Source organism: Camelus bactrianus, chromosome 7, assembly GCF_048773025.1.
Source record: "Camelus bactrianus isolate YW-2024 breed Bactrian camel chromosome 7, ASM4877302v1, whole genome shotgun sequence".
Taxonomy (NCBI): domain Eukaryota; kingdom Metazoa; phylum Chordata; class Mammalia; order Artiodactyla; family Camelidae; genus Camelus; species Camelus bactrianus.
The window spans coordinates 90,782,679-90,926,857 of NC_133545.1; the positions used below are offsets into that span (position 1 = coordinate 90,782,679).

A 144,179-nucleotide genomic window follows, 5' to 3' on the forward strand; every position below is an offset into this window, starting at 1 on the left:
GCACTGGAACAAATCATTTATTCATGGAGTAATGAAGCCCCCCAGTCTCGTGGCTAATTGGGACTCCCTGTCCATCTTCATTTTAGGAGCTGGAGGGCTTGGGTTAGGCCCCCAAACCTGTTTTTTGGTGAGCTTTCAGTCCTATAACTCCACCTGGGTTGTACCGTTTCAGTCACATGACTTTGATTTTTGCAGGTAGGTGTTAATCCTGGATAGTGCCTGGGACTTCCTGGTTTCCCCTACAGTAGGGACACTGAAGAAAGTTCACCCCATAAGGTGTGTTCGGGGGCCTCGAGGACAAGTAGGGACCCACAGACAGATGTCTGGATGGGTGGCGATCAGGCCCAAGTCTTGGAAGAACAGAGATTCCATTACTGTTTTAACAGTGAAATTGAAGGAGTAATTCTGGAAGGTCTGATGCAACTGAGATTAAAATTATTATATGGTTTTTATTGTTAGCAGGAGTGGTTTTTAACCCTTAGACCCAGTCCCCCCTATTGACAATAAATATTTTTTAACCTTTCTTTTCTGGTGCCCGGAAGTGAACGTCATAGAAAATGTAAAGTAACTATAAATATGATAAACAAATAGACAGGTAGATGGAAAGATGTTTTGCCTAAATTCTTATATTATGGGGTATTTTATATTCTATGCTAATTAGTGACCACTCAGGACAAAAGGCACATACAAAGGGAGTCACTTCTAATAAACTATTTTTCCAACCCTTACCTAACTGGGAAACAAGTGGCTTCAGAATGTTAGAGCACCTCCCAAGTCCCTGGGGAAATCTCCTTGTCAGAGTTACACTTGCTGATGGTGTCCTGTGCCAAGTGAAAGCAAATGCGGTTCGGAAGCTGCCCGGAGGCTGACTCCGGGGATTCCTTCTCCGTCGCAGCTGTGAGGGAGCCTTGTCTTTCCTGACCACAACCAAAGAGGCGATTTTGAATCTCTTAAAACTGCCATACCAGTGTATATCACAACCCTCACAAGATACAATGAATAAAGTAGAAAAATTTAAGTGTCTCCTTTAGGATAGAAATAGGGTATAAAAGAAATAAATTAAAAAATTCTAGTGCCCGAATAAGTGCTACATTACACTGGCTGCATTATAAGGTTAGAAAACTTCATTACCGCTTACATACCACATCTTGTATTTAGATTTTATTTATCTTTTTTTCCCTAAAGAAAAAACAATCATTTGATGAGTTCTTGTGTCAGAGGTGATGAGAAGAGAGCAAGTGTAAAACCGGGAATCGTGGTGCTGGTTAGTCTAAGACCATCTCCGTCACTGCGCAGATCATCTTTACTCATTTTACTGCACTTTTTGGAATCACCTTCTCACTTGGAAAAACTCCCGTGTCAGTTGGATTTGCTAGTAAAACAATTATTTTTCTTACCTAGAACATCAGTGATGTTTTCAAGATGATAAAAAAAATTTGCCCATGGCATTTAAACAGTTGCTTGTTCTCGTAACTCATGGCTCACGGTCTCGTATTTGTCACAATTGGAACTGTGTTTTCTTTCTGCAAATTCTCATTGCTTTGGTGACGCAGGGACACTTGTCCTTACTGGATGGAGTATGATAGTAGTTTTTTGCATTCTCTCCCTAAATCTGGAGCCCTGTGTTATGTTTCCTGTTAACTTAAAAAATAGGAATATTGTTATTTACCTAAATATCTAACCTCACACCAGTGGTGCATATCAAATTGGTCCAAATAGGAATTCCAATATTAAATGAAACAGTAATTTCACAACCCACTTTTCCAAAAATTTGGATTGATGGTTCAATTATACCAGGGACATTAATGTTTTAATTGAATCAATCATTGCTTTCTTCAATAAAATTTTCCATTCCATCTGCTCTTTTGGTTTATTGTTCTTCAGTGTTTCATTTGCTTTCTTTCCCCAAAATATATGATTTTGGCTTTTGTCATTGAAAACCCTTACTGGTTTTGCTACCTCTTGCTGGAGAGGAAGGCTTGTGACTGTTTTATAGTCACTGGTTTCATGGTTGTATGAGTGCTTAATGCCACGTTGCAGGGGTGTGGAGACCTAATGAATTGTGTACATAAAAGGCTTAGTCTACACTGAGTGCAGGGTTAGTGTTCGCAGCCCATGTCATCAGTATCATAATTAATCCATTACAATCATCCTCTATTAATCAGTGTTTTCCTTCTAACGTCTCCAGGAGAGGAAATGTAGTAGTCTAAATGCAAATCTTTGCCAAACTTTCAGTCAATTCAAAACCTTTAAAGCTTTGCTGTCAATAGGACTGTGTGCCTTCTATCCCTAATTCTGCTCCTCCTGACCCAGGACACGGTCTCCACAGCTGATGATCCATGAGACACTGGATTCTTGGTCCCATGGCTCTGTGTGTTCTGGGACTTCTGGGGACTTCAGCACTGTTTTAGGGGCTTTGGGTCCCACCTCTTCATAGCATTGCTGAGATGAGATCTGTGGGTTCACCCTCATTCTTGACTGTATGGTGCATTTTTTCTAGAACCAACACACGCCACAGTGGCAGCACTACTTTGAACACGTGCTGGGGCAGCGTGTGCTTGTCAGTTCTTGGGTTTAAATTTTCTGTTCTAATTTCTATAATGGGGTATATTGACAGATACACTCCATGTAAACAGAAGCTCTGTGGGGTTTTCAGCAACTTCTAAGAGCATAAATATTCCTGAAGCAGCTAATCTTCCTCCCAACAATTGAGGAGCAAGCCGGCAAGTCCTGGGTGCCTGTGGCGGCCAAGCTGTGCAGCCCAGGCTGCTCACCGAGGAACAAGGAGAAAATCTTAAAAACCTACTTCCATGCTGTCTTTCACAGAATCTCAGAAATGAACGTTTTAATATCGAAAGAGGGGTGTTTTTTTTAAAAAAATTTTTATTTTTTTCCTTTTTCAGTTTTATCAGGTAGAATTTTTACAGTTCAACTTCACATACACATATTGCATGTAAATACATGTATAGAGCATACTGCAGTTTTTAGTTTACATATATGTACTAATTATTGTTTCATAAGAACAGATTAGAGCTTTAGATTTTTAAAATTAGTTACCAGAGGAATAAGGACATCTACAAAAGAATAAACAGAATATGGTAATCCAATCACAAAGGACAGTCAGATGTGCTTGCATATATTCAAGAAATCAAAACAATATTTAGTTCATTTGTGGTCTTATTATTATTGCTATTAATTTTAGATTCCCCATAAATGAAGTCATATGGCATTTTTCTTTCTCTTTCCACCCCACTTCACTTAGAATGACAGTCTTCAGGTCCATCCATATTGCTGCAAATGGCATCTTTTATGGCTGAGTAGTATTCCATTGTATATATGTATCACCTCGTCTTTATCCAGTCATGTGCTGATGGACATTTGTGTTGTTTACATGTTCCTTGTTCTATGTCCCTTCTGGCAACAATTACGGATTTTAAATATTTTCCACCTTAAAATCCTTCCTGAAGGAGATGTGGTAACTGGAATCAAAAACAGTTACAGCACAGGGTTGTTTGTGATGGCCTTGGGGGCTTGGTAGAAAGGTTGGCAGAAAGGATTTCAGATTCTGATCAAATGAGTCCTCCTCTTGTAGCCCTGCTGACCGCCTCTCTCACGGCCTGCCCTACAAGTCTGACCAGTCCCTTCTGTGAATCCTACTGTATTGTGCACAAATTTTGTCCAATTGGTGTCATCCAGTAGGGACCTTAAGTGAGGCACCCAAGCTCCTGTGTTGGTTTCTTCCATCAGCCCTTACTTCCTTGGGAGCCAGGACTGTCTCATTGCCCCAAGGATCCCTAATGCCTAGTGAGATGCATGATAAAGCTGGTACTTAATGAGCACATGGGTCAAATGGAAAAACCTGATCAAAAAAAGGCCGTCATTTTTCAGACATGCCTACTTGAGCACATAGGGTAAAATGACATGTCTTCTTGGATTTGCTGTCAAATACTTCAACAAAGGACAAATAAAAGAACAAAGGTCTGAATAAAGGAAATATGGAAAAGTTTGTGAATTCCTTAATCTGGGTGATTGGCTTATTGTACTATACTTACTCATGTATACTTAAGTTAGTTTATAATTTTACTGTCATTAGCTGAATAGCAAGTATTAATACGTATTAATTGAAATCCTTAGAACTGAACAAACTTACCCCACACAAAATCCTTAATATCCTAGTAGTTTGTCTTTCAGAAATCTTTTCCCACAAAGACAGGAAAAAAGGGAAATGCAGATCCGTGCAGTATTTCCACGTTGTCAAAAGACCAAAGGCCGATACAAAAGAAGAGATTGTAAAAAATATAAAGAGGCTGAAATCAATGTCCGGAAAACCTAGCTAACAATCCTAAATGGCCCAACTTAACTAACCTCAGCACTGCTGCATCAAGAATGGGGCAAGTAGCACCTAGTGGATTTTTTTTAATAAATAAATAATAATCCAGTTCCTACCACAGGCAATTATGATAAGACTGAGTATAATTTCTAACACCAACTAGTGTACAAATCATAATTTCTACTTGATTCAAACTGCTTCTTCTATAAAATTTGAATCTTTTTATTCTTAAGACAGATTTGTGGCCTATGACCAAGTGATAAAATTTTCAACTGGCTTGTATTAAAAAAGGTTCACCATAGTGAGAGTTTATTACATCAAGTATTCCTTTTTGGGAAACCCATGTGCCTTGTCACTCTCTTTCATAAGATTTCCTGTGGAAAATTCAATCCTTCATTCAGGAAAAGGCTGAGCAATATATCTCATGGGAAAACCTTCATAAACTGCAACACAAGAAAATGAAAATGACAGTGAGCAGCCCGTGAAGCCGGCAGACACGCAGCGCACGGCTGTGTTCCCGCCTCGAATTTCTGTAACCAGCAGGGAAAATGTGCATTTCAAGAAATAGACATAAACAATTTTCAGGACCTGAGCACACAATTTCCCTTTCAGGGTTTAGTGGGCTTCCATTTAATTCTATGAGAAATGTTTAAAACAACAGAACAACAGCTGAGATAGGGTTTAAAGTAACTTTTATGTCTTAGTGAAAATAAAGCCAACTGATAGTTATCATTTTTACTTTATTTGATCTCACTCTCTTACTTTACCTCCCCAACCTCCTCCAGAAAATGATTGTGAACATCCCCTCCTGTGTCAGAAGGCTAAGTAGAAAGTACCAATCAAATGGAGGTGTGCTTTGTTGTTTTATTTTTCAAAACAAACAAGTTTCATTCATGTGATTTAATAATTTACATCAGAAACAAAGTCTACTCAATAAATGGTAGCCAACACATGTCATCATAGCTGCTCATCAGGTTTGGCCCCACGTTACACACTTTTACATGGACATGTGCCATGTGCTGTCATGGGAAATGGTGAGTGGGGACAGGGCCTCTGCTCTCACAGGGCACACAGCCTGGTGGGGGAGGTGGTGTTCAATCATTTCCCTTTTTTTTTTAATATACTTACAAATTATGGGAAATGCTATTTAAAAAGAACAAAATAAGTCAATGAAAGTGAAAAATACAAGGACAGTATTTAGGCTGAAGGAAGACAGGGAACCTCTTTGAAGAGCTGACACTCCACTGAGACCCAAAGGACAACTCCGGTGCTGCAGGTGAAGGGCAGGGACACATTGATAAGGGGCTGATATCCAGAATATACCAAAATCTCTTTAAACTCAACAAGAAGGATGAACAACCTGATTAAAAAATGAGCAAAATTCCTGACACAGACCTCATCAAAGAAAAAATCTAGATGCCAAAGAAATCTATGGAAAGGTGCTCCACAGCATCTGTCATCAAGGGGATGCAGACTGAAACAGCGAGGTACCACTGCACACCTGTCAGAACTGCCAAAACGCAGAACGCTGACAGCACCGAATGCTGGTGAGGATGTGGAGCATAAGGAATTCTCATGCATTGCTGGTGGGAATGTAAAATGGCCCAGATACTTTGGAAGACGGTCTGGCAATTTTTTACAAAACTAAACGTACTCCTAACACATGATCCGGCAACTGTGCTCCTTGGTGTTTACTCGATGAAATGGAAACTTATGTCCACACACAAAACTGCATACAGATGTTAATAGCAGCTTTATTCATAATCACCAGAACTCAGAAGCAACTAAGCTGTTCTTCAGTAGGTGAATGGATTAACTGTGGTCCAGCCAGAAAATGGACTATTATTTGGTGCTAAAATGAAATGAGTTATCAAGGCATGGAAAGACATGGAGGAACCTTAAATGCATATTACTAAGTGAAAGAAGCCAATCTGGGAAGGTTCCGCAACTGTCTGATTCCAACTGTATGGTGTTCTGGGAAAGGGAAAACCACAGAGACTAAAAGATCAGTGGCTGTCAGAGGCTAGAGGGGAAGGAGCAATGAATGAGGTGCAGCACGGAGCATTTTAAGGTCACTAAGACAGACTACTCTGTATGATGCTGTGACGGTGGATACATGTCATTGCACATCTGTCCAAACCCACAGAGTGCACACCACCAAGTGTAAATCCTAGTGTCAAGTCTGGGCTCTGGGTGATGATGACGTGTCAGTGCAGGTTCACCCAGTGTCGCAAATGCATGCTCTGTTGAAGGCGTCAATAATGAGGAGGCTGTGGGGACAAACTGCAGTTCATACACTGAATCCAGCCCCAGACACCGCTGTTAATAAAGCTCTGTGGGTGTGTGGAATGTCCGGATGCTCTGGCGTCTGAACAGCAGAGCTGAGCAGCTGCACCAGAGATCAGGAGGTTTGCAGACCCTGAAATACTTACTCCCAAGCCCTTGACAGAAAAAGTCTGCTGAGCCCTATTCTAAACGAATCAGAATTCACCCTGATGAGACAGGACAGCAGGGCCCAAACCAGGCATGGTTAATGGGACTGAAGCAATGTTTTAGTTCCAACACCTTTGCTGAAGTCCTGCAGATCCAGCGGCAGACTGTAGCCAGGAAGCGTCTGCAGAAGGAGTCGGTAGCAGGCCTTCGCGCCAGGCTCCGTAATGCCGGGGGCCACGCGCTGCACGGGGGCCACCCGCTTGAAGAAGGCGGACTTGCGGTGGAAGCCGATCAAATCATAGAGCTCGGAGAGGATGCTGCACTGCTGAATTCTCTCCTAGGAATGCTGAAGCACAGGGAAAAAAGCAACAAGCATCTGAACGAAACATGTAATAAAAAAAAGACCCGTAAAAAATTTTCCCTTAAAACAGAGACCCAACGATACAGGAAGGAAGAGGAAGGCTGACTTCATGCACTGATGGGACCGGATGCAGAAATGCAGGGAAGCAGCGCTGTGCAGATGCTCCAGACCCACTCTGGGCCCCACCTTTCCGCGTTCCGCCTCTCCTTTTACTAGAAAGGTCCGTATTCCCTGAAACAGAGGAATCTGCTACCTAAACATGGGACACAGAGAAGGGAAATAGGAAAAGGACGGGAAAGTAAAGGAACAACAGTTCATCTACACCCTAGGGTTTGGGCGGGACTTTCACCAAACACACAACCTCTCAAAGCACAGAGCACACAGTGAGAGGCTGACAGAGTGACTGCGACTTCTGCTCCTTAAACACCAGCTACCTGCCAGCACACGCTGTGCCCGTTACTGAATCATTACAATCATTTCAGAAACTATTACTACCCCGGCTCACAGGCAAGGAAATCTGAATCTCGGGGAGGATTTATTATCATCCTGGACAAATTCCCATGGCCCAGAAGTGTCAGAGCCTCCGGCAGACCATGGACTAAAATGCTCCTCATCACCACGGGCCCTGAGCCCAGGCTGAGGCCACGTTAGGTCTACACGGGCCCAGAGCATGAGTCTGTGGGACAGGGAGTGGTCCCATTTGAAGTGCCAGGCCAAGGCCCTCAGGAACATATGTAATGAAACCAAATACCCAAACTCATTTCCAACGCACTTCCCTGTCCGGTAGGACTGCTCGGCACATCTGGCTTATCACCTGTGCACAGGCTGTGCAAGGGGCCCAGACAGTGACGTCACGTCCCCATGGAAGTGGCTCAGAGACCGCTTCATCACAGGACAGACTCTCCCGAGTTCCAACGTTAACTCTCCATTCCATTTCCAACTGGAAAGTAAGTTTAGACTTGTTTTCCTCTCCAGAAACAAAGACAGTGGTAACATCAGCGGGAAACTCAAGACTGAGGAAGAGTCTCCTGGACATTTGGAAGGATAGGCTGGGGAGGGAACAGAGATAGGGATCAGAAAGACCCGTGTTCCAGTCCAAAGTCTGCACATCACTCGCTTTGACAGTTTCCTTATTAATACAGGTGATAAAATCTAATTATGATTGTTTTGAAAACTAAAAGAAATAACGTATGCCACTAGCATAGGTGTAAAATCCTCCATGAGTGTTCCAGAAATGGACGTGACCATGGTTAGATACTGTCTGCCAAGTCTTGTGTGCTAAGCTCACATCAGCCAGCCAGAGATGTGCCAGAGAATGCCTCAACAGCCAGCAGCCTTCTCCAACTTGGAAACTCACAGTGTCCGAAGAACAGGCAGTGGTGGATGCTTTGGGACACTGTGGAGGTAGCACTCCAGTGATGACTTTAAAAAGCTGGGGAGAATTTAGGGGACCATACAGTTCAAATACAGTAAACTCATTCCATGTCTACAAATATTCATCTGTAGCCATGATGATTCAGAGAGGAAATACATATTCAAACGTACATCATTTTCCCACATAAGTGCATCAAAACAATTTGGAAAGAATGTAACTTTCTTCTCTAGATCACACAGTGGGGATTACAAGGTTTGTACTGACAGCACTACGTGTAAATCATATGCAAACGTAACTGGGTCCATTATCAGTCATCATCATTTGAAGGGAAGGATGGAAAAGAACAAAGCCAAGCTAATACGCTCCGGTATTTTGTTGGGTTACTATGTCACAGAGGAGACGGACAGGTCATCAAGGAACCACTCTGCCGTGATCACGGAGCCAGGGAACGGGATGGGCGGCAAGATGTATGGTGCAGCCGTAGCTGTGCCCGCCCTTCTAGGCAGGTACCCAGTCACTTTGACAAAATGTCAAAAGTGTATGCCCACGTCCTCATCACCTGTCATGCATTAAAGAGAAATGGAAACCTATAAACGGCCAATAACCTCGGTGGGTACACCGTCCAAAGAGCAACGTCACAGTTTGACAACTGGCCATCCCGGTTCCCTGGGCTTCATTCTTGGAGAACCTTAAAAACCACTCCTCTGTCCTCAAGAAGTGCTGCCTACTTGTCCTATCTTTGGCTCAGGGATACAGCACGTTCACGTGGACTTTAATGTCTGCACAGATTTGACTGTCTTTCTCCAGGTTCACTTGTCCATTCTGAAGAGGCCTGAGTTAAGTCCAAACTCCATAAGATCAATTCCCTCCAGTGACAACTCAACGAGCCTGCAATTACAAACCAACTGAACAGGACTGTCCTCAGCTAAAAATGTCACCCGCCCTTCACTGCTTTCTTAATCTCCTCTCCTGGCTAATTGCAACAGACTAAAACCACCCTCCACCAAGTTCCCTAACTATGTCAAATAGAAAGTAAGGTCCATAAAAGAGGTGACAACTCCATAGTCACCTCTGAATTCCTAGCATATGTTAATGTCAATAAGTAGAACTATGATTATGGCTTCTTTCCTTTAAAACCTTTCTGGTTATTTAAATGAGACCATGGAAGGGAGGAGTTTGGGTTCAGTATCTTGATCCAGTAGACTCTGGAGACATTTTTCGGAATGGCTGTCCACTGATTCATTCAAAACACAACTTCTCTTTCCGGGAGGAGCTGTGATTTTCTGCCAGGAGCTTGTTGTCACTCTCATGCCAGAACAGATTTAAACTAAATACATACATTGGATATGTTATTTTTCCCCGCTTCCAAAAAATTTAACTTTCCTTACTTCCTTGCCTTGAGGAATGCTTTTTTACTTTTCATTCTAATTCACCCTTTTATAAAGCAGGATTCTCAGGATGTGCTTGGCCTTACATAAGAACAGCCATCCAACTCCCAGTGTGAGAGGCCTTGGGCTCATCTCCTGACCTCCTGTCAAGGCAACTGAAACTCAGTTCAGGAGCCAACTGGCCCCCCAGGGCTTCTAAGGCTCGCGTATCTCCCAGAATCCCTGCTTTCTGGTTTGACATGTCTTCTGAGGATTTCCCCTCACTTACTTCACAATTAGATGTGCAGCTTGAAAGATGAGGAAGGAAGGTCTTATTTCTTAATCAGCATTTTAAGGAACTTATGTAATGAAGGTTTTCAAGACTTTCTAGAACCCTCCATTGCCAAGGCAGAAAACACAATAGATATTTTCTAAATTTAGCTATCATGTGCAATTTTTCTTTGCTTTTGTTTTCTTAACTGCTAACAGACATTTTTTAATTAAAAAATAAAATAAGGCCCCAAATAGGATAGAACATTGAAGAGGAAACAAAATTAAAGGGCAAAGACAGAAAAATGATAAGTACTCTACAAAGTTAATAGAAAACATACACTATGGATCAGATCAGCAATTCTCAGTAACAACTAATTGAAAACTGACTATGAGGTAAAATGTCTCTCCTGTCAGGAGACGGCCAACAGAAAGCAGAATTAAATCAACAAACTAAAATTCTAAGTCTGGCGAAGTAGAGAAGTCTACCAGCTAAATGTGTTTTCTTCTGGAAGAGAGGGAGACTCATAAGATCTTTTCTGTGGAGCCTGAGCCCATGGGAGGACGGTGAAGTGAGCTCTGTAAGTACCCAATTAGCAAAGTGAGTGATGAATAAAGAGACGTGAGCTTTGATGACAGAGATGATACTACTATTCACTTGTCCTTTAAGTATATCTTCACGTTCAATGATCAATACCTCGGCGTCCTCAGGGATTGAGATTATAGGAAAATGCACAGCCCGGGCCTAGACCTCCTCTGTGATTGTGGCACTGCACTTAGATGTTTCAAGGGCACCTCCAACTCCACCTGCAAAGAGCTGACTTCATGGTGCTCCTCCCAAGGCCGTCCTGCCCAGGGCCCCTTGTCGGGGTCAAGGTCTGTCTGCCTCTCCCAGCTCAGTCCCATCACTCACAGATGTGACTGGACCCCTCCTTCAGGGCCCAATTTCCTCAGTCAACGAGTCCCACCACCCACACCTCACCTACCAGGTTCTCACTGGCACTCCCTCAGCACTGACTCTGTGCTGGGGACCACACTGCACACTATGAACACGTTATCTCACTGGATCTCCACAGCAGTCCTGGGAAGTCGGTATATCACTGTTTCAATTAATAAGATAAATTGTTTCACTTCCTTGAGTGTGTCATCCAAAGTGACACGGCTACTGAGACACAAACATGGTACTGAAAATCACTTGAAAATTGAACACTGCTACACCTCAAAAACACCCTACTCTGACTTATCACATCACCTCCTGCCGAGCCTTCTAAATGTTTCTAAGCATTCTACAAGACAAAAGTGATCTACGAGAGCACCCTTCTCCCCTACTTAAAATCTGACAATGACGTTCCACTTCCCTTAGGAGAAAGCCCCACCGGGCCTGAGCAAAGCCCAACAGCCCGGCATCCGCGTTCCCTGCGCGGCCGCGCCGCCTCACCCACCACGCAGCGCTACACGTGCCGTGTCCAGGACAGGGATGCTGACTCCCTACAACCCGGGGATCGTCTCAATCGAACAATGATCACCCTCTTCAGTGGTCACCCTATTCATTGCTGACTCTCAGAAAAATATTTTCTCCGGGTGAATCAATATCTTTTTCCTTACAACTTCCCATCATTGATAATGAGCTCCCCCCAAAAGAGAGAAGACCTAATCCTCAGTCTCCTTATCTGCAATGTATGAATAACAAGGAAATATGAGAGGTTTTAAGTGAAATAATATTGATATGAAGCTGAGGGACAATTCCCAACATACAGTAAGCACTCAATATGTGCTTACTTAATATTAATAAAATAGATTCCATTCCAGCAACCTTAAATCAATGTTTTATGGCTTTGTCCAAAAGACTACTGACAAACTATTGGACGAACCCCTTTGAGCAGATCCGCCCAAGCGTACTGGGATAGGTAAGCCTTGACTCCAGTAACAGCTGCAGCCAACCAGCACTACGGGGCAGGGGCAGTTTGCTCAAACTCTTACATGTTGTTTGAGCATTTAGTTGTAGTTATTGAATAAAGACAGGTATTATATAGTCAAAGCTCCTGAAACATAAATCTTCAAAGATTGATTCAAATTAGGTTTCAAGTACAACACTCTCACTAGAAATTATTTGAAAATTATTGTCTTAGCTCCTCTGCACATCAAAAGGTCATGTTCTTAATGTATCTGACTATATACACTGAGAGGATTGTTTAAAAGAAATTAAGATGAAGCCATAATGAATAAGCTTTCATTATAATCTGCACAAAGCCCCACCCAAGGGTCTCACTTCTCACTTCCACATAGGAGTTCAGGTAGCTTAACCTGGGTCTTGGTTTCTTATGACACGGGGGTGGGAAGAATTGTGGATAGATTTATGTAGCAAATATAAATCTAGGGTATTTGCTGTGTAGGAATCCTAGAAATAAATAAATTGATATATAGTCCCACCCTTAGGAAGCTCAGCCTTTCAAATTACAACAGCATAAAAAATGAAATGAGAGATACATTTAAGAAAATTTTACAAGATTTTCACATTGAACATTTTGAAGTATCACCAAAAAAATAATTAAAAGATCTACATATATGGAAGGCATCCCATGTTCATGGAATGGTAGACAATATTGTTAAAAATGTTAAGACTCCCGAAAGTGATCTACAAATTAAATGGAGTCCCTATCAAAATTCCAGCTGACTTCTTTGCAAAAATTGAAAAACTGATGCCAAAATTCATATGGAAGTGCAAGGGGCCCAGGACAGCCAAAACAATCTTGAAAAAGAAGAGCAAATTTGGAGGACTCACTCAAAGGTTACTACAAATCTATAGTACTCAAGTCATTATGGTACTGGCATAAGTTTGAATGCAAAAATCTATGAGACACAATAAAAAATCCAGGGGGGAAACTTACATTTACAGTCATTTTTCCAGAAATGTGCCAACAACACTCCATTGAAAGAATAGTCTATTCAACAAATGGTGCAGAGACACCTGGGTATCTGAAGGCAAAAGAATGATTCTGGAATCTGGACCCCCGTATTTTATATAACAAATAAAATATTAATTCAAAATGGATCACAGACAGAAACGTAAAAACTAAATGTATAAATTTTCTAAAAGAAGACATAGTTTAAATCTTTGTGGTCCTAGGATAGGCTATGGCTTCCTAGATACAATACCAAGAGCACAAGTGAAAAACAAGAAAGATAAGATGGACTTCATCAAAATTAAAACCATTTGTTACAAAGGACATCATCAAGAAAGTGAAATGAAAGGGGAAGGGGGTAGCTCAAGTGATAGAGTGCGTGCTTAGCAAGAAAAATAAAATGAATAAATCTAATTACCTCCCCTAGAAAGAAATTGTTTTAATGTTTAAAAAGAGTAAAGTGAAACGACAATCTGCTGAATAGGAGAAAAATTTTGCAGAGCATATATCTAATAAGAGACTAGTATCCAGGATATAAAACAAATGCTTACAACTGACCAATACAAAGAAAATCGACCCAATTTTTAAATATGCCAAGTATTTAAATAGATACACAATTGGCCAATAAGCATATGAAAAGGTGCTCAGCATCACTTGCGAAATCAAAATCAAAATGATATCTGATTTTACACTCACTAGGATGGTTATAATCAAAACATGGACAATAACAAGTGTCGGTCAGGAGGCAGAGAAATGGGAAACCTCAATATGCAGCCGTTGGAAAGGAGCAATGGTGCAGCTTCTTTGGAAAAGCCTGGTGTTTCCTCAAAAGGTTAGAAATATATGGCTCAGCAATTCCACTCCTACATATAGAGTCATCCCTCAGTATCCTCGGGGGGTTCGTTTCAGGAACCCCCCACCCTGGATACCATAATCCAAGGATGTTCGAGTCCCTTTACAACCAGCCATCTGGATCCATGAAGTGGAAACTACAGATATGGCGGGCCAACTGTACAGCCAACAGAATGAAAACATATTCTCACAAAAACTTACACATCAATATTCATGGCAGTATCATTCAGAGTAGCCAAAGGTTACAAACAATATCCATCCATCAATGAATGGGTAAACAAAATTACCAAGAATAGGCCCACAAATTTTTGGTCATTGAATCTTTGACAAAGGAGGTGAGAACATACAATGGAGTAAAGACAGCCTCTTCAGCAAATGATGTAGGGAAAACTGGACAGCTGCATGTAAATGAATGAAGTTAGACTACTCCCTCACAGCATACACAAAAATGAATTCAAAATGGCTTAAAGACTTAAACATGTAGTCAAGACACTATGAACCTCTTAGAAGAAAACATAGGCAAAACATCTGACATACATCTCAACAATGTTTTCCTAGAGCAGTCTACTCAAGCAATAGAAATACAAGCAAAAATATACAAGTGGGATTTAATTAAACTTGCAAGCTTTAGCACAGAAAAGGAAACAATAAGCAAAACAAAAAGACAATCTATGGAATGGGAGAAAATAGTTGCAATAAATGAGACTGACAAGGGCTTAATTCCCAGAATATGTAAACAGCTTTTACACTTCATAAGAAAGAAAAACAAACAATTCAATCCAAAAATGGTCAGAAGTCCTAAAGAAACATTTCTCCAATTAAGACATACAATTGACCAAGAGGCACATGAAAAAATGCTCAATATCATTATCAGAGAAATGCAAATCAAAACTGCAATCAAGTATCAACTCTCACTAGTCAGAATAGCCATCATTCAGAAGTTCACAGACAGTAAATGCTGGAGAGGCTGCGGGGAATTGGGAACCCTCCTACACTGTGGTGGGAATGAAGTTTGGTGGAGCCATTGTGGAAAACAGTATAGAGGTTCCTCAAAAGACTAAAAATTGACCTCTCATATGACCCAGCAATCTCACTCCTGGGCGTATATCCAGAAGGATCCGTAATTCAAAAAGACACCTACACCCCAACTTTCAGAGCAGCACTATTTACAATAGCAAGACATGGAAACAACCTAAATGTCCACTGACAGATGACTGGATAAAGAGTTTGTAGTGTATTTGTACAATAGATTACTATTCACCCATAAAAAAATAATAAAATAATGCCATTTGCAGCAACATGAATGGACCTGGAGAATGTCATTCTAAGTGAAGTAAGCCCGAAAGAGAAAGAAAAATACCATATGAGATCGCTCACATGTGGAATCTAAAACAAACAAACAAACAAAAAACAAAAAACAAAAAATAAAGCAAAGAAACAAAAAGATAAACTTATCTACAGAACAGAAACAGACACAGAGACATAGAAACCAAACTATGGTTACCAGAGAGGAGAGGGTGTGGGAAGGAATATATTGGGAGTTCAAGATTTGCAGATACAGAGTATGTATAGAATAAACAGCAAGTTTATACTGTATAGCACAGGAGAATATATTTATTATCTTATAGTAACTTATGTTTAAAAAGAATATGAAAATGAATACAGGTATGTTCTTCTTTAACTGAAGTGTTGTGCTGTACAAAAGAAACTGACACATTATAAACTGACTAGACTTCAATAAAAATGTTTTTAAATAGACCAAAAACGAAAAAAAAGAAAAAGGATATTATCAAACTAAAAGAATAAAGTACTGATTCAGGCTACAACATGGATGAACTTTCAAACTTTATGCTAAAATAAGCCAGACACAAAAGGCCAAATAGTGCCCTTTAAGGTGAACTGTATCTGAGTGTTTATTGTACAATTCCTGTAAATTTTCCGGAGGTTTGAAATCTATCAATATCAAAAAAATTTTTATTCATTAAAATCATAAAACGCTTCCTCACAGGAGGGCTTTAATTATTAAATGCAAAAATGCATGTAAAGCTCTTGAAACAACACTGCACGTCCACACACAGTCACTGCTTTCACTGCCACACAGAGGTTGGTACCAGCGCTGATGAGAGCTACCTCCACTCGCTCTCCTGCATACAGGAGTGAGTGCCTGAGCTCTAACAGGCAGTGTGAGCGTGAACCTGGGTCAGACACAGCCACATCCCAGACTCTGCGTTACCCAACTTTCTTATACAAACTGCAACATATAATGTAAACACGCTACAGGGATGTATCTTACAACGCAGGGAATACAGCCAATGTTTTACAGTAACTATAAATGGAGCATCTATTGTACACCTGAAATATATCATATTTTAAATCAGCTATATCTTTGTAAAAAATTAAAAAATAATTTAAAAATGTTATCACTTTAATATTCAATTCAGTTTTTAAGTAACTACTAAACAGCTTAGAATGTATAAAAGCATTTAAGTATGCTGTTTGTTTACATATTTATTTACTTTTAGCCTCCTGCTAAAAGAGAAATTAAACAATTTTTTCAAACACAGCTTAACAACCATAACAACAAAAAGGCAAAACTGAGAGTGAAGAGAAAATGGAGATTCAATACTTAAATGAAACCAGGGGGAGGTAAAGTCATAAAAATGGATTCCATGAAGTCAGGGCAAGTGTTAAAGGCCGACTAGAAATTCAGGTGTAAGATTCTTGACAGATAAAGCAAAAAGAAAAAGATGATGGGGAGGGCGGTACAGCGTGTGCTTAGCGTGCACAGGGTCCTGGGTTCGAACACTAGGGCCTCCACTAACAGATAAATACACCTAATTACCTACCCCCCCAAAGAGCCCCAAAGAAAAGAAAAAGACAAATTTCTTTCCCAAATAATCCTGATATTAAATTTGGATTAAATACTTAAAAAAAAAAAAAAAAACAGAAAAGATGAGTGACACTGTGAAGGAAAAGCCCAGCTGGGCTAACAAGCTAAGTCACAAATCTAAGTGTGATAAGTGTCCGTTTACTGATGTAAGTTTTGCTGGGCTAACTCGTAAATCCGATGTCAACAATTGTCAGTAATGTGATCTGTTCCAAATTGATAAGCTTCAGTGTACTGAATCCTTGCTTTTTGTTGTTGGAGCCTTATTGGCTAATAGCCCCATACTTGTAATTAAACCTATAAAACCTCACGTGCAGGTCTTGGAGGTGCTCAGAGCTTCGGAACAGAAGCCCCTCTGAGCCCGCCGGGGTAATAAATCTCAGTAATCCAACCCTCTGTGTGGTGCTTGTTTCTTGGCTGGCCTGTTGTTTCCAAAACAACACAAGCGACGATGCCCGTGAGATAGTTCTGCAGTGGGTGCTGGCAGGTCCCCATGTCTCACGTGGGAAAATCTGAAACATCCTTCTCACCACTCAGAGTCATCATAAGCCCACACCTCACCTCCCGCTGTTAAATGCAGGAGCACAGGCAGGGCCCGGCCTTTGTTCTCTCTGTGTCATCACAGTGAGATAGGATGGAAGGGGGCAGAGCACATCCATTCAAGGAAGGCCACAACAATTAACATCATAATGGTGAAGGATTCAACCCCCAATAGGCCTTGAGGCACAGGATGAAGAGATTTAACTTCTAGCAGATCTTGAGCTTCATTATGCACCCACTGTAATAGTAACATGGTGAATAACATGCCCCAGGCACCATGGCAGTCCCAAGGCTAGCCACAAAAGGTCAAAGTGTGGGAAATGGTCAACTCTCTGGGAATACAAGCCCCTTGCCCTAAGGCTGATCCTTCTACTTATTAGCATATGAAACCACCAAGCCCAAGAAAAAAGAGCAACAAAACACCACCTCGGGGTCACCACTCTCTCTCCCTCTTCAGAGAAGGCCCACACTATGTGGAGTGTGTACCTACTTTTAATCTGAGCATCAAACCCCCACAACTCGTGAAGTTTCTCTTGCCTTTCAATGTATCTCTCTGAATAAATATACCTTTACTCAACACTGGCTTGCTCTTGAATTCTTTACTGCATGAAGCCAAGGAACAAAATCTGGTGGGGCACATCCCAGGGGCTCATCCAAAGCCTGAGACACAGCCCTTCTCATGCGTCACGTTTTTTTTTTTCTTGTATCAACAGGACTGGGTTGTGAAGGGAGCTCTGAGGCCCCAGCTAAGGGACAGAAGCAGCCCCCAGGGCTCGAATTGGCGGGCAGCCTCTTCCCCAGCAGGGGCCCTGGGGTCTGCCCAGTTCTGTGTGTTTCCCTGTTGTGCTGACTCCCCAGCCTGACAGCGTTCTCCCTAGGCCTGACCCCACAAAACCCTTCTCTCCAAAATACAAGCACATCATGTCACAGTCCTCTTGTTCAACCAGGAAATGTTCAACCCACTGTTTCCCTCTCCATTAAAGTACCTAACTGTCCTCCCTCCCATCCCACCACTTCTTTCTTTGTGACAACTCTGCACTCCCCACCCACCATCCTGAACGCAGGTGCCTTGCTGGCTGGGACCGAGATGTTTCAGTCTCACACATCCTGCGTCCATTCACTTTCCCCTTGTTACCTTATAAAAGCCTTTCCTGAGTCACCCACGAATCTGATACTGAACATCACAAAGTGCTGAGTTTGCAGTCACTGTGTGCATACCTCCCAGGTTTTGAGTAGGTTTCCTTCACAAGATCTTCATTAAGGAGCTGCATCAAGAAGTTTAAAGAGTCTTTTCTTACATCTGAGCTGAGGAGCCTGCAAAAAATTTAAATGGCTTTGAAGAGAGGGTTAACCAGGGACAGAGGGTTCGCAGGTCCTATTCAACAGTGTCATGAGGCAAAATGTTCTTCAAAGGCTCAGAGTGGCTTCTGAACGTGGAGTCAGCAAGGAGGAGGTGACAGGCAGTGAGTAGGGTGGGTGACACTGGGTGCGCTTCCCCAGCTGGGGAAGAATTGGATTTTGTTCTAGTTTTCCAAACAATTTCTTACTACCTTTTTCACCTATTGTCACATACCATTTCCTACGAATTAAGAATATCAATGTCAGTCATTTGGGCCACTTGGGAGAAGCAACACGATGCCATTCACAGGGCTGGGACATGACAGCCACACCAGTCTAGGTTGATAGACCAGTGGGAGTATTTCCAAGGTGATCACGGGCATGCAGCAAACTCCCCAGCTTCAATGACCTCATCTCAAAGGTGGGGCCAATAAAACTACCAAGAAAAGTGCGTGATGATTATTGCCGACAACTGTTTACTAGGTAATTGCCCGTGACAGCTGCAGCTTAATGGGTAATGAGTATGATAACAAGGCCCTGTCTACCTGGCCACAAGCTCCCTGCCTTCCTGCCTTGGTGCAGCAGCAGAGTTTGTTTAGCCGATATGAACGCCCCCAGAGCAGCACTGATGGGAAAGCTCGCAGCTCTGCACTGCGAGGTGTGTTCCTTTCCTTCTCAGTGCTGATCACAGTTTGCTGTCATCTGTTTTTATGTTTATCCCTTTTATAACTGCCTCCCCCCGGAGTTTTTGCTCAAGCAGCGCAGGGCCAGTGTGTCTTGCGGCCTGCCAGATATTCTGGGCTGGGAAACAGCTGACCCCACATCTGGCTCTATTGCTGAACGGAGAGGGCAGAAGGCCCTGGGGCACATGCTGAACCGAGGCCACTGCACCCAAAATTATGATCTGACTTTGGGCAAATTACAGTCTTCTTTACCCTAAGATTCCTCATCTGTCCATGAAAATAAATGCCCATGGCACACAGAGTTACAAGGATTAAAGGAAATCACCAAATTCATAACCTAGCCAAGGGGCTACCAGTGCGTCCTCAACAGACAAATGCTGCCTTTACGGCTCTGACACACGAGAAGTGGGGCGGCCGCACACAGTGAACACTGCTAAATGCCAGTGTGTTAAGTGCTTCATGTGTGCTACAATACTCTTCAGAACTTACAACAATCCCAGGAAGAAACGAATAATATCATGCCCATTTCACAGATTCACCAACAGGTTAAGAGAGGTTACATTCTAGTCCAAGGCCCTATGGTGAGGAAATGGCGATTTAAACCGGATTCTGGGCCCAGGCCTTGTCTCCAACTCTCTCCCAGCCACCTGATCACTTGCCTATGAATTCCACCTGTCCAATACCTAAGTGTGCAGTCGGCCAGCTCTTAAATGCAATGTGTGCCACCGTTTGTCAATGTTGGTTAATTACCATAAACTGTTCTCAGAAACCACTACAGAAAAGAAAGGTGGACTTAAGGAATTCTGTATTGCGTTCTCCTGTAATGTGCAGAAACCCTTCCCTTAACCACCAAATCCAAACGTATGCTTCCTCCATGTTTATGTTTGCACACGGCTTATTAAAGTAGAAGGTACCTGCAGTAATTCCATCTCGGCTGCTTTCCAAGGTTGCAGATTATCCATAATCATTCCGTGAATGAAAATACTACAATGTGAATGAAAATACTGCAACCATGTCAGTAAGCAAAGAATGCTGAAACCAAGTCATTAGCGGCTGCTGCCACCCCCCAGCGAGGAAAGGCCTGCAGCCCAGCCGCTGCAGCAACTCACAATGGTGCCCTCTGAGCAGACTCAGAATAAGAAAGGACAGGATACTGGCCCTAGATAGCTAGGTGCTTGTCTAAAGAATGAATTCAGTGAGTCCAAAATATTTTCTTCCTCCCATATATAGAAAAGCACTAAATTATTGAACTTGAGATACCTGGCTTTCTTTAGATAACAAGCAATCTTTTATTGTTCCAACAACCTTGTCTTTGTTGTAAAGCTCCTATATATCCTAGCTCATCCCAAACCTCTTGGGAGCAGTCCCTCAGAGAGATCTGAGAGGCTGTCATCCGGCTCGAGTCCTCCCGCAAATAAAACATAACTCTTAAATTTTAGGTGGCACATGTATTTCAGTCAACTGTTTTGGACACCATGAAGGGACCCAGAGCAGACTTTCTCCACCTGAACTCTCCGAGTAACTGGGGCCTTTGTACCAGCAGTGGCCCTTTGTGACCATCCGCCTCCTCGGGGAGTCCAGATGAATTTGGGTGAGTCTCTCCTGTTTCTCGGATCTCATATATTGGTTGATAATCCTGAGTTTTATTTGGCGGTGTTTCCAGGTACCTGGCCCTCCAGTTGAAGGAGACTGGGGGGAATTACCCACCCAGTGGAGACATACTGGGTGGGACCTCGTTGAAAGGTAACGGGAAATACCCACATTGAAGAGACGTCAGAAGTGGGCTGGTGGAAACCTATTAGGAAAATACTCACCCAGTGGAGACGTCCTGAGTGGGTCCAAGTTGAAAACACTGGGTTCAGGACTGAGTGGTTAGGTAAGAGGCTGGTCTAATGTTTTCCTCAATTTGGTTACATCCATTGAATTTTTCAGGATAAAAGTAAAACTCTTACGAGGAACCTTTCAACTCCAAAAATGGGACCATCCTCCTGGCTGGTAACAGCTTTCTCGGGTGACAGAGAATCTTGCAGGAGTGGTAGAGACAAAGACTTCATGCCATAGAGTTGTCCCTGCGGGAAATCTTACTAGCAAATTTATTCTGAGTACCCGACCTTACAATGGGGAATAGAACTTTCAAAAAAAATAAAAAAAAAAAGAAAAGAAAAGAAAAAGAAATGACAGATTGCCAGCCTCCAATTAATACCCCAGCCAGGTTTATGTACATACAAAACTTACAACATTAATTGGGAATTAGAAAAGAAAATCTCAATCTGAAAGTAAATAATCAGGCCTGATAGAAACATTTTTTGGAATTCTGAACTTATAAAAACAAAATCCACTTTAGGGGGAACTTGAATTTCTCTTCCTGTGTCCTTGAAATGTAAACGTTTTATCTTTCTCTGGGTCTTTTAAGTGTGTTTATGTATGTATATGTATGTTTACTTTCTTTTTAAAGGAAACCTTGGACTCTGCCATACAAAAGGTACAAGTATTGCGTACATATGGTGGCCACGTAAATAAATTGGATTCTAAGCAATTCTTTGTTTGTACCAATTTTCAGATATTTTGCCATCTTAAACTTTGTTGCATCAGCCTGGACCACAAAGGCCTTTAGCTTTTGGAGAGTAAAGCTTTGAATTTTATTTAGGCAACACCCCCACTCTCATGTGGAAAAGCCTCTTCATCTTATTCATTTAAAATCACTATATATATATATATATATAAATTGATGGCCATATGATGTATCCTTTAATTTGGAAAAGCTTTTAAATTTGTGAAAGTTGAAAGAGATCTCATGATAAACAGCTGTTTAATTGGTACCTATAAAAATCAAGTTTAAAGATAGAAAAATATATCTAATTGTTAACCTAAGAACTTAGTTAAAAAAAAAACTGTTTTGAAAAGCTACATTTGTGTTTTTCCTTTCCAATAAATGGTTCTAGAGATGTTAATAAAAACTTAGAATAATTATTGGTAATTAAGTTGAATAACTGGAAAAAGGATTGTAAAAATGTCAGAAAAAATAAGATAAGGGCTTATCCCAAATGGATAAATATTTTTATATGGTTATTTTGAATGAGATAAATAAAATGGACATTTTTGGAATAGATACAAGGTTTTGATACTACACTAGTAAAGTTAAAAAAAGGGCCAAAGAGATCACCTACTGTCCCCCAACATTAAAGTTCAAACAAGTCCATTTTATTTGCCACAGTTTAAAATATATGTATATATAGACTGATATACTTGATTAATGATTGGGACAACAGACCAATTAATCAAATTAAAAATTGAGTAGGACCTAAGCACTTTGGCTGAAACTTGGGCATCCTAGAGACTTTTCTATAAAATTAGATACAATGAACAACAACAACAAAAAGTTTCTGGCAATCCTTCTAGAAATAAAAATTATTGATTAAACCTAATAAATATAAAAATTAAAGGTATAAGATTTAAAAAATTTGAGATAAATATTTATAAAATTGTTATATTTAAATGGTCTTTATATAAACCTTTTGCTTAATTATGTTGTGGGATAGATCTGTTTCAATGGAAAAACGCTTCCCCTTCTTGGTATTATAAGGCTGGGCACATATCTGTCCCTCAGAAAATATTAATTGAACAAAGTAAAGGAAACCAATAGAGTTACATGAGCCATCCAATATAACGTAGAACTAAAAACTAATATACAGTGGCTAATAAAAAAAATATAATAAGAGGTTTACCCTGGGTTTAACTTATAACTCAAGGAAAAGAGACATCACTAAATACCTTATGCAAGCTTTGGAAGACATGATAAAGTAAACCTTAAAGTTTTAAAACATTGAATTCTTTGTTTACAGCTCTCCTGATTGATAAAAAAAATGCCAATTAAGGAGATACAATTGGTTCTGGGTGACAGAGCAGTTCTCTGGGGAACTGGAAGCGTGTGTCTTTGTCTTGCAGACCAGAAATGTAAATACAGAAACAGTGACCTAGGACTGAGCCTAGTTAGCTCAATGAGATAAAACTTAGGGCCAAGAAATTTTTGGCATTTTAGAACTCAGAACTCTGACGGGTCCTTCAGACTTTGTCAAGAAATCTTAAATATCTGTTTCATAAATAGTAAGCCTTAGTGATTTGAGCAAGCAAATTCAGCCTACTAGAACTATTATTATACCTATATTATAATTAACTTTTAAAGTGAAGCTATGAGATCTCTAGCTTTTGTCTGTTTATAAACCTGCGTACACATTACAGATGTGAGATATTTATACAGCTAAAAAAAAAAAATCAAAGTCAAAGATCTCTGCTTAATTGACGTAAAAAATAAGAGCTTACAAATTAAGTATTTTTAAAATAAAAACTGAACAAATTGACTTTCAGCATCACGTGAACTGGAAAAATTCAATATTAAGATAATATTTGATATTGTTTAGTTTAAGTTTGTTCTAATTAATATAGACATCTTTAAAGTCATCAATATTAAGTATAATACCTTTACTGTACCTAGGTTTAATGAAAGTCAAATAAGATTCTGTTATATCTGGTGAAGATTTGTCAAGAAAAAAATAACAGTAATGTGGTGTGGTAAAATTTTAAGTAAATTAAATGCAAATGAGATGAGAGCTTTGGGTAAATTTTTAAAATATATTTTTAAAATGTATGCTTAACATAATCTCTAAATGTTTGGTATCTTTAAATTCTAGAGTTGTGCTAAATTAAGTTAAATGATAGGATTTTATTTAATAGCTATGCCATTTTCAGATAAAATAAGATTGAAATATGAATTACTTAACATTTAACTTACTCTTACAGAGAAACTAAAGGTGTTTAGATATATTAATAAATGGTTGGTGCCACCCTGAAATAGACTCTATTTTTAAGGGAATGATCTCAGTATCCTAGGAAAGTAAGATAAATGTGTAAAGGAAGATATAAGAATGGAATTATATTTTGTTAATGAAAAATAGTGACTTTGTCCTGAAGCTGGTTATTTCTGAATGGAAGAGAAAATAAGGGACACATTAATATGAGAATAGAAAGCTGTGGAAGGCTTGTGGAAGAGGTACCCTAAGGAAAGAGTTTCGTACGTTGTCGGAATTGGCTAAATTTCGAATCAACTTGGGCAAAGTAAATGAATCTTAGAAGTAAGTTGGTACAAGACTAGATTTGGTTTTCTCGCTGTTAAGAGGAAACATGTTTTTTGAAATGTTAATCCACCTTCAGCAACAGATTGTAAACCTTCTTATACCACTTAACTGATCTGTTCTGCCTTTACCTTTGACGTATTTTCTTGTTAATGAATAAGTACTGCTTTACAGTGACCTATATGTTTATCTGACCAAGTGTTCTGAAATCTTTTAAAAAGATCCCCAGATATCAATTTCTAATTAAAGTTCTTTTAATCTCCAGTTAAGTTTGGGAAGTTACAGATGGCCCCTGAAACATCCCAAAGAGAGATTTTAAAAGAGTAAGTTTCAATTGGCGTGTTAAATAACATGATATTGTCAAATGAATAATAAATCTTCTAAGGTTATATTGTATGAGAAAATATTATTAATATAGATATTGTAGAAATTATATGGACTCCCTAAAATTCTGGTATATCTGAAATGTTACCAGTGATAATTCTGGGTATAGTGACCAGGTTTCTTTATCGATTATAGTGTAACGGTGTTTAACCATGATTTTAAATCTTTTGTCATTTATAGACAGTTAATGGTTGTCTTCTGATGGTTTTGCAAAATGCTTGCTCTTCAAGGAGATTTACTGATTTCTAATAAATTTCAAACTATAGCAGTGAACTAAACTGGGTAAGAAATTTTAAATTTCCAATGAAAACTGTGATTAAAAGAATTAGTTACAAGGGACTGAGTAAACTGGTGAATATGTTTATAAATTTTGATTTTGTTTAAAATACTACTGGCTTTTAACCTGTTTCCCAGACATAAAGAATCTCTTCTCTTTAAGCTAGCTATGATTCACAGCAATTTGATAAATTATACCTATGTAATCAGACTTGGAACAGTTATCTTTTCTCTCTATCTGATCCCTCAATAGACTAAAAACTCTTAGGTCCCCAGTGGCTCTATCAGACAAATGAGGAAGATCATCTCCTAACAGATATAGGAATCTCAAGGTATTTTAAGGATTTTAAAGAGAAAAGAATTTACCTAAATTTGTAAGGCAGAAATCCATGACAAGCCGTTGACGGGGCTTTCCAGGCCTTAGCAAATCTTATTAACATTCTACCATGGGACTCCTTATTAAAAGTTCCAACACAGCCAATTTAAAAAAGCCTATATGATCAAATAATCAGACTTGACTTGTAAAGAAATTAATCTTGATTTGGCTTTGAGAAAAATGAGGGTAATTTTAGAGAGAAAAAATCTTATATTTTACTGGATATTAAGTTCTAGTTTTGTTAATTGAAGTCTATATTTACTAAGACACTTCCCAGATCATTCCTTGCTTTTATGTCATATTGCTGTACAGTTTAATTTAATTATGAAAAGGATACTCTAGGTTTGTTTCCGAAGCTCAGTAATCTATCCTTGTGTAAATTTCCAATGCTCCATGACCTAAGCCAGGGGATTATACATACTGGAACATGCATGACTTAAAGAACTGTCTCCAACCTGAATGGAAAGACCTTTTATCAAGTACTCTTAACTAGACCATACACACAAAAGCTGAAGGAAACGGAATTTCGGATTCATTTCCTATCAGAAACAGCCCCTTCAGTTCACTGGCCTATAGAGCACTTGCTCACCTGAAAACAATGCCAAAATGGTGAAAAAGCTACCAGGCCAGGATGAGAAGAAGACGACATCTGAGCTCGACAGCTGACCCAAGACAACGGACCAGGCTTGTATACCAATTACTTTGACAATTTCTCCTACCTTTGATTATGAACTACTCCAATTGTTAAGTTTATGGTAAATTACCTATGTCTAGTACTTCTGTGTTACCTTGGTGGGTTTCCCTACTCCAAGGCTCTAACTAGATAGCCCTCAGAAACGTTATTCTAAAAATAATTTATAGTTCTGTTTAGGCCACTGTTGATCTTACAACGTGGGAGAACTCACCTGGCCAATTAATACCTGCTCGGAGCCTGACCATAAATATGAACTTTCTCATAAGATCACTCAAACTCAATCAGAAATACAAGCAAAATTTTAACCCAAATATACAACTTCTCTACTATTAAATTCTTACTCGTTACTTAAAAACGTTACTAGCTATATTAGTTATATGATCTCTATTTTATTAAATTGTTGTCTGTTACATTTCCCAACGTGTAACTAGGCCTACAAGATTGATGATGGCTAAACATCCTGAAGAAATAGATAAAATTTTTAACCCTGCATAAAATAAATGTAATAGTGTGATTCTAGGTATGGGAATGAGCAACGAAGGGCAAACATTTCCTGGATCATAATAGAATAGTAAGACAGGCGATCCAGAAAACTTTTAGTATCAACAGGCCCTGATAAAAAAACCTAACACCTTGAATGGCAGCTCAGAAAATTCTTCACCTGAAATAGGAATGAGCCATCCTAGCACCGTGGGACAAAATTGGTCATGAAATGTCTCTCAAAATATAGGTCGAATTTAGGACCAAGGGGGAGCACTGTGAATGAAAATACTACAATGTGAGTGAAAATACTGCAACCATGTCAGTAAACAAAGAATGCTGAGACCAAGCCCTCAGCAGCTGCTGCCACACCCCAGCGAGGATATGCCTGAAACCCAGCCTTTCAGCCACTCACAGTGGTGCCCTCTGAGCAGACTCAGAATAAGAAAGGACAGGATACTGTCCCTAGATAGCTAGGTGCTTGCCAAAGGAATGAATTCAATAACCCATATGTTTGCTTCATCCCATACATAGAAAAGCACTAAATACTTGAACTTGAGATATCTGGCTTTCTTTAGATAACAAGCAATCTTTTATTGTTCCAAGTACCTGGTCTTTGTTGTAAAGCTCCTATTTATCCAAGCTCCTCCCCTACCTCTTGGGAGCAGTCCCTCAGAGATCTGAGAGGCTGTCATCCAGGCTCGAGGCCTCCCGCCAAATAAAACATAACTCTTAAATTTTAGGCTGAACGATTATTTCAATGAAGTCCCAGAATAGACACAACTCATCAATTCTGTAATGGAACACACTGAGTCAGGAACCAAAAGCATGTTCTAGTCCCGAAAAACTACGGTTTCCTCTTTCTTCCTGTCATTATACAATCCCACCAGAACTCATTAATTTGCTGTCTGCACGCTTGGCAACCAAACTCAGAGAAGATTCAACTTAACAGAGCTCCATGCTGGGGAGAACCCCCCGCAGAAGCACAGCGGTTGGCCTGCCCTCCCGCACGCTCTGCTGACCCCTAGTGTCCTCCGTGGAGACCAGGCCAACAGAACTGCTCCAAACAGCTACAAAGTCCCACAGATTAAATAAAAGCATTTTATTTTATACTATATGTTATGTATATACTCATCTTTGAAAACAGCTTTGCCAGAAGCCCAAATATTCAACATTAATCTGCAAAGGCAAATCCGGTCCCCAAGGGAAAACAAGTTTTAAGATGATGCTATGGCCTCCAAAGTCCTCTCCAGGACCATCAACCAAACTGCCTGCAGGCCTGCAGCTGCAAGCGGCTACATGTCTGCTTTTAAAGCAACCCCTTCCTGCCCTCGGGCACTACAATATCCCTCTACGCCCTCCCTTCTCAGGGTAAGAGCAGCTGCTGCAGAACCTTGCAGGGCAGCACTGACAGGACTGGACTAAAGGATCAGAGCTAAACTAAGCCTTCTGATGACACGAGCTGTGTCACTTTACAGATGAAGATATATATAGAGAGGGTTGGGGTGATATTGCTCAAAGTCACACAGCTAATAAGTGGCAAAGTCCATACCTCTGCTCCTCCCTCTGGCGTGATGCCCCAGCTGGGACGCCCACAGGGTTCTCTCGTGCCTGCCTGACCAGTCCTTTACTGTCACTCATAACCCACAACACGGTCTGACCCTAGCCTGCTTTTTCAGCATCTTTTCCTTCCAATCTCGCAGGAACAAGGCTGCTTGGGCCACTTTATGACTTCCGGCTTCCCAAAACCTCCATGCTCAGGCTGGTCTTGCCTGTGCATCCTTCCCCCTGCTCAGAGGCACTTCTTCCCCTGCAGGAGGACTTTTCCACTCTCCGCAGGGACACCCCCTCAGGGGAGCCCTCTTCTTGCCCTCAGAAAGGCAGGTGTCCCAGGCCACATCCCGAGCTGCCCCATTAGGTCTGCGGGTGCTCAGGTCTGCTAGTCAGACCAGCAGCCTCAGAGCCAGGAATTATGCCCAGGTCACCCTGCAAACCTACTGCCCGCCTCACAGCCCCCAGCCAGCAGGCCACCTGGAAGTCACAGCAAGTGCCCCACCCAATCCAGAAGTCTCTTCATTTGCCAGCACCGCTGATGACTTGTCTCCAACCTTTGGTCAGTTTTGCAAAAAAAAGCACCTTCCACAGTGAACAGGGGGTTTTCGCTTCTGCTCCCATCCTTACTGCAAATGTCAAGGGAAACCAAAAGGCCTTTTCTCAACACTTTTCTGATGACACCCTTCCACCCACTATACTCATATGCTCAAGAAAATTGGGTCCACGTGATTTTGTTTCCCTTACGCTAAGTGGCTCAAAACACTTTGTGATTTTTTTTTTCCTTTTTTGAGGGTATTTGTACTCAGTTTCTCGGCTTTAATCGGTTTTCGTCTCTCTCTTCAGTATCCCAAGCAGTTACCACTTCTTAGCCCCTTCAGCAGCCTCCCTCCCAACATCTAGTCTAGGAAATCAGCTGTGATGAGGGGCCTGGAGGCAGTCACAGAAGAAGCAACTAAGGGACAGAGAGGCGACATAGTTTGCCCAAGGTGATCAGCCTCAACCCCCAACAGTGTGTTTCACGTCCCTCTGTTTAACACTTATGCTAAACAAGCTAACTTTTTGTAGATTATGGTTATAAACAGATGAGGTATCAAAATACATACAAGGACACACATCAACTCTAAGATGTTCATTAACTTCACTATTTTGTTTCTATTTTTTTATTTCTATTAAAAAATAATTAAGAACCTCTGCAGTCAATATAGAAAAATGTTACTGGGTTTTAATCCAGAATATAGAGGTGTTGTGTGTCATTACTCATACTTATTTGTATGTTCACAAGACAAAATGATTTGAAGGTCTCTCTCCCCTCCTCCTACTCAGTACCTGCTCTCACCTGATCTCCCAGTCCACACATCTAACAGCCTTTCACTTCACCCACAGCTGAACTCATCAGTTTTCCCCCAGAGCTCCCTCTGCAGCTTTCCCTCCTCAGAGCACAGCAGGACCATCACTTACCTCATTAATCCACCCAGAAACCTGGGCCTTCCTCCATCCTACCTTCACAGACAGCATTCATCCTTTCATTTTTACCATCTAAACATGCCTTCAATCTGTTCGCTTTTACCCACTGACCGTCCCACCGCTCAAGTGGAAGCCACCAACACTGCACACCTGGACTCATGAGTCTCCCAAGTGTCCCCACAGCCGCTCTCACGTACTTGAGACAAAAGGGATTGTGTCACTCCCGCGGTTTTAGGACTCTTTTCAAACCCACTCTTCTTAGAAGAAACTCCCAGTTCTTCACCTGATAAAGATCTTTGCCATCAAATTGTCAGCTCAGGGAGGGCAGGACAAGCCCTCTCCCCTCGGCCCCTCCCTCTGGCAGAGCATCAGGTTGGGAGGACCTGCTGAGCTACACCAGCCTGTATTCTAACCCTGGTCTTGAGTTCTTAGCAAACTGCTTCACTTATCCATACAAACCCAAGGTAGATTAGAAAGATTTTAGATGTTGAGCTAGACTATTGATTTGGGGATTTTGCACTAGCAACCTGCAAGTACATGTTCTAATGATTCTGTCTTCTTAAAACCACACCCAGATTTAAGGAGTATTTGTGGAATGTCTTCGGAGTAAAAGGGACTGTACTTTAACAGACTATATGTTTTATAACATGAACAACCCTGACAGGGTCACAAATGGAACCACCTCACAAGTGACAGAAGACAGGTGAGAGGCACAAAGCAACAGGTCACAGAGATGGTAAGAGCAAAGTTGTTTCTCCAACCCCCAAAAAATTTTTTGAAAGAACCGAAAACTCTGAATTTTGAAAGTAAAACACTATCATATAAAGAAATAAAATAAATAATCCTCTTCATCAGTGTTTCAAGATCTGACTCCAGATATTTTAGCAGGCCATACTGAATCCTAGCACAGAAAAATCAGATGGACTAGTGGTGAGTAAGTTCCAGGGAAACGGCAGCAATTCCTCCACTTGTAAGAGGACACACACTCAATTGTCGAAGGTGATTTTAAACCACATTCTGGAGAAATTCAGAAGATTCAGGCACCGATTCTAGATGGTGATGACACGGAAGGACGGGTTGGATGCATGCTTCTAACTGAGTCACCGGCATTCTTACACTGCAGGGGGAAACGGAGGCTCTCAGTTATGAGCAGAGATGTTCCTGTCATGTCTCCCAGGCCGTGCCTCGGGGACTCAGTGTCCTGCAGCAGCCTGGCCCCAGGCGAGGACCCGCAGCGTGGCCCACTCAACCAGGAGGGGCACTGTGCTTGAGAAAGCCCATCCCCGATGGGAGAAAGAGGGGCTGGTGGGGTTGTGTGTACCTATAAATGATCATAGAAATACACCTGCATACATTCATTTGATACAATTAATATTAGCAGGCTATTTAACAAAATTTCAATTGTCAGTGTTAATTTTACCATTCCTTTCCTCTTGTCCCCTGCACTCTGAGACAGGCTTAGGCTCTCTCACACCTGCAGCTCTGATGCAATAGTTGTGAAGTCATTTTACTTTGCTGCAAGTGTCCTCGCTCCCCGTGTCGCTGTGACTGTCGTCTCTTAACAGAGTCAGATGTCTTCCTGGATCTCTCCCTGAGTTCCTTGCTCCTGCTTCTCAGATCCTGAGATAAAGAACAGGTGAAGACACATGACTAGAAAAGGCACTGTGGACTTGACCAAGTCCTCAGTGACCCCCTAGGTGAGTGCTGCCCACCCCTTACCTTCGATTCTCAACGTTCTGCCCAGGGTGACATCCAGACAGGAAAGAGTCTTGGGCCCAATTAAAAGCTGTGAGGCTTGGGTGCAGGGAAAGGTGCAGGAGCTGGTTCTGGAGCCGGGCCCCTCCCCACCTCTGCTACTCTCTCTCCCAAGGCCCTGCCCCCAAGCCCCCAGGCTCCCTGATCTTCTGTCCTTCTCTTCTACACTACTCCAAGCCCTTTTCCCCTTCCTTTATTCCCTGATTATCCCCAGCTGGAGTGATTTTTTCATCACAGCATCTAAAAAAAATTTCCTACAGCTGAAAAAGAAGTCTCCAGAGGTCAATGCCCACATGGTGGTTCCTGAAGAGAGCCCCTGGTTAGGGGGACTCTCACCAACACTCACAGGGCATCAGACATGTTGCAGGGTCGACCACCCCCAACAAGAATTTGCTGTGACCCCTATGCCCGCACAGCATCCCTGTTCACAAAACTGTAGTTGGGCCACTTATCCGTTATTAAGAAGCAAAAGTAAAAAAATTGCTCATGTTTCTTACTAAAATTATCTATGAGGTGGAAAAAGAAATTGTAATAGAAAAGAACAAATTTGACTCCATGTTAGATGTGTTCGTTTGTCTTTAAACCTGTACCCTGTTTTCTAGGCTAAGACTTGTTATCTCTGCACCTTTTGTAAAAGAAAGTTGCCTTTAGCCTGAAATATCCAGGAGGGCCTATTTTGCGGGCTCTGATCTTTAAGGATGTTAGGTCTTCTACACTTATGTAGAGATGGCAAGTTGCAAAATAAAGAATAAACTTTGTTTTTTTGAGGTTTTACAGGGGTGCCATGATTTGACCCACATGGACAGCTGCAAGAACAAAGGATTCCAAGGAAATCAATTCGTACAGCAAGAAGTTTGCAACAACCAACCACACCCCCGCCCCTTTTTAGTAAAAAAGGAGACTGAATTCTGACTTGGGGAAGAGGGTTCTCCAGGATATCAGTATGCCATCTTCTGGGTCTGCCAGCTTTTCAAATAAAGTCACTATTCCTTGCTCTAACACCTCATCTCCCGATTTACTGGCCTGTCATTCAGGAAGCAGAACTAGTTTTGACGTGGTAACTAAATGACTTCATTGGAGGTAGTATGTCTCCACTGTTTCCTCATTTCCAATATGTCACAACCTATCAATTTTATATGCTGTTTAACAACACAACCAAAAAACCTTTGTTAGGGAATTGATTCTATGGAAAGAAAGTTATTTCTACTCCTTCAAACCTTTTTTTTTCTTTTCTATTTTATTTTGTTTTGCTTATTGAAAAGAAAATAAAAGTGAAATCATTTTATTTCACGTATTTTTGTTACAACTACATATTTTAAATTCTACAGAAAGATTTAAATTGCATTATAAATTTGTTCATATATTAATATAAAGATATATACACAATCAATGCGGATTAGGAAAGGAATGGATATTTACTAAAAATCCACTGCACATCCAGTCTTTTACAAGCATATCCTGGAATATAATAAGCTCTAGAATCCAGGGGTCCCCCACCCCCTTTCTCCCTGCCGAGTGCCTTAGTAATCAACAACCAAGGCACCATCATAGAGCCACGCGATATGAATTTTAGGTATAAATGAGGAAATTAACTCATTCAACTCTAAATCAAAAACCTTAAAATAAATACATAACTTATTTACAAACAAAGAAAATTGAACACAATTAAGTACAGTTTCTTCCCCAAGGTCACTAAGCTAATAACTGGTAAAGGCAAGATTTGAGCTCATCTGCCTGATTCTAAACACTAAGGTGGAAAACACATTTGATTGTGGAGGGTCCAGCAGCAAAGCCTATCACCCTATCTTTATTCAGATCTAGCCTTAGACAGCCTGAGACAGCACCCCATTCCTATGGAACTCGAGGATAACACAAAGGATTTTATATCCAGTAGTTTCTTAGGTCTCATTTATATAAAGTGTCAGCAGGTCAGCAGAAAAAACTCTGGGAAATATGAGTGGGTCCAGAGCTTTTTGCTGATTAGTAACTTTATCAGAACAGCGTGACCTTCCCATGAGAGGCCACATGGACCTTAACTAAAGGCAGGTGAGCAATGAAAACTAGCAAGACCCTGGAACTCAAGCAAGAAGGATCACTGCCATCCCCCACCAAGTTGCCTCTTCACCCTCGTGGGCACGATGGCAGAAGATCCAGGTTCTTGTCCAAGTTACACTATCATGGATTCTCACCCATAAACAGATACGACTCTATGCTGTCTTAAGTCCTTCCCAACTCAAATATGATGACACCAATATCTGAGCAGAATGTCTATGTCTCCACTTCCTCTCTTCTGTTAGGAGAATAATTCTATGGCCACAAAGCAGAAATCCAACTAAAAACACCATGCATGAAGCCAGGTGAAAGTCTGCATAAGACACTTTGCTCTCACGGACAGTGAATGAAAACTCAGAATAAGTGGTTCTTCTTCCTCTGTAAGTGGGAGGTAGCCTGATTGTGTGTGTGTGTGTGTGCGCGCGCGTGTGTGCGTAAATCAAATACAATGAATTCTGGGATGTGTACAGATTTTTTTATGTTACTGTCATTTCATGAGGATGAGACAACCTTTAAAGTAATTTGAATCTAGTGTTCTGAGATATTCTCAGGTTCTTTTGGTGGAGGAGGGGAAAGGGGAAATGAAAGGAGGAAAGAAGTAAATGAAGCAAAGGAGTAAGAATACTGCTAGCGAAAGGCAAGACATTAATTTTGTTCCTACTTGCATCACACACAAATTAGGGACTGGCTTTCCCCAGGTGTGTTGTCGAACACTGAGTTGCAGAAGAGGCAACAGCCCATTTCTCACTGAACTTGCGACAGTACGTGGCATCTTATAGACACAAATCATTTACACTGATCAAACACTCTAGCAGCAGGCCGTAATTCTCCTATTTTGAGACACAAGAAAACAGGAGTTCAAAGCGGATATATAACTTGACAAAAGTCAGAGGACCATTAAACAAGAGAGGATGAATTCAAACTCAGATCTGAATGCAGAGTCTGCTCTTCTCACTCCCAGGACTGGAAAATCCTTAACACACAGGCTCCCCAGCTCCCCTGCAGTGTTCCTGGCGCCAAGCATTTCCCATGTTAATGGTCGCCAGTTCTCACAGTCACAGCGCTCTGTGCAGCCAATGGCCTCCATCGGACCTTGATCATCTACCTGTCACGCCCAACAGGCTTCTCCACAAAGGCAGGAATGCTGGCTTTCAAGTGCATAAAAAGCCATCCCTGGTCTAACCTGGGCTCTTCGGAGGCCTCTCCAGCCTAAAGGCAGCCATGAAAATGCTCACAGTTTGTACATGAGCCACACTACCTCTCTCCATCAGTCTCCCCAAATACACTACTTAGCTACGACCACTTTGATAATCTTGGAAACAAATTTTGAAAAACAGAAAAGAAAGGATTCTGGAACAAGTATTTAATACTTACAATTTTAAATGACAAGTTACAAAGTGAGTATTGACAATCCGAATCTGCCTTCCTAGGTGTCAGTTTGAAGAGTTAAAAAATATAATTGCAAAAAATTCTCACTTACAAAATTAAGTAAAACATAAACAATAATCTGGGCTAAACTCAAAAATAATGCCCATGTTGTACATGGAGAAAAATACAGGACTATACTGAGGGGTAAATTAAGAGATGTGAATGTAGAGACATCAACATATTGCATGGAGGAAAGCAGCTTTGTAAAATGAATGCTCTTTTAAAGATAATTCAAAACTTACTAAAAAATCCTATGAAAACCCTTATCTGTTTTTATTCTTTAACTTGAACAAAGAATTTTAGAATTCTTCAGGAATAATAAAGTCATAATACTAGCCAAGAAAAATTGGGATGGAAGAAAAGAATAAAAAAAAAAATCACACTGTCAGATATTAAATAAATTTTTACAATATGTAAGTTATGGTGCTGGAGTAATAAAGTAAGATTGACAGAAATAAACCATGAGCTCAAAAAGAGACTTTAGTGTACATAAGTATTTTGTGCATGTGGGATTTCAAATCAAAGAGCAAAGTATGAATTCAATAATTGTCCTGGGAAAATCAGAGAATCACCTGGAAAGAACAAATTCTATTCCTGTCATAATGACCAAAGAAAAATTACAGATAGTGATGTAAATATTAAAAAGTACTAATAACAGCAAATGCAACTCTTTGCTCATATTAATTCAACTTCTCCTCACTATAACAAGTACTATTATCATCTCCATCTTAGAGATTAAAAAACCTACAGAAGAGATTTGTACCATTATAAGAAAGTATTTCTAAAATAATACCAAAAATAAAACCCAAAAAGAAGACATTTACTATCTTAAGTATATTTTGGGCCACAACAAAAGTAAACCTACTGAATAAAATGAAAGGCAAGAAATGACAAGTAAAAACTGCGTGATACATATTGATGAAGTCAAGGGGTTAATGTTCATAACATACAAAGAGCTGTCACAAAGCAACAAGAAGCTCCCTCACTTAACTGTGTGCGAAGGACAAAAGGGATCATTCACGTTTTAAAAGTCAGATGGCTAATAAGTGAAAAATGCTGAATACCTCATTGGTCATCAAATGCAAACTAAAACAATGAAAAAGCACTTTTGCTCATCATATTGGCAAATATTTTTAAAAGTTGTTCTAGCTAGTGTCCATCTGTGAGAGAACAAACTGTGAGCAACGTGTTTGGAGGACGACATGTCAATGGATATGTAAACTCTGATAAACGTGTGTACACACAGATTCAACTCCCCTTCTAGGAATCGTTTCGTTTAGAAAAAAATCAGTTCAAAAAGATTTACTCATCAGAGCATTTACACAGCACTTTTTACAATGGTGGGAAGAAAAGCTGAAGTGAAATCATATCCAGCGATAGAGAATTTGTTACATAAGTTATTCTACATCTTTTCATTCCCCGCAGGAGAAGGAATTTCTAGAGTCACTTGAAAGGAGCCTGTGATGTATGTAATTGTCACATCCAGGGACTAAATTTCCAGAAACCTTAACTAAAGGAATACTCATACAAGATCACAGGAATGTTTGTACAAGAAGGACGCCAGTCAAACACCCTTTCTGACAGTGGAAAATGGAGAAAACTTAAGTATCCACCATCAAGACAATGATGCGGTAAATCAAGGCGAGCTGTGGGCACTAAGGGGCAGGCGTTTTGGCGTGGTCCAAGGCCTTGTCCACAGTACTCTCCCACCAAAGGTGTCCTTACACAAGAGACCAAATCTACTGCACATCAGGAGACCCCTCTACTCTATCTGAAAGGACCGGGTGAGTCTGGAGTGGGAGGACGTCTATGATATACACCTCAGTGAATAAACCGAGCTGCACAAAACATATAGTGTGGCCTTATTTTTCAATACAGCATATATACACACACATATACATAGATTTCTCATATACATGTATGTATGTATGTGTATATATATATGACAGGCATAAAGGTCATGAAATATATACACCACATTGTCAGCAGCTTTTACTCTCAGGAAAAAAAGGGGAAGGGATGTAGGGGCCTTTCGGTACCACCACAGTTCTCTTTTCAGTATTTCAGTTAAATATACTTGGAATTTAAAAGTTTATTTAAGTCCGAAGTAAAATGGACGATGCCTCCACAAGACAGAATGCTATACTGGTCATTAAAAATCATGCCAGGGGAGAGAGAATACTGTAGAAAAATGTGTAATAAGCCGAATGGAAAATGGATGTCTCCACACAGTAAACAGGCACAGAGTGCTCGCTGGTTTTTATGACAGATGTAATACACACTGATGAAAAGAACAGAAAATAGATGTAAAAGTGTTAATTATTATCTCTGAGTAGTGGGACCAGGATAGACACTTTTGTCCCTTTTTTCAGACTTATTATATTAAATACACATTATTTTTCATCTGAAAAAAGCATTTTTAGATGTCTAGTACCACACATTGAAAAAATTACACTAGTACTTACAGAAATAACTAGGAGACACGGCAGCAGCGTCACAAAGTGTAGAACGGGAGATCCTGAATAACACCGCGCAGTTACATAAGGACCCACAAAGTAAGAGCACCTGCTGTCTTAGGGCGTAGCCCCCTTCTATTTGTCAGTTGTGTCTTCAGGGCTAAGGCAGTTGTGAGCACGGCCAGTGTCAGTGCTGGTGTCTGGATGGATGCCACTGGAGGTGAGGGCACCTGCAAGCCGAGAGGAAGAACAGAAATCATCCTCTGCTTTTTCTGTCTTGTTTCTTTGTTACTTTTGAAGAGAGGTGTAAATAAGATAAACTAAATCTTCCCTATTAAAATTTCAGTAATGAAACCGTTTTTAAAGGGTTCACAACTTATATTCTGCCTATAACTGTCTTTTCAACAAAGCATCATATTTCTTAAATGTTAATTAACTCAGTTAATTAACTACCTGTTGAAACCTATTAAAGAACATGAAATGCACTATGTAAAATCACCACGCCTGCAGTGACTGGCACATCTGTCTTGATAGCAGTGCAGTCAGCCCCCACCATCCCGTGGCCCTGAGCTCCTTATGCTGCTAAGAGAGCACGCTGCCACCTCAGATGGAGAGAAACGGTGAAAGCGTTTTCTGAAATCTACAGCACTGACAAAACATAACTGACAAATCCCAGGCTCCTTTGAGGCTGTCATTTTCTGTTTCTGGCCTACACCCGTCAATGAGCAGAACCACCCCATTCCCGAGCCATGGACTCACGTGGGAAGCAGTTTTGGAGAAATTTCCAGGTATAGAATGTAACCAACTATACATAGAACTCTGAAAAAAGAAAAGATGCAATACTCTGATTTTGGAAGAAACTCAAAATATTCTCCTAAGCCTTAGTAGCTGGAAAGGCTGGGCATCTCCTAAGCCACTTATTTATTTCACAGCCAGTGAGCATCTCCCACAAACCCTGTTTCCCTGTGTCTGCTGGGAGCCTCAGGCACACTGTTGCTGTCGATCTTATAAGTCACAGGCCTGAGGCGTGTGTCTCACGCCTGCAACTCTCACACAGGCTCACCTCCTAGCCTCACTGTCTGAACTTGGCCCCATTTTCTCACCTGTTTATTTGGTATCTGTTCTTCTGTAAGCTGCCTGAAATGCTTTTTGGAACAAGTCAGAAGAATCAGTGGGTAGAGAAATGGACAGATGGACAGGTGAGAGTTGGGGAGACAGAGTGACTCCAAGAAAAGGGGAACAAAGAAAATTTCCTATGCAGAACCCTCTTCTAGTCAGGGAAGAAAACCACCACGGAGAAGTGTGAAGAGGCAGGTGGCTTAGGACTGTTTCCTGGATTCCATGAAAAGTCACACCAAGAGATGAGAGGGTAGAACTATAAATAATAAAAGAAAAAAGCATGCATGCTTGAAAAATATATCTACAATATGTACTTTCTAAAGAATAGATTCAAATCAGCACGGCCCAATAACACAATCCTTGGGTATTTACAGAAGTGAGAATCCCATCTCCAAACCACAAGGCATCCCTTCGGAGCACTAAGAGTCTACACGGGACGGTCATAAAGCTGTCATCGCAAAAGCGATGCTATCCTGCCCTTACGAGGAATGAGCAGCTGTGCTCGGGCTGCCCACGCGCGCCATTTACACCCCACAGCACCTCTACGGGAGAGGGACGCCTAGCGAGCCCCATCTCTGCAGGACAGAAAACAAGTCCGGGAGAGGCTAAGCCGACCTACCAGTTCTCCATCTCACAGGACTGGTCACTCCAGAGCAGGACTCGAACTCGGACCCACGTTTGTAACCGCAGTACTACCGTGCTTTGTGTGCTTTTTGTGTGTATAATACATTTGTTTCCGGCATGAAAGGATATTTAACAAATGTTCGGTTGTCTTGTCTATCTCATTAGCTCACAATCTTTATATTTTTGAATTGTACTCTTTTCCCCTGGAGAAAGGAACGGAAAGAGCGGGGGTCAGAATGAGATGGGGCTCCATTCTTTATCTGTTACCTCATCTCATCCAGTCCCCAACCAGGGAGAAGGAGCAAATGTTCTCTTCATCTTTAAAGAGAGAGCTCCACTGATGGTGACTTACTCAACTCCAAAACCATGTCTGGAGGAAGGGCACAGACAGCAACCAGAGAAGTATCACCCGTAGGAAGGAGAAAAGAGCTCAGGGTGTCAGCCTGATTTAATTTCAATGGATAATATAATACCACAGACTAAAAATACTAGCATGCAGTGAATTTGCTATTTCTTGACATCTAGCAAGTTTTCATAGCCCGCATGAAACATTATCGTGAACTAGTTAAAGGAAGAGTCCACACTCAGGGAAAATCAATGCCACAGGCAGGCTGAAACCGAGGCTGGAGGAAAGGAAGAGAAAAGGCATAGTTAAGAAGAGGGGAAAGTCTGGGAAAAAGACATCATCACAAGGACTCTCCAGCATCATCCAGCTATCATATAATCATTCATTCAAGAGAGAGTTACTTAGGTCCTATTTTGTGCAAGATTTTACACAGGGCAAAGCAAGAGTGCAGCGTACATGGTGGCAGCAAGTGGCGGGGCTATAATACAATTCTGATCCTGGTACCTTGCAAATTGTACTCAGTATAAAGGCAAAAAAATAAGGTAAAATAATACTATGTAAACTCTACGCATTGTTGAAAAAAATTAAAGAAGACCTAAATACCTGGACAGACACACCACGCACATTCCTGGATCAGATGACAGCGCTCTTGGGATGGCAGTGCTCCCCAGAGCGATCTGTATACTCAACGTGGTCTCAATCACAATCCCAGCGGGCTCCTCTGCAGTAACTGACTAGCTGCTGCTACTATTCATATGGGAATTCGAGGGACTCAGTAACCAAAACGTACTTGAAAAAAAGAAAAAAATGAGAGGACTTGTAATTCTCAATTTCAAACCTTACAACTGTATCTCCAGGTGAGATTAGAGGCCATTTTTAAGTTATTACTGGGTTTATCCTTATTTTCAAAATTCTCTACAATGAATATACCTGTTAGAATAAGAAAAATAAAAAGAAAGGTATCTTGTAAAATATGCACAGTGATTCATTCATTGGGAAAAAAATTATTTTAACTATAAAGAGGTAAACAAATATCTAGTGAAAAAGGACTACTTAAAAACAAGTGTGCATTTACAATTTTCATAATTTGAAAACTGAAAAGCACAAAAACATCAAGTTACTAGGGAGACTAGTGAAACATATTAATAGTTATTTTCAAAAATTCTAATTGAAAAATGAAAACTCAAGAAAGGGAAAATTGTGATTGACACCCAAGTGCAAACACATGGAGAGCAAACGCCTAGAAATCACAGTTCCTTTAAATCTGCTTCTAACTCAATAGGAGAGGAAATTCCTCACTTAGGGGACAGTGGAATCCCATACATAAGACAGGATACACAGTACAAACTGCAGTAGTATCGGGAGTGAATTTCTTAGAATTCTAATGTTACAACATTGCTGAAAAACTATAAAAACACTGACAGATTAAAACACACAGTCATATATATTATATAGAAACATATGAAGTCTGCTCCCATGTTGCATAGAAATACAAACATATTTGTTCATTTATAGGCACTGATTACTTTATCCCAGATAGAATATTTCAAATAAAACAAAAAATCAATAATACACTCCTCTTGTCAAATCTACTTGATAAGTTACTCTGCTATGCAACCATAATGTGTTTAAGATAGATCTAAAATTAGTGAAAAATCTTTGTATGGTTTCTTGAATTGTTCTCAAAATTCCAAGCTTAATATTAAAATAGATCTGAGCAGTATTTCTATATTATCTTTTCCCTTGTGAAATGAACAACACAGTCTGTTGTCAAAATTCTGTCCTTACAATGATTCACGAGCACCGTTTCCTAACAAAACTGCTGAACAGCAAGGCACTATCCAGACACTGTGACCAAATAAATGAAACACAAGGAAGACAGTGACCCTATCCTGGAGGGCTTATAATCTGTGTCAACAGCGGGTTTTTATTTGATTGGTTTGATTGGGTAGCAAAATAAAATCAATCAAGTACTTTCTGCTTTTAGCATTCTGTAAGTCATGACTGTTTTTAGTGTCATGAGAAGGAAAGACTTAAGCATGACTTGATTAGGTCAACTAGCAACAATCATCACTGGAGAGTGAGTAATAAAGAAGTTAACTGATAGAAATACTTCTGACTACATGAAACATAAAATAAATCTACACTGATATCCGAAAGGAAAATGAGGAGATGAGGTCCCCAATGAGAAAACAAACTAACAAGGAATCAAAAAAGGAAAGACGTTTTCATTAACGATTCCAGGCAGTAGTGGAGCATAGTGGTGAGGATCACAGATGTTTGGGACGAACATGAGTGCCTGAACTCCCACAGCACTGGGTAGCTGTGAAACTGATATTTCAGAGAAATTTTCTGCATCTCAGTCTTCTATCCATACACTGGGGACAACAACCGCACCCATCTCCTAGAACGGTCCTACGAATTAAGTTATTTTATATATAAAATTTTAAATAAAATACCTCAGATTTTAAATAATACCCCAAAAGCACAAGGAACAAAGAAAACAGAGATAAATTGGAGTTCATCAAAATTTAAAACTTTGCTTCAAAGGGCACCATCCAGAAAGTGAAAAAACAACACACAGGAGAAATTTTTTTCAAATCATTTATCTGATAAGGAATTTGTATCTATAAAAAAAAAAGTACCTCCTACAACTCAACAATAAAAAGGCAACTCAATTAAAAGGTGAATAAAGGATCTGAAATGGTATTTTTCAAGGAAAATATACAAATGGCCAATAAGCACAAAGAAACGATGTTCAATATCTTTAGCTGTAAGGGAAATCAAGTCAAAATCACTAGGAGAAACCGCTTCACACTCACAACAATAGCTTATAATAAAAAAAAAAGTGTAACAAGCACTAATAATGACACAGAGGAAGCGGAGCGCACAGCCCTTTCTGGTGAGGACGTAACACAGCGTGGCCACTTTGGAAAACAGCCTGGCAGGTCCTCAGAGAGTTGAACATTTGGTTTCTGAATGACCCAGCAACTCTGCTGTCTGGGCACAGACGTAAGAGAACTGAAAACAAATATCCACATAAAAACTCCTACAGGAATATTCATGGCGACATTACTCATCACAGCCAAAAAGCAGAAACAACACAATTGCCTATCACCTGATGAATGGGTAAACAGTGGGGCCCAGCCATACAGTGGAATATTATTCAGCAATAGCAAAGCATAGAGTACTGACCCAGGCCACAACGTGGACAAACTTTGATAACGTTACTCAGTGTGAAATAAGTCAGTCACAATAGACGGTTTCACTTATATGAAGTGACTCGATTTAAATGAAATGTCCAGCACAGGCAAATCCACAGAGAGAGAAGAGTGGCTCCTTGGGGCTGGGGGAGGATGGGGAAGATGGGAATGACTGCTTATGCATACGGGGCTTCCTGTTGGGGGAATGAAAATATTCTAAGATTAAATGGGATGCACAATTCTGGGCATAGAGTAAAAACGACTGTATATTTAAATGGTTGAATTGTATTAAAACCGGTAAGAAAAAAAGCACCTCGGGCCAGTACCTTCCCTAGTAAATGCAAATTGCTAACTTTTATTAGAGGAAGAAGAAACTGCCCTCAGCATGAAAGTAGGAGATCAGCAAATGTGAGTTAACCGAAATTGGACAAGAGCATTTCACTTGAAACAGTTGCTGAGTGTACACGAAATATTCAGAAATAGGAAAATCTGTTTCACATCAGGAAGAAGCATTCTGCTTCAAATGCAGATCAAGGATTCGGCAAGCCCAGCTGCTACAAATGACCAGAGAAGAAACCTGGTTCTTAAAACAAGCACCAGAGCCAACAAGGAAATGGTGGTGAGGAAAGCAGGCGGCCGACTATCTGGAACAGTTTGCTACAAATAATTTCTCCACTGAAAATTTAAAAATAAAATGAAAGTGATAAAATGCTCTGTTGACCTCACGTGAATGGGCTTCCTTCGGTGCTCGACTGTTCTGTAACCCCGATTGAGAGACTCAGGAGAATCAGCATGTCTCCTGGGAGTCCCCAAAGGACTGCCCACCAGCACGCTGACCACCATCACATCTACCAGGGTTGAATTGCAGAGAAGAGACCAACTTCTGAAAGGCACAGGAAATGTTGACAAGGGAAGAAAAAGCTGCAGTCAGTCCTGGGACAGAGGCCCTCTGAGCAGAGGCCAGAAGGCTGCAGGTGAACTGCAGTGGCCGTGGGACAGGAAGGGACCATGGGGGAGCATATCTCAATTCTCTCCTCTCTCTCCATCGGGTAGGAGAGATAAACCTGCATCCTTCTCACCTGGAACTGTGGGTTGGCTGGCAGAATTCTTACCGACATGGAATGATTATTCAAGTCTCTGTGGAAAAAGTCAATAAATCGAGAGGGAGTAGGGAGCCAACTCCACGAGCCTCTCAATTGCACCCTTATTTATTGTGTATAATCAAAGGAAAAATTCATTAACAGTTGTGTGATAGTAATAGGAACTTCGGGAAAGACAGTATGAAGCAGAGATTGTAGAATACACAATGAGTACAAAGGATTAGTGTATCTTTAGGGAAGTCATGGGGTGAGGGGAGCAAGATACATTTTTAGACATGTGAATTACAAAGCAGACCACCAGACCAGCCAGGTCCTTGTTCTGTGGATCATAGACTATCTAACAGCACACAAGCTCAGCGTTTATAGCTGAGGGCCTCGGTCCTTGCTTTGCAACCAGCAGAGTGCTATCTAAAAGCTCAACTATGCAAGCAAAGCATTGTCTCTGCTTTTTAAGGCAAGGAGACTGGAGTGAGGATGTACAGGCACTTGCTTGCAAAGCAGTTTTTAAGCATATATTTTTCTTCTTAAAGTTCACAGGAGGCTGGAGTGTGTTACAATTTGTTAAACCAATCATGGGGTCCCACATGGAACCATTATGGAGGACACCCTAGGATGACAAATCCTGCCTCTGGGTCTTTTCCTGCCATCTTCAGCCACTCTAGCAGGGTCTAGGCACATCCGTGAATAACGATCCTACAGAACTACCCACACTCTTAACTCCTGGTGCTTGAAACTTAATTTTAGCTCTACACAACTTACCGTAGAAAAGTTTCAGAAATAAAAGATATAATATTCCTTTTATATCTCATCATATTACTGATTTTTCTGATTGCTCTAAGTTGCTTCTACTTGGTAAAGCACATAATTCTGCAGGTGAATTCAGTAATTTCCATTGGGCATATCTAGCCATTTTGGGCTCTCTAACTTCTATTGGTCAAATACCGATACACTTAATTGATTTCTTTGTTTATCAATTTCAGCCGGGAGGAGAGGGAGTGTCACTCTTTTCCTCAGCCCACCCTCAACCCTTTTCTCATCAACTCAGGCCTCCTGAAAACAAAACAAAGGATTTGTTTCCCTTCTACTCTTTCCACAAAAGCAACAGGAAACATCAGCCTGGAGAAAGAATTCAACACAAATGTTAAAACAAAAATCTATAAACCTGGAGCAACTCCATCTCCGAATCATGATACACAATGACATGAGAGTAAGTGTGTCAGGCACAAAGCATGCGTGAGCCTGACCACCTGATTTCTATTCTTCAAAGGAAGGAAGGTTTTCATATTTTTTATTATCATACTTTGTCATTGTTTCTGATTATGCCAAAAAATAGTTTATGAAAGAATTATGCACTGCAATAACAGATTACTATTGTATCAATTATAGAAGGCATTCAGAGGGGATAGGAAAAGCCACCTCTGTAAAAAATGCAAAATTTCTTCCCCTGTTAAGAACACGTATACAAAATGCAACAGAGAATTCAAATTCTTGTGGAGAGGAGCAAAAGCCACAGAACCAAAGCAAAGTCAATAGAATGAGTTAATTCAGAATTCACTGGACAAACATGCTCAATGCATTCAAATAATTTTAAAGGCACACTGCAAACCATTCACTTAATGATCTGCAGGCTAGAGGAAGCATTTCCCGCTTTAACAGACAACAGAAATCAATAGGGTGCCCCAACAAACAAGGACCAAAGAACAATCAGGTTTTTAACAGCTCTGATAAATCAGCATGTTCTAAAGATCAAAATCCAGAAATTTTAAACATTCATTCACACCACAATGAAACAAGCACTTAAAAAAAAAAAAAAAACAAAGAAACTAAGCACATAGATCATGTACATAGATCAATGAGGACTTCATGTACCGCTGGAAGAACAGGCTATAGCCTTTTACTTGAAAAATAAAACTACTTTTAATGATAACTGCTAAAACACATTTCATCATTCATGTTGCCTTGAAAAATCTGAGGCACTTGTATCTGATCAGAAAAGCAATTCTGGGTAATAGTCGGTTACAATTCAGTGCCAGTTTGCTTAAGAAAAAAGAGAAAAAAAAGCTACTGTTTCTCATATCCTGCACAAAGTGTGAAGTGCCTCCCTGCCTCTTTCTCCTCCCGTTTTCTGAGCTCATGCTCCCCAACCCTTCTGAAACAAGTATGAGAAACTCTTATTCCCACCAATATGCCAAATGACAAAAGAATATCAATTTATTTGTGTAAATATATGCCTATACCTTAAACTGTAGGAGAAAGGTATCAGAAGTCCATATGAAACTTATTTCTAGATTCCTGAAGTCACACACACAAACGTTCACACAGACACAGACACATACCCCCTGGATTACTGGGCACTTCACAAGTTTAGGAATTCCAACTTCTAGAAGATAACTTTGTAGTTAGTTTAAAATACAAATCTGTCAGCTTTTGAAAGCCTTGATCATCTGCTAAACCATCCAAATATCAAAGAGATCCAATTAGCTTTCTCTGTAGAATGTAATTTCACTTGATGGCAAAACAGACCCTAAGAAGTGCTGGATCAAAGATTCGTGTTTATCACTACCTATGATCGTTTTTAAGCACATTAACAGATTCAGAAATGTATGTCTCAACAACATTTATTCTTATTGAAAAAGCATACGTGTTCAACTCTCTATACAGTGACTAGGTCCCATGATGGTGTTTAAGAGCTATTTTGTGTATTGAAATATTTATTTTCAAGTGCAGACAAGGAGGGTGTGTATTACTCAGTTGTAGAGCACCTGCTTAGCATGAACAATGTCCTGGATTCAGTCCCCAGTACCTCCAAAAAAATAAATAAAAATAAGTGCATATTTAAAAATAAGAATAAAGTTATATAAAAAAAAAGCAGACTAAAAAGCACTGCAATCTATGTGCTACAATTATAGTAAAAAAAAAGTGTTTCTTTCAAATATTGACTATATGCCAATCACAGAGACAATCACAAATCACACCTGATAACCATCACGTGTGATTCTCTGCAACACTACTAAGTAGACATGGATGAGAATCCCGGCACTGCGGATGAGGAGACGGAGCTCGGAGGAGCTGCGGACCCTGACCGTCCTGCTCCCCGTGACACCGCGTCTACCCAGGGCAAGCTCTGACAGACCTGCTCTGAGGGGACACCCAGCTGCATGGAACCTTGGGGCATTGGGGAGTCGCAGAAAACACTAAAAATTTTTCAGTGAAAAACCAGCTCAAATATATTACACTTTGCCACATCCTTTAAAAAGGGAAAATGACTGAGACCTTTTTGATGCCTCTGTGTCCTTTCTGCCATCATCAATTATTTGCCCTCTCAGGGTGACCAGTGATGAACTGGACCCCATATGAAATGCACTCATATGGAAGAGCTTTTAAAGTTATTTTAAGAAGTTTGTAAGACCCTGTCTATGCCTCACACAGGTGGTCATCCATCACTTCTCACCGGTGTGGACGTACCACCTGAAATCACTCCTTTCTGCTTTTTAAAATCCCTTCATCTAATCCAGGCTTTTCAACAGCAAAGAAGCACCTCAACCACAGACACTGGACAGCTTTTCACCAAACGGACTCGAACAGCCCATTGGACTACCTGGAAACCCTTTTCTTCTATTAAAACCACTTCCAGGTACTTCATCATTTTCTGATTGGTGGACTTGGCCTCTGACTGGCCTACTCAGAGAGCTCCCAGCCTCACATGCGGGGGTGGGAGAGGACCCTGCTGTTGGGGGAAATCAGTGAGGAAGGCGGACATACTCCCGCCAGGTCTGCAAGGGTAGAAGTGCCACAACGTGCTCAGAAATTATACCGTCATCACCCCTGGGCTCCCATGGACTTGTTTCACATTAACCAAACTCATGACACACTGATGAAAGAAAACCAGAAACTTAACTTATTAATGTAACAGAAGACGTGAAACTATGAACCAGACTGAAATATCAGAGTTCAACCATGAGTACATTTTCTCAATGGCCTAATCACGGGGAGGCAGTCACATGGCAAGCATGGACAGAAACAGAGCAGGAAGGGTTTCTAGATTAACTCAATGGACTAAATTTCTGTTATAAGAACTGATCTACTGCCTGGAAAACAAATAACGCCAATCACGATGCACTCTCTGTGGACAGTGGCCAAGACATGACTATGAGCATCTGTGTAACTCTCCTTTCCCTGTCCTTTCTGGGCTAACATATGCACAGAGGTACAAAGATTCAGGGATGCAGATAACTCTAAACACCCAAAGCCCATCTCTGGGAGCCTCAAACCAGTAAGCCAGGGTTTAAATACCAGCTCTGCCACTTACTATTTCTGTGATTTTGGCCAACTTACCCTCTGTGTGCCTCAATTTCCACACTGTAAAACTGGGATAACAATCAAACCTTCCTTACTCGCTTGTTGAGAAGATTGAAGGATTCATTTCTGTAAAACTCTCAGAAAAGAATGTAGCACATTTTGGGTGTTCAACAAATGTCAACTTAATATCAAAGTGATTTACAAGTCTCCCTTCTAATCATCTTATGTGTTTCCTGGCTAGTCTAAGTCCCAAAGAAAATCCTTATTTCTCCTTTTATAAACTCTTGGGGAGGAACCTTCTCTTCCATCCCACCACCTGTTTAAACCGAGGGAGGGAATGCCTCCTAACCACTCCTCTGGGCCATGGAGAGTGCTTCTCCATTCACACCCCTGGCCCCTGGCCAACAGATAGCCCTCGTCACACTAACAGAGTGAGGTGTGAGTCCGGGAAGACAAGCAGGGCATTTGAAACCCTTCCTTTCCCTCCAGTGTTGATCACCATTGGGAAGCACTTGGGATGCTCGGCTCCATGGCAGGACAGCCTTGTGCATGAATGGGCAGGTCCTCTCAAGGGAAGGTTCGCTGTGTCACAGAGCTACATGGGACAGGGTGAGTCTCTAATTCTGGGACACAGTATCATGACACGCATTTTCCCACAGCCCTGAAGTTCATGGAGAACGTGGCTTCATCAGTAACAAATAAGACATTTATCGCCTGCCTACTCTTATGTGTCATCTCTCAGTTGGCTGCTGGAGACAACATGTGTATAAGTATTGGATCCCTTTAAGCCCCAAAATATATGAAGTAACAAAGAATTCTGTGGCTTAACGTTGGTTCAGGGCGACTGTGTAACAGTTCTGACTCTGCTGATGCTTAATTATGGGTATAGGAACTAAGGAACCTCCTCAAATATCTCTCAGCATAAAACCAGCTTTTCTTATATTCCTGTTTCTTAGTAATTGCCAAAGACTCTCAAATGATGGCTTCACACAAAAAAGCAGCTAAAGTTTATGAGCCCTCTTGACATACCCACTGTGGTAAACACTTTACATAATTTCTAATTCTCACAATTCTGCAAAGCAGATACGAGCGTCCCCATCTCACAGACGAGGGAAAAACTCAGAGCAAACTGACTCAGGCTCACGTGGCTCAGTGGCAGCACGTGCACGCAAACCCAAGACAAAAAACTACACCCCTTCTTATATGTACAAAATCACCTCCCAACAAATGATACACAGCTGCTGGGTCAATACTCAGGGAACTCAGTACACTTTTCAGCTTTAAGGTGCTCCAGAGGCCGCTCTTAGCTGCTTTATAAAATTCCGGCTCACTGGTTGCTAACACTGGAAGAAAAGACCGATTTTGCCATTGTTTGCACAGCAAGTCTGAAATGTTCACAGCGAGATGACAGAATAAGTCTAAGACATAAGCAGAATAATTTTTCCAGGTAGACAGACATAATGGACATTGTGCTATTCTGAAGCACTAAGCAACGGAATCAAAACAAAATAACATTTGTTAAGCCTTCTTTTGCAAAAGGAATATTAAGACTGTTAGAAGGTGCAACAGCGCCACCTATGGCTAAAATGACCTTCCAGGTTGCCGGGAAAGATGCAACACAAAAATTGCCTGTAGGATCAGAAAAGAGAATCAGATAAATAAAAGCTTATGTAGCACATACTGCACTTTGCTTCGGGGGAAGGGAAGGGTATTTAGTATTTAATCTGATATTGCTAATACTCCTGAATATAAACAAAAGACATAGGTTCGTGGAAACTCATCTTAGAAGAGGAAAGAATCCAGTCCAGCCACTTCATTTTACAGGAGGGGAAACTGAGACATGTGTTCTGTCCTGCAATCGGCAGCAAAGCTCTCCCAGGCCTCATGTCTTGCACTGTAGCATAAACCAACAGATCTGTACTAGGCCTATATTCATAAAAGTCACGTTTGTATTTTTCCAACATTAGGTTATCTAAGTATCATGCAAAATAATTCTCAAAGAGCCAGGATATCATACAAGATTGATGAAATACAAAAACATTTATTTACATAATAAAACAGCATGAGCTTTATTCTATTAAAAAAGTGACTTGTTAAATCAATGTTTTGATATTTTAAACCTGTTAAGAGTGCAGGAAAAAAAATCAAAATTTTGCTTAATCACAAAAGAGAGAAGCTTATTCCCTGAAAATGATCAATGTGGATTTTACTAAACTTAATGAATCTGGTCAGAATCCCACGAATTTAAATGTCTGTGTGGATGGTTACACGGCAATATGAATTCTGAGTTGTAACAATACATATTCTGTGTAAATAATATTCAAGGTCGTCTGATTAAGGCAATTTAACTAGTCCCTGTCTCACTAGTATGATACAGATTTCATTAAAACTTCATACTACACTAAAAAAAAAAATGAATCCTTGTTACTTTAAACCATATTCAAATATATCATATATATGAATATTATAAATATTGAATATGCATCAGAAATAAGCGACACTCTTTAGTATTCAGAGTTGATCCTTCTAAAATATCTGTCATTCTGACAGCACATTTTTATTAAGCACATCTTGGGTTCTTTGTATACAAGGCGTCTAACTCTCACAGTCAGACAAGTTAAACGATATTACTCAAATTTCACAAATAAGGAAATGTACTTAAGCCATGAAAACAACTTACATATTCACCATCAAGAAAGAAAAGAGTAAAGATTTTACTTATAATATTCACTGACAATCTTTTCTTCCATATTAAGACTACATAAAACCAATTCAGTCTTTGTAAGTATTTCTGTCAATAAGGGCCACTAGAGAAAAACAAGTAACATCATTAACAGTGGTTGGACTTTCAAAGCCCACTTCTCTTTGGCACTATAATTGTTTTTAATGTTTTGTTTTTTGTGCTAACAGACCACTAAATTAAAAAAATTAACTTTTTAAGTAATTACCTGAGAATTAAACATTTGTGAAAATGTACAATTTTAATTTATGACACTCTGTCTCACATTCTCACTGGTGTCTCTCCTTTGAAGGCCTCATAAGGCTGAGATCACAAAAATCGGCCATTTATGGAGTCACAGCAGTTCGGGTAACCACTCAACGGGAGGCTGATTAGAGGAGCAATTAAGAATGCATCCTGTGCAGCCTGGGTTCCAGCACCGAGCTAGCCACCGCCAGCTGGGTGTGATTTAGGACAAGCTGCTCCATCTCTCAATCCCTCAGCTGCAAAAAAGGAGACACTGATACCTACCCTCAAACACCTGCTATGAAGTAAAACATGAGGAAAGCATTTTAGTGTTAGGTAGGTGTCCACTCAGAGCGAGTTTGGTCATTATGATGATGAGGATGGCTGTTAATAAATTAAGCTAGACCAAAAAGGAGAAATCACCTTAAAGGAGAAACATTTTAATTCAATCAGCATTTCCTTTTGGATGGATTGCAGAAAGTTCTATTGATGTTTTTAATAAACCAAGTTTTGTCCATTAATTATAGATTTACAGGTTCATGGACAAGTCTCCAGAAAAAGAATTAGAGGCCTCTAACTTCTGAATACTAAGAAAGTAAATTAAAAAAAAATCATTTGGGAGATTATACCTCATTTGGGAGAGTATGTGCTTAGCATGCATGAGGCCCTCACTTCAGTCCCCAGTAACTCCATTTAAAAACTTTCTTTTTTAAGAAATGGAGAATTAAAGCAAAAAGATGGAGGAATACAGAATTTTTTAGAGACTCATCTCAGATTTAAATGGGGAGAAAACATCCATTTCTCAGAGGAAATCTTGAGAACTATGTAAACAGGATCTGAGATGTCTAGTCTTCTAACATTATTCATGAATTCATATTACCAAGTCTTAAAACTACCTGATAACCCACAGAGGTGATACTGATCGTAACACCTGCCAACACGGATCGAGCTCCCGCTAGGACTGCTCTGTTCTGACATCTCTGCTCCTGAGGCCTGACCAGGCTGAGAGCACTAAATTCGGTCATTCATGAGCATCTCGTGTAAGTCCTCCATGTGTGCTTCTAACTCTCCCCTCACCAGCCCCTCTGAGGGAAGCACTGTTATCATCATCCCCACCCGCAGATAAGGCCACTGAGGCACAGAGACTAAACCTTTCCAGGTCACATTGGCATTAAAGGACGTCTGTATTTCTGCTGTTTTCCTTTTGACAAAGTAATCTGAGATATCAATTCAAGGGAGACTGTTAAATAGTCAAGTCTGTCAGGTCTTCACCTCAAAGAGCAGATACTATAAATTCCTGATGTAGGATGAGGCTGCCGCCACAAACTGACTCAGCTTGAAATTAATATCCAAGATGAAGCAGCGGATTCATGTAAATATTCACGACTGTCAACTCCGCTCTCGGGTCTGGGCCCTTCACTGCCTGAACGGGGGTGAAATCCCCACCCGTGTCAGGGAGGGACGCGCAGCTCTTCCGGGACTCACCCAGGATTCACGGGCTGTTTCCCCCCACAGGCTGTCCTCAACGATTAAAAAGCTCTCAAGATTTTTACACCATGCAAAACTAAAAGACATTTCTGCAGATGGAGCACTTTCTCAGGCTTAAACCTTTTTTGCCTACACTCAGCAAGGGGCAAAAAAAAAAGAAACATGACTCTACAAAGTCTCTGACCCTCACCACTCACGGGAGTAGAACGGCCACAGCAGCAGATGAGTCTTCTCATTGCACGATGAGAACAAAATAAAGCCGCCCCAACAACAGGCACTCCCAGAGACAGAGCTCAGCAGTCTTCTGCACACTCACAGTTGTGCAGCCCTCACCACCATCTATTTCCTGAACACTTCATCACCCCAGAAGAAACCTCCTGTCACTAACAGTCACTCCCTAATCCCCCTCCACCCAGCCCCTTTCAACCATCACCTGCTCTCTGCCTCTGCATGTGCCTTTTCTGGGCATTTCAGATCACTGAAATCAACAATATGTGGCCGTTTGTGTCTGCTTCCTTTCACTTAAAATGCTGTTTTCAAGGCTTGTCCATTTTGAAGTGGTATCAGCATCTCTCTCTCTCTCTTTTTTTTTTTTTGAAAACGTTAAAGTTTATTAGAAGGTAGTAAGTACTATCAAAAAGAGTACGGTGGAGCATAAGTGATTGGGTTTCAAAGGGAAAAGTGCGGGTTGAACAGTCAGGGAGGAGTTCCCAGAACAGGTGGCCTTTTTCATTTTCCTCTTTATTTGTTTTTTTTTTTTATTCACTCTTACATGTGAATAATGTTCCACTACATGGAGATACTACATTCTGTTCTTCCATTCAGCAGCTATTTATGGACGAAGTCCAGTAGAATGAGTGTAAGAAGTGACTACCATGGATGGCATTTAAGCAAAGGGCAAGACGTGCTTTCAAAAAACAAGCCAACAAACAGAGGCACAAGGAAATTCAGTGCGTTTCTGAGCAAAGAACATGCTTGCTTCGGCAGGACTACCGTGCAGGACTGGGGCGGATACTGGCAAGAATCACGGTGAGGGAGTCACCTGAGAAGACTCCCCACTGCAAGCAGCTCAGCCAATTCTCCCTCACCCTGTATTGTTAGAGCCATGTTTCTAGGTTACTCTTATTTCAAGTAATAGTACTTTAACTGCACATCTGATCATCTGCCTCAGACCACATTACCTAGAAGCCACAGAAAATCATTCACTGTCCGGAGCAGCTCCAGGACATAACGGTGATGGATCAGGGAGTCCAGCAGCATTCCAGCCTGCAGGCACAAACCCCACATGTGCCCTGGTGATGTCCGGAAAATAAAATGCATGGAAATATCTCATTGCTGGTACACGACATCTGCCCTCAAATTGCCCCAAAATCATGCTGGCAAAGCACTACTCAAACTTTTCACTCCAAAAAAAAAATAAAAATGCTAAGAAGGCAAATTTAGGCCCTTCCATTAAAAGCCAGCAACCATCACTGCCAGTATCTGAGCTGGAATTCTCCTGACTTCAAAAACCACCGCGCAGTTACTTTTCAAAAGTGAAAGTCATATATGTATTCCACGTAGATGATATTACAGTAGGATTTTTCTTTTCAAAATTTCCAGTTGCAACATTAGCACAAGAAAGTTTATGTTTCAGCTTTAAAAAAATCAATTATCCTCCACTTTCTTAATTTTGAACCTATTATTATTTTATAAAGGGAGCTATGCTGCATATTATAAACCAACTGTTTGGTTTCTGCAAATAAGACCTTTATGACCTCACTATTTCAGAGCAAACTTTAATGATGTTTTGAGAGGTGGGGCCTGGGGCGCTCACTAACAGCTCTTTAAATACTGACAAGTATGTGCTCTTAAGTAATGCAAAGGCTCTAACTCCACACTAGCTCAGAAAGCAAAGAAACTGCACCAAAGACTTACTTTAACATTTTAATATATTCCTGTTGTTTTGAATATTAAAGTTCTTAAAAGATATGATTTTTTTTGAGAAAGCCAACAGCTGTATTAAATTTCCTCTCACCAAGAAAGCAATCTTTATCAAGAATAAAAACCCCTATAGAAATCGAAATGACGGGACGTTTCTAGCTAAGTGAACATGCAGATCTGAACACAAACCTAAATCCTATCAGATCTCACTCGAACGAGCTCAACAAAGTCCTGGGCTACCCTGGAACTTAGCTCTTCTTTTCCAAAATTTGGCTGAGCTAAGATCATCACACAAGGCAGGGAATGAGAGAAGAGGAAAGTCCACCTGGCAGCCTCCATCTGTTTTCTTCCAGCCAAAAGTCGCCTCTAGGGTCGCCCTGCTAACAAGCCCTCCCCATAAGGAAATCCGGCATCCACACTGCCCCTGCCGTCCCCAAGCAGTCCCGACGCCTCTCTCCCAGCCTGTGAATGTTCTTCTAATGACCCCCCCTGTTGGTGGCACCCTTCCCCTCTTCCCTGCTACACACACACACACACACAGAGCCACAGCAGTCTTCCCAAATCACAAATTTGATTACATCACCCCCACTTCAAACCCTTCAGAGGCTCCCTGGTGGAATTCTAGCCCCACCCCAGACACTGCTTGCCCAGCCTCACCTCAGTACACAGGTCCCCAGTGACCTCAGGGGCCCCCTGACTTGCTCCTACTTCCCACTTGTCTCCAGGCTCATTTTGACTGTTTCCCAAGGAAGCCTTCCCTCCTTCCAACTACCACAATTTGTTCCTCTATTCCTAGAACATTCTAGGCTAAGTCAACTTCTGACAATGCTAAGCTCACAAGAAGCAAACACATTTTGCTTACTAATGTGGCTCCACCCTCTCTCCCCTAGACACACAGAAGTGCACGTTTTATGAATAAATGATTGACGGGGTGGGTCTCAAAGAGACAGATATACCTACTCTCACCCGTCCCGACCCTTGTGTCTGTAGAATATCAGAAGAAAAACCAGAATTACCTTTCCTGAGTGTCACTTTCTGATGACACCCTTCACTGACTACTGTGTCAGTTCTAGTAAAACCCAAGCTCTTCCAAAGCCCTCCATCCCGGACTCTCTCCAGTGTCCTCACCAGCAGGGGCACCTTCCACCCTGGACCACACAGGGCACTCTCCCCGTTTCCCCACGCCAAAAGCCTCCAGGCATCTGCCCGGGCTGCACCTGCCACCTGAGCCACATTCTTGACTACTTCTCCTGGCTGACACTCTGTCCTCACAAATGAATGTAGAGTCCATTTCTTCCAGGAAGTCCTCTCTGATAATGTCCTTTAGGTCTTGGTTGGGCTTCATCTATAGCAGCAGTACATGGTGACCAACTGGGTGTTTGCCCGCTCCTTTGAGACCACGAAATCTTGGGGGCCACGTGGGAAGGAGTGAGAGATTACAAGAGGGGTGCGGGAAGCAAAAAGCAAAAATCACAGCCCAAGTCCCAAATTCAAGGATACTTTCTCAGGAAAAAGTATAAACAATTTCACACGTGTGCAATTTGGCTACTGTTTTTGTGGCTTGTGGACAGCAAGAAATTGGTGTTCTAGTCCAAAACCCAGATTACATGCAAAGAAATGTATATATTCATATCCAAAGGAAACCAGAGCTGCTCAACAACAGTTTGCAGTTAGAATTGAAAGGAACTTTGATAAAGGCAATCTCTCTCTCTCTCTTCCTTCTTTTCTGGCATCATATAATTTTAGAAGTATTTGCGTGACCAAGAGATGGCTACAGCCCGTGATTCTTCACTGGAGTTTTTGGGGCTGAGGAAGATCAGATTACATTCACTGCGTAAATGCAATCACACCAACACACTGATAGGTGCCGTGGTGGTGGAGATGATGTTCCAAAGCAGGCAACCTTATTCTGTAAGAGAACTCTAAATAGAAAGTAAGAAATGCAATGTTCTGTAGTCAATTTCATTTGCTATATGGGTCATTAATTGATAGTATATCTTGTCTAATGAAACCCAAAAATAAATTGTCAACGTCGATTTTCTTCATCTGACCATTTTATGCTAACTTTGGATATTAAACCCTCACTCCATAAGTAAAACTCAGGCCTACGCTGTAGCACAGTTACATCCCGTGGAAGAAAGCCTATCAAGGGAGAACTGGAGAGTTTCCCTTCAGAAGCTGCTAAGTCTGGTTTTGCACCTGTACGTGATTTGCAACCACGTCATCGAGAATGGAGAAAACCTAACAACTCTGGGGCGAAAAGCACTGCGGTGCTTCAGAAAAATCAAAGAACGCTGAGCTTTGTGAAACAGTCCTGAGGCACTTAAATCGTACTTTTTCTGAAAGGCTCCAAAACTGACCCAATTCACCATTCCAGGTTCAACAGGGAGGTACCGGAATTAGTAGAGAAAACATGCCCTTGAAGTCTGACAAGGCCTTGCTTGAATTCTGCTGCAGCATTTACTAGCCACTAAACGGACCAATTCCTTAACCCTCTGAGAATGCTTCCCGATCTGCAAAAGGGGGCTGCCACCGCCCACCTGGGAAGCATGGATGTGAATTCAACACGCAAGTAGGGTGGCCGACTGGTACCTGACACGGGGCCTGGCTAGTTTCCCTCCGCTGCCCTTCTCCCCCTTTAAACTTGCACTGTTCCCCCGGTAAGGATCAAAACCACGGAACAGAATGCCCGATTTTTCTGTGTATCCCCGGATACATGACTTACCCTTAGGAGGCCAGAAAAACTGCTTCCTCCCCAGTCACTATCAACGTTCTTAAGATTCTGGGTATTTTTAACTCTATTTTCCAGGGAGACTATTCCAGACCTTTCCAAGCACCATTCTCCAGGTTGGCTCCCCTCCCAGCACCCATCCTTTCTCACTTCAGATACTCTGTATGATTGCCTTCTGTTCATGGGAAAGCGAGTCCGGTAGGGTGTGGACTCCCAAGGACTCCACCCTCCCTCACAGGTGAGTGTGACTACCTTCTGCCCACTCCTCACTCCAACTCCAGCTTCTAAGAACTCTACCCTCCAGGACCCTGCAGACTCTGCATCTTCCCAAGACACACACGTGGCCACGACCCTCCCTTCAGATTTCTTCCTGGCTGGCCCTGCACACACCCCAGCCCCTTAAAGATAAATGGCATTAGGCTGAAAATCGCAAATGCCGCTGACTGACACACCAAAGCTGCATGGTCTGGGCTTTCCTCCAACCCAGGCAGGGCCCTGCCCCGCCTCAGCCTCAGTCTGCAGCTCTCGAGATGATGTAATTCTTATGGAAGGCTATGAACACCAGCTAAGAATGACGATTCCCAACGTGTATCTATATTCCGGCTCCTTCACTTGAGCCACAATCTCATAGACACGAGTGCCTCTTTGAAGTCCTAACTTGGATGACAAATGGCATCTTAAAAATGCCTCATGTTCACCATTTAATCTGGAATTCGATTCCTGGCAGGTACCTCCCAGACTCCCCATTTTAGTAACAGCCCCAGCACCCAACTATGTGTTTGAGGTCACATTCAATTTCCAATGTTCCCTCCCCTAATCCCTGCCCTGGAATCAGTCCTATTATTTCCGTCACTAAGCCCATCTCAAATGTGGTTCTACAGGGACCATGGCCGTAACCCCCCAAGTTCACAGCATGGTACACTGACTAACAGTCCTCCGTAGGGTGCTCCCTGGAGGGGGAGGCATCTCCTGCCGCTGGTCACCTCAGAAGGCACTGGATTCTCACAAAGGAGGCCCAGGAGAAGGGACTCAAGGTTCTCCCGTGGTCTGAGCTTTGAAGGGCCCGAGGTCTGGGGGAGCTCCTAATTAGCAGACACACTTGCCAGTGAGCAGATGAGGATGGAGGAACCCAGGCAAGGCTGTTCTCACTCCAACCCCTGGGCTCTCGGGAGCCACGGGAAAGGCCTGTGTCCAGGGCACACCCCGGCCATCACAGATCCCAGCCAGCATTAGCCAACACGGACAGCCTAGACTCCATCTAATTGTGACACTTACTTCTGTTCTGTTCCCCACCCAGAATGTGATGGGCTCATTCAGATATTATGGCCTGTCTCAAGCGATACAAATTCAGTGATAAATGAAGTGTCCACATTTGGACCAGAGCATGAAAGGAGAAACAAGGCCTCATGTTCAGCATGATGGTGGTGGCCAAACCCTTCCACCGAGTGAGATGAAGCATGATGGGGGTGAGAATCCAAGGTCCAAGGTCGGCCAAAACATCTTCCTTCAAGGTTGGCTGGGGTGTTGCAGACTCCCTACCGCAAACTAACTACACGGCCGTCAGTGGTGTACATCAGCTGCAACAGACACGGAGTCAGCTATTTATGCCAACATGGGTTAAAAGTAAAGGCCGTTGCAGGGAGGCATGCACGGCTGCTGAGGCAAAGCACAGACCCGGCTCTGAATGCCCACTGGCTGGAGAAGAGAGGAAGCTACGGTCCCCTTTAGCGGTCGCTGTGTCAACAAGATCCAGGTGAGCCAGCTACTTAGGAGAAGGCCATGTTTTCCTGATACTCAGAAAAACCAGCCTCGTAAAGGGAACACAAGAGTGGCATGGATTTTAGACCCCCCTAAGCCACTTTATGAAGGCAAAGTAAAGTAAATGGCACAGGGATGTAGAATGCAAAAAAAAAAAATTAAATAAGTAAACGGTGACTGCTTCCTCCAACAGCGTCCCCTGCAGCTGCACACCCATGAGCCTGCCACTCTCTCACCAGTGACCGCTGGTCAGGAAGTGCCATCACGCACGTCACACAGTGACAGCCAGGAACCGCGTGAAGAGCACGTTTGTGTAAAAGCAGGAATCGAGCAAGATGCTGCAGACTTTGACTTCACAAGTTAAAATACTCCATGAAAATAATCCCTCAGCAGCCGCCTAAATCAATTCGCATCTCACTTCTTCAAAACAATCAAACAAATTTAATAAGGGTGCATTTGTCACCAAATATAAGGAGGACCAAACAGGTTCCTCAAAGCAAGGATTTTAACAGGTATCAAACACCAGTGGGTGATGTGCTAACAAAGCAAATATTCCAAAAAATTAGAAAATAAAAAATGACTAGGATAATACATGGATCAAGGCAAGTGTTAAGTTTTTGCTCTTTAAAGCGATGGAGACAGTACGGAGGGCAATCTGGATATTTCCAATTCAGGGTGTGCACAGCCCACATTTTCAGACGCAACAACATGCTCACTTGGCAGTACAAGAGAAAAAGAATAAAGAAAAAGGAAAAGAGGAACAAGAGAAAATTAGAAACACACAAGAACAAAAATGATTTTGACAGCATATACAAGAATTTATGTGAGTGTGTGAGGCCAGGGATGCTGGGACGGTGAGACCCACACTCACCTCCTGCTCCGGGGAAGGCAGGGGCCTGAGGGGAGTGGCGCTGCCGAGGGACCCCAACATGATCAGCGCCCCTAACCAAAACTCCACCTATATGCGTCTAGGCAGATTTTGAGCTACAAAATGTGGTCGCATTTCAGGCTGGACAGTTTTACTCACTTCCACCAAGAGTAGCAGGAGAGAATTAGGCTGTTCCTGTACCAAAGCATTGTTTAAAAAATTAATGACTGTGGAATAGTAAAAGCAAAAATTCAGTAAAAGTGACTGGAGGAGAATGTGCTTGACCCGAGCTCACTGGCCACGTTATCTCACTTACGTTAAGATGCTGGCTGAGCCCTTATGGTACCAAAACAGACAGACCCACCAGGAGGGAGGTTTAATGCGCTGCTGTATTTTGATGCCGAGAGCCATGCCTGGTACACGAGGTTCTGGGTAAACAATGGTGACAGTGTCAACCACTATGGGCTAAGCACACATCCAGCTACTCCGCCAAATCCCAAGGGCAGACTTCAAAAGGCAAAAACAAGTTGGCATTCTCTGGTGGGTCTGCAGAGTCAGAGCCAAGCAGTTGCTGAGCAAAAATGTCACCAGTGCCTCCTATGACAAAAGAGGAGGCACTGGCCTGGGGCTGGGGCAGGGCTCTAGGCTTCCACTGCTCACCAACCAATCTGTCCAGGGGGAGAACGTGGTCTCTGCGTATGTTGCACCTATGCACCTACCTTGACTGACGCCTGGGGGCTCAGCAGGAGGTGACATGTGAGGTGAACGGAGCCAGCCTCGGTGTAGCACGGTGCTGGCAGCTATGCCCTCAGCAGTGCCCAGGCTCCTAAACCTGACACCTCGTCTCCAAGGAGCAGAAGGGGAGTGCGGGCATGAAGATCACAGGGCCCTGTGAGGACAAGTACAGGCCATGACATGCCTTGCCCATTCCTTAAGCCATAGAGTTATGTCCGGGAGGAACAGAAAATTAATCCAGAGCCCGCTAGGCACCTCACACACGTGGGGGACTCGGGTCCCCTGTGCCTATCACTCACAGGGCTGGTCTGGACATTCTTTTTATCAATTCTCTGGCATCTTCTCCTCCAACTTACCAACAAACAGAAAGTAGAATCTGATCTTAGTTAATTTCAAGAATCACAGAGCACCGCCTCCACAGTGGGCCCGGCAGCCGTGCCAGGTCCTCCGACCGTCACCTGTCAGACCGCCATGAGTACTCTCCAGACTCAAGGCCTGAGGCCGTAGGCCGTGGGCACACAGCTTCCCTCACTCTCCCCAGCAAAGGGGGACCACCTCTCGGCAAAGGCATGTCACCCTCTTCTGCACGAAGGACAGCACTATAGATACACGGGGAAACAGAGCAGATGGTGGGGGTGGTAGGCAGCCCAGAAGAGCTCGTCTGTAATTCCGAGACAAAGTGGGGCCGTTGACTTAATCACAGGGACAAAGTGAGGATGAACATTTCCCTGCTCTTTCCCATACTCCGTGATACGCCTTTCCCTGCATAAGGAGTTCATTCGGAGGTCCCTGGCGGTGATTCTGATGTCCTAACATGGCATGCTGGCTGTCGGGCAGAAATAGAGGGCCTGAGCCGAACAGGTGCTGGGCCTGGGAGGCAGGAGACACCAGCTCCAGCCCCAGCTCAACCAGCGCCTCGTTCTGCCTCTCGGGATTCAGCATCTCATCTACAAGCAAAGGGATGAGACTATCTTAAGACAGGCTGCCCAACATAAATGAAATGAGAGCCATGTAAAGAAAGTTTCCCAGTTGCCACATTTAAAACGGTAAACAAAGAAACAAACCAAGAAACAAAAAACAAATACTAGAAAATGATTTTAAGAACAAATCTTAACCTACTGTATGTAAAATACTATCATTTTGACATGTAATCAATATAGGAAGTGATAAGATAGTTTACATTCTTTTTACTAGACAAGTCTCAGCGTCTGATGTTCATTTGACCTACAGCAAATCTCAGCTCAGAGCAGCCTCCTCCCCAGCTCTCCTAGCATCAGTGGCTGTGGCTACTCTATTTGACAGCAACTCCAGGGGTCCCACCAGGGTCCTGGCTGAAAACCTGGAGTAAGTGTCCACAATAACCCTAAAAGGATCTCTCTGAAACAAAGGCGGATTCACTTTTAAATGTCTGTAAACCGGCGGGCTGGACCTCCCTCCACCCTTGGCTACAAGAGAGTCCTCTTCCTTGCTGATCCCTTTCTGGATGTAGGGAAGAAACCCGGCACACAGCCAGGGTGGACTGGCCTCCAGGTAAACTTACCTGCTTTCTGTGTCCAGTCCCATGATGTCCTCCTTCTCAAATGGGATGCAGAGAAGGAGGATCTTGTCCCCAGAATTGTCGGATGCACAGTCCAGCCTCTTGGACTTGGGCAAGATGAAGAGTGACTCAGTGAAGTCCTTGATCCTCTTCTCCACCACCCTGCAGTCCTCGTAAATTGAAGGCCACTTTGGTGCGCGGCTGCTCGGCCACCTCCCCATGCAGCAGAAAGTCAAAGAGCTGAGAGTCATAGAGCGTGGTGCCATACAGCTCCTCTGCACGTGGAGCTTTTCGAAGCCTTGGCCGAGAGGCAGTCAGTAATGATGACAAGGCCCAAGACCTTGCGGTGGGTCTGGAAGTCGCTCCACCCATTCTTGGGCGCATAGTGGTGCCTGTAGTGGATACAGTTTGCCCACTGGGAGCCGCACGGACTGATCTGACTCACCAAGGTGATTCACTTATAGATGCAAAAGAAATTCTCCTCTGAGATGATCCCCACCTGTTCGACCACCACGGGGAAAGTCTGGTGGTCCTCAGCACACTGCTCGTAGTCAGGGATGCTCATGTTGCAGGCCCTGACGAGAGGGGAGAGGAGATCGAGGTACATACTGTACTGTGGGCTGCAGGCCCATCTGGGTTGTGGTGACCTGGTGTGTACCAACCAGAAGGCAAGGGAAGCTCAAGTAAATCCGGGGGTACAGTTTGTCCTCAGAGTCTTCAAATGGCTACCGTAGCTCGGATCACATTACCCAGCTTTTGGTCTAGGCTTTCTGCCCTGCAGAGAAGGGTCATTTCTTGTTTTCTGTTTCCAAGCACCTACCAAGGCCCTGATGCAAAGTCACTGCTGAAAAATGCTGAATAAGGAAGTGAACAAAGGAAGTGCTTTCCCCAACCTCCTTCAGCAGAATATAAAGAAAAGGACTACAGTGGGATCAAAAGATCTGGTTTTCTATCCAATTTATTTGAACTACTAAGCTTCAGAATAATGGATAAGAAAACTTGCCTTGGGGAGGAGGGTACAGTTCAGTGGTAGAGCACGTGCTTAGCATGTACGAGGTCCTGGGTTCAAACACCAGTACGTTATTTTAAAAAATGAAACAAATAAATAAACCTAATTACACTCCTGAAAAAATATTTTTTAATTCAAAATTCAAAAAAAAAACCTTGCAATTGACACAACATTGTAAACTTGACTATACTTCAATTAAAAAAAAAAATCTTTGTCTTACATGAATATATCTGGATTACAGAAGTTTGCAAATGTAAAATGCCTAGGGTACCACCTGCATAAAAAGTGGTGACTGTACAAATTTAGTATCGCTCCTTTATGAGCTATATTTCATTTGGGGGGTTTATAACTTCTTAGAGCTAATTTTCTCAGATTAAAAAATATAAACAATACCTGATTCTCAGGACTGCTGAAGAATCAGATAACCCTATGAAAACATCTGACCCACAGAGGTTACTCAATAATGTTTGTTGAATGAATGAATAAACCTGCAAAATGAATGCTGCTCCCTGCCACAGACCATCATAATGGTACTGCCTGGAAATCCCAAGCCCACGTTCCACCCGTCTCGACACTAACCATGTGGGTGACCTGGTCAGGCCTGTGTGATTCTCTAAGCCCCAGTTTAATCGTGAATAAAATTAGGGCAATAAAACAAACCTCAAATTGTTAGTGAGTCAGTAATGAATTGTACCCCAAACTTGCAAGTTGGAACCATTAAGGAAAACTATACAAAGGGTCCATAGGCCCTCTCCATATTATCTCTTACAACTACATGGGAATCTACATTATATCTCAAAATAAAAAGTCTAATTTTTTAAAGAGGCTATTGAGGTTAAATGAGCTCACTGTCTCAAATAAGGAACACAAAGCACAAATAGGACAATGCCCAGCACATGAGATACACTCAGTTAACATTCCCACTCAACCCATTGTTCCCTCCAACTTCAGAGCAAGAGGATGGGTCCTCGTGGCAAGAGGCCACTGCACCTGAAGCTAACAAAACTAAGGGTGCCCACTTCCAAGAGCTCCTGTCATCACCCTTGTTCTAATTTTCTATTAGTAATTTTTTTCTTTTTATTAAATAGAAACTCCCAATTGCATAGCCTTCACCTGACTAGACATCATGATGGCAGCCCTTCAAAACCTGACCACAGAGATCATGATGGCAGCCCTTCTTGGTGAAACAATAAAATGAAAAGCCATTTCCACAAGACCTCTGTGTAAATCTACTAGGGAACTTAATCCTGGACTGAGGAAGAGGACTGGGGAGGAGGGGGCAATCAGGTGCACAGAAAACTATGGGCCACCTGTCCCACGATGGACTTTAGACTCAACCCTCACCCTCCAGGAAATTCAAAATACACACCGACAGATTGCTATGGACAAGATTTTTTTTTTTAAACAAATCCCTGAATCCCTAGCAGGTCTTATTTCTACCGAAACACCAATGGATTATGTGTATAATGTTTCACAAAAGCCCTAAAATATTATCACGCCAACTTGACACATCAAGAAAAACTGAGGTAGAGAAGTTTATCACATTGTACATGATTAGAGAGAGGCCACGTCAGACACCGTATTTAAATCCAAGCCACTGCTCCAGTGCTCACACTAGAAAGTGTGACATACTGCACCTTTCCTGCCCTCTCCCTGCAATAAATCTCTGAAGAGTCTTTTCTGTGCCACCTGGAATCACAATCACATCAATTTTCCACAAAGTGCTTTGTCACTCCTTGGAGGCTGTATCAAAATCTAAAGGGTTGGGATTGGAGAAGTGATTTGCATTTTCTGTTTCTCAAAGGAAACATGGCTTTAAAAGAAACTGAAAAGCACATATCTAGTCTAAGACCTCATTGTGCAGAGAAAAAAATGGAGGCTCAGAAGAGATGAGGAAAGGTCCTTATTAATAAATATATCCTCAGCGCAGCACCAAGCCAGCCCTGGGCACTGCTGGGGGAGGATCTGGGAGACCCAGGAGAATGAATGTTAGAAAAAGGAAAGAGAATAAGCATAAAAGGCCCTGTCTCTACACCACCATACAATGGAATTCCACCAAATTACCAAGTAAGGGTGCAGCCAATATTAAGGTGGGCTAAGCAGGTTATAGAAACCTGGAAGTCTCAACCATATTGGAAATTCCAACATTTACTATGTTTTTTTCCCAGTTCAAGCATCAACTCAGTGGGAACTCTGTACCAGGGACTACACGAGGCCTGGAGTTCTCCCAAATACAGACCTATATTACCACGTGTACAAACCACATAAAGGCCACCAGAAGAAAAGCACCCACAGATGGAATTACTGAAACTGAAAGCAGCCAACCAGCATATATTACTAAGAAAAATGATGCTCCTAGAAATGGACTCATGGACATAGAAAGCCAACTGTGGTTAGCAGGCAGGAAAGGGGGGATTAACAGATACACGTTAATAAATATAAAATAAATGAAAAGGACCTACTATATAGCACAGGGAACTATATTCAATTTCTTGTAATGAGTTGTACTAAAAACAATCTAAAACATATTTATACACATATGCATATGTTTATAACTGAATCTCTGCTGTACACCTGAAACTAACATTGTAAATTGACTACACTTCAATAAAAATTAATTTAAAAAAATAAGTAAAAATAAAAGCAACGCCATTAAGAAAAAATAAAAGAACACTCTAATCCCCTTAGCTGTAGCTGCTGAAGAATTTTGGTTGCAAGCACCAAGTCCACTAGATCACTCCAGCTCTGGCTGTCACTCTTTCTGACCATCAGAGAGTCACTTGGCTTCACTGAGGTTAATTTTCTCTTCTGTGAAAGGCTACAGTTGCAACTAATGATGTATAGAATCTCATCATTCACAAGCCCAACAATTAGTGAGGACTTCCCATGGGCCAGGCTCTGGAGAGATGAAAATATAGGGTCCCAGTTATATTCATGGGTAGAAGAAGTTTATGCCATAAAGACATTAATTCTTCCTATTTTGATAGACAGATTCATTGCAATTCTGATTAGAATTCCTACCAGATTTTTCATGGAATGTAACAAGTTAATTTATGGTCAAGAATAGGCAAGAAACTTCTTTAGAACCACCACTGGGGAGAGGTGGATTGGTCATTCATTTCCACTGGTCTTTCTGATGTGATGAAAATGTTCTGGAATAATAATTGTTGCACAAGTGTAAATATGCTAAAAGCTGCTGAATTGTACCATTTAAATGGGTGGAATTCATGGTGTGTGAACAATATCACAATAAAGCTGTTATATGAAAAAATATTTCTTGACAATTATTTTTCCCTCTATACTACTTAGTCTGCCCCACAATTTAAGAAAAACAAAAAACCAAAACAAACCAAACTGTGCCAGGAGCTCTTTAGGACTGCAATGTCCCTGGGTCTCCAACGCCTCTGGTGGTGCTCTTCCTGTTAACACACCAAGCTGGGCTGGGCTAGTTAGGGAATGTAACTGTCTTTTTAAAATCGATGGTCACACGTTTCACCCTGGGAGAGGGAAGGAAGGAGGATGACACAGCCTTATGCCTTCAGCTCATTTTTTACTGAACCAAGCCCTGCTATCAACACTGTAATCCCTCTCACTATAAAAACACATGACACCAACAAGCATCGCCATCATAACACCTGAAAGTGTTCAAGGTACTTACCTGGGGCAGAAACACTGAGGGAGGAGACAGAAGCTCGCTTGGCACTGAGGATCCCTTTTCCCAACTCCACCAGTAGCTGGGCTTTACAGCCAGAGTCTCTCAGCCCAGGGAGCAGCTCAGACGCCACTGAGCTGTTCCTCAGGGAGCGGGAAAGGAAGACCAGGGCAGCCCCGGAGTCGCGGGGCAGGGAAATGGGTGGAAACGCGGGCTGCAGCCCCGCTCGGTGGCCATCCCCAGCCCCAGCCCCAGCTGCCCCGTCCGGGTCCGCAGACCCCGCCCGCCTGGGACGCAGCCCGCCCAGTTGTGGGGACGGGCCGGTGGCCGAGGAGAGGAAGCCCGGGAGGAGAGGACTCGCGGGCGAGAGAGGGGAAGGGGACGCCAGCAGCGGACTGAGTGGAGGCCGGCTGGGTGAGAGGCGGCAGGTGCACACCTGGCCCCGGGAAGCTGTGGCACTGGGGCACTGGGGCAGGTGGCGCGGGCAGAGGGGTCTGGCCCGAGCAATTCAGCTGAACACAGGCTGACTCGCGCCCTCGTGGTCTGTGACACGCGGACCGCCCTCCCGCAGCCACCTGACCCCTTCCCGGGAGACCCCACATTGCACTTCCACAGCCAGAGGCACCGGCCCCAGGCAGGAGCTAAAGGCCTGCCGGGCGACAGAGCTGAGAAGCCTTTGGGGCTAATCCCCGGCTCGGAGCTGGAGCTTCCAACCCGCGGTCCAGCTGACACCGACCGCCCATGCGCAGGAGGGCCAGCAATCCGCTCTGGGTTCTGCGAGAGAAGGTGGGGCAGTGAGGGAGGGAAAAGATGGGAGGGGGAGGGGAGGAGGGAAAAAGTGGAGGGAGACAGATGGACAGGAAGAGCAGAGAGAAGGGAGGGATCTGGAAAGGGTAAGGTCCTAGCGGGGATGGAGAGAAAAAGCTTTACCTCTGGTGGCACCCTGAAGAAGGCGGCAGTCCTGCCTCTGTACCCTTCTGTAACACTTCAAGGCCCGCAGCTCAAGTTTTACCTCCCTGATCCAGCCCTCCATCCGATGCTGCTGCAGAACCCCTACGGGTATCACACCTGTTGCCCCCACGCGGAGCAGGGTTTTCTGTTGGTCTGGGAACCAAGCACCCTCAGGTGTTGTCGCTCAGAACTACCTTGGGAAGAGTACATATTCCCCTTTTACACCCTGGGAAAAAGGCAGGCACGATCTTTGCCTTAGCTCCAATGTCCCAGGTGTTGGGCTGGCAGGGAGCGGGGTGGTTCAAGATCAGAGCCCCAGACAGAGCAGACTGCCTGAGTGTTGGTGCATAGTCCCCATCCGTCCTGGGTAAACCACACTCCACCCTAGTGGAACCATCAAGGGCTCACAGTAGTTCCCTGGGTGTGGGAGAGCTGTCCTCATGTGAAGGAAAAGCCCAGCTGGGCTAACAAGCTAAGTCACAAATCTAAGTGTGATAAGTGTCGGTTTACTGATCTAAATTCTGCTGGGCTAACTCGTAAATCTGAAGTTTAGTGTCAGTTTACTGGGCTAACAAGCTAAGTCGTAAATCGAAGCTCAACAAGTGTCTATTACAAGTTGACAAGCACCAGTGTGCTGATTCCTTGCTTTTTGTTGCTTGAGCCTTATTGGCTAATACACCCTTACTTGTAATTAACCCTTTAAAACTTCATGTGTATGTCTTGGAGGTGGGTGCTCAGAACTTCGGAGCAGAAGCCCCTTTGAGCCCGCCGGCATAATAAATCTGAGTACACCAACACTCCGAGTGGTGATTGTTCCTTGGCTGGCCTGTTGTTTCCATAACACTCAGTTCCAGTGCCCAGCTTGCTAGGTATATAGGAGTGCTACCAAATCCAAATTCATTCTCTTCAGTGCAGGACAGGCCAATAAGTTGGGAGACCAGGTGTTGGGGCATGGAATAGCAAGTTTCTGTAGACCTAGATGGCAAACTAATGTCCTGGAAAACCATCTCCCCAAGTCAGAATTCAGGCTCTTTTCCTACGTGCTTGGTTGTTGCAATCTTCTTGGTGTAGGAATTCTTTCTTGTTAGAATCCTTTGTTCTTGCAGCTATCTGCCTGGGTCAAATCTCTGTAAACCTCTAACAAAACAAACGTTATTTTCTATTCTGCAATTTCTTATCTTTTTATGAATGAAAATGTGTTAAATATACTTAAAGATCAGAGCCTTCAGAATAGGTTCTCCTGTATATTTCAGGCTCTAAGCAACATTGTTTTACAAGCAAGATGAAGCCTAGGAGACAGAGCATAGGGTTAAAGTCAAAGGAAAAGATCTAATATGGAGTCAGATTTGTTCTGTTCTATTACCCAGGCAGAAGCCACTTGAGGATTTAAATCACTTTAAGTTAAAAATAACTAAAACTTTAAAGGAATTTACATACATAGGTGGGAATGTGCATAGCATATCTGGAAAAGCACCCAAAGGATAGTAAACAGTGGCATCTCCAGGGAGGGCTGGAAGAACAGAGGATGAGGGAAAACTTCTTTCACTTGTGTATTTTTGTGCTCTGTTTGAATTTTTTTTAACCATTTGCATGTATTTCTTTTTCAGTTAAAAAAATGTGTAATGGAGCAAAGGAGTAACTAGCTCAGCAAATACAGCAGCCATGGAATCACTGAGTCATCACTTTTGATTTAAGCCAGGAAGCATTTATTGACTCTCACCTATGTGCCCAGTGCTGTTTTAAGACTTCTTTTATTATTATTATTATTATTATTATTATTATTATTATTATTATTATTATTATTATTATTATTACTACTACTGTTACTATTATTATTTTTATTATTACTATTTTTATTATTATTATTATTTTATGAAATAATAACAAGGTATCCCTCACCCCTGCCCATGGCTGGTGGAAAACCAACTGAGTTTTTATTGAGTTGTTTTCCAAGGAGTAGAGATGAGTTATAAACTGAATACATCTTCAGGGCAAAACAGTCGGAGTGGTTTTCCAGCAGGCCAGACAGCTATGAAGGGTTTTCAATAGAGGCCCCCAGAGGCTGAGAGAGAAATCCTCGAGGACCCTACAAAAAGCTGCCCAAACTGTCTTCTCCATGGCAATACTGAAATAGGAAAGAACAAATCTGACTCCATATTAGATCTGTTCCTTTGACTTTAACAAAGCCAAGTTAATACTCTCCGGTCTTTTCATGGGTTATGATGTCACAGAGGAGATGGACAGGTCAACAAGGAACCACTCTGACGTGATCACGGAGACGGGGAGCGGGATGGGCGGCAACATGTGTGACGCAGCTGTAGCCGTGCCCGCGTTTCTAGGCAGGTACCCAAAGTCACCTCGACAAGATGTCAAACACTTGTGCCCACGTCCTCATCACCTGACATGTATTAAAGAGAAATGGAAATGTATAAAAGGCCAATACCCTTGGTGGGTACACCGTCCAAAGAGCAAAGTCACAGTTTGACAACTGGCCATCTCGGTTCCCTGGGCTTCATTCTTGGAGAACCTTAAAAACCACTCCTCTGTCCTTAAGAAGTGCTGCATATTTGTCCTATCTTTGGCTCAGGGATGGAGCACGTTCAAGTGAACTTTAATGTCTGCACAGATTTGACTGTCTTTCTCCAGGTTCACTTGTCCATTCTAAAGAGGCCTGAGCTAAGTCCATCCTCCATAAGTTCTATTCCCTCCAGTGAAAACTCATCGAGCCTGCAATTAAAAGCCAACTGAACAAGACTCTCCTCAGCTAAAAAGTTCACCCACTCTTCACTGATTTCTTAATCTCCTTTCCTAGCTAATTGCAACAGACTAACAACTCCCTCCACCAAGCTCCCCAACTATGTCAGTTTGTCTCCCCAAACAGAAAGTGAGGTCCATAAAAGAGGTGACTCCATAGTCACCTCTGAATTCCTAGCATACAGTAATGTTAAGAAATAGAACTATGATTATGGCTTCTTTCCTTTAAAACCTTTCTGGTTATTTGATTGAGACCTTGGAAGACAGGTGTTTGCAGTCAAGTATCTTGATCCTCAAGACTCTGGAGGCCTTTTTCGGAATGGCTGCTCACTGATTCATTCAAACCACAGCTTCTCATTCCAGGAGTAGCTGTGATTCTCTGCCAGGAGTTTGTGGTTACTCTCATGCCAGAAGAGCTTTAAACTATATCCTTACATTGGATTTGTTATTTTTCCCCTCTTCCAAAAAAATTGACTTTCCTTACTGTCTTACCTTGAGGAATTTTTTTTCATAGTTAACCCTTTTGTAAACCAAGCTTCTCGGGATGGGCTTGGCCTTACATATGATCAGTCATCCAACTCCCAGTGTGAGAGGACTCGGGTTCACCTCCTACCCTCCTGTCAAGGCAACTGAAACTCAGTACAGGAGCCAACAGGCACCCCAGGGCTTCTAAGGCTCGTGTATCACCCAGAATCCCTGCTTTCTGGTTTGTCTTGGCTTCTGAGGATTTCCCCTCACTTTCTTCACAATTAGCTGTGCAGCTTGAAAGATGAAGAAAGAAGGTTTTATTTCTTAATCAGCATTTTAAGAAACTTGTGTAATGAAGGTTTTCACGAGTTTCTAGAACCCTCCGTTGCCGAGACAGAAAACACACTAGATATTTTCTAAGTTTAGCTATCATGTGTATTTTTTCTTTTCTTTTGTTTTCTTAACTGCAAATAGACATTTTTTAATTAAAAAAAATAAGGCCCCAAATAGGATAGAGACTTCAAGGGGCATACAAAATTAAAGGGCAAAGACAGAAAAATGATAAATACTCTACAAGGTTAATATAATACTTACACTATGGATCAGATCAGCAATTCTCAGTAACAGCTAATTGAAATATGCCCATGAGGTAAAACGTCTCTCCTGTCAGGAGATGGCTAACAGAAAATAGAATTAAAAAAACAAACTAAAATTCTAAGTCTGGCGAGGTACAGAATTCTACCAGCTAAATGTGTCTTCTTCTGGAAAAGAGGGAGGCTCACCAGCTCTATACTGTGGAGCCTGAGCCCAGGGGATGGCGGTGAAGTGAGCTCTGTAAGTACCCAATAGCAAACTTGTGATGAATAAAGAGATGTGAGCTTTGATGACAGAGATGATAATACTATTCACTTGTCCTGTAAAGTATGTCTTCACGTTCAATGATCAATACCTCGGCGTCCTCAGGGATTAAGATTATAGGAAAATTCACAGCCCGGGCCCAGACCTCCTCTTTGAGCTCATGACAATGCACTTAGATGTCTCAAAGGCAACTCGAGCTCCACCTGCAAAGAGCTGACTTCACGGTGCTCCTCCCATAGCCGTCCTACCCAGGGCCCCTGGTCGGGGGGCAAGGTCTCCCTGCCTCTCCCAGCTCAGGCCCATCACTCACAGATGTGACTGGACCCCACCTTCAGGGCCCAGATTTCCTCAGTCACCGAGTCCCACCACCCACACCTGACCTACCAGGTACTCACTGGCACTCACTCAGCACTGACTGTGTGCTGGGGACCACGCTGCACACTGTGCACACGTTATCTCACTGGATCGCCACAGCAGTCCTGGGAGGTCGGTACATCACTTCTTCAATTGATTAGATAAATTGTTTACTTCCTTGAGTGCATCATCCAAAGTGACACAGCTACTCAGCCACAAAACTGGGACTGAAAACCACTTGAAAATTCTACACTCCTACACCTGGCAGCCACCCTAATCTGACTCATCACATCACCTCCTGCAGAGCCTTCTAAATGTTTCTAAGCATTCTACAAGACAAAAGTGATCTACGAGAGCACCCCACTCCCCTACTTAAGATCTGTCAATGACGGTCCACTGCCCTTAGGAGAAAGCCCCACCAGGCCTGAGCACAGCCCAATGGCCCGGCATCCGCGTTCCCTGCGCGGCCTCGCCGCCTCACCCACCACACAGATCTACACGTGCCGTGTCCAGGACAGGGATGCTGACTCCGTACAATCCGGGGCTCGTCTCACTCAAACAATGATCACCTTCTTCAGTGTTCACCCTCTTCACTGCTGACGGTCAGAAAAATATTTTCTCAGGATGAATCAATATCTTTTTCCTTACAACTTCCTGTCATTGATAATGAGCTCCATCCAAAATACAGAAGACCTAATTCTCAGTCTCCTTATCTGTAAAGTGAGAATAACAAGGAAATATATGAAGTTTTAAGTGAAATAATATACATGTGAGGCTGAGGGACAATTCCCAACATACAGTAAGCACTCAATATGTGCTTACTTAATATTAATAGGAATATATTGCATTCCAGCAACCTTAACTCAATGTTTTATGGCTTTGTCCAACAGACTACAGACAAACATTTGGACGAACACCTTTGAGCAGATCAGCCCAAGCGTGCTGGGAGAGGTAAGCACTGACTCCAGTTACAGCTGCAGCCAACCAGCACTACGGGGCTGGGGCAGTTTGCTCAAACTCTTACATGTTGCTTGAGAATTTAGTTGTCATTAATGAATAAAGACAGGTGTTCTTTAGTCAAAATTCCTGAAACATATATCTTCAAAGATTGATGCAAATTTGATTTCAAGTACAACACTCTCACTAGAAATTATTTGAAAATGATAGTCTTAGCTCCTCTGCACATCAAAAGGGCATGATCTTAATGTATCTGACTACACCAAAAGTGTTGTTTAAAGGAATTTAAGATGAAGCCATCCTAAATAAGCTCTCAGTATCATCTTCACAAAGCCCCACCCAAGGTTCTCATTTCTCACTTCCACATAGGTGTTCAGGTAGCTTAACCTGGGTCTTGGTTTCTTATAACACGGGGGTGGGAAGAGTTGCGTATAGATTTATGTAGCAAATATAAACCTAGAGTATTTGCTGTGTAGAAATCCTAGAAATAAACAAATTAATATATAGTCCTACCCTCAAGAAGCTCAGCCTTTCCATTTACAACAGCATTAAAAATAAAATGAGAGATACATTTAACAAAAATTTACAAGATTTGTACATTGAATATTTTGATGTATCATCAAAATAATACTTAAAAGATCTACATATATGGAACACATCCCATGTTCATGGAATGGTAGACAATATTGTTAAAAATGTTAAGACTCCCCAAAGTGAGTTACATATTCAGTGGAATCCTTATCAATATTCCAGGTGACTTCTTTGCAAAAATTGAAAAAGTGATCCCAAAATTCATATGGAAGTGCAAGGGGCCCAGGTCAGCCAAAACAATCTTGAAAAAGCAGAGAAAAGTTGGAGGACTCACTTTAAAGGGTACTAAAGCTATAGTACTAAGTCAGAATGGTACTGGCATAAGTTTGGGTAAATAAATCTATGAGACATAATAAAAACCCAGGGGGAAAAACTTACATTTACAGTCAGTTTTCCACAAGGGTGTCAACAACACTCCATTGAAAGAATAGTCTATTCAACAAATGGTGCAGGGAGTGCTGAGTATCTGCAGGCAAAAGAATGAATCTGGAATCTGGACCCCCATATTTTAAATAAATAAAAATTAATTCAAAATTGATCACAGACAGAAACGTAAAAACTAAACCTATAAACTTTCTAAAAGAAGACACAGTATAAATCTTTGTGGTCCTAGGATAGGCTTTGGTTTCCTAGATACAATACGAAGAGCACAAGTGATAGAAGAAAAAAGCAGATAAACTGGACTTCATCAAAGTTAAAACCTTTTTGTTACAAATTACATCATCAAGAAAGTGAAATGACAGGGGAAGGGGGTATATCAAGTGACAGAGTGCATGCTTAGCAAGAAAAATAAAATAAATCAATACATCTAATTACCTCCCCTGTAAAGAAATTGTTTTAATGCTTAAAAAAACTAAAGTGAAAGGACAATCTGCAGAATAGGAGAAAAATTTTGCAAAGCATGTATCTAAGAAGAGACTAGTATTCAGGATATATAAAAAATGCTTACAACTGAACAATACAAAGAAAATCGACCCAATGTTTAAATTTGCCAAGGATTTAAATAAATACACAAATGGCCGATAAGCACATGAAAAGAAGCTCAGCATCACTAGCCAAATCAAAATCAAAATGAGTTCTCATTTTACACCCACTAGGACGGTTTTAATCAAAACATGGACAATAACAAGTGTCGTTGAGGAGGCAGAGATACCTCATTTGCGGCCAGTGGAAAGGGACAATGGTGCAGCTTCTTTGGAGAAGTCTGGTGTTTCCTCAAAAGGTTAGAGTTATATGGCTCAGCAATTCCACTCCTACATGTAGAGTCATCCCTCAGTATCCTCGGGGGGTTGGTTTCAGGAACCCCCCACCCTGGATACCATAATCCAAGGATGTTCGAGTCCCTTTACAATCAGCCATCTGGATCCATGAAGTGGAAATTACAGATATGGCGGGCCAACTCTACAGCCAACAGAATGAAAACATATTCTCACAAAAACTTGCACATCAATATTCATGGCAGTATCATTCAGAGTAGACAAAGGTTACAAACAATATCCATCCATCAATGAACGGATAAACAAAATTACCAAGAATAGGCCCACAAACTTTTGGTCATTGAATCTTTGACAAAGGAGGTGAGAACATACAATGGAGTAAAACAGCCTCTTCAGCAAATGGTGTAGGGATAACTGGACAGCTGCATGTAAATGAATGAAGTTAGACTACTCCCTCACAGCATACACAAAAATAAATTCAAAATGGCTTAAAGACTTAAACACGTAGACAAGACACTATAAACGTCTTAGAAGAAAACATAGGCAAAATATCTGACATACATCTCAGCAATGTTCTCCTAGAGCAGTCTACTCAAGCAATAGAAATACAAGCAAAAATATACAAGTGGGATGTAATTAAACTTACAAGGTTTTGCACAGCAAAGGAAACAGTAAGCAAAACTAAAAGGCAACCTATGGAATGGGAGAAAATAGTTGCAAAAAATGAGACTGACAAGGGCTTAATTCCCAGAATATATAACACCTTTTACACTTGATAAGAAAGAAAAACAAACAATTCAATTCAAAAATGGGCAGAAGGCCTAAAGAAGCTTTTCTCCAATGAAGACATACAAATGGCCAATAGGCACATGAAAAAATGCTCAATATCTTTATCAGAGAAATGCAAATCAAAACTGCAATCAAATATCACATCTCACCAGTCAGAATAGCCATCATTCAGAAGTTCACAAACAATAAATGCTGGAGAGGCTGTGGAGAATAGGGAACTCTCCTACACTGTGGTTGCAGTTTGGTGGAGCCATTGTGGAAAACAGTACAGAGGTTCCTCAAAAGACAAAACATTGACCTCCCATATGACCCAGCAATCCCACTCCTGGGCATATATCCAGAAGGAATCGTAATTCAAAAAGATACCTACACCCCAATATTCAGAGCAGCACTATTTACAATAGCAAGACATGGAAACAACCTAAATGTCCACTGACAGATGACTGGATAAAGAGGTTGTAGTATATTTGTACAATAGACTACTATTCAGCCATAAAAAAATAATAAAATAAAGCCATTTGTAGAAACATGAATGGACGTGGAGAATGTCATTCTAAGTGAAGTAAGCCAGAAAGAGAAAGAAAAATACCATATGAGATCGCTCACATGTGGAATCTAAAAAAACAAACAAACAAAAAGATAAACTTATCTACAGAACAGAAACAGACACAAAGACATAGAAACCAAACTATGGTTACCAGAGGGGAGAGGGTGTGGGAAGAAATAAATTGGGAGTTCAAGATTTGCAGATACTGAGTATGTATAGAGTAAACAGCAAGTTTATACTGTATAGCACAGGAGAATATATTTAATAACTTATAGTAACTTATGTTGAAAAAGAATATGAAAATGAATACATGTATGTTCCTATATAAATGAAGTGTTGTGCTGTACACAAGAACCTGATGCAAAATTATAAACTGACGCAACATTATAAACTGACTAGAATTCAATGAAAATATTTTTAAATAGAGAAAAAACGAAAAAAAAAAAGAAAAAGGATATTATAAAACCAAAAGATTAAAGTACTGACTGAGGCTACAACATGGATGAACCTTGAAAGTTTATACTAAAATAAGCCAGACACAAAAGGGCAAACAGTGCCCTTTTAGGTTAACTGTATCTAAGCCTTTATTGTACTATTCCAGTAAATTTTCTGGAAGTTTGAACTCTCAAAATCAAAATAAAATGTATTATTCATTAAAAACCTAAAATGATTCCTCACAGGAGGGCTTTAATTATTAAATGCAGAAATGCATGTAAAGCTCCTGGAACAACACTTTGCACGTCCACACACAGTCACTGCTGTCACTGCCACTCAGAGGGTGGTGCCAGCGCTGATGAGGGCTGCCTCCAGGTGCTCCCCTGCAGAAAGGAGTGAGGGCCTGGGCTCTGACAGGAAGGGTGACCGGGAACATGGGTTAGACAGAGCCACGCCCCAGACTTTGTATTACCCAACTTTCTTATACAAACTGCTCCATGTAACATAAACACGCTACAGGGATGTATCTTACGACACAGGGAATATAGCCAATGTTTTACAATAACTATAAATGGAGCATAACAATAAAAATTGTGCAACTATTGTACACCTGAAACTTATATCATATTGTAAATCAGCTATAATTTTATAAAATGTTAAAAAATAATTTTAAAATGTTATCACTTCAGTATTCAATTCGGTTTTTAAGTAACTAATAAACAGCTTAGAATGTATAAAACATTTAAGTGTGATAAGTTTGTTTACATATTTATTTACTTTCAGCCTCCTGCTAAAAGAGAAATTAAACAATTTTTAACACAGCTTAACAACCATAACAACAAAAAGACAAAAGTTAGAGTGAAGAGAAAATGGAGATTCAATACTTAAATGAAACCAGGGGGAAGAAAACTCATAAAAACGAATGCCATGAAGTCAGGGTAAGTGTTAAAGGCCAACTAGAAATTCAGCCGTAAGATTCTTGGCAGCTAAAGCAAAAAGTAAAAGATGATGGGGCGGGTGGTAGAGCTCAGTGGTAGAGCATGTTCTTAGCGTGCACGGGGTCCCGGGTTCAACCGCCAGGGCCTCCTCTAACAGATAAATACACCTAATTACCTACCCCCCCAAAAGAGCCCCAATGAAAAGAAAAAGAGAAATTTCTTTCCTAAGAAAACCTGATGTTAAATTTAGATTAAATACTTGAAAAAAAAAAAGAAAGAAAAATAGAAAAAGATGAGTGACACAAGCGATAATGCCCGTGAGATAAATCTGCGGTGGCTGCTGGCACGTCCCCATGTCCCACGTGGGAAAATCTGAAACATCCTTCTCACCACTCAGAGTCATCCTCAGCCCACCCCACCCCTCTCCTTGTTAAATGCAGGAGCACAGGTAGGGCCCGGCCTTTGCTCTCTCTGTGTCAACACAGTGAGACAGGATGGAAGGGGCCAGAGCACAGCCATTCAATGAAGGCCACAGCAATTAACATCAAAATGGTGAAGGATTCAACCCCCAGTAGGCCTTGAGGCTCAGGATGAAGAGATTTTACTTCTAGCAGATCTTGAGCTTCATTATACACCCGTTGTAATAGTAACATGGTGAATAACACGCCCCAAGGCACCATGGCCATCCCAAGGCTAGCCACAAAAGGTCAAAGGGTGGGAAATGGCCAAATCCCTGGGAATCCCAGCCCCTTGCCCTTAGGCTGCTCCTTCTAATTATTAGCATATAAAACAACCAAGCCCATGAAAACCAGCAACACAGCGCCACCTCGCGGTCATCACTCTCTCTCCCTCTTCGGAGAAGGCCCACACTTTGTCTGTGGAGTGTGTACCTACTTTTAATCTGAGCACCCAACCCCCACACCTCGTGGAATTTCTCCTGCCTTTCAATGTGTCTCTGTGAATAAATCTACCTTTACTCAACAGTTGCTTTTGAAACCTTTCCTGCATGAAGCCAAGGACCCACGTCTGGTGGGGCACATTCCAGGGGCTCAACCAAAGACTGGGACACAGCCCTTCCCATGCCCCACATATGTTTTCTTGTATCAACAGGACTGGGATGTGAAGGGAGCTCTGAGGCCCCAGCTAAGGGACAGAAGTAGCCCCCAGGACCAAAATGGCGGGCAGCCCCTCCCCCAGCAGGGGCCCTGAGGTCAGCCCGGTTCTCTGTGGTTCCCTGTTGTGCTGACTCCCCAGCCAGAGAGCGTTCTCCTAGGCCTGTCCCCACAAAACCCTTATCTCCAAAATGCAAGCACATCATGTCACAGTCCTCTTATACAACCAGGAAATTTTCAGCCCACTTTTTCCTTCCCTAGTAAAGAATCTATCTGTCCTCCCTCCCATCCCACCACTTCTTTTTTGTGAGAACTCTGTACTCCCCATACACCATCCTGAACGCAGGTGCCTTGCTGGCTGGGACCGAGATATTTCAGTCTCACACAGCCTGCATCCTTTCACTTTCCCCTTTCTACCTTAAAAAGCCTTTCCTGAGTCTCCCACCCCTCTGATTCTGAACTTCACAAAGTGCTGAGGTTGCATGCAGTCACTGTGTGCATACCTCCCAGGTTTTGACTAGGTTTCCTTCACAAGATCTTCATTAAGGAGCTTCATCAAGAAGTTTAAAGAGTCTTTTCTTACATCGGAGTGGAGGAGCCTGCATAAAATTTAAATGGCCTTGAAGAGAGAGTAAACCAGGGACAGAGAGGTCATAGGTCTTAGTCAACAGTATCACGAGGCAAAATGTTCTTCGAAGGCTCAGAGTGGCTTCTGAACACGGAGTCGGGAGGGAGGAGGTGCCAGGCTGTGAGTGGGATGAGTGACACTGGGTACGCTACCCCAGCTGGGGAAGTATTGGATTTTGTTCTAGTTTTCCAAAGAATTTCTTACCACCTTTTCTCTTATTGTCACATACCATTTCCTACGGATTAAGAAAATCAATGTCAGTCATTTGGGCCACTTGGTAGAAGCTACACGATGCCATTCACAGGGCTGGGATGTAACAGCCACACCAGTCTAGGTTGAAAGACCAGTAGGGGTATTTCCAAGGTAATCACGGGCATGCAGCAAACTCCCCAGCTTCAATTACCTCATCTCAAAAGTGGGGCCAATAAAACTATCAAGCAAAGTGCGTGATGATTATGGCCGACATCTGTTTACTAGGTAAGTGCCCGTGACAGCTGACACTGGATTAGTAATGAATATGATCAACGAGGCACAGTCAGCCTGGTTACATGCACCCTGCCTTCATGCCTTGGTGCAGGAGCTGAGTTTGTTTAGCTGAAATGAACGCCCCCAGAGCAGCCCTGAAGGGAAAGCTCCCAGCTCTGCACGGCGAGGCGTGTTCCTTTCCTTCTCTGAGCTGATAACAGTTTGCAGTCGTCTGTTTTTACATTTATCCTTTAGTACCTGCCTCCCCTCCGGAGTTTTTGCTTAAGCAGAACAGGTCCAGGTTTGTGTTGCTGCCTGCCGGATATTCTGGGCTGGGAGACAGGCGACTCCACGTCTGGCTCTGGTGCTGAACGGAGAGGGCAGAAATCCCAGGGGCCCATGCTGAACAGAGGCCCCTGCACCCAAAATTATGGTCTGACTTTGGGCAAATTACACCGTCTTCTTTACCCTAAGATTCCTCATCTGTTCATGAAAATAACTGCCCATGGCATGTAGAGTTTCAAGGATTAAAGGAAATCACCAAATTCACAACCTTTTCAAGCGGCTACCATTACGTCCTTAACAGGCACATGCTACCTTTACGGCTGTAACACACGCTAAGCGGGGCGGAAGGACACAGTAAACACTGCTAAGTGCCTGTTAAGTGTTTCATGTGTGTTATAATACTGTTTAAAACTTACAACAAACCCAGGAAGAAACGAATATTATAATGCATATTTCACAGATTCACCAACAGTTTAATGGAGGTTACACTCTAGTCCAAGGTCCTTTGGTGAGGAAATGGCGATTTAAACCTGAATCTGAGCCCAGGCCTGGGCTACACCTCTCTCCAATCCACCTCACCACTTGCCTATGAAATCCACCTGTCCAATACACGTTTGCACAGGTCAGCTCTTAAATGCAAAGTGTGCCACCGTTTGCCAATGTTTGTTAATTACCATAAAGTGCTCTCAGAAACCGCTACAGAAAAGACAGGTTGACCCACATCCCTGCCAACAAAGAAGAGATATTCTGCCTTGCGTTCTCCTGTAATGTGCAGAAACCCTTCCCTACACCACCAAATTCAAATGTATGCTTCCTCCATGTTTATGTTTGCACACGGCTTATTAAAGTAGAAGGTACCTGCAGTAATTCCATCTCGTTTCCTTTGCAAGATTCCAGATTATCCACAATCAGTCTGTGAATGAAAATACTACAATGTGAATTAAAATACTACAACCATGTCAGTAAACAAAGAATGCTGAAACCAAGTCATCAAGGCTGCCGCCACCCCCCAGTGCGGACAGACCTGAAGCCCAGCCTCTACAGCCACTCACAATGCTGCCTTCTGAACAGACTGAGAATAAGAAGACAGGATAATTGCCCTAGATAGCTAGGTGCTTGTCTAAAGAATGAGTCCAGTGAGGTCAAATGATACATACAAAGGCACTAAATTCTTTAACTTGAGATGCCTGAATTTCTTTAGATAAAAAGCAATCTTTTATTGTTCCAACTCCCTGGTCTTTGTTGTAAAGCTCCTATATAATCCTAGTTCCTCCCCTACTTCTTGGGAGCAGTCCCTCAGACAGATTTGAAGGCTGTCATCCCGCCTCGAGTCCTCCCGCCTAATAAAGTGTAACTCTAAACTTTCAGGCTACACATTTCTTTCAGTCGACAAGTCCCAGAATAGATACAACTCATCAATTCTGTAATGGAACACACTGGATCAGGAACCAAAAGCGTGTTCTAGTCCAGAAAAACTACGGGTCCCTCTTTCTTTCTGTCATTATACAATCCCACCAGAACTCATTAATTTGCTGTCTGCTCATCTGGCAACCAAACTCAGAGAAGAGTCAACTCAGCAGAGTGCTCTACTCGGGAGAACACCCCGCAGCAGCACTGCAGGCTACCTGCCCTCCCGCACGCTCTGCCGACCCCTAGTGTCCTCCGTGGAGACCAGGCCAACAGAGGTGTTCCCAACAGCTGCAAAGTCCCACAGATTAAATAAAAGCATTATATTTTCTACGATATGTTATGTATATTACCATTTCTGAAAACAGCTTTGCCAGAAGCCCAAATTTTCCACATTAATCTGCATAGGCAATTCCGGCCCCCAAGGGAAAACAAGTCTTATGACGATGCTAAGGCCTCCAAAGTCCTCTCCAGGACCATCAACCAAACTGCCTGCAGGCCTGCAGCTGCAGGCGGCTACATGTCTGTTTTTAAAGCAACCCCTTCCTGCCCTCGGGCGCTACAAAGTCCCTCTATGCCCTCCCATCTCAGGGTAAGAGCAGCCACTGCAGAAACTTGCAGGGCAGCACTGACAGGACTGGACACAGAGGATCAGAGCTAAACTAAGCCTTCTGATGACACGAGCTTGTCACTGTGTCATTTTACAGATGAAGGTATATATAGAGAGGTGGGGTGATTTTGCTCAAAGTCACACAGCTAATAAGTTGCAAAGTCTATAACTCAGCTCCACCCTCTGGCGTGACGCTCCAGCTGGGACACCCACAGGGTTCTCTCGTGCCTGCCTGACCAGTCCTTTTCTGTCACTCATAACCCACCACAGTGTCTGACACTAGCCTGACTTTTCAGCCTCATCTCCCTCTAGTTTCTCAGGAACAAGGCTGCTCGGGCCACTGTGTGACTTCCGGCTCCCCAAACCCTCAGTGCTCAGGGTGGTCTTGCCTGTGCAACCAGCACCCTGCTCAGAGGCTCTTCCTTCCCTGCAGGAGGACGTTTCCACTCTCCGCAGGGACACCCCCTCAGGGAAGCGCTCTTCTCCCCCTCAGCACGGCAGGTGTCCCAGGCCACATCCTGAGCTGCCCCATTAGGACTGCCTGTGCCCAGGTCTGCTAGTCAGACCAGCAGCCTCAGAGCCAGGGATTATGCCCGGGTCTCCCTGCAAACCTACTGCCCGCCTCACAGCCCCCAGCCAGTAGGTCACCTGGAAGTCACAGCAAGTGCCCCACCCAATCCCGAAATCTCTTCATTTGCCAGCACCGCTGATGACTGGTCTCCAAAGTTTGGTCAGTTTCACACAAAACAGCAGCTTCCACTGAAGCTGAGGGTTTTCACTTCTGCTCCCCATCCTTAATGGAAACGTCAAGGGAAACCAAAAGACCTTTTCTTAACCCTTTTCTGATGACACATTCCCACCCACATTACTCACATGCTCAAGGGTTTTGGGTCCACGTGATTTCGTTTCCCTTATGCTAAGTGGCTCAAAACACTGCAGGATTCTTTCTCTTTTGAGAGTATTTGTTTGTACTGAGTTTATTGACTTTAATCTCTTTTTGTCTCTCTCTTAAGTGTCCCTAGCAGTTGCCACTTCTTAGCCCCTTCAGCAGCCTCCCTCCCATCATCTAGTCTAGGAAATCATCTGTGATGAGGGGCCCGGGGGCAGTCACAGAAGATGGAACAAAGGTACAGAGAGGCTACATAATTTGCCCGAGAAGATCAGCTTCAAGCCCCAAAACTGTGTGTCACGTCCCTCTGTTTAACACTTATGCTAAACTAGTTAACTTTTTATAGATTATGGTTATAAACAGATGAGGTATCAAAATACATAGAAGGACACACATCAACTCTAAGATGTTTATTAACTCCACTATTTTGTTTCTATTTATTTTATTTCTATTAAAAAATATTAGGAACCTCTGCAGTGAATATAACAAAATGTTAATGGGTGTTAAATCCAGAATATAGAGGCGTAAGTGTATCATTACTCATAATTATTTGTATGCTCACAAGACAAAATGATTTGAACGTCTCTCTCCCCTCCCCCTACTCGCTACTGGCTCTCACCTGAGCTCCCAGACCACACATATAACAGCCTTTCACTTTATCCACAGCTGAACTCATCAGCGTTCCCCCAAAGCTCCCTCTGCAGCTTTCCCTGCTCAGAGCACAGCAGGACCATCATTTACCTCATTAATCCACCCAGAAACCTGGGCCTTACTCCATCCTACCTTCACAGACATCATTCATCCTTTCCTTTTTACCATCTAAACATGCTTAAAATCTGTTCGTTTTTTCCCGGTGACTGTCCCACTGACTGTCCCACCGCTCAGGTAGAAGCCACCAACACTGCCCACCTGGACTCACGAGTCTCCCAAGTGGCCTTCCAGCTGCTCTCCCCTACTTGACACAAATTGGATTTTGTCACTCCCGTTCTTTTATGACTCTTTTCAAACCTAGTGTTCTTAGAAGAAACTCCAAGTTCTTCACATGGTGAAGGTGTTTGCCATGAAACTGTCAGCTCAGGGAGGGCAGGACCCCCCTCCTCCTTGGCCCTCCTCTTTCCCTAAGCCCCGCCCTCTCCCTCGGCCCCGCCCTCTGGCACAGCGCTGGCTCAGGAGGACCTGCTGAGCTACACCAGCCTGTATTCTAACCCTGGTGTTCAATTCTTAGCAAATTGCTTCACTTATCCATACAAATCCAAGGTAGATTAGAAAGATTTTAGATGTTGAGCTAGACTATTGATTTGGGGATTTTGCACTAGCAACCTGCAATTACATGTTCTAATGATTCTGTCTTCTTAAAACAACACCCAGATTTAAGGAGTTATTTGTGGAATGTCTTCGGAGTAAAAGGGAATGTACTTTTACAGACATTATGTTGTATAACATGAACAACCCGGACAGGGTCACAAATGGAACTGCCTCACAAGTGACAGAAGACAGGTGAGAGGCACAAAGCAACAGGTCGCAAAGACGGTAAGAGCAAATTTGTTTTGCCAACCCCCCCAAAAATGCCTGAAAGAACCAAAAATTCTGTATTTTGAAAGTAAAAGATTATCATATAGTGAAATAAAATAAATAATCCTCTTCATCAGGGTTTCAAAATCTGACTCCAGATTTTTTAGCAGGCCATACTGAATCCTAGCACAGAAAAATCAGATGGACTAGTGGTGAGTAAGTTCCAGGAAAACTGCAGTAATTCCTCCACTTGTGTAAGGACATACACTCACCTGCCGAAGGTGAATGTAGACTGCATTCTGGAGAAATTCGGAAGCTTCCAGGCTCCGCTTCTGGATGCCGAGGACACGGACAGCTTGGAAGCATGCTTCTAACTCAGTCACCGGAATTCTTACACTGCAGGGGGAAAAGGAGGCCCTCAGTCGATAGCAGAGATGTTCCTGTCGTGTATCACAGGCCGTGCCTCAGGGACTCAGTGCCTTGCAGCAGCCCGGCCCCAGGTGAGGACCCGAAGCGTGGCCCACCGAAGCAGGAGGTGCACTGTGCTTGAGAAATCCCATCCCCGATGGGGGCAAGAGGGGCTGGTGGGGTTGAGTGAACCTATAAATGCCCACAGAAATATGCCTGCATTCATTCAAGTGATACAAGCAACAGTAGCAGGCTATTTAACAAAATTTCAATTTTCAGTGGAAATTTTGCCATTCCTTTCCGCTTGTCCCCTGCACTCTGAAACAGGCTTAGGCTCTCTCACACCTGCAGCTCTGAAGCAATAGTTGTGAAGTCATTTTACTTTGCTGCAAGTGTCCTCGCTCCCCGTGTCACTGTGTCTGTCCTCTCTTAACACAGTCGGATATCTTCCTGGATCTCTATCTGAGTTCCTTTCTCCTCCTCCTCAGATCCAGAGATAAAGGACAAGTGAAGACACATGAACAGAAAAGGCACTGTGGACTTGACCGAAATCTACAGTGACCCCTAGGTGAGTGCTGCCCACCCCTTACCTTCGATTCTCAAGGTTCTGCACAGGGTGACATCCAGCCCAGAGAGGTGGCCCAATTAAAAGCTATGTGGCTTGGGCATGTTGACAGGTGCAGGAGCTGGTTCCGGTGCCAGGCCCCTCCCCACGTCTGCTCCCCTCTCCCCCGAAGCCCCGCTGCCAAGCACTCAGGCTCCGTGATCTGATGTCCTTCTCTTCTACTCTACTCCAAACCCTTTTACTTTTCCTTTTTTCCCTAATTATCCCCAGCTGGAGTGATTTTTCAATCGCAGTATCTAAAAAATTTCCTGCAGCCGAAAATGAGGTCTCCAGATATCAATGCCCATATGCTGCCTCCTGAAGAGAGCCGCTGGCTAGGGGACCCTCACCAACACTCACGGGGCATCAGACATGTTCCAGGGTCGGCCACCCCCAACAAGAGTTTGCTGTGACCCCTATGCCCGCACAGCATCCCTGCTCACAAAAATATAGTTGGCCCACTTATCGGTTATTAAGAAGCAAAAATACAAAATTGCTCATGTTTCTTACTAAAATTATCTATGAAGCGGAAAAGGGAATTGTAATAGAAAAGAACAATTTTGACCCCATGTTAGGTCTGTTCCTTTGGCTTTAAACCTGTGTCCTGTTTTCTAGGCTCAGACTTGCTTTCTCTGCACCATTTGTAAAAGAAAGTTGCCTTTAGACTGAAATATCCAGGACAGCCTCTTCTCCTGGCCGTGATCTTGAAGGATGCTAACTAATCTGCACTTATGTAGAGATGGCAAGTTGCAAAATAGAGAATAACTTTGTTTTACTTTTGGAGGTATTACAATGGCAACATGATTTGATCCACATGGACAGCTGCAAGAACAGCGGATTCAAAGGACAAGCAATTCATACAACAAGAAGTTTCCAACAACCAACTGCAGCCCCACCCCTTTTTAGTATAAAAGGAGACTCAATTCTGACTTGGGGAAGATGGTTCTTCAGGACATCAGTCTGCCATCTTCTGGGTCTGCCAGCTTTGCAAATAAAGTCACTATTCCTTGCTCCAACACCTCATCTCCCAGTTTATTGGCCTGTCATTTGGTGAGCAGAATGAGTTTGGACTCGGTAACAAAATGACTGCATTGGAGGTAGTATGTCTCCACTCTTTCCTCGTTTCCAATATGTAACATGCACATTATTTATGATCTAGTGCAAATAATTCATCAAAGACAACCACAAAAAGAAACTATACTCACCCAGCTATCAACACTGAAGTCAAAACCTGTCAATTTTATATGCTGTTTAAGAACACAACCGAAAAACCTAACATAGGGAGTCGATTACACGGAAATAAAATTATTTCTACTCCTTCAAAACTTTTTCTTTTCTTTTCTATTTTATTTTGTTTTGTTTATTGAAAAGAAAATAAAAGTCAAATCATTTTATTTCACGTATTTTTGTTATAGCTACATACTTTAAATACTACAAAAAGACTTATATTGCAATAAAAAATTGTTCATATATTAGTATAAAGATATATACACAATCAATGGGGATTAGGAAAAGAATGGACATTTACTAAAAATCCACTGCAATCCAGTCTTTTACAAGCATATCATGGAATATAAGCTCTATTATCCAGGGAGCCTCACCCACATTCTCACTACTGAGTCCCTTAGTAATCAACCACTAGGTCACCAGCATAGAACCATGTGATCAGTATTTTAGGAATAAATGAGGGAATTAGCTCATTCAATTCTAAAACAAAAACCCTAAAATAAATACTGAACTTATTTACGGATAAAGAAAATTTGTCCCCAAAAAAGTAAAGTTTCTTCCTCAAGGTCACAAAGCTAATAACTGGTAAAGGTAAGATTTGAACTCATCTGCCTGATTCTAAAAACTAAGGTGGAAATCCCATTCGACTGGGGAGTGTCCAGCTGCACAGCCTATCACCCTATCTTTGTTCAGAGCTGGCCTTAGACAGCCTGAGACAGCACCCCATTCCTGTGGAACTCGAGGGCAAATGATAACAATAAGGATTTTATATCCAGCAGTTTCTAAGATCTCATGTATATAAACTGTCAGCAGGTCATCAGAAAATCTCTGGGAAACATGAGTGGGTCCAGACCTTTTTGCTGATTAGAAACTCAATCTATCAGGATAGAGTGACCTTCCCATGAGAGGCCACATGGACATAAACTAAAGGCAGCTGAACAATGGAAACTAGCAAGACCCCGGAACTCAAGTAAGGATCCCTGCCATCCCCCACCCAGTTGCCTCTTCATCCGCGTGGACATGAAGACAGAAGACCCGGGTTCTTGTCCAAGTTACACTATCATGGATTCTCACCCATAAAAAGGTACGACTCTATGCTGTCGTAAGTCCTTTCCAACTCAAATATGATGACACCAATATCTCAGCAGAATATCTATGTCTCCACTTCCCCTCTTCTAATAGGAGTCTATTTCTGTGGACACAAAGCAGAAATCCAATTTAAAAAACCATGCAAGAAGCCAGGCGAATTTCTGCTTAAGAGACTTTGCTCTCACGCTCAGTGAATGAAAACTCAGAAAAAGTGGTCCTTCTCCCTCAGCAAATGGGAGGTAGCCTGATTGTGTGTGTGTGTGTGTGTGTGTGTGTGTGTTTGTGTGTGTGTGTGTGTGTGTGTAAATCAAATATAATCATGTCTGGGATGTGTACAGATTATTTTTAATTTCACTGTAATTTCATGGGGATGAGCCAACATTTAAAGTAATTTGAATCTAGTGTTCTCAGTCTCAGTCTCTTTTGGTGGAGGAGGTGAAAGGGGAGAGTAAAGGAGGAAAGAGGTAAATGAAACAAAGAAGTAAGAATACTGCTAGGGAAAGGCAAGACGTTAATTTTGTTCCTCATTGCATCACAACAAATTAGGGACTGGCTTTCCCCCGATGTCTTATCGAGCACTGAGTTGCAGAAGAAGAGGCGACAACCCATTTCTCACTGAGATTGTGGCTGTACGTGGCATCTTATAGACACAAATCATTTACACTGATCAAACACTCTAGCAGCAGGCCGTAATTCTCCTGTTTTGAGAGACAAGAAAACAGGAGTTCAAAGAGGATGTATAACTTGACAAAATTCAGAGGACCAGTAAACTAAAGAGGATGAATTCAAACTCAGATCTGAATGCAGAGTCTGCTCTTCCCACTCCCAGGACTGGAAAATCCTTAACACACAGGCTCCCCAGCTCCCCTGCAGTGTTCCTGGCACCAAGCATTTCCCATGGTAATGTTAGCCAGTTCTCACAGACACAGCGCTCTGTGCAGCCAATGACCTCCATCGGACCTTGATCATCTACCTGCCACGCCCACTAGGCTTCACCATACAGGCAGGAGAGCTGGCTTTCAAGTGCATACAAAGCCACCCCCGGTCTAACCTGGGCTCTTCTGTGGCTTCTCCAGCCTAAAGGCAGCCATGAAACTGCTCACAGTCTGTACATGAGCCACACTACCTCTCTCCATCTGTCTCCCCACCTATACTACTACTTAGCTATAACCATTTTGAAAATCTTGGAAACAAATTTTTAAAAACAGAAAAGAAAGGATTCTGGAACAAGTGCTTAATACTTACAATTTTAAATGACAAGTTACAAATTGAGTATTGACAAACAGAATCTTCCTTTCTAAATGTCAGTTTTAAGCATTTAAATATATAATAGCAAAAAATTCTCACAAAATTAACAAAAACATAAACAATAAACTGGAATAAATTCAAAAATAATGCCCATGTTCTAAATGGAGAAACTTCAGGACTATACTGAGTGTTAAAGTAAGAGGTATGAATGTAGAGACATAAACATATTGCATGGAGGAAAGCAGTTTTGTAAAGATGTATGTTCTCCTAAGAATAATTCAAAACTTACTAAAAACTCCCATGAAAATTCCAATCTGATTTTTTTAACTTGAACAAAATATTTTGGAACCCTTCAGGAATAATAAAGTCATAATAGTAGACAAGAAAATTTGGGATGGATTAAAAGAATAAAAAAAAAATCAGATTGCCAGTGATTAAATAAATTTTTACAATATGTAAGATATGGTGCTGGAGTAAGGAAGGGAGATTGACAGAAAGGAACCATGAGTTCAAAAAGAGACTCTAGTGTATGTAATTATTTTGTACAGATGGGATTTCAAATCAAAGAGAAAAGTATGAATTCAATAATTGTCCTGGGACAATCAGAATCACCTAGAAAGAATAAATTCTATTCCTGTCATAATGACCACAAGATAAATTGCACATAGTGATGTAAATATTAAAAAGTACTAATAACAGCAAATACAACCCTTTGCTCTTATTAACTCAACTTCTCCTCACTATAACAAGTACTATTATAATCACCACCTTAGAGATTAAAAAAACTTACAGAAGAGATTTATTCCATTATAAGGAAGTATTTCTAAGAATGTCAAAGATAAAACCCACAAGGAAGACATTTACTATCTTAAGAGTAGTTTGAGCCACAACAAGAATAAAAAACTTTCTGAACAAAATGAAAGGAAAGAAATGACAAGAAAAAGCTCTGTGATACATGTTGATGAAGTCACGAAGTAAATTTTCATAACATACAAAGAGCTGTCACAAAGCAACAAGAAGCTCCCTCACTTAAATGTTTGCAAAGGACAAAATGAATCATTCATTTTAAAAAATTCAAAAGGCTAATGAGTGAAAAAAGCTCAAAATTTCACTGGTCATCAAATGCAAACTAAAACGATGAAAAAGCACTTTTGCTTATCATATTGGCGAATATTTTTAAGATATTCTAGTTAGTGTCCATCTGTTGGAGAACAAATCATGAGCGACTTTTTCAGAGGATGACATATCAATGGATATGTAAACTCTGAAAAACGTACATACACACTGACTCAACTCCACTTCTAGGAATCGTTTCCTTTAGAAAAAAAACAATCAGTCCAAACAGATGTATCCATCAGGGCATTTACACAGCACTGTTTACAAAGGTGGGAAGAAAAACTGAAGTGAAATAATATCCAGCGATAGAGAATTGGTTACATAAGTAATTGTGCATTTTTTCATTCCCCAATGGAGAAGGAATTTCTAGAGTCACTTGAAAGGAGTCTGTGATGAATGTAAGTGTCACATCCAGGGACTAAATTTCCAGAAGCCTTAACTAAAGGAATATACATACAAGATCACAGGAATGTCTGTACAAGAAGGATGCAAGTCAAACATTCTTTCTGACAGTGGAAAGTGGAGAAAACTTAACTGTCCACCATTAAGACAATGTTACGGTAAATCAAGGCGAGCTGCGGGCGCTGAGGGAGCCGGCGTTTCACCGTGGTCCAGGGCCTTGTCCACAGCACTCTCCCACCAAATGTGTCCGTGGACAAGAGACGACACCCGCACATCAGGAGACCCCTCCAATCTATCTGAAAGGACCGGGTGAGTCTGGAGTGGGAGGACGTCTATGATATACCCCTGAGTGAATAAAGCGAGCTGCAGAAAAACATATAGTATGGTCTCATTTTTAAATAAAGCATATATACACACACCTATACATTGATTTCTCATATGTGTATATATATGTATCTCATAGGCATAAAGGTCATGAAATATATATACCAAATTTTCCACAGCTTTTACTCTCAGGAAATAATGGGAAGTGAGTTAGGGGCCTTCCTGTACCACCACAGTTCTCTTTTCAGTATTTCAGTTAAGTATACTTGGAATTTAAATGTTTATTTAAGTCCGAAGTAAAATGGACGATGCATTCCTTAAGACAGAATGCTACACTGGTCATTAAAAATCATGCCAGGGGAGATAGAATATTGTAGAAAAACATGTAATAAGCCGAATGGAAAATGGAGATTTCCGCACAGTAAACAGGGACAGAGTGCTCACTGGTTTTTATGACAGAGCTGATACACACTGACGAAAAGAACAGAAAATAAATGTTAAATTGTTAATTATTATCTCTGAGTAGCGGGACCAGGATAGACTCTTTTGCCCCTTTTTTCAGACTTATTATATTAAATGCAAATTATTTTTCATCTGAAAAAATCATTTTTAGGCGTGTAGTACCACGCATTGGGGAATAATACATGAATACTTACAGAAACAAGTAACTAGGAGACACCGCAGCAGCGCTACACAATGTAGAACGGGCGATACTGATTAACATGGTGCAGTTACATAAGGACCCACAAAGTGAGAGCACCTGCTGTAACAGGGCGTCGCCCCCTTCTATTTGTCAGTTGTGTCTTCAGGTCTGAGGCAGTTCTGAGCACGGCCAGTGTCAGTGCTGGTGTCTGGATGGATGCTACTGGAGGTGAGGGCACCTGCAAGTGGAGAGGAAGAACAGAAAACATCCTCTGCCTTTTCTGTCTTGTTTCTTTGTTACTTTAAAAGAGAGGAATAAATAAGATAAACTGTGTATCTTCCCTACAGAAATTTCAGTAATGAAACCATTTTTAAAGTCTTCACAGCTTATATTCTGCCTATAACTGTCTTTTCAACAAAGCATCATATTTATTAAATGTGAATTGACTCAGTTAATTAACTCCCAGTTGAAACATTCTAGTAAAGAACATGAAATGCCGTATGTAAAAGAACCACACCTGCAGTGACTAGCACAGCTGTCTTGACGGCAGTGTATTCAGCCCGCACCATCCTGTGGTCCTGAGCTCCTGATGCTGGTAAGAGAGCACGCTGCCGCCTCAGATGGAGAGATACTGTGAAAGAGTTTGAACTCTACAGTACTGACAAAACATAACTGACAAATCCCAGGCTCCTTTGAGGCTGTCATTTTCTGTTTCTGGCCAACCCCCGTCAATGAGCAGAACCACCCCATTCCCGAGCCATGGGAATCATGTGGGAAGCAGTTTTGGAGAAATTTCCAGGTATAGAATGTAACAAACTATACATAGATCTCTGAAAAAAGAAAAGATGCAATATTCTGATTTTGGAAGAAACTCAAAATATTCTCCTAAGCCTTAGTAGCTGGAAAGGCTGGGCATCTCCTAAGCCACTTATTTATTTCTCAGCCAGTGAGCATCTCCCACAAACCCTGTTTCCCTGTGTCTGCTGGGAGCCTCAGGCACACTGTTGCTGTCGATCTTATAAGTCACAAGGCAGACGCGTGTCTCTCATGCCTGCAACCCTCACACAGGCTTGCCTCCTAGCCTCACTGTCTGAACTTGGCCCCATTTTCTCACCTGTTTATTTGGTATCTGTTCTTCTGTAAGCTGCCTGAAATGCTTTTTGGAACATGTCAGAAGATTCAGTGGGTAGATAAATGGACAGATGGACAGGTGAGAAATGGGCAGACAGACAGAGTGACTCCAAGAAAAGGGGAACAAAGAAAATTTCCTATGCAGAACCCTCTTCTAGTCAGGGAAGAAAACCACCACGGAGAAGTGTGAAGAGGCAGGTGGCTTAGGACTGTTTCCTGGATTCCATGAAAAGTCACACCAAGAGAGAGGGTAGAACTATAAATAATAAAAGAAAAAAGCATGCATGCTTGAAAAATATATCTACAATATGTACTTTCTAAAGAATAGATTCAAATCAGCACGGCCCAATAACACAATCCTTGGGTATTTACAGAAGTGAGAATCCCATCTCCAAACCACAAGGCATCCCTTCGGAGCACTAAGAGTCTACACGGGACGGTCTTAAAGCCGTAATCACAAAAGCTATGCTATCCTGCCCTTACGAGGAATGAGCAGCTGTGCTCGGGCTGCCCACGCGCCATTTACACCCCACAGCACCTCTAAGGGGGAGGGACGCCTAGCAAGCCCGTCTTTGCAGGACAGCAAACAAGTCGGGGAGAAGCTAATCTGACCTAACATTTCTCCATCTCTCAGGACTGGTCACTCCAGAGCAGGACTCGAACTCGGACCCACGTGTGTAATCACGTTACTACCGTGCTTTGTGTGCTTTTTGTGTGTATAATACATTTGTTTCTGGCATGAAAGGATATTTAATAAATGATCGGTTGTCCTGTCTATCTCATTAGCTCACAATCAATGTTTATAGTGTTGAATTGTACTCTTTTTCCCTGGAGAAAGGAATGGAACGAGAGGGTGTTAGAATGAGGTGGGGCTCCATTCTTTATCTGGTACCTCATCTCATCCAAGTCCCCAACCAGGGAGAAGGAGCAAATGTTCTCTTCATCTTTTAAAGAGAGGGCTCCACTGATGGTGACTTAACTCCAAAACCAAGTCTGGGGAAAGGGCACATTCAGCAACCAGAGCAGTATCACCTGTAGGAAGGCGAAAACAGCTCACGGGAGGGCTCAGGGGGTCAGCCTGATTTAATTTCAATCGATAAAACAGCAACACACTCTAAAAATACTAGCATGCAATCGATTGGCTCTTTCTGGACATCTAGCAATTTTCCACAGCCCACATGTAAAATGATCGTGAACCAGTGAAAGGTAGTGTCTACAGACAAGAAAAATCAATGCCACAGGTAGACTGAAACCCAGGCTGGAGGAAAGGAAGAGAAAGGGCATAGTAAAGAAGTGGGGAAAGGCTGGGGAAATAAAATCATCACAAGGACTCTCAAGCATCATCCAACAATCATACAATCATTCAAGAGAGAGAGAGAGTTACTGAGGTCCTATTCTGTGCAAGATTGTAGAGCGGGTGAAGCAAGTGTGCAGTGACCATTGTGGCAGCAAGTGGCGGGGCTCAAATACACTTCTGATTCTGGTACCTTGCACAATTGTCCTCAGTATAAAGGCAAAAAACAAAAAGTAAAATAAAACTCTGTAAACTCAAAGCATTGTTGAAAAAAAAATTAAAGAAGACCTAAATAACTGGACAGACACACCACGCATATTCCTGGATCAGAAGTCAGAGCTCTTGGAATGGCAGTGCTCCTCAAAGCGATCTGTATATTCAACGTGGTCTCGATCACAATCCCAGCGGGCTTCTCTGCAGAAACTGACTAGCTGCTGCTACAATTCATATGGGAATTCAAGGGTCTCAGTAACCAAATCGTACTTGAAAAAGAAGAACAATTTAAGAGGACTTGTAATTCTCAATTTCAATCCTTACAACTGTATCTCCAGGTGAGATTAGAGGCCATTGTGAAGTTATTACTGTGTTTATCCTTATTTTCTAAATTCTCTACAATGAAAATAACTGTTACAATAAAAAGAATAAAAAGTAAAGTTTCTTTTAAAATATACACACCGATTCACTCATTGGGAAAAAAATATTTTAACTATAAAGAGGTAAACAAATATCTAGTGAAAAAGGACTACTTAAAAACAAGAGTGTATTTACATTTTTCATTAATTGAAAACTGAAAAGCACAAACACATCAAGTTTCTAGGGAGACCGATGCAACAAATTATTTTCAAAAATTCTAATTGAACAATGAAAACTCAAGAAAGGGAAAATTGTGATTGACACCCAAGTGCAAACACATGGAAAGCAAAGGCCTAGAAATCACAGTTCCTTTAACTCTGATACTAACACAAGAGAAGAGGAAATTCCTCACTAAGGGGACAGTGGAATCCCATGCATAAGACAGCATACACAGTACAAACTGCACTAGAATCTGAGGTGATTTTCTTAGAAGAATTCCAAAGTTACAACATTGCTGAAAAACTATAAAAACACTGACAGACAGAATAAAACACACAGTCATATATATTATATAGAAACATATGAAGTCTACTCCCATGTTGCATAGAAATACAAACATATTTGTTCATTTATGGGCACTGAATATTTTATCCCAGGTAGAATATTTCAACTAAAACAAATAATCAATTATACACTCCTCTTGTCAAAACTACTTGATAAGTTACTCTGCTATGTAACCATAATTTGTCTAAGATAGATCTAAAATTATTGAAAAATATCTTTGTATGGTTTCTTGAACTCTTCTCAAATTTCCAAACTTAATTTTAAAATAGATCTGAGCAGTATTTCTATATTAACTTTTCCCCCGTGAAATGAACAACACAGTCTGTTGTCAAAATTCTGTCCTTAGAATGATTCACAAGCACCGTATCCTAACAAAACTGCTGGACAGCAAGGCACTATCCAGACACTGTGACCAAACAAATGAAACACAAGGAAGACAGTGACCCTATTCTGGAGGGCTTACCGTATGTTTCAACACCGGGTATTTATTTGATTGGTTTGATTGGTTAGCAAAATAAAATCAATCAAGTACTTTCTGCTTTGAGCATTCAGTAAGTCATGACTCTGTTGTTAGTGTCATGAGAAGGAAAGACTTAAGCATGACTTGATTAGGTCAATTAGCAAAAGCCACCACTGGGGAGTGAGTAATAAAGAAGTTAACTGATAGCAATGCTTCTGCCTACAAGAGACCTAAAATAAACCTACACTGATCTCTTTAAGGAAATGAGGAGATGAAGCCCCAATGAGAAAAAAAAAACTAACAAGAAATCAGAAAAGTAAAGACTTTTTCATTAACGGTTCCAGGAAGGAGTGGAGCATGGTGGTGAGGATCACAGATACTTGGGACAAACATGAGGGTCTGAATTCCAACAGCACTGTGTAGCTTTGACACTGATAAGTCAGTGAAATTTTCTGAATCTCAGTCTCCTATCCATAGACTGGGGACAAAAACAGCACCCGTCTCCTAGAACGGTCCTAATAATTAAGTTATTTTATATATAAAAGGTTAAATAAAATACCTCAGATATTAAATATTACCACAAAAGCACAAGGAAAAAAGAAAACAGAGATAAATTGGAGTTCATCAAAATTAAAAACTTTGCTTCAAATGACACCATACAGAAAGTGAAAAAACAACACACAGGAGAAAATTTTTTCAAATCATTTATCTGATAAGGAATTTGTATCTATAAAAAAAAAAAAAGGACCTCCTACAACTCAACAATAAAAAGGCAACTCAATTAAAATATGAATAGAGTATCTGAAAAGTATTTTTCAAGGAAAATATACAAATGGCCAACAAGCACAAAGAAACGATGTTCAATATCATTAGCTGTAAGGGAAATCAAGTCAAAACCACTAGGAGAAACCGCTTCACACTCACAACAATAGGTTATAATAAAAAAAAAGAGTAACAAGTACTAATAAGGACACAGAGGAAGCGGAGCGCGCAGCCCTTGCTGGTGAGGACATAACACAGCGTGGCCACTTTCGAAAACAGCCTGGCAGGTCCTCAGAGAGTTGAACATTTGGATTCTGAATGACCCAGCAACTCTGCTGTCTGGGCACAGACGTAAGAGAACTGAAAACAAATATCCACATAAAAACTCCTACAGGAATATTCACGGCGCCATTACTCATCACAGCCAAAAAGCAGAAACAACACAAATGTCTATCACGTGATGAATGGGTAAACAGAGGGGCCCAGCCATACAGTGGAATATTATTCAGCAATAGCAAGGCATAGAGTACTGACCCAGGCCACAACTTGGACAAATATTGAAAACGTTACTCAGTGTGAAAGAAGTCAGTCACAATAGATGCTTCCACTTACATGAAGTAACTCGATTTACATGAAATTTCCAGCACAGGCAAATCCACAGAGAGAGAAAAGTGGCTTTCTGAGGCTGTGGGAGGATGGGGAAGATGGGAATGTCTGCATATGCGTAAGGGGCTTCCTGTTGGGGGGATGAAAATTTTCTAAGATTGACTGGGATGAACAATTCTGGGCATAGAGTAAAAACCGCTGTACATTTTAATGGGTGAATTGTTATTAAAACTGGTAAGAAAAAAAGCACCTCCAGCCAGTTACCTTCCCATAGTAAATGCAAATTGCTAAATTTTATTGCAGGAAGAAGAAACTGCCCTCAGCATGAAAGCAGGAGTTCAGCAAATGTGAGTTAACCGAAATTGGAAAAGAGCATTTCACTTGAAACAATTGATGAGTGTACACAAATTATTAAGACATGACAAGGAAAATCAGTTTGACATCACGAAGAAGCATTCTGCTTCAAATGCAGATCAAGGATTCGGCAAGCCCAGCTGATACAAATGACCAGAGAAGAAACCTGGTTCTTTAAACAAGCGCCAGAGCCAACAAGGAAATAATGGTGAGGAAAGCAGGCGGCCGAAAATCTGGAACAGTTTCCTACTAATACTTTCTCCACTGAAAATTCAAAAACAAAATGAAAGTGATGTGATGTTGTGTTGAGCTCACGTGAATGGGCTTCCTCCGGTGCTCGACAGTTTTGTAACCCCGAATGAGAGACTCAGGAGAATCATCATGGCTCCTGGGAGTCACCAAATGACTGCCCACCAGCTCGCTGACCACCATCACATCTGCCAGGGTTGAATTGCAGAGAAGAGACCAACTTCTGAAAGGCACAGGAAATATAGACAAGGGAAGAAAAGGCTGCAGTCAGTCCTGGGACAGAGGCCTTGTGAGCAGAGGCCAGAAGTCTGCAGGTGAACATGAGTGGCCCTGGGGCAGAAAGGGACCACGGGGGAGCAGACCTCAATTCTCTTCTCTCTCTCCCTCGGGTAGGAGAGATAAAGTCTGCATCCTTCTCACCTGGAACTGTGGGTTCTGGCTGGCAGAAGTCTTACCAACATGGAATGAATTACTCAAGACTGTGGAAAAAGGAAAGAAAGCGAGAGGGATTAGGGAGCCAACTCCAAGAACCTCTCAAATGCTCCCATATTTATTGTGTATAATCAAAGGAAATAGTCTTTAACAGTTGTGTGTTAGTAAGGAGGAACTTCGTGAAAGATGGGATGAGGCAGAGATTGTAGAATCCGCAATGAGTAAAAAGGCTTAGTTTACCTTTAGGGGAGACATGGGGAGAGGGGAACAAGATAAATTCTTTAGATATCTTCATTACAAAGCAGACCACCAGATCAGCCAGGTCCCTGTTTTGGGAATAATGTACTATCTAACAGCAAGCACGCCCAGCGTTTATAGATGAGTGCCTGGGTCATTGCTGTGCAGAAATCTTCCACGCAGGTCCGCACAGGTAGAAGTGCCACAACGTGCTCAGAAATTATACCGTCAGCACCCCTGGGCTCCCATGGACTGGTTTCACATTAACCAAACTCATGAGAGACTGATGCAAGAAAACCAGAAATTTAATTTATTAATGTAACAGGAGATGTGAAACTACAAACCAGACTGAAATATCAGAGTTCAACCATGAGTACAGATTCTCCTCAACAGCCCAATCACAGGCAGGCAGTCACATGACAAGAGTGGACAGAAGCAGAGCAGGAAGGGTTTCTGGATTAACTGAATGGACTAAATTTCTGTTATACGAAAAGATCTGCTGCCCAGAAGACATTTAACGCCAATCACAGTGCACTGTCCGTGGACTGTGGCTGAGACACGACTATGAGCACCTGTGTAACTCTCCTTTCCCTTTCCTTTCTGGGCTAAGTGATGCACAGAGGTACAGAGATCCAGGGATGCAGATACCTCTAAACACCCAAAGCCCATCCCTGGGAGCCTGGAAACCAGACAGCCAGGGTTTAAATACCAGCTCTGTCACTTACTAGCTCTGTGACTTTGGCCAACTTACTTACTCTCTCCGTGCCTCAATTTCCACATTGTAAACCTGGGATAACTATCAAACCTTCCTTACTCACTTGTGAAGATTGAAGGATTCATTTCTGTAAAACGCTCAGAAAAGAATGTAGCACATTTTTGGTGCTCAACAAATGTGAATTTAATAAGAAAGTGATTTACAAATCTCCCTTCTAATCATCTTCTGTGTTTCATGGCTAGTCTGAGTCCCAAAGGTAATCCTTATTTCCCCTCTTATAAACTCTTGGGGAGCACCCTTCTGTTGCATCCCACCACCTGTTTAAACTGAGGGAAGGGATGCCTCCTCCACAATCTGGTCCATGGAGAGTGTTTTTCCCTTCACACCCCTGACCCCTGGACAACGGCTAGCCCTCCTCACACTAACAGATTGAGGTGTGAGTCCGGATCTACAAGCAGGGCATATGAAACCTTTCCTTTCCCTCCAGTGTTGGCCACCATTGGGAAGCACCCGGGATGCTCAGCTCCATGGCAGGCAGCCCTGTGCATGATGGGGCAGATCCTCTTAAGGGAAGGCTCACTGTGGCCCAGAGCTAACTGGGACTGCATGAGTCTCTAGTTCTGGGGCACAGTATCATGACACGCATTTTCCCACAGCCCTGAAGTTCATGGAGAACGTGGCTTCATCAGTAATACAGGAGCCATTTATCGCCTGCCTGTTCTTCTGTGTCATCTCTCAGTTGGCTGCTGGAGAAAACATGTGTATATATATTGGGTCCCATTAAGCCCCAATATATATGAAGTAACAAAAAATTCTGTGGCTTAACATTGGTTCAGGGCGACTGTGTAACTGTCCTGACCCTGCTGATGCTAAATTATGGGTATAGGAACTATGGAACCTCCTCAAATATCTTTCAGCATAAAACCAGCTTTTCTTATTTTCCTGTTTCTTAGTAACTGCCAAAGACTGTAAAATGATGGCTTCATACAAAACAGGAGCTAAACTTTATGAGCCCTTTGACATTCCCACTGTGCTAAACACTTTACATAATTTCTAATTCTCACAATTCTGCAAAGCAGATACGAGCGTCCCCATCTCACAGACGAGGGAAAAACTCAGAGCAAACTAACTCAGGCTCACGTGGCTCAGTGGCAGCACGTGCACGCAAACCCAAGACAAAAAACTACACCCCTTCTTATATGTACAAAATCACCTCCCAACAAATGATACACAGCTGCTGGGTCAATACTCAGGGAACTCAGTACACTTTCCAGCTTTAAGGTGCTCCAGAGGCCGCTCTTAGCTGCTTTATAAAATTCCGGCTCACTGGTTGCTAACACTGGAAGAAAAGACCGATTTTGCCATTGTTTGCACAGCAAGTCTGAAATGTTCACAGCGAGATGACAGAATAAGTCTAAGACATAAGCAGAATAATTTTTCCAGGTAGACAGACATAATGGACATTGTGCTATTCTGAAGCACTAAGCAACGGAATCAAAACAAAATAACATTTGTTAAACCTTCTTTTGCCAAAGGAATATTAAGACTGTTAGAAGGTGCAACAGCACCACCTATGGCTATATACACCTTCCAGGTTGCTGGGAAAGATGCAACACAAAAATTGCCTGTTGGATCATAAAGAAGAATCAGATAATTATATCTTATGTAGCACATACTGCACTTTGCTTCGGGGAAGGGAGGTGTATTCAGTATTTAATCTGACATTGCTAATACTCCTGAATATAAACAAAAGACACAGGCTCATGGAAACTTCTTATTAGAGGAAAGAATCCAGTCCAGCCACTTCATTTTACAGGAGGGGAGACTGAGATCTGGGATCTGTCCTCCTGGCAATCAGCAGCAAATCTCTCCTAGGCCTCATGTCTTGCACTGTTGCAAAAACCAACAGATCTGTACTAGGCCTATATTCATAAAAGTCACGTCTGTATTTTTCCAACAGTAATTTATCTAGGTATCTTGCAAAATACTTCTCAAAGAGCCAGGAAAGCATACAAGTGTATTGAAATTCAAAAACATTTATTTGCACATTAAAACAGCATGAGATTTATTCTATTAATAAAAGTGACATGTCAAATCAATGTTTTGATATTTTAAAACCAATTAAGAGTGCAGAAAAGTAAATCAAAATTTTCTTTAATCACAAAAGAGAGAAGCTTATTCCCTGAAAATGATCAATGTAGATTTTTCTAAACTTAATGATTCTGGTCAGATTCCTACGAATTTAAATGTCTGAGTGGATGGTTACACGGCAACATGAATTCTGAGTTGTAACAACACACATTCTGTGTAAATAATATTCAAGGCCGTCTGCTTAAGGTGATTTAACTACTCCCTGTCTCACTAGAATGATAAAGATTTCATTAAAACTTCATACTGCACACACACACACAAAACCCTGAATCCTTGTTACTTTAAGCCATATTCATATATTCATAAATATGCATATTGAATATGCATCAGAAACAAGCCACCCTCTTTAGTATTCAGAGTTGATCCTTCTAAACTATCTGTCCTTGTGACAGCATATTTTTACTAAGCAGCTCTTGGGTGCTTCATATACAAGGCGTCCACATCTCACAGTCAAACAAGGTAAAGGGCATCACTCAAATTTCACAAATGAGGAAATGTACTTAAGCCATGAAAACAACTTACATATTCATCATCAGGAAAGAAAAGAGTAAAGATTTTACTTACAATATTCACTGACAAAACTTTCCTCCATACTAAGACTACATAGAAACAATTCAGTCTTTGTAAATTTTTCTGTCAATAAGCACCACTAGAGAAAAACAAGCAACATCATTAGAAATGGTTGGACTTTCAAAGTCCACTCCAATTTTGCAGTATAATCATTTTTAATGTTTTGATTTTAGTGTTTACAGAGCACTAAAATAAAAAAAATATAAAGTTTTTAACTCATTGCCTGAGAAAGCAACATTTGTGAAAATGTACAATTTTAATTTATGCCACTCTGTCTAACATTCTCACTGGTGTCTCTCCTTTGAAGGCTTCATGAAGCTGAGATCGCTAAAATCGGTCATTTATGGACTCACAGGAGTTCGGGAAACCACTCAACTTGGGGCTGATCAGAGGAGCCATTGAGAATGCATCCTGTGCAGCCTGGGTTCCAGCCCTGAGCCTGCCAACGCCAGCTGCGTGAGATTTGGGACAAGCTGCCCCGTCTCTCAACCCCTCAGCTGCAGAAAAGGAGACACTGATACCTACCCTTAAACACCTGCTATGAATTAAAACATGAGGAAAGCATTTTAGCCTTAGGTAAGTGTCCACTCAGAGCAAGTTTGGTCATTATGATGATGAGGATTACTTTTAATAAGTTAAGGCAGACCAAAAATTAGAAATCACCATAAAGGAGAAACATTTTATGTCAATGAGCATTTCCTTTTGAATGGATTGCAGAATGTTCCATTGATTTTTTTAATAAATCAAATTATGTCCACTAATTATAGATTTACAGGTTCATGGACAAGTCTCCAGAAAAAGAATTAGAGGTCACTAACCTCTGCATACAAAGAAAGTAAAGTTTAAAAAAAATCAGGGGGGAGATTATACCTCACTTGAGAGAGTATGTGCTCAGCATGCATGCGGCCCTCAGTTCAGACACCAGTAACTCCATTTAAAAACTTTTTTTTTAAGAAATGGAGAATTAACTCAAAAAGGTGGAGGAATGCAGAATTTTTTTAGAGAATCAACTCAGATTTAAGATGGGGAAAAAAATATCCATTTCTCACAGGAAATCTTGAGAACTATGTAAACCGGATCTGAGTTGTCTAATCTTTTAACATTATTCATGAATTCATATTACGAAGTCTTAAAACTGCCTGATAACCCACAGGGGTGATCCTGATCATAACAGCTGCCAACACGGATCGAGCTCCGGCTACGAATGGTCTGTTCTGCCATCTCTGCCCCTGAGGCCTCACCAGGCTGGGAGCACTAAATTCGGTCATTCATGAGCATCACGTGTAAGTCCTCCCTTTGTGCTTCTCACTCCCCCCTCACCAGACCCTCTGAGGGAAGCACTGTTATCATCTTCCCCAACGGAAGATAAGGCCACTGAGGCACAGAGACTAAACATGCTCCAGGTCACATCGGCAATAAAGGACGTCTATAATTCTGCTGTTCTATTATTGACAAAGGAATCTGACATATCAATTCAAGGGAGACTGTTAAATAATCAACTCTGTCAGGTCTTCACCTCAAAGAGCAGATACTATAGATTCCTGACGTAGGATGAGTCTGCCGCCACATACTGACTCAGCTTGAAATTAATATCCAAGATGAAGCAGCGGATACATGTAAATAATCACGACTGTCAACTCCGCTCTCGGGTCTGGGCCCTTCACTGCCTGAACGGGGGTGAAATCCCCACCCGTGACAGGGAGGGAAGCGCAGCTCTTCCGGGACTCACCCAGGATTCACGGGCTGTTTCCCACCCACAGGCTGTCCTCAACGATTAAAAAGCTCTCAAGAATTTTACACCATGCAAAACTAAAAGACGTTTCTGCAGATGGAGCACTTTCTCAGGCTTAAACCTTTTTTGCCTACACTCAGCATGTGGGAAAATAACACATGACTCTGCAAAGTCTCTGACCCTCAACACTCATAGGAGTAGAATGGCCTCAGCACAAGATGACTCTTCACGGATGAGAACAAAATAAAGCCGCCCCCAACCACAGGCACTCCCAGAGACAGCGCTCAGCAGTCTTCTGCACACTCACGGTTGTGCAGCCCTCACCACCATCTATTTCCAGAACACTTCTTCATCCTAGAAGAACACCCCTGCCACTAGCAATCACTCCCCAACCCCCCTCCACCCAACCCCTTGCAACCATCACCTGCCCTCTGCCTCTGCATGTGCCTATTCTGGGCATTTCAGATCACTGAATTCAACAAAATGTGGCCGTTTGTGTCTGGTTCCTTTCACTTAACGTGCTGTTATCAAGGCTCGTCCAGGTTGAAGTGGTATCAGCATCTCTCTTTTTTTTTTTTTGAAAGTGTTAAAGTTTATTAGAAGGTGGTAAGTACTATCAAAAAGAGTAGAGAGGAGCATAAGTGATTGGGTTTCAAAGGGAAAAGTGCGGGTTGAGCAGTCAGTGTGGACTTCGCAGAGCAGGTGGCCTTTTTCATATTCCCCTATATTTATTTTTTTCTTTTTTATTCACTTTTACGTCTGAATAATGTTCCACAACATGGAGATACTACATTCTGTTCATCCATTCAGCAGCTATGTATGGACGAGCTCTAGACGAATGAGTGTAAGAGGTGACTAGGCAGGGATGGCATTTAAGTAAAGGGAAAGATGTGCTTTCAAAAAAAAAAAAAAGCCAACAAACAGAGGCACAAAGAAATTCAGCGCGTTTCTGAGAAAGTGCATGCTTGCTTCACGATGATTGCCGTGCAGGGCTGGGGGGGGAGTGACAGGAGACACAATGAGGGAGTAACCTGAGAATATTCCCCATGCAAGCAGCTCAGCCAATTCTCCTCCCTCATCCTGTATTTTAGAGCCATTTTTGATAGGTTTTCTATTTCAAGTAACAGTACTTAGTTACACATCTGATCATCTGCATCAGATCACCTTACCTCCAAGCCACAGAAAGTCATTCACTGACTGGAGCAGCTCCAAGACATAAAGGTGATGGACCAGGGAGTCCTGCAGCATCCCGGCCTGCAGGCACAAACCCCCACATGTTCCATGGTGATGTCCGGAAAGTAAAATGCATGGAAATATCTCACTGCTTCTGCACGATATCTGCCCCCAAATTGCCCCAAAATCATGCTGGCAAAGCACTACTGAGCCCTCTCACTACAAAAAAAAAAAAAAAAAGAGAGAGAGAGAACAGAAAAGAAAAGAATAAAGCTAAGAAGGCAAATTTAGGGTCTTCCATTGAAAACCAGCAACCATCACTGCCAGTAACTCAGCTGGAATTGTCCTGACTTCAAAAACCACTGCGCAGTTACATTGTAAACGTGATAGACATATATGTATTCCACGTAGATGATATTACAGTAGGATTTTTCTTTTCGAAATTTCCAGTTGCAACATTAACACAAGAAAGATTATGTTTCAGCTTTAAAAAAATCAATTATTTTCCACTTTCTTAATTTTAAACCTATTATTATTTTATAAAGGGTGCTATGCTGCAAATTATAAACCAACTATTTGGCTTCTGCCAACAAGACCTTTATGACTTCACTATTTCAGAGCAAGATTTAATGATGCTTTGAGAAGTGGGTCCTGGGGCGCTCACTAACAGCTCTTTAAATACTGACAAGAATGTGCTATTTAAGTAATGCAAAGGCTCTAACTCTACATTAACTCAGAAACCAAAGAAACTACACCAAAGCCTTACTTTATCATTTTTAAATTTTGCTATTCTTTTGAATATTAAATTTCTTAAAAGATAAGATTTTTTTTGAGAAACACAGCAGCTGTATTAAATTTCCTCTCACCAAGAAAGCAATCTTTATCAAGAATAAATACCCCTATAGAAATCCAAAAGACGGGACGTTTCTAGCTAAGTGAACATGCAGATCTCAACACAAGACTAAATCCTATCAGATCTCACTCGAACGAGCTCAACAATGTCCTGTGCTACCCTGAAACTTAGCTCTTCTCTTCCAAATGTTGGCTGAGCTAAGATCATCACACAATGCAGGGAAGAAGAGAAAAGTCCACCTGGTTGCATCCGTTTTCTTCCAGCCACAAGGTGCCGCTAGGGGGTCCCCGTTAATAAGCTCTCCCCATGAGGAAATCCGGCATTCACACTGCCCCTGCCGTCCCCAAGCAGCCCCGACGCCCCTCTCCCACTGGTGGCCCCCCAGCCTGTCAATGGTCTTCTAATGACCCTCCCAGTTGGTGGCACTCTCCCCCTCTTCCCTGCTTCACACACACACACACAAACACACACACACACACACACACACACACACACACACGGAGCCAGGACAGCCTTCCCAAAGCACAAATTTGATTACATCACCCCCACTTCAAACCCTTCAGAGGCTCCCTGGTAGAGTTCTAGCCCCAACCCCGACGCTGCTCGCCCAGCCTCACCTCAGTACCCAGGTCACCAGTGACCTCAGGCGCCCCCTGACCTGCTGCTACTTCCCACTTGCCTCCAAGCCCATTTTGACTGTTTGTCAAGGGAGACTTCCTTCCCTCGAACCTCTACACTTTGCGTTAGGTGCCCCTGCTGTGTTCCTAGAACATTCTACGCTAAGACAACTTCTGACAATGCTAAACTCTCAAGAAGCAATACATTTTGCTTACTACTGTGAGTCCACCCTCTCTCCCCTGGACACTCAGAATTGCATGTGTTATGAATAAATGAATGAAGGGGTGGGTCTCAAAGGGACGGGCAGAGCTGCTCTCGCCCACCCCGACCACTTCTTTCTGTAGAACATCAGAAGCAAAACCAGGAGTACCTCTCCTGAGGGTCACTTTCTGCTGACAACCTTCACTGCCTCTTCTGTGTCAGTTCTAGTAAAAAACCAAGCTCCTCCTAAGCCCTCCATCCCTAGGCCCACTCCAGTGTCCTCCCAAGCAGGGGCACCCTCCTCCCTGGACCACACAGTGCACTCTCCCCGAGTCCCCACCCCACAAGCCTCCAGGCCTCTACCCGGGCTGCTCCTGCAACCTGAGTCACCCTCTTGATTCCTTCTCCTGGCTGACTCTTACTCTGTCCTCATAACTGAATGTAGAGCACATTTCTTCAAGGAAGCCCTCTCTGATGATGTCCTTTAGCTCTTGGCTGGGCTCCCTCTACAGCAGGACTGCTTGGCGACCAACTGGTGTTTGTCCACCTGCTCCTCTGAGACCATGACCTCTTGGAGGCCACGTGGGAAAAAGGAGTGAGACGACAAGAGGGGTGGGAAGAGCAAAAAGCAAAATCACAGCCCAAGTCCCAGATTCAAGGATTCTGTCTCAGAAGAAAAGAATAAAATGTTTAATACGTATGTCATTTGGCTATGATTTTTGTGGCTCATGGAAAGCAAGAGGTTGGTGTTCTAGTCTGAAATCCAAGTTACATGCAAAGAAATGTACATATTCATATCCAAAGGAAACCAGAGCTGCTCAACAACAGTTTAAAGTTAAAATCAAAGGAAATTTGATAAAGGCAATCTCTCTCTCTCTCTCTCTTTGTTTTTTTTTTTTTTTTTTTTTGTATCATATAGTTGTAGAAGTATTTGTATAACTAAGTGATGGCTACAGCCTATGATTCTGCACTGGAGTGTTTGGGGCAGAGGAAGCCCAGATTACATGCACTGTGTAAATGCAATCACACCAACACACTGACAGGTGCCCTACTGGCTGAGCTGAAGTTCCAAAGCAGACAACCTTATGATGCAAGACAGCTCTCATTAGAAAGTAAGGAATGCAATGTTCTGTACTCAATTACATACGTTATATGGGCCATTAAGCGATAGTGCATCTTGTCTAATGAAACCCCAAAATAAATTGTTAACGTCGATTTTCTCCATCTGACCCTTATTTGCTAACTTTGGATATCAAACCCTCACTCCATACAGAAAGCTCAGACATACGCTGCAGCAGGTTACATCCCGTGGAAGAAAGCCTATCAAGGAAGAACTGGAGAGTTTCCCTTCAGAAGCTGCTAAGTCTGGTTTTGCACCTGTACGTCATTTGCAACCACGTCATCGTCAAAAGAGTAAGACTTTACCTCTGTGGGGCGAAAAGCACTGCGGTGCTTCTGAACCATTAAAGAACACTGAGCTTTGGGAAAGAGTCCTGAGGCACTTAAATCGTACTTTTTGTGAAAGGCTCCAATACTGACCCAATTCACCAATCCAGGTACAACAGGGAGGTACCGGAATTAGTAGAGAGAACATGCCCTTGAAGTCTGACAAGGCCCTGCTTGAATCCTGCTACAGCATTTACTAGCCGCGAAATGGACCAATTCCTTAACCCCTCTGAGAAGGCTTCCCAATCTGCAAAAGTGGGCTGCCACCGCCCACCTGGGAGGCACGGATGTGAATGCAACACGCAAGTAGTGAGGCCGACTGCTACCTGACACGAGACCTGGCTAGTTTCCCTCTGCTGCCCTTCTCCCCATTTAAACTTGCCCTGTTCCCACTGGTAAGGGTCAAGCCCCGGACCAGAATGCCCGATTCTTCTGTGTATCCCCGGATACATGTCTTACCCTTAGGAGGCCAGAAAAAGAACTATCTCCTCCAACGTCACTATCAATGTTCTTAAGAGTCTGGGTTTTTTAAACTCTATTTTGCAGGGAGACTATTCCAGAACTGTCCAACCACCATTCTCCACTTTGGCTCCTTCTCACCTCAAATCTTCTGACTGCTGGCATTTTGTTCGTGGGAAAGAGAGTCTGCTAGGTGGAGACTCCCTAGGCCTCTGTCCCTCCCTCACAGGTGAGTGTGACTACCTTCTCAACACTCCTCACTGCGACTCCATCTTCCGAGGAGGTTCCCCTCCTGGAACATGCAGCCTCTGCATCATCCCCAGACGCGCACGCCTGGCCACAACCCTCCATTCAGATTTCTTCCTGGGTGGCCCTGCCCACCCCCAAGACCCTTAAGGATAAATGCCATTGCTCTGAAAATCCCAAACGCCACTGAGTGACACGCCAAAGCTGCATGGTCTGGGCTTTCCTCCAACACAGGCACAGCCCTGACCCGCCTCAGCCTCAGTCTGCACCTCTCGAGATGAGCTCATCCACCTGCACGGCTGTGAACACCAGCTAAGAATGACGACTCCCAACGTGTATCTCTAGTCCGGCTCCTTCACTTGAGCCCCGGGGCCATAGAACCGAGTGCCTCTTTGAAGTCCTAACTTGGATGACAAATGGAATGTTAAAAATGCCTCATGTCCACCATTTACTCTAGAGTTCGATTCCTGGCAGGTACCTCCCAGGCTCCAGATTTTAGTAACAGACCCAGAACCCACCTAGGTGTTTGAGGTCACATTCAATTTCCCCTGTTCCTCCCCCCGGCCCTGCCCTGGAATCAGTCTTGTCATTTCTATTGCTTAGCCAGTCTCAAGTCTGGTTCTGCAAGGACCACGGATGGAACCCCACAAGCTGACAGCAAGGTGCAGTGCATCACAGTCCTCTGAAGAGAGCTCCCTGGAGGGGGAGGCATCTCCTGCCTCTGGTCACCTCAGAAGGCACTGGATTCTCACAAAGGAGGCCCAGGAGAAGGGACTCAAGGTTCTCTTGTGGTCTGAACTTTGAAGGTCCCGAAGTTTGGGGGAGTTCCTAGTTAGCAGACACACCTGCCAGTGAGCAGATGAGGATGGGGGAACCCAGGCAAGACTGTTCTCACTCCGACCCCTGGGCTCTCGGGAGCCACAGGAAAGGCCTGTGTTCAGGGCACAGCCCAGCCTTCACAGATCCCAGCCTGCATTTGCCAACCCAGAGAGCCTAGACTCCTACTTGCGATTCTTGTGATCTGTTCCCCCCCAGAATGTGATGGGCTCTTTCAGAACGTCTGGCCTGTCTCAAGCGAGACCAAGTCAGTGAAGGATGAAGTGTCCACAATTGGACCAGGGCATGAAAGGAGAAACAAAGTCTCATGGCCAGCATGACGGTGGTGGCCAAACCCTTCCCCCGGGTGAGATGAACCAGGGTGTGGGTGAGATTGCAAGGTCACTTCACAGCTGAATAGGGTGTTGGAGACTCACTACCGCAAACTAACGACTCGGCCGTCAGTGGTGGACGTCAGCTGCAACAGACACGGAGTCAGCTATTTACTGCCATCATGGGTTAATAGTAAAGGCTGGTGCAGGGAGGACTGCATGGCTGCTGGAGCAAACCACAGACCCGGCTCTGAATGCCCACTGGCTGGAGCAGAGAGGAAGCTACAGTCCCCTTTAGCGGTCCCTGTGTCCACCAGATCCAAGTGAGCCAGCTACTTAGGAGAAGGCCATGTTGTTCTGATACTCAGAAAAACCAGCCTCGTAAAGGGAAAATAAGAGTGGCATGGAGTTTAGACCCGCTCCTGCCTCTCTATGAAGGCAAAGTTAAGTAAATGGCACCGGGAAGGTGAATGAAAAAACAAAAAACAAAAAACCGGTGACTGCTTCTTCCAACAGCATCCCCTGCAGCTGCTCACCCCCGAGACTGCCACTTTCTCACCAGTGACCGCCGGCCAGGAAGCTCCGTCACGCACGTCACACAGCGACAGCCCTGAGCCGCGTTCCAAGCACGTTTGTCTAAAAGCCAGAATCAAGGAAGATGCTGCAGATTTTGACATTCCAAGTTTAAATACTCCTTGAAAAAAATCCCTCAGCAGCCGCCTAAATCAATTCACATCTCACTTCTTCAAAACAATCAAACAAATTTAATAAGGGCGCATTTGTCACCAAACATAAAGAGGACCAAACTGATTCCTCAAAGCAAGGATTTTAACAGGTATCAAACACCAGTGGGTGATGTGCTAACAAAGCAAAAATTCCAAAAATCTAGAAAATAAAAAAATGACTAGGATAATATATGGATCAAGGCAACTATTAAGTTTTTGCTTTTTAAAGCTATGGGGACAGCACGGAGGACAATCTCGCTATTTCCAATGCAGGGTGTGCACAGTCCACTTTTCAGACGCAACAACATGCTCACAGGGTGGTACAAGATAGAAAGGGAAATAGAAAAAGGAAAAGAGGAACAGCGAAAATTAGAAACACATGAGAACAAAAATAACTGAGAGCAATTACAAGAATTTACGTGAGTTTGGTGAGGACAGGGACGAGGGGACGGTGAGACCCACCCTCACCTATTGTTCCAGGGAAGGCAGGGGCCTGAAGCGAGCGGCGCTGCCGGGGGACCCCAACGTGGTCAGCGCCCCAAACCTAAACTTCACCTAGATTCGTGTAAACAACTTTTGAGCTACAAAATGTGGTCGCATTTCAAGCTGGACAATTTTACTCACTCCCACCAAGAGTAACAGGAGAGAATTAGGCTCTGTTCCTGCACCAAAGCATTGTTTAAAAAAGTAATGACTGTGTAATAGTAAAAGCAACAATGGAGTAAAAGTGACTGGAGGAGAACTTACTTGACCCGAGCTCACAGTCCGCGTTATCTCACTGACGTTCAGATGCTGGCTGAGCCCTTACGGTACCAAAACAGACAGACCCACCAGGAGGGAGGTTTAATGCACTGCTGTATTTTGATGCCGGGAGCCATGCCTTGTACACAAGGTTCTGGGTAAACAATGGTGACAGTGTCAACCACTATGGGCTAAGCACACAACCAGCTACTCCGCCAAATACCAAGCACAGACTTCAAAAGGCAAAAACAAGCTGGCATTCTCTGGTGGGTCTGCAGACTCAGAGCCAAGCAGTTGCTGAGCAAACATGTCACCAGTGCCTCCTGTGACAAAAGAAGAGGCACTGGTCCGGGGGCTGGGGCAGGGCTCCAGGCTTCCACTGCTCACTCACCATTTTGTCCAGGGGGAGATGTTGGTCCCTGCTTACGTTGCACCGATGTACCGACATTGACTGACGCCTGGGGACTCAGCAGGAGGTGACAGGTGACGGGAATGGAGCCAGCCTGGGAGTGGCACGGTGCTGGCATCTGTGTCCTCAGCTTTGCCCAGGCCAATACATCTGCCAGCTCATCTACAAGAAGCAGAAGGGGAGAAAGCAGTGTAGATCACGGGGCCCTGTGAGGACAAGTCCTGGTCATGGCCACGACATGCCTCGCCCCTTCCTTAAGATATAGAGGTATGTCCTGGGAGGAAGTGAAAATTCATCCAGAGCCCGCCAGGCACCACAAGCAGGTGGGACTCGGGTCCCCTGTGCCTGTCACTCACAGGACTGGTCTGGACTTTCTTTTTATCAATTCTCTGGCATCTTCTCCTCTAACTTACCAACAACCAGAAAGTAGAATCTGATTTTAGACTCACAGAGAATCGCAGAAAACCTCCTCCACATCAGGACCGGCAGCACGTGCCAGGCCCTCCGACCGTCACCTGTGGGACCGCCATGAGCCCTCTCCAGACTCAAGGCCCGAGGCCGTAGGTCGGGGTGGCACAGATTCCCACACTCTCCCCAGGAAAGGGGGACCACCTCTCGGCAAAGGCATCTCACCTTCTTCTGCCCAAGGGACATCTCGATGGATACACAGGGAAACAGAGCAGAATGTGGGGGGGTAGGCAGCCCAGAAGAGCTCGTCTGCACTTCCAAGGCAAAGTGGGTCCGTTGACCTAATCACAGGGACAAAGTGAGGACGAATCTTTCCCTGCTGTGCCCCATGCTCCGTGACACGCCTTTCCCTGCGTAAGGAGCTCATTTGGAAGCCCCTGGCAGTGTTTCTATTGTCCTAAATTGGCATGGTGGTTGTCAGGCAGGGAGAGAGGGCCTGAGCCGTGCAGGTTCTGGACCTGGGAGGCAGGAGATACTGGCTCCACTCCCAGCTCAACCAGCACCTCATTCTGCGTCTCAGGATTCAGCATGACATCTATAAGCAAAGGAATGAGACTGTCCCAGGACATGCTGTCCAACAGGAATGAAATGACAGCCATGTAAAGAAAGTTTCCCAGTTGCCACATTTAAAAATGTAACCCCCCCAAAAAAAACCCTAGAAACTGATTTTAAGAACATATCTTACTTATTCTACAGTATGTAAAATACTATCATTTTGACATGTAATCAATAAAGAAAGAAACAACATAGTTTACATTCTTTTTACTAGACAAGTCTCAGCGTCTGATGTGCATTTGACCTACAGCACATCTCAGCTCAGAGCAGCCTCCTCCCCAGCTCTCCTAGCATCAGTGGCTTTGGCTACTCTATTGGACAGCAACTCCAGGGGTCACACCAGGGGAATTGGCTGAAAAGCGGGAGTAAGTGTCCATAATAACCCTAAAAGAATCTCTCTGAAACAAATGCGGATTCACTTTTAAACGTCTGAAAACCGGCGGGATTCACCTCCCTCACGCCTTGGCTACAAGACAGCCCTCCTCCTTGCTGATCCCTTTCTGGATGTAGGGAAGCAACCCTTCATATAGCCAGGGTGGCCGGGCATCCAGGTAGACTTTCCTGCTCTCTGTGTCCAATCCCACAAAGTCCTCCTTCTCAAACAGGATGTAGAGAAGGAGGATCTTATCCCCAGTCTTGTCGGATGCACAGTCCAGCCACTTGGACTTGAGCATGATGAAGAGAGACTCAGTGAAGTCCTCGATCCTCTTCTCCACCACCCTGCAGTCCTCGTAAATTGAAGGCCACGTCGGTGCGTGGCTGCTCGGGCACCTCCCCATGCAGCACAAAGACAAAGAGCCGAGAGTCATAGAGCGTGGTGCCATACAGCTCCTCTGCACGTGGAGCTTCTCTAAGGTCTTGGCCAAGAGGCAGTCGGTAATGATGACAAGGCCCACGACCTTGCGGTGGGTCTGGAAGTCGCTCCACCCATTCTCGGGCGCATAGTGGTGACTCTAGTGGATACAGAGTGCCCACTGCGAGCCGCAAGGGATGATCTGCCTCACCAAGGAGATTCGCTTATAGATGCAAAAGAAATTCTCCTCTGAGATGATCCCCACGGGTTGGACCACCACGGGGAGAGTCTGGTGGTCCTAAGCACACTGCACGTAGTCAGGGATGTTCATGTTGCAGGCCCTGACGAGAGGGAAGAGGAGACCGAGGTACATACTGTGCTGCGGGCTGCGGGCCTCACTGGGTTGCGGTGACTTGGTGTGTACCAGTCAGAAGGCAGGGGAAGCCCAAGCAAAGCCGTGGGTACAGTTTGTCCTCAGCGTCTGCACATGGCTACCGCAGCTCGGATCACATTACGCAGCTTTTGGTCTAGGCTTCCGCCCTCTGCAGAAAAGGGTCATTTCTTGTTTTCTGTTTCCAAGCACCTAGCCAGGCCCTGATGCAAAGTCAATGCTCAAAACTGCTGAATAAAGGAATGAATAAAGGAACTGCTTCCACACCCCTCAGCAGGATATAATGCAAAGAAACACAGTAGGATCAAAAGACCTGGATTTCAACTCCAATTTATTTGAACTCCTAAGCTGCAGAATACTTGATAAGAAAACTTGCTTTGGGGAGGAGAGTACAGTTCAGTGGTAGAACACATGCTTAGCATGTATGAGGTCCTGGGTTGAATCCTCAGTACCTCATTTTAAAAAAAATGAAACAAATAAATTAACCTATTTACACCCCTCAAAAAATATTTTTTGAATTCCAAATTCAAGAAAAAATAAACACCTTGCAATTGACACAACGTTGTAAACATGAGTATACTTCAATTAAAAAAAAATCCTTGCCTTACAAGAATATATCTGGATTATGGAACTTTACAAATGTAAAATGCCTAGGTTACCACCTGCATAAAAAGAAGGAAATGTACAAATTTACTATCCCTCATTTATCAGCTATATTTCCTTTGGGGGGTTTATAACCACTCAGAGCTAATTTTCTCAGATTAAAAAAAGAAGGAAACATTACCGGATTCTCCATAGTGCTGAAGAATCAGATAAACCTATGATAACATCTGACCCACAGAGTTTACTCAATAAATGCTTGTTGAATGAATGAATAAACAAGCAAAGTGAATGCTGCTCCCTGCCACAGAGCATCATGTTGGTACTGCCTGGAAATTCCAAGCCCACGTTTCACCCGACTCTACACTAACCATGGGTGACCTGGGCAGGCCTGTGTGCTCCTCTTAACCCCAGTTTAATCATGAATAGAAATGAGGGCAATAACACAAACCTCAAAGGGTTAGACAGTCATTACTGAATTGTATCCCAAATTTGCAAGATGGAACCTTTAAAGAAATCCCTTATTCCCTCGCAGGATTTGTTTCTACTGAGAAACAAATTTCTTATGTGTATAATGTTTCACAAAACACTTAAATTATTATCACCCCAACTTGACGCATTAAGAAACTGAGGGAGAGAGGTTTATCACATTGTGCAAGATTAGAGAGAGGCAAAAAAAAAAAAAAAGATAGAGAGAGGCCACGTCGGACACCGTATTTAAACCCAAGCCCCTGTTCCAGTGCTCACACTAGAAAGTGGGATATACTGCCCCTTTCCTGCCCTCTCCCTGCAATAAATCTCTGAAGACTCTTTTGTGTGCCACCTGGAATCACAATCACTTCAACTTTCCACAAAGAGCTATGTCACATTTTGGATGTGTCAAAATCTATATGTTGAATTGGAGGAGAGATTTGTATTTTCTGTTTCTCAAAGGAAACATGGCTTAAAAGAAACTGAAAAGCACTTTTCTAGTCTAAGTCTTCATTGTGCAGAGAAGGAAACGGAGGCTCAGAAGAGATGAGGAAAAGGCCTTATTAACAAATATTGCCTCAGCGCAGCACCAAGCCAGCCTTGGGCACTTCTGGGGGAGGATCTGGAAGGCCCAGGAGAATGAGTCTTAGAAAACGGAAAGAGAAGAAGCATACAAGGCCCCGTCTCTACACCATCATACCATGAAGTTCCACCAAATTACCCAGTATGTGTGCAGCCAACATTAATGTGGGATAAACAGGTTATAGAAACCTGGAAGTCTCAACCATAGTGGAAATTCCAACATTTACTTTGTTTTTTTTCCCAGTTCAAGCATCAGCTCAGTGGGCACTCTGTACCAAGCACTACACGAGGCCTGGGGTTCTCCCAAATACACAACTCTTATATCACGTGAGCAAACCACACACAGGCCCACCAGAAGGAAAATGCCCACAGATAAGGTGGAATTACTGAAACTGAAAGCAGCCAACCAGCATATATTACTAGCAAAAACGGTGCTGCTAGAAATAGACTCATGGACATAGAAAGCAAACTGTGGTTAGCAGGCAGGAAAAGGGGGATTAACAGATACACGTTAATAAATATAAAATAAATGACAAGGACCTACTATATAGCACAGGGAACTATATTCAATTTCTAGTAATGAGTTGTACTAAAAACAAACTAAAAGATATATAGATACATATGCATATGTTTATAACTGAATCTCTGCTGTACATCTGAAACTAACATTCTAAATTGACTACACTTCAATAAAAAATAATTTTAAAAAATAAGTAAAAATAAAAGCAACGCCATTTAGAAAAAATAAAAGAATACTCTGATCCCCTTAGCTGTAGGTGCTGGAGAATTCTGGTTACAAACACCAAGTCCACTGGATCACTCCAGAACTGGCTGTCACTCTTTCTGACCATCAGAGAGTCACTTGGCTTCATTGAGTTTATTTTCTCTTCTGTGAAAGGCTTCAGTTTGCAACTAACGATGTATAGAATCTCATCATTCACAAACCCAACAATTAATGAGGACTTCCCATGGGCCAGGCTCTGGAAATATGAAAATATAGGGTCCGAGATATATTCATGGGTAGAAGAAATTTATGCCATAAAGACATTAATTCTTCTTGCTTTGATAGACTGATTCAATACAATACTGTTTAGATTTCCTACCAGAGTTTTTATGGGTAACAAGAAAATTTATGGTCAGGAACAACCAAGAATCTTCTTTAGAACCAGCACTGGGAAGGGGTGGATAGGTCAATCATTTCCACTGGTCTTTCTGAAGTGATGAAAACGTTCTGGAATATTAATGGTTGCACCACTGTGAATATGCTAAAGCTGCTGAATTGTAGCATTTAAGTGGGTGGACTTCATGGTGTGTGAACAATATCACAATAAAGACGTTAAATGAATAAATATTTCTTGACAATTATTTTTCCCTCTATACAACTAGTCTGCCCCACAATTTAAGAAGAACCAAAAAACCAAAACAAACCAAATTTTGCCAGGAGCTCTTTAGGACTGCAATGTCCCTGAGTCTCCAACGCCTCTGGTGGTGCTGTTCGTGTTAACACACCCTAGCTGGGCTGGGCTAGTTAGGGACTGTAACTATCTTTTTAAGATCGACGGTCACACGTTTCACCCTGGGAGAGGGAAAGATGGAGGATGTCACAGCCTCATGCCTTCAGCTCATTTTTAACTGAACCAAGCCTTGCTTTCAACACTGTAATCCCTATCACTATAAAAACAGTGACATCATCAAGCACCGCCATCATAACACGTGAAAGTGTTCAAGGTACTTACCTGGGGCAGAAACACTGAGGGAGGAGACGGAAACTCCCTCAGGACTGACGCTCCCTTTTCCCGACTCCACCAGCAGAAGCTGGGGTTCACAGCCGGAGGCTCTCAGCCCGGGGAGGAGCGCCCACAACACTGAGCTGGCCCCCAGGGAGAGGGGAAGGGAGACGAGGGCAGCCCCGGGGTCGCGGGGCAGGGAAAGCCGGGGGGGGACGCGGGCAGTAGCCCCGCTCGGAGGCCAGCCCCAGCCCCAGCCGCCCGCCCCCATCCGTGTCCGCAGACCCCGCCCGCCCGGGACACAGCCCTCCCAGGGGCAGGGACGGGCCGGCGGCCGAGGAGAGGCAGCCCGGGAGGAGAGGACTCGCGGGCGGGAGAGGGGAAAGGGACTCCAGCCGCGGACTCAGGGGAGCCCGGCTGGGGCGAGAGGCGGCAGGTGCACACCTGGCCCTGGACAGCTGTGGCCGTGGCGCCGGGGCAGGAGCAAAAGTCCTACCAGGCGAAAGAGCTGAGCAGAATTTGGGGCCGATCCCATGCTCTGAGCTGGAGCTTCCAACCCTCGTTCCAGCTGGCACCGACTGCGCATGCGCAGGAGGGCCAGCGATCCTCTCTGGGTTCTGCGAGAGAAGGTGGGGAAGCGAGGGACGGAGAAGATGGGAGGAGGAGGGGAGAAGGGGAAAAGTGGGGGGAGAGACATGGACAGGAGGAGCAGAGAGAAGGCAGGGATCTGGAGGTTGGAGGAGAGTAGCAGAGATGGAGAGAAATAGTTTTAACGATGGGGGCATCCTGAAGGAGGCAGCAGTTCTGCCTCTGCACACTTCTCTAACCCTTCAAGGCCCGCAGCTCATATTTTACCTCCCTGGTCCAGCCCTCCACCCAAGGCCTCTGCAGGACCCCTACGGGGATCACACCCGTTGACCCAAAGTGGAGCTGGGTTTCCTTTTGCTCTGGGAACCAAGCACCCGCAGGTGTTGTTGCTCAGAACTACCTTGTAAAGTGTACCTATTCCCCTTTTACACGCTGGGACACAGGCAGGCAAGATCTCTGCTTTACCTCCACTGTCCCAGGTGTTGTACTGGCAGGGAGCGGGAGGTACAAGGTCAGATCCCAAAAGGAGCATACTGCCTGAGTTTTGGTGCATAGTCCCCATCCTTCCTGAGTAAACCACACCCCACCCTCGGGAAACCATCAAGGGCACACAGTATGTCCCTGGGTGTGGGATAGCTGTCCTCAATTCCAGTGCCCAGCTTGCTACGAAGATAGGAGTGTTACTGAGTCTAAATTCATTCTCCTTAGTGCAGGACAGGCCAGTAAGTTGGGAGACCAGGTGTTGGGGCATGGAATAGAAACTTTCTGTAGACCTAGATGGCAAACTAATGTCCTGGAAAATCATCTCCCCAAGTCAGAATTCAGGCTCCTTTCCTACGAGCTTGGTTTTTGCAATCTTCTTGATATAGGAATTCTTTGTTGTTAGAATCCTTTGTTCTTGCAGCTATCTGCCTGGGTCAGATCCCTGTAAACCACCAACAAAACAAACGATATTTTCTATTATGTAAATTCTTATCTTTATATGAATGGAAAAGTGTTAAATATCCTTAAAGGTCAGAGCCTTCAAAATAGGCTCTCCTGTATATTTTAGGCTCTAGGCAACATTATTTTACAAGCAAGATGAAGCCTAGGAGACAGAGCACAGTGTTAAAGTCAAAGGAACAGATCTATTATGGAGTCAGATTTGTTCTTTTCTATTACCAGGGCCGAAGACACTTGAGGATTTAAATCCCTTTAAGTTAAAAATAAGTAATACTTTAAAGGAATTTACATACATAGGTCGGAATGTGCATAGCATATCTGGAAAACACACAAAGGATTGTAAACAGTGGCATCTCCAGGGAGGGCTGAAAGAAGAGAGGATGAGGGAAAACTTCTTTCACTTGTGTAATTTTGTGCTCTGTTTGAATTTATTTAACCACATGCATGTATTTCTTTTTCAGTTAAAAAATGTGTAATGGAGCAAAGGATTAGCAAGCTCAGCAAATACAGCAGCCATGGAATCACTGAGCTATCAATTTTGATTTAAGCCAGGAAACAATTATTGACTCTCTCCTATGTGCCCAGTGCTGTTTTAAGAATTCTTTTATTTTTTTTTTATAAAATAATAAAGTGCTATTCCTCACCCCTGCCCATGGCTGGTGGAAAACCAACTGAGTTTTTATTGAGTTGTTTTCCAAGAAGTAGAGATCAGTTATAAACAGAACACATCTTCAGGGCAAAAAAGGCGGAGTGGTTTACCAGCAGGCCAGATAGCTTTGAAGGTTTTTCAACAGAGGCACACAGAGGCTGAGAGAGAAAGCCTCCAGGACCCTACGAAAAGCTGCCCAAACTGCCTTCTCCATGGCACTACTGAAATAGGAAAGAAAAAATCTGACTCCATATTAGATCTGTTCCTTTGACTTTAACCCTGTGCCCTGTTTCCTAGGCTTTGTCTTGTTGGTTCTGCACCTTTTGTAAAACAATGTTGCCTAGAGCCTGAAATATACAGGAGAACCTATTCTCAAGGCTCTGACTTTGAAGGATATTAACACTTTCTATTCAAATAAAGATAACAAGTTACAGAATAGAAAACAACATTTGTTTGTTGGAGGTTTACACGGATGTGACCCAGGTGAAGAGCTGCAAGAACAAAGGATTCTAACAACAAAGAATTCATACACCAAGTTTGCAACAACCAAGCATTCCCACTTCCCATTTTTAATATAAGAAGAGCCTGAAATCTGACTTGGGGTGATGGTTCCCCAGGATATTATTCTACCATTTCTCAGCTGGCTTTCCAAATTAAAGTCGCTATTTCTTGCCCCAAAACCTGGTCTCCTGATTTATTGGCCTGTAATGCACGAGCAGAACAAGCCTGGACTCGGAAACACAGACATTGAAAGTACCCATTTGGTATATTAAATGACCTGTTTCTTCTCATCTTCCTGACGTTTTATTCTCTTGAACACTCCTGCTATGTTTATGAAAAACGTGTCATGTGGATACATTACCACCTCTAGCCACTACCCTTCCAGGTAAGAACTGATGCCAAGAAGGCAATGGAAGTTGCTAGAAGGTATTACCTGGACAAAATAGAGCAGAAGTGGGTTCTGGCTGATGTTCAGGAGCAGGCTGGAACAGCTGACAAGATGTTATAAGTACGGAGAGACAGCTGGGCACCAAAGGAGAAGCTTCTAAACTTCCATGAGGGACTTGTTGGATAGGAAGGAAAAGTCCCAGACTATAGCTAGGATCCCACCACGAGCTTCCTGGGCGAGTCTGGGCAAGTAATTTAAAATCTCTAGGCCCATGCTGTCCAACATGGGAGCCACCAGCAGCATGCAGTAGTATGAAGTTATTCTGTAGCCAGACAGAATTATAAAAAGACATTTTATTGCAAAGGCCCAGCAGGTATAATATTTAAAAACGTTATTGGTTATCTTGACCTAACGAGTTATTTTTGTATGTGTAGGTTTCTGTGGTTTGTAAGGCCGGTGACTAATGATTCCGTTACAGTGAAGTATTTTGAAATTATAAGTTACTAGACACAGTATCCTCATATCACAGTTGAAAAAACTGATCCACATAAGCAGATGATCTGACTTATTAGTTATGAGCAGGGGCTCTTGGGCCAGCCTGCCTGAGTATAAATTCTCACTCTGCCTCCAGGGGGTTCTGTGTGAATCTTGGACAAATTATTGTTGTTTTTGTTGTCGTTGTTATTATTTGTGCCTCTTTTTCCTTACCTTTTAAGTAGCGAGGAATATGTAGACTCTATCTCCTACTGTGTTGGCAGGATTAAATGAGTAAACGTCTGTGCTGCCCACTTCCCTGGGTTTCAGCATTCTCCAGGCAATCAGTGCCAAACTCAGAGGCATTCTCCACTGTCTTCGTCAGTCTGGGATGCTGTAACAAATTACTGCGTGTCGGGTGGCTTAAACAACCAGCATATTCCTTATGGTTTGGAGGCTGAGACTTTCAAGGTCAATGTATACTTGAGAGGATTGCCAGCTCGAAGATGGCTGTCTTCCCAATATCTTCATATCCCAGAGAGCAGAGAGAAGCAAGCACTCTGGGGGCTTGTATAAGAACACTAATCCCATTCATGAGGGCTCTACTCTCATGACCTCATTTTATCCTACAAATCACCTCCCAAAGGCCCCACCTCGCAATACCATCACCCTGGGAGATGGGGTTTCGACATACGGATTTTGAGGGGATGCAAACATTCAGTCCACACATCGGCTAAGTCTCCCCAACATGCAGTCATCAAACCTGTAGCTAATATCAAAGTAATATTTATATCTCTCTGCCCATTTCCATTCCTACATCCACTATCACTGAAGCCCTGTTACATTTTATTCCTTATTTTTCTTGTAGAGATTTAATTGATTCCTCTAACTCCAATGCTCCCCTCGCTCCAGTCTGCTTAACAGCCCTGCCAGGTAAGTCTTCCTTAAAACACCTTCCCATTTCACCTGGTTGTTTTTTAGGTGTAAATGTCAGAATCCTCTCCACACCCCATCCTATACCTTTAATCCGTTACAATACGGCTAACTATGTTATTTTCCTCTTACCAATATAAGAAATTTCCATAAGCTTAAGAGCTTAAACCAGCACAGATTTATCAGCTTATGGCTGTGGAGGTCAGAGATCCAACACAGTCCTCACTGTGCTAAATTCAAGGTAGCAGCAGGTTTCCTTCCTTCTAGAGGGTCTAGAAGAGAATGTTTCCTTGTTGTTTTTTTTTTCCAGTTTCCAGAGGTAACCCACCTTCCTTAGCTTGTGCCCCACGACTTCCTCCATTTTCATGGTCAGCAGCCTTTCTGAACATTGCTCTATGGCTACACCTCCCTCTGAATTTAAACTCAGCTGGGAAATGTCCTCCATTTTAAGGACCCCTGTGAATACATTCGGCCCACCTGGACAATCCAGGCTACTCACCCTATTGTCTCATCTCAGGATCCCCTTGTCCCATCCAATTCAGGCATTTTGGATGTGGCTGAGACACTCACCTGTGTAACATTTCCTCTCATGAGCATTTTATGGTTCAAGGCACTTATGAATGACTTTTTCTTTTTCTTCCTTAGCCTTTCCGCATTCAGTATGTCTGGTGGATTATATGAATCCTTTTTATTTGTTCCCCTGCACTAATCTTTAATAATATATCATGGGTTTAAAACGCTAACTGATAGGCAATTTAGAAGACAGAAATCCTCTAAGATTTTTGTCCTAAAATATCTGTCATGCATTTTGCCATGTACAGTAACATGTCACAGGTGGCTACCCTGTGGCCGGGGAGGGACATGATTCTGCCATCACACTCCCCTCATTTTCACCAATGTGCTGATCACCTAACCAAGGCTCTATGCTCCCCGCTTCACTCACTTCCTCCTCCTTTCCATTGACTACCCTGTTCCCATCACTTCCTTCATTCAGCACATCAGGATTTCATGACCAATTCTTCTCTAAATGGAAAGGGTATCTTGAATCTAATGTTTGACAACTCTTCTTACTGTATATGCACACACTGACCTGCACAGAACCCCGTCCAGCTCTTTATTTTCCTAGAATCTCCCAGAGGAATCAGTTCCATGATGATGGTAATGATGATGATGATATTGACAATGATGACAGGGACCTCTCAAGGATTCTGATAAAGAGGGAATCAATAAAGGGAGGGAATCATTGCAAAATTGCCCCAGAGACAGGCTTAAAAGTAAATAACTTCTATAGTGTTTAATGAAATTGCCTAATATTTAACTATTTTTACAAATTTATATCGCTGAATTTAAAATTTTAACGGGAATTCTCATTCACCAGTAACCAAGATTCAACTCTAGGACCAAAGTCTAAAGATTTTGATCTTCTAACAAATTGTCCACTAGCCTTTTAAACACGTGACCCTTTTAAAAAGCTTAGTGCTGGGCTGAAAATAAGCAGGATTCATATAATCTCACCAGACACAGTGAATGTGGAAAGACTAAGGAAGAAAAACAAAAAGCCCTTCATAACGTCTTGAACTTCACGTTGCTCACAGGAGAAAATGTTTGCCAAGTTGAGTGTCACATCAACATGACGCCTGAGTGGGATGGGGAAGCTGATCTTCCTCATCAGACATTTATCCTGATTTGTTAGATGCCAACACAGTTTCCTCATTTGATTTGCTTCTAACAAGTATGGAAGAATTTTCGTTCTGCCAAAAGCAGTCTAAACATTTTCCCCTGCTGTCAGGTCTCTGGACTGAATGTCTCCACAAGAAGGACATGAATATGCTTCATAGGGAATTCTTCCTGAGAAGCAACAGGATTTTCGAGGGCAGAACTGCAGGCCCCCCATGGAGGGCTGGAGGAGGGCTACAGGGGGCACTGGAAAAACAGCAGGAGTGGGTTCAGATACTACCACTCAGGTCGCCAAAGACAGCATTGCTATCTCTGAGGATATGACATTCTCCCAAAAGTTCCATGAGTGAATATACCTGTGAACACTAAGCAGGTTGTTAAGAAACAGCAGCACATAATTTGCGTCACAACTCAATTACAGTATGTTTTGATATTTGGAAAATAATTAGCCCATTGTCCTTTGAAACTGCAGCAGTAGCAATAGAAATAAAAAAGGCTGAGCTGTCTTGTAGACAACAATCAATAAACAATTCTAAATCTGCAGGATTCCTTGACGATATGCAAGCAATGAGCTAGATGTATCTTGCAGATACTTCTTACTGCAGGGCGCTCTCCTGCAAAGCATAGAACTAGTTTTCTCAGCAGACAGAGGGAACCAAGTCAAGATTCCAAATCTTGAGAGATTTACTATATGGCAGGAAAGATCACACAATTACATCCAGCTAAATATGAATAAATGTAATCAAATATTATCAAATGTGATTGGAGCACAGATGAAACAGAAATTCCTTTCACCTGGGATCTAGAGAGACTTCTTCAGAAAATGTGGCTTTGGAGATGGCCAAAGATATGGGTTGAATTTTGGCAGAACAGGATGTAAGGAATTTTAAAACTGATTCTAAAATTCATATAAAAATACAAAGGATCCCAAATATCCAAAACAATTTTGAACAAGTAAAACAAAGTTGGAAGACTTGCACTATCTGATTTTCAGCTTTTTTTTTTTTAAACTACAGTAATCAGAAAGTATGGTGTTGGTGTAAAACAGGAAAATAGAATAATGGAGCAGAATAGAATGTTCAGAACTAAACAAACACTTATATTGACAATTGATTCTCAAAAAGGATGTAGTGGAGAAAGGATCTTTTCAACAAGTGGTGCTGGAAGAATTAGAGAGTGATTTGCAAAAAAAAAAAATGAACTTTGAGCCACACCTCAGAAAATATACAAAAATTATCTCACAATGGATCATAGATCTTAATAGGAAATCTAAAACTACAAAACAGCTAGGAGAAAAAGCATAGGCTTAAGCTTTATGACCTTGGGTTTGGCAAATAATTTCTTTGCTATGACACCAAAAGTATAATCTATTTTATAAAGAAACTGATAGAGTGAACTTTATCAAAATGAAGACTCTTCAAAGCTGTTCTAAACCCTGCTAAGCAAATGAAAAGACAAGCTATAGACAGAAGCTATTTGCAGATCATATATCTGATAAAGGTCTCTCTTTGTATCTGATCCAGAATAAAGAGGTCTCAAAACTCAATAATAATGCAAACACCTGAATGAATAAATGAGGCCAGAAAACACACTTCAGTAAAGATATCCAGATGGATAATAAGCATATGAAAAGATGCTGATTAAAGATGCCATTAGTCATTAGAGAAATGCTTTTAAAAACCACAGTGAGATACTAGTACACATACATACAAGAATGAATACGATTAGAAAGACCGACCTTACAAATTGCTGGTAAGGAAGTAGAGCAAGCAGAGCTGATACACACCACAAGGAATTTACAATAGTACAACCATTTTGGAACAGTCTTTAACAGTTTCTTTAAAAAAGGTAAATACCTATCTACCATATAACCCAGATATTCCTCATCTGGTGCTTTAGAAAAGAAAAGAATATGTCCATATAAAGACTTGTAACCAAATATTCACTGCAATTTTATTTATAATAGCTCAAGTTGTAAATAACCCATGCATCCATCAAGAAGTAAATGGAGAAACAAATGATGGTCTATCCAAACACTGCTCACAACAAACTATTCAGTAAAAACTCAGCACAAAACAATACTCTGCTATAAGACAAATAAGCTATTAATACAGCAACACAGATGACTCTCAAAATAATTACACTGAATGAAAGAAGTCAGACAACATAGAGTAGATACTGCATTAATCCATTCATACAACGATGTTGAAAATGCAGACCAATATGTTGTGATGGAAAGCAGATCAATGGTTTCCAGGGGAAGAGATGGGGAGGGAGGGAGGGACAACAAATGGCAGGAGAGAAGCTTTGTGGGTGATGGGTATGTTCACTCTCTTGAATGTGGTCATGGTTTCTTGGGGATATACTTATGTCCAAACGTATTAGCTGTACACTTTATGCGTGTGAAAATTACTTTGCCAAGTATACCTCAAAGCTGTTTTAAGAAAAAAGGCACTTCAGTCCTGATCCACCTCAGCGCCTGATTGGAGCGACATGATCAGTCCCTCACCCTGTTTGCCTAACAGGAAGGTAGAAAACCTCTCACGGAAAATAACATATGGATTTTTCATTTGCAATGTCTGCCATGTAATAAAGAATTTCAAGACATGCAACATGTCAAGACTATATAACGGATTATATGAGAATAAGAAACATTAGACAAAGGATGCAAACCCCCAGGTGATGTAGGCATCAGAGTTACCAATAAAGGCTATAAAATACTTTTAATATATTCAAGAAAATAAGGAAATTATGGGAGAATAGACAACAGGGTAAAGACTTTCACCAGAGAAATATACTGGAATGTATTTTTAAGAGAAATCAAACAGATACTCTAGAACTGAAGCTTTCAGCTCTGGAAACAGGTAAACAGAGCTAATTAGGATCCCTTTTAAGTAAAACTTTCAGTAATGCCGGGTAAAATACAACAACAAATGTAACACAGAGCTAACTATGGAAAGAGAAGTTCCCAGGTGACAATACAAAGAGGACACTTAAAGCCCAGAGTGGTAATCTTGTGAGCTGATGCTACCACACCCTGCAGGGAAGGGGTTTTAATCTGCACTTAAATAGAGATACAATGTCCATTTAGGAAAAAGGGTCCATACCAGATGTAGAAGACACTTCCTTTATATCTATATAGTCAGAGACAGAGATGTAAAGTGGCAGCAGAGGTCACAGTGACACAGGGCCCTGGGCCAAAGATTGTGAACACCTCTGCAAGCTGGGAAAGGTAGGAGGACGAATCCCTCCCTAGAGCCTCGGTGTGGAACGTAGCCTTGGCCACACGTTGGTTTTAGCCCACTGACAATGACTTTGCACTTCTGCACAATAGAAGAGTGAGACGATGAATGTGTATTGCTTTAAGCCACTGAGTCTGTGGTCCTTTGTTACAACAGCAAAAGGAAAGAAACTCAGGAACCAACATGAACATGAACCCCAAGCTGCCTGCTGTGCTGGCAGGAAGTTCTTTGTCTCTGATCCTGAGGGAGTCTCCTGTCTTCTGGCAGCATCCACAAACTACCTCATGCTAACTTGACAGCTTGCAGAGGGTTAAAACTTAACCCTGCACAGTTCTTCATATTTAGTTAATAAAAATGATGGTGTCATCATGGGTATTTTTCTATCTTTTAAATACCCTTCAGTCTTCTAATAAAGCTACCTCTAATTGAGAGACAGTGTAAATAGTTTTCAATCTTCATAATAAATAACTGTGGTTTTATTTGGTTATTTAAATTATGAATAATAATATTCACTTTAGTAAAAGTTATTAAAATCAACATTGTTTAATGAAAATATCATTTCTTTATGCATGAACATGTATTAACTACAATAAATGTTCCATGCTTTGTTCTACGATTTACTGTTAGAGCCTTAAAGAATAATATTTTCCTCAAAAGATATTATGGCAAAGGGATTTCTTTTGGTGGAACGGTTCCTACATCAAATCTGGTGCATGGCTCAGGCCACTGGGAACCTAGAGTTGATAGAAATTAGGAGGCATTATAAACACAAAATGATTTTTAATGAATTAAACAACTGGATGTGTGAAAACAAAGAATCCGAGAATATTCTAGTGAAATAAATGTATTTTTCAGCTTAAGCAAGACACTGGGTGAATAAATCTAAAATGAAAAAACCACCCAGAGATCAGCAGTGAGTCATGCATGCAGTGTGACTGATCAAAACCAAGTTGTTTCCAAACCAGTGTGCAGGCTTGATGCCTTCATGAATCAAGTCTGTGTGGCACCAGGTCACCTCGAATACATGTTGATGAGGTATTTATAAGCCCTTCACCATCCCAGCACAAAGCCCACACATGAGCCACAAGACCATCACCTACACATCTGCAAAACACACAGAATGGTGAATAGCACTTTTCTTGTTCAGTAGCCGGTGGCAGGGCACTGTGAGCAGACAGAGATACAGGGACACAGAGACACAGAGGCACTTCCCCTCACTCAGCTGATAACCTTCCGTGCATTCCTGGGGACAGGATTGTCATAAAATGCACCATGGATTGATCCTCCTCCTAGGAAAGGAACGGTAGGTCTGTCCTCAGGTTGGAGCAAGGGTGGCCGGAGGATCTCAGAAGAGCTGTTTCAGCACAACCAATAGAATTTTCGGCCACCGTGACCACGAGAGACAGGTCTCCTGCCATCCCGGTAGGCACTTGGGCTCCTGACAAAAGCTGGGCTCAGTAAAGGCTTGAGTAGAAGGCACAGACCTGAGGGTTGCCCCAGCAAGAGACAGGAGGTAGGGCCTGGTTTATACTGCTCTAGGTGTATCCCAGCCTCATCCGAATACGAAATCAGAAATTTGCAAAACAGCAGAGCTGGGATGGATCATCTACTCCAGACTCCTCACATTACAGTTTAAAGGGTGGCAGCCCTGGGAGGCAAAGCAACGTGCTAAAGGCAGAACGTGGAAGAGGCAGCGTGAGATAAAATGCACCGTGCCAACCCCTGTTCAAGGATGCTGACACTGAGTGTGGGGCCAAGGTTTCCAACGAGGAGAATGAGACAGTGTAAATACTTTGTTCCCCCCAAAACCCCAAATAGTTTTTAATGGCACAAAACTCACCTTAACTAGCTCTCTTCTGAGGGGGCTCTCTTCTGCTTCTTCGTCTTTCTGTCTGTCTCCATTTCTCTCTCTCAGACAAAAACACATACAATTTTGTGAAAAGGGACTTCCTGCCATACAAAGACAAAATTCATATCTTCAAAAATACACCTGACAATGCACGTTTCTCAATTCAAGTCTTTGTGTGGGGTCTGGGCAACTGGCTTATTTTCTAGAACATTCGGTGGTTCGAAAATCAGATCATCTTCCCCAAAGGAAGAGTTCTGGTCCGTGTTGATGAAGTTGGGGATGTCACATTTCATGAGCAAGTTCGGCTCCTCCTCTGGCCACCTGCTGCATCTGATGGCTTCCTGGAGCCGAACATCACTGTCAAGGGCTATGGTTGGGATACCAGCTTTGGCCTTGTCGAAGTGTCACACTTCATTGATGTAGCTGTGAAAGATGGACCTAGATTCGTCATTGACCTGCCAGAGAACATCTTGGGCACCAGCGGTCTCCCAAAGTCTGACACAAATCTGTTCAGTCTGAATCTGTTCTCGGGAGACTCTGCATTGCTATAAAGAAAACCAAAATAAAATATCGCTCACACTCTAGCTCGGTGACCTGAAGAATCATAGTTTTTGCCATCTACTGAGAGCAAACCCCTGCAGAGAGCATGCTGACAAGCACTGGAAGTGAGAGACATCACTTCTGAACACATACAATTACACCCAAGGCAAAAGTCTCAAGTGAGGACCCTTGGAAAATCCTGAAAAGATATCGCTCCCTGAGAATCCTCAATATTGGTGTCTCGCACACCAGTGTTTCTCAGTGGGACAATCAGATCATCTTCATCATATTTAGTTAAAGTGCTTCTTAAAATGCAGAATTCTGGTGTGCACACCCTCAGAGTCTCAGAGGTAAGGACGGGTAGTCTGTATTTTCATAGCCACCAAGATCACTAAACATGCTCAGGTTTAGCACCGCGGTCTACATCGGGTCACCTGAGCATCGACAATGCTGTCTCATGTGGTGGGGTGGCCATGTGTGTCAGGGTGCTGTCCTACCCACGTGACTCCCCTGATTCTCAAAACTCACAGTGCAGCCCCATTGGGCAAGAAATACCATCATTTCACAATGCATACTCAAGGCGCCCGACTGACAGATACAATCAGTGATAGGAGAGGGGACAAAACTCAGCTTCCTGATACCTTCTTTCACTTACTGTGGGACAAATGATCAATTCAATGGTAATAAATTAGTGAGTGAGTGAATAAGATGACTCGTTATTCCCACGAGTGCCTGGAAGAGCGAGCCTGGGCACACTGAGAACCGTAACAGCCCATCTACGTAATTGCCATCCTCCCCAGATCTATGTAAAGGTTACTACCACGCAGGCAGTGTCTCCTGAAGGGCAAGAATCATGTCTGAACACACTCTCAAATCCAGAACAGAACCTGACAACAATTAGGCTCTGGAGTCTGTGTTTAGCAAGTGTGGAATCTCAGTGATTTCAGCTCTTAGACCTTGCCTTCCCATCCCACCCCTCATGATATGGCCCCTAAGACCAGTTCTTTCAGGGCTGGGGCCACGGAACCCATTTACAGGACTGGAAGAATCTGATCATATAAACCATCCCCCAGATTATCATCAAGTGTCACCTGCATTTCAGGGATCAGTAATTCCAGAAGCTTTGCAGTTCAGGCAGCTGAGGGATTTTTATATCAGCTCTGTCTTCTACTGTGACTGCCTGGGTGACATCCGACAAGGAATTCTCAAAAGCCTGAGCTTTTCCTTTCAGGAATAATCTAATTAACAAATCTCGCTGACCACTCAACCAATGTGATGTGAAGATCAATGATTTACACAGGAGTACAACATTCACTAGGTCATGGATTTAGAATCAGAGAAAAATCATTTGAGAAAGATTGACAGAATTTAGCTTTAATGCAAATTTAAGTATTCTTAACTTTCAGTAAATCATCTTCCCCTACTTATCACTTCACCCAAGTTTAAAAGATATTTGAGAACAGGGATGAGTGTGCCAGCAATCTGTGACCCAATAACCTAAAATGTCACCTAGGAAAAAGAGAGGAGTAACACATTTTTAAAAAGCATGGTGAGGATGGCGGGGCCATCCCCCAACTCCACACTAAGGAGCTCTGAGTAATAGCTTTCCTGCCTGCCTGGAGCATCAGCTGATGTGAAAACCCACCCAGAAACCTCACTGTCCAGCAGCTCTTCCGTAACACAGGCTACACTTCCTCAGAATTAAGAATTGGGTCAAGTAACCCCTTCGCTGAAAAATAAAGACAAAGGAGAACAAGAGGTTTCTGCCCCTCCCCAGGGGAGAGCCCAGACCTTGGGCTGCATGCACTGCGCCCACCTCCCAGGAGAAGAATTAACTGGAGAAGGTCTTTCTGCGAAACTGGGGCAGCAAAGTTTGAGATGGGAACAAATTGACCAGCTGGCCAGGGACAGCCCCCTTCGTCGCTGCCTTGGCAGCTGCCTCCTCCCCCTCAGCACATCCTGCCCACCTCCAGTGGCTAAGCTGTCAGGGAAACTGTGCTTTGGGACCTGGGGCAAAAGAGGCTGCCCCCAGGCCAAGCTGCGGAAGAGATGGGAGCTAAGCCACCAGCTCCCAAGCGGCAGGCTCCATACCCCCGCCAACACCCCGCCGCCCCCTCACCCTACTGCAACCCCGGGGCAATATGACCCGGAGAAACGTGACCTGGGAACGAGGGTCGGCCACGTCAGGCCTCCAGAGAGATGGGAGCTTATCCTCCAGCCCGCCAGGGGCAGACCCCCCTCCTCTCCAACCCTTGATGACACCGCGCCCACCTCCCAGGAGCAACCTGACCGGGTGTGGGGTTTCAGGCTAATCTTGGGCGGGAGAGGCCGTCCCCAGGCCAGGTCAGGGGAGAGGAGAAGAAGTGGCCCCATTAGGCGGGGCAGCCGGACATCGCAGCTGCCTCTGCACTTCGACCGCATCGCGCCCTTCTCCCAGGAGCAAGCTGACCTGGAGACGGGCATCCGGCTTCTTGGGCAGCAGAGGACGCCCCCAGGATTGGCAGCGGGGAAGAGAAGAGCAAATTGACAGGCTCAGCGCTGCAGGTCTTCTACCCCCGCCGTCGCCACCCCCGCACCTTAAAGGCACCGCCAAGTGCACCCCTCCCCCAGCAGGTTGAATGGGACAGGTGTGTCTGGTGATCTGGGGGAGGAGAGGCCACTCCCACACCAGGCAATCGGGGAGACGGGAGCCAATCCACCAGCTCCCCAAGGCAGCCACCTACCCCCGCAACAGCCACCTCTCTTGACCCCTGACCTCACGGTGGCCTCCTCTAGGGAGCAGGCTGACCTTGAGATGGACGTCCGGCGAACTTGGGACAACAGAGACCGCCCTCAGGGCAAACCATGGGGGGAAATGGGAGCAAATGTACCGGCTCCATGGGAAAACCTGCCGCTGCTGCCACCACCCCCAACGTACCACGCCCGCCTCCCGGGGTCAGGCCGACTAGGATACACGTGTCCCGTAACCCAGGGCAACAGAGACATCCCCCAGGAAAAGCCGCGGGGAAGATGGGAGCAAATGGGCCCGCTCCCCCGCTGTAGGCCCCCGACCCCCGCCACCCGTGCACCCTGACTACCCTGCCTCCCGCCCCCAGCAGGCAAAGTGGGACAGGGGTGTCCGGGGACCTGGCGCAGCAGATGCCGCCTGCAGGCCACGCGGCACTGACATGGGAGCTAATACACAAGCTACCCCGGGGCAGCCTCCCTATCCCCGCAGCCACCACCTTACCAGCCCCCTGACTGCACCGCACCCATCTCCCAGGTGCAACCTCACCTGGAGTCGGACCGCAGGCAAATCTCCGGCGGCAGAGGTCGCCCTCAGGCCAGGCCGCGCGGGACAGAATAAATGGAGCTACTCCCTGGAACGGACCCCCTCCCCCTGCAGCCGCCGCCGCCGCCTCCCAGGACCAAGCTCACCTGGAGACCCGCGTCCGCCTCTACGGCAGCAGAAGCTGCCACTGGCTCCGCCGCAGGGGAGAGCTGAGCGAACTGACCGGCTTCCGCGCGGCAGCCCCCCTAACCCCGTGGGCCCCGCACATTAATGGCACCGTCCCGACTCAGCAAGCTGAGTGGGACAGGCGTGTACGGTGACCAGGGGCAGCAGAGGCCGCTCCCAGGCCCGGCAGCCGGGAGAAGGCAGCTATTCCACCAGTTCGCCAGAGGCAGCCGCGCTCCGCCCCCCTGTCGCTGCCGCTGCCCCCTGACCTAACCGCCCCACCTCCCAGGAGCAAGCTTACCTGGAGTCCAACATCTGGCGAATCTCCAGCGGCCAAGGCCCCCCTAGGCCAAGCTGCAGGGAAGAGAAGAAATCGACCGGCTTGCCCTGGCAGCCTCCCACGCACCGCCGCCTCCGCCGCCCCAAACGATTGCACTAGCCTCCCGGGGTCAGGCTGACTGCGAGGATGTGCACTTGCCTTCTAATCCTGGCCACGTGAATGAGCACCTCCCTGCATCCCTACACTCCCTGCACCTCTGCACCCCTGCCACTATCTGCACTTCTGCACTGCCTGCACTTCTGCACCCCTGCACCCCCGCATCCCCTAAACTTCCTGCGCCCTCCACAGCCCCTGCACCCCTGTCACCAGTTACACATTTGCACTGCCTACACTCCTGCACCCCTGCATGTCCCACACACCACCTCTTGGGCCTGTGGCAGAGTCTCTGCTGTTAGACCAATGCACAGGATCTCACATCTTTGCCAGTATATGATGCATCAGTGGACGTCTGGGGTTGGCTGCAGGAAGGTACATGTTCCCGGTCACTAGCCTGGGCCACTAGGGTGATCTCTCTGAGGTCACCAAGGGCGGGCTCAGAGATGCTGTTTTCCGGGAAGAGAGGAGTTGAAACAGGTCTTGAGGGCAGAGCTGTGCTCACCAGGCCGTCCACGCTTCATGTTTTACACAGGGCTTCGGAGAAGTGAAATGGATCCAGCCAAGTAAGACCGGCCTGCTGTACGCCCACCTCAGTCCTGGGCTTTGAGTCAGACCGACTGGCTCCCACCCTCACGGCCCAGTTTTGGTACCTGAATGTTCCCTTTGAGGCATCCCATCAGTTCTCATGAAGAAGTCTGGCTGCTTCCACCCCATGGCCCTCCCTCCTGTGCTGGCCTCAGGAAGTTTCCTTATTTGGGGAAGAAGGCAGCCCACCCCCTACCCCACCCCTCACCATGCTCTCACCCAGGCTGCTGCTCTCTCTGCCCATCAGAGTCTGGAAAGCCATCCCTCTTCAGTTATGTCCCTTCTGAGATGGACTTGCTTCCACTCAATTCTAGGCGAGGATGCACCATGGAATGCACTGGGTAAGAGAACCAAAATAAATACTTTCTTCTGTGAGGTTTTCTGTTTATCTACTGGGATGGGCTGTGTGTAGTTTGCTACAGCTATTGGTGTGAGAGGCTAAAACAGCCTGTGTGTCCTTGTTTTCATCTCCCCGCTGTCTTTGGGTTTTCCCTTGACACTCCTGAGACATTTACTTCTTTTAGTTTTATTCCTGTTATTACACAGGGGCCCTACTGACATGGAGGTAAGGTGTTGGGGGAGCAGGACAGAGCAGGGCATCTGTAGTCCTGTGATTAGTTCTCATTGAGCCTATGCCCTGAGCTGTGACCTCCACAAGTGTGTCTCTTTCCCCCCACCCCAATTTGGGTGAGACAGAAGGGATTTCCCTTCTCCCAGGTTGGTTAGGCTCTGGTAAAATAATTTCTCATTAAAAAAACAAACAAACAAAAAACAACTTCCCCAAATGAAACAGAATGTTTTGGGTATATTTCAATAGAGTTATTTTCTCCTTTCCAGGCAGGAAGCATGAGGAGTTATCCTCTGAGGCCTTCATTCTGAGAACAGGACACGGTCCTGGAGGTAAAATGCATGAAAAAGAGCAGGGGGCCCCTCTGACTGGCCCCCTGGAGTTGTCACACTCGGACTTCCCCACGCTGAGACTTCCACTGGCCTCAGGGACCTGTTAAATCTGCCTGCCCTGGGGGTTGTTACAAAAGCGGGTTCTGCCCTGGGAGCTGTGACTCGCCAAACCTGCCTGGCTGCCTCTCTGTGTTGGGAGCAGATTTTCCCCTCATTTTTCTGGGATCTAAGAAGTACAGTGGGATTGCAGCTCCCTCAGCTCTGGTGTTGTTTTCAGGACAGAAGGAGAAATTTCTGAGCTCCACACGAGCTGGAACAAAGGCTGGAATCCTCCCCTCCTCTGCCTCCGTGCAATAAGTGGCTGTGGTTCTAGCAGAGTTTCTGAAGATGTGGATTTAAACACACACATCCCAGCCCCTACAGGAGCACACAGTCCCATAAATCCCCCCAGTTTCCACTGGTAACTACTGAGCTGATGGGGACACGGGTTTCGGGTCCACAGAGGCCTGACTGCACTACTTGCTCCGTGGCCTATTAACGTGGTTGCTCTGGGTCTTGTCTGAAGTGGCTTGCTTACCGCAGCTGGTACATGGGAAACACAAAATAAGTTCTAGAAACTTCACTTTTTCTCCCTCCAGGGCCTTCAAACATAGAAAGTATTAAGTGAACTCAGACGGCCTAGTCACCGCAATGAGGTCCGTCCAGCCTGGCTCTCCTGAGTGATGGGCACTGACTTGCACCTTAACTCGGAACAGTAGGGGAACCGCCTTCTTCTAACTGGGCCTCTCCCCACACCGGGCACGCCCTCAGCTGAGACGGTGTCAACTCCCCCATTGAGGTGTGTGCTGGTGGCTTCAGTGTGACCTGGCCCTGCCGGGATATGAACCTGCAGTGAGTGAGGTGGAGGGTCGGGTGGAGAGGGGTCCCTTCTGGGGTGGCAGGGGGCCCGGTAGCACCCAGCCCGGCCTGGTGCCTGGGGCTCCCTAACACCTCCTACAGCTCCTGGGTTGGCTCCGGTCCTGGCCAATCCATACACCCTCTCAGCATCTTCTCATTAAGTCCCTTTTTGCTTTTATCAGCGAGAAGTGGCTTCTGTTGCTTGTTCAGTGAAACAGTACATAGGGAAACCAGACTATTTCTAACATCAATAAAATACCAACCTCAGTTATCTCGCCGGGCAGACCGTGCAGCACAAAGGCCTGCAGAGGGCTGTGCGAACGGCTTACGTGAAGGGTCCTCATCATCTGTCTTCAGAGATGCAGAAGCTGGTGGTTCAGGTAAAACCTCAGGGAGGGATTGAGGAATCCAAAGCTGGTTGGTTTCAAAGGCTAACTGGTCAGACCAGACCCCTGAGCTGTGGTCAGAAGCCTAGCTCAACATCACGCAGACTCAGCACCCTAAGTGCCAGGTGGGGGCGGTGGTGTTCCCTTTGCAGGCTCTCATTGGGGATTCACTGTAGTCCCTTAAATGCAGCAGAGATTCCAGCCCCCTTAGCCCCCACCCTGCGTGTTCCATGACACAAATCCCGGGAGTGTTTAATTTTCATCTTTGTTTAGGAGAATGAAGGAGGGGCAAGAGGAGACATAAATTCATACTGACTGACACAAGGTCACAGCCAGTACCTCCTCCTTGGAGAGATATGTGCTCCCAAATTGGTGGCTGGGGGGCTGGGCGGAGACCCTCCACTGGTCCCAGAGGGACTCCCTCATCTGGCCACAACTGATGGGTTGGACAACAGATCCAGAGGAAGACAGAGCATCTTTCCTGGGAATTTGGAACTGACACACAGAAATCAAGTTCACTCATCTGGGGATTGGCGAGGGTGAGAGGCGGTGGTTGGAAGTCAAATGAAACCAGAGCATGAGAGAAAGTTAGAAGTGAAAGAGAGAGAGACAGAGAGACTGAGCTTGTGAGAGCAAATAGTCAGAAAGAAGGAAAACAATCAGGGGACAGAGGAATTCCAGCTCTTGACTGTCTAGTTTGTCCTAGCCCATCAACGACCCCGCGGGATGGTTAATAAAATTCCAGTTTTGCAGATAAGGATAAAGGCTAAAAGAGGTGGGGGCTGGGTTTGGGTGCACAGTTAATTCAAGTGCCGCTGGACCCCTCATTTCCCATTGCCTGAAGGCACTGTAATCCTCACTGGGAACCCTGCGGTCCCCTGACAGCCCAGCACCCTGATCAAATGGCCCCTGCGGGAGTGGGAACCCCTCTGAGGGTGAAGAGTTCCCTGAACCGAGATGCCATGCATCAGCAGGCTCCTGCACACCCCAGGTTAACATCTCCCCAGCTGTGCAGTCTCCCGACCCACTTCCCTCCCTGCCAGGCACCCCTTCCTTACCACCGAGTGTACTGCAGGAATTCAGACACAGGGATGCCCAAAGCAACACGAGCCCACCGGCTATACAAACAGCAGACTCCCAGCCCCACCTGGGTTCCGAGGGGACAGTAGGCGTCCTCAGCTTCCATGTGTCTAAGACAATCTTCTTCAGCTGGTGGTTATAGAGAAAAATAAAAGGTCCAAAACATAGTTCAGTGAGGAATTCCTCCAAGGACCTGACTCCAGAGACTACAACCAGGGGTCCCTACCCCCCGGACTTGGGGTGAAGGTGGATTATTGATCAGCACAACCTCCGGTGGCCCAGCTCCTCAACTTGGCTGCCCAGAGTGGGCTGGGGGAATGGGTAAAGCCAGGGCACTCAGGAAGAGCACAGAGGACCTGATCTCCCCTCTCCGCACTTGTAAACCCTTCCTCAAATCTCAAGGCATCTGACAGAGAGCAGCCACCACAATAAGGAGATGCTCCCATCTCTTCACTCACTCCAGTCTGTTCACTTATGTGCTGAGCATCCACTGGGTCCCAGGACATGACACATAGGATGGCCGATGGGACAGGCTTGGTCCTTCACCCTGGACCCTGTTCAATCTGATGGAAGAATGATCACTCATAAAGAGTTTCTCAAAATTATACAGAGACCAAAGACAAACTGCAGAGTGAACCAAATTTAAAAATATATATGAAGATCCCCCAGTCTCCCCGCCTAAGGTTAACAGCATAAAGCAAAAAGATCTTGCCTTTGATCACCAAGGAAGTTGTCACCCCCTCTCAGGTGGAAAGGACAGTTATTCTTTGAGCAGGACACAGAAGTGCTTCATCGGATTGGACCAGGGCATCTACAGTCATTCAGCAAATGTGTATAAGCTCCTACTACGTACGGGAATCTCCTAACTAGACCAATTCACAAGGTTCTCGGGCTTTATCAGTCAACAAAATAGACATGACTCCCCATCACTGGGGGCTCAGAGTTGTAGTAGAGGAAACAGGCAGCATGTTGGGGGTAGTAAGAGCTTGGAAAAATTAAAAAAAAGAAAAGAGTGATATGAGCAAACTCCGGTGATGGCGGTGGGGTGGGAGGCAGGCAGGAGGGAATAAGGCAATCCTGGCAGATCTCACGGAGTAATGAACTTGAAGCAGAATAGATCCGGAGGAAGAAGGAAGAGCCGGAGCCAGAGGCCCCCTGAGTGAGGGGGAGAGTGTGGGCAGAGAGGCAGAGCACGCCGGGTCCTGAGGCCTTTGTGACGACTTTGGCTCCTAATGAAATGATGACCTGTTTAGTGAGTTTTGAGGGGAGGGGTGATATAGTCCAACTTAAGCTTTTGTGTTTGTGTTTTTTTGTGGGAGGTAATTTATTTATTTTAATGAAGGTGCTGGGGATTGAACCCAGGATCTCTTTTTTTTTTAACATTTTTTATTGATTTATAATCATTTTTGAACCCAGGATCTCTTGCATGCTAAGCATGCGCCCTACCACTGAACTAAACCCACCCCATCAATGTATGCTTTTGCAGGCTCCCTCTGACTCTGTGTGGATGAGAGATTGTAGGAAAGCAAAGATGGAAACAGGAGGCTATTGGTGTCCAGGAAGGGCTGAAGGTGGCTCTTAGGAGGGCGGGGAGCAGGGAGCAGGTGGTTAAGAAGACAGAATACCCAGAATTTTCTAACAAGCTGGATTTGCTGTCTGTGTGTGTAAGAGAAAGACAGAAAGAACATTGTTCCAACATCTGGACCTGGACAATGGGAGGGATGTCCTCTCCATCCACAAGGGATGGGACAAGGTGGGGCTGAGCAGGTGGAAAGGGGCTGGTATCAGCTCAGTTCTTCAATGTCATGGTTAAGGTGTGTATTACATATTGCCACAGAAATGCCTAATAGGTAGAGGAGTCTGTTTTCTTTTTCTTTTTAACATTTAAAAAATATAATTTAAATGTATTAATTGTATTATGTGAATGATTTGGGAAGTTTGTTTCATGCCAAGGTATATGTTATATATAGCCAAATGGAAAATATATCAGAAAGGGGAGAAATGAGGGCTTTCACATAAACTGACTGTCCATAACGTAGGTAAAATTTCAATAAAACCAGTGTTCAGTGCAAAAACCTCATCTTGGTGTTACATAAAAATAAATGAAAAAGGACTATGTTAATATATCATTATTTCATGTTACATAATAGCCCCAAACAAACACACTGATTAACTATGAGGCTTGTAGAAATGCTATTCGCTTTTTTCACATAAATACAGAAATGCAGAAAGGTTCTAAGGTAGAATAAGCATCTTAGTGGAAATAATACAGATTTGAGCATTTTACATGATATATATATTTACTGATACAAAATTTGGAAAAGTAATTACATAGTAGAACATATGTATGAATGTGAAAGCAAGATTAATGAAAGAAAAAGAATGTGAGTCTCAGAGATAAAGGTCCAGATGGAAAGGGCAAATCAGGGAGTTTTGGAGAAATCGAGAAATTGATGGCATGCCAATTTCCAAGGCTGGGTTGCTTCCACCAAAGGAATAGCAGAGAGAGAGATGAGAGGCCCAGGAGCCAACCCTGGGGCACACCCACAGTGTATGTTTGGGAAAAAGAGGAGACATTGGCAAAGGACCAGCCAGTAGACCAAAAGCAGAACACAGACAGAGCGATGGGCTGGAGTTTAAGTTAAGCAGGAACACGGGGGAGGAGGGATGGAAGAGCTGGGTCAAATGCTGCCGAGGGTCTACGCATGATGAGGACTGAAAATTGACCGCTATATTTAGCAACGTGTGGTCACTGATGGCCTTGACAGGGCAGTTTCCATAGAGCGAGGGATCAGGGGAAGAGCCAGAGTGGGTGTAAAAGGGGATGGCTCAAGAGAAGATGCAGACAGTGAGTTTAAACAACTCCTTAAAGATTTGCTGCAAAGACACAGGGTGGCAATTGGTGGGGGTGAATTAGGGTCAAGGAGTGCTGTTTGTTTCTTTTAAGAAGATGGACGTTTATATACTGATGGGAGCCAACTAGCAGAACAAAATAGATGAGGTAGTGAAAGAGAGGATGGTTTTGGGAGTGACAACCCAGAGAAGATGGGAGGGATGGGGCCCTGGGGACTTTTCGAGGAATTGGCTTTCGATGTCACCTGTAATAAGAGGTGGGGCACCGAGAGTGAGGTTACAGACAACACTAGGTGAGCGGATGTGCTGGGAGTTGCTTGTGAAACTTCTCTTCTGTTGGCTTGTTTGCTTGTTCAAAGTAGAAAAGTAACCTTACCAGCTGAGGGATGAGGAGGAAGAAAGAGTTACTGGAGCCATGAGAAGAAGATAAGAAAGAGCCTTCCAGGGAGAATGGGACAGTGAAAAGAGCAGGGGGAGATGGGGGAGTGCGCTCCCAGAAAGTTACATTTTCTCTTTGACGTCCCCAAATGTGTGATGTGTGATTACCCTTCCTGCTGTCTACGAAATAAAAATTAAGTATGGTTCAGAGGAAATGCCATTTCATTCTAAGAGGCTACCTGTTTCTCAGGAATGGCCATCTTAAACTGCAAATATTACAAAAAATGTTGAAAAGATGAACCTGTGTACCTAAAATCCCCTATTTTCTATTAATCTGTTTACTATTTAATTCCCCTATCAATAACTCATAACCAATAATGCCATGATGGAGGTACACTGATGCTTAAAAGGAAATGAGATCTGTATCCTTTTCCTAAATTCCATGGCTTCCTTAATATACAGTTCCCCTTGGAATTTAGGAATGTCTGGTATAAGAAGTGAGAAACAGTTTGAGAAAATCCCGGCTCAGAATTACACAGCACAACCGCATCTCAGAAGTATATACAGCCGTAAAGAATTTTAGAAGCAAAACTCCGTAACTACTCTTAAAGACTTTTGCAAACCTGGGCCTGCCCAGATGTTTCCAAACTGGAAAGGGACTCCAATCACTTGCCTGGTACCGGACCAGAGGCTGGCCAGCCTTTTCTGTAAAAGCGAGAGAGTAAATATTTTCAGTTTTGCAGATCATTTTGTTGTAACCATGCAGGTCTGCAATAAGAAAGCTAAGAGCACTGGGAGACAGGAAACAAATGGGCATGCCCACACCCTCCCTTCCACTCAGGGCAGCTTCTCTGTGGTGGGCAGTTTTGCCACAATAACTTGTTTCTTTGTTTCCATTGGTTTCTTTTTTTCCACCTTACTGCTCAAGCTCAGAAATTCAGGTGGTCCTGGTCCTTCAGCATCCATGCAGAGAGAAGGCTGAGTGGGGTTGGGAACCCCACCTGATGGAGAAGAGAGATTGCTGGGAGGGACACTACGGTGGCCACCATGACACGAGACAATCACACCTTCTGGGGTGAAAGGGAATGAAGACAAGGGAGGCACAGAGCAGTGGGACCCCTAGGTCGCCTGCCAGGCTTTCTCTCCCTCCACAGCCACCCTGGGTGCCTGGGGGGTGTTGGGATTCAGCTACGGTGATTAGGCTGAAGGGACTCAATATAAAGGACCATCCAGCTCCTCACTAGGTTCCAAACGCAGCCCCTCAAAGTCCACCCTCTGAGTTTCTGGAACTCAGCTGGAAGAATAAATGAGCAGGCCAGATCCAGAGCCCAAGCCAAACACGACGGTGGTCACGTGGGGTTGTAACCCCATGCTCAGTGGTAGGGGACGCCTTGCAAATCTGCAGAAATCCCTGTTCCACCTCATTCCTGGGGGAAACCCCAGATCTCCTTCTGCTCTGTCTGTTCTTCTCTTGATGCTATTGTCCTGGATGGATGCAGAGTCTTTGAACCTGGCCCTCCAAACGTACATAAGCAGCCTGTTCGATAAAACAAATTATGCACTTTTTCACATTTGCCAGTTTTTTGATTCCAGAAATTTTGCGGGACTCATTCTCACAGTCTCCTGTGCCCCCACCACTTGGTGGCCCTCTGCTCATGGAAACACCATTTCCCACAACTGCACCCTGCCTCCCAGCTGGTCAGAGGGGAAAGTCCCACAAAGACACAGGTGTTTGTGAGGATCCTGTCCCCCAGCAGAAAGCCTACTCCTGGAGCCACGGACAGGGATCTGGCCTTCTGAGCCGCTCAGCTCTAATTCAAAGCCTAAACTGGGGGCCCCGAACATTGCTGACTGACTTTCTGAGTCACCTGGACTGGAGGGGCCTGATTTTTCTTTCCAGGAATGGATGTAGTGCAGCCTCCATTTTCAGGGCTGATATTGACGATGGATCTAGTTCCCCCCACTGCACCGCAGGAAGGAGAGTCCCTTCCATCCCACAGCTTGGAAACCCAGCCCAGGTAAGTTCTGAAGCAGTGTATTGATGCCAGCTCCAGTATCCCTGCAGAGTGGCCTCTGTCCCTGAATGAGCCCCTTACCTGGGCCTTTTCTGCCCCGACACAACCACACCCCAGTCTGTGCCAGAGATCTGGGGCTCTGTGTGTCCAGGGCACACAGTTGGGACCTGAGCCAGGTGTCCCCTGGGCCTCAAGGGGGAGAGGTCTGCCTCTGCATCAGGGGAAGGTGATCCCTCATGGCTGGCAGGACGCTCTCAATATGGACCTCCAGGCGCCCAGGGAGCAGTTTCCCTGCAGGTGTTAGAAGCCATCATCAGGAGGGCAGGCCCCTCTTTGTGCAGACCATCCCGCAGTGCTGGGCCCACGTGCTGACCACAGAAACCTACATGTCCCCAGGTTACCCCAGGCAACCTCACAAATTCGTCACTTGGTGACCTGGGTACCACGGGATCATTGGCCATCCCATGAGGGTGGTCCTTGCAGGCATGGACTCCAGGTGCTCCCGTTAAGAAATCCCCCTGGGTTTCTGTGGTCACAGAGCCCAAACCAGAAGATTCTAGTCCTGCAGTGACCACCACAGCAGTCACCTCCCCTGTGCATGTCCAGGAACAAATGACAGCAATTTATTGCCAGGAATCGTGATGAACAAGGGGGTGGGATTCCATACTAGTTTTAGGATCCTGGTAACTCACTCTGCACCCCAAAAAGCATCCATGAGAAATGTGTTTATTGGGATATCTGTGCCCCTAGAAGAGCTGTTCCTCAGGGCTCCTGGGACCCTCCAGCCCCTCTCAAGGTTCTCAGAGCTTGGGTCTAAATTTCTATCTCCCTCCTTTGGTGTACAGCCACCTGTGTCTCGTGATCACAGGTCACTTTATTGCATGACTTGGCATGTTCTTAGTTCTCGTCCTCCACCCCTGCACTAGACTCCCATGATGTTCCCACTGACCCTTGGCTCCCTGGGTGGGTCAGGGGGCCCTAAGTCTGCACCCTTCACTCTCCTCCTCTACCCCCAACTCTGAGGCCACCCCTAGGTGGACTGGAAGGTGTTTGTAAATGAGTCTTACACAAGGACATGACTGGACAAAGCAGGGCTCCACCCCCGGAAAGCACACCTGCTCCCTTCTCTGATGAGGACCCCACAGCCCCACATTGCCTCCAGGGGTCTACTCAGCACACAGTCCCCCAGTTCTGGGCAAGGCGTCTCCCTGGAATCCTTGCTTCCAGGCAGAGTCTCTCTGTCCTTCTGAGTTTAGAGTTGTTCCCATGTTCCTGAGCACCAAGGTGCCCAGCACAGACCCTTCACTGACCTGGAGAGACAAGGAAGATATGTGGCCACAGGTATCACAGGACACACCTGCTGGGACCCCAGGCCAAAGGGCCATCCTTCTGCCTTCTCAGGTGTGGATCCCGTGGTACCTTTTTGCAGGGGGCCCAAATGGGGAGTGGGGCCCAAAGCAGTTCATGGGGCTCTCTGGGCAGGGAAGACTTGGGCCAGGCAGCCTTGCCTGGTTTCCCTCCTGGGGCACTCTGAAAACTCCTGCTCCTCTGGCTGTGGCTGGAGGCCCCCCAAACTTCAGGGCGGGGCCCTTTCTCTCAGCCTCCACTGCCTCCAAAGCCACGCTGGAGCTGGCATGGGGAAAGAGCTTTCTTGCCCTCTTGTGGCCAAGCTGCCAGAGGTGGATGCTGCGGGGAACTGGAAAGAGTTAGCAGTTGCTCAGATGTGAGTGGTTAGGCAATTTGACACCCTGTCAACTAGCCTTAAACATTGGAAAGAGGGCTTTCCCGGGAAAGCTGGAAGTTACTTTCAGTAATTTGTTTAAAGATTTCTTTTTTTTTTCCCTTAAAGACTCATAAAACCTCTCCCAGGTCATTCCTGGTATGGACCATTATCCAGGGATCAATCGGGAAATGCAGGAGGAGAGGGGTGGGGGTTGGGGAGAGGGTAGGTGAGATCAGAGCCCACAGAGAGGAGATGCCCCTCCCAGGAGCCACAAACTGGGCAGTGGCTGCTGGCATCCAGCTCTCCTGTTCTCAGGCCCATTTCATCTGTGGGGTGTTTCCAAAAGAAACAATGGTGGAAGGGCCATGGAGGACCCCTAGACCTCCCAGAATAGACAGGGGGAGCAGAGTCACCATGCTGGCCCAGAGCTTGGAGACAGACCTGCAGTGGAGACCACAGGTCTTCTGAGAAGCCAGTTTCGAAATAAAGGCAGTATGCGCTGGAATACCCATTTCGAGCAATTGCTTCATCATAGACATGTAATTTACATAGTTCTTCTCACCACGAAACTGTGTTCCCAACACGCTACATGAATGACGGCTTCAACACACATTCATTTCTGAGATGTGAACAAGTGTAGAGCTGCTCTTTCGTCCAGCATAATGGGCATGGTTACACCTAGGAAAGCTTACCAAGATT

The 144,179-nt window shown here is 43.5% G+C and overlaps 3 long non-coding RNA genes across 11 annotated transcripts in view; all 3 read right to left on the minus strand.

Moving 5' to 3' along the window:
- Nucleotides 1–6,064: 6,064 nt before the first annotated feature.
- LOC141578216 (uncharacterized) lies at nucleotides 6,065–120,941 on the minus strand. 9 transcript variants are annotated; one of them, XR_012508349.1, is made up of 10 exons: nucleotides 120,785–120,941; nucleotides 117,018–117,735; nucleotides 91,586–91,810; nucleotides 84,784–84,907; nucleotides 40,080–40,265; nucleotides 39,126–39,333; nucleotides 38,147–38,206; nucleotides 37,397–37,617; nucleotides 31,117–31,316; nucleotides 30,597–31,017 (listed from the first exon to the last, which is right to left on the minus strand). It is a non-coding gene; the product is annotated as an uncharacterized LOC141578216 (long non-coding RNA). The 9 variants fall into 9 exon arrangements; XR_012508351.1 differs by lacking the exon at nucleotides 91,586–91,810; XR_012508346.1 differs by lacking the exons at nucleotides 30,597–31,017; nucleotides 84,784–84,907; nucleotides 91,586–91,810; nucleotides 117,018–117,735; nucleotides 120,785–120,941 and adding exons at nucleotides 6,065–7,109; nucleotides 18,537–18,632; nucleotides 62,087–63,153.
- An 11,350-nt stretch (nucleotides 120,942–132,291) lies between these two features.
- LOC141578079 (uncharacterized) lies at nucleotides 132,292–136,640 on the minus strand. The gene is made up of 5 exons (XR_012507948.1): nucleotides 136,490–136,640; nucleotides 135,309–135,432; nucleotides 133,468–133,585; nucleotides 132,983–133,109; nucleotides 132,292–132,581 (listed from the first exon to the last, which is right to left on the minus strand). It is a non-coding gene; the product is annotated as an uncharacterized LOC141578079 (long non-coding RNA).
- Nucleotides 136,641–136,970: 330 nt separating this feature from the next.
- The window catches only part of LOC141578080 (uncharacterized), an 8,566-nt gene continuing 1,357 nt past the window's right edge, over nucleotides 136,971–144,179 (minus strand). The window contains exons 2-3 of the long non-coding RNA XR_012507949.1: nucleotides 140,366–140,447; nucleotides 136,971–137,074 (exon numbers count right to left, since the gene is read on the minus strand). This is a non-coding gene — a long non-coding RNA (uncharacterized LOC141578080). The remainder of the gene's footprint in view (nucleotides 137,075–140,365; nucleotides 140,448–144,179) is intronic.